The 126,537-nt window shown below is 53.7% G+C and overlaps 5 protein-coding genes and 1 pseudogene across 12 annotated transcripts; 2 read left to right on the forward strand and 4 right to left on the reverse strand.

The window, feature by feature from the left end:
• Positions 1–3,554: 3,554 nt before the first annotated feature.
• Positions 3,555–30,412, reverse strand: ZNF512B (zinc finger protein 512B). 6 transcript variants are annotated; one of them, XM_068207845.1, is made up of 17 exons: positions 30,263–30,412; positions 26,050–26,172; positions 24,971–25,050; positions 24,068–24,196; positions 23,540–23,712; positions 23,122–23,375; positions 22,275–22,346; positions 20,561–20,695; positions 19,126–19,250; positions 16,662–16,754; positions 15,766–15,864; positions 14,760–15,047; positions 14,013–14,204; positions 7,490–7,591; positions 6,432–6,494; positions 4,378–4,476; positions 3,555–4,023 (listed from the first exon to the last, which is right to left on the reverse strand). In XM_068207845.1, exons 2-17 carry the CDS (start codon positions 26,168–26,170, stop codon positions 3,730–3,732), a joined length of 2,319 nt encoding a protein of 772 aa, XP_068063946.1. In that variant the 5' UTR covers positions 26,171–26,172; positions 30,263–30,412; the 3' UTR covers positions 3,555–3,729. The 6 variants fall into 6 exon arrangements, with proteins under 6 accessions (XP_068063946.1, XP_068063948.1, XP_068063945.1 ...); XM_068207847.1 differs by lacking the exon at positions 30,263–30,412 and adding an exon at positions 30,021–30,179 and having other exon boundaries at positions 14,877–15,047; XM_068207844.1 differs by lacking the exon at positions 30,263–30,412 and adding an exon at positions 30,021–30,179.
• Positions 30,413–38,071: 7,659 nt separating this feature from the next.
• SAMD10 (sterile alpha motif domain containing 10) lies at positions 38,072–50,389 on the reverse strand. 3 transcript variants are annotated; one of them, XM_068207855.1, is made up of 5 exons: positions 50,254–50,389; positions 44,681–44,874; positions 41,110–41,278; positions 39,639–39,779; positions 38,072–39,359 (listed from the first exon to the last, which is right to left on the reverse strand). In XM_068207855.1, the coding sequence occupies exons 1-5, from the start codon at positions 50,282–50,284 to the stop codon at positions 39,295–39,297; spliced, it is 600 nt and encodes a 199-aa protein (XP_068063956.1). In that variant the 5' UTR covers positions 50,285–50,389; the 3' UTR covers positions 38,072–39,294. The 3 variants fall into 3 exon arrangements, with proteins under 3 accessions (XP_068063956.1, XP_068063955.1, XP_068063957.1); XM_068207854.1 differs by lacking the exon at positions 50,254–50,389 and adding an exon at positions 47,162–47,518; XM_068207856.1 differs by lacking the exon at positions 50,254–50,389 and adding an exon at positions 47,162–47,512 and having other exon boundaries at positions 38,072–39,402.
• An 8,634-nt stretch (positions 50,390–59,023) lies between these two features.
• Positions 59,024–82,748, forward strand: PRPF6 (pre-mRNA processing factor 6). Its single transcript, XM_068207857.1, has 21 exons — positions 59,024–59,212; positions 60,232–60,400; positions 61,227–61,345; positions 61,844–61,922; positions 62,567–62,743; positions 63,561–63,716; positions 64,334–64,428; positions 65,128–65,284; positions 65,494–65,656; positions 68,495–68,613; positions 69,281–69,499; positions 70,837–70,959; positions 71,785–71,906; positions 73,030–73,168; positions 74,279–74,398; positions 75,635–75,811; positions 76,596–76,729; positions 77,208–77,299; positions 79,286–79,400; positions 81,374–81,500; positions 82,242–82,748. Exons 1-21 carry the CDS (start codon positions 59,142–59,144, stop codon positions 82,392–82,394), a joined length of 2,826 nt encoding a protein of 941 aa, XP_068063958.1. The 5' UTR covers positions 59,024–59,141; the 3' UTR covers positions 82,395–82,748.
• Positions 82,749–83,804: 1,056 nt separating this feature from the next.
• Positions 83,805–91,218, forward strand: C17H20orf204 (chromosome 17 C20orf204 homolog). The gene is made up of 7 exons (XM_068208293.1): positions 83,805–83,833; positions 85,142–85,438; positions 87,346–87,355; positions 88,449–88,583; positions 88,806–88,868; positions 88,971–89,123; positions 90,011–91,218. Exons 1-7 carry the CDS (start codon positions 83,805–83,807, stop codon positions 90,167–90,169), a joined length of 846 nt encoding a protein of 281 aa, XP_068064394.1. The 3' UTR covers positions 90,170–91,218.
• Positions 91,219–95,751: 4,533 nt separating this feature from the next.
• Positions 95,752–98,610, reverse strand: LOC137484445 (ammonium transporter Rh type B pseudogene; annotated as a pseudogene).
• Positions 98,611–113,864: 15,254 nt separating this feature from the next.
• Positions 113,865–117,908, reverse strand: SOX18 (SRY-box transcription factor 18). The gene is made up of 2 exons (XM_068207858.1): positions 117,191–117,908; positions 113,865–115,632 (listed from the first exon to the last, which is right to left on the reverse strand). The coding sequence occupies exons 1-2, from the start codon at positions 117,591–117,593 to the stop codon at positions 114,782–114,784; spliced, it is 1,254 nt and encodes a 417-aa protein (XP_068063959.1). The 5' UTR covers positions 117,594–117,908; the 3' UTR covers positions 113,865–114,781.
• Between the last annotated feature and the right edge of the window lie 8,629 nt (positions 117,909–126,537).

Below are 126,537 nucleotides of genomic sequence, written 5' to 3' on the forward strand. Positions count from 1 at the left end.
ATCCCGGGTTTGGGGGCACCCCTGGGCTGGTGACCACATGCTCCATCCTCAGAGCAGCTGGGGGAGTCCTCTCAGCCACTGCCAGGAAGGACAAATCCAAACTGCCCGGATCCCGTGTCCAACCCTCCCACCGAACTGCCCAATAACGGTGCCGACAGTGCTAATAAAAAATCAATAACCATTTATTCGATACAGCTGTTTCATACATACAGTACAGGGAGCGCCTCGGCGCTGCTCGGAGCTGCTCGGACAGTACTCTCCAACTGAGGATTTGTCAATGATTAACAAAAGAACAGATCATCACAAATCGGGAGTTTATTATAAGATAGTTTACCGTTAAAACAATTTTATTTTTTGCAAATAAACACTTTTTAATATATATATTTATATATTTATATATATGGTTACAAGTGATAAATTGAAAATTTTTTTTCCTTTTTTTGTCTTTTTTTTTTCTGTTTTAATTTTTTCCCCAAAATACACTTATGCACTAATAACTGGCATCGACGAGAAACATTCGGATATGCCGTGGGATGGGTGTCACGAGGAGAGAAAGAAAAGAACAAAATGCTCCCAAGGTCCCTGGGGGTGGGAGGTGCTCCAGGCTTGGACAGCTCCATCCACCGTGGCCGGAGCTGGTGTGACACAGCCAACCTCACCAGGGCGGGTGTTGGTGCCGAGGGTTCCCCAGTTCCCCACGATCCAAGCTTTCCATGAGGTCTTCCCACAGGCTTGCAGTCCATGCCTGCTCCCATGGAGGTTTAACCCTTTCCTTGGGGACACGGGTGATGGGATGGGGGGTTTCCCCAACAGTGGAGGTGCAGGACCACAGTGTCACAGTGCCCAGGATGAAAAAATCCCCAAATCCCACGGGTGATGGGATGGAAGGGGACAGGACAACTCGTCCCCCATCTGGTCTCACAGCCTCTGCCTGTCCCTCTGGATCAAGGTGGTTCCCCCTCTGGCACTGCCTTGCTGGGAGCACCTGAAGGGGCACAACCTACTGGCCCCCAGCAGTGCCACTGTGGTGTCACTTGGCCCTGCCTGCTCACCTGTTGTGGCACTGGCAGGTCCTGGTGATCCCAGCACTGCTCTGGAACCTTCCCTGGACAAGCAGGAGAGAAAAGGATGTCTCATGGAGAAGGTGGAGGGGGAACATGCTCCTCTCCGAGTGATGGCTTAGTGGGGAAAACACCTTTTTGAGGGGGGGAAAAAAACCCTGAAGATTTCACTTTCTCATAGAAATTCCCTCCTGACCATGGTGTTGCCCTCACTGGGGCTCTGAGTGCTCTGAGGGTGACAGGGACAGCCCCAGCACCAGGACCGCTGTTCCCACTGCCTGCCCTGAGACCCCAGATGGTCCCTGGGGTCCCCTCCAGGCTGGTGTCACTCTGTGAGGCCACTGCAGCTGTCCCTGCTCCTGCCAGACACTCATTATGGAAGCAGAGGTGGATTTTGACGAGGGCCCCATGATGACCCCCTGAGCTGGCCCTTTCCCATGTCTGCCCTGCCCTGAGCAGCTCCCAGGGCTCCCTCCCTGTGGAGCACAGTGCTGCCAGTTAATTTAATCAATGAGAAGCCAATTAATTGCATGTTAATGAGAACAGAGTCCCAGGCCGTGCCCAAGGGGAGACAGTGAGGACCGTGTGGTGACCATCCAAGCCAGCAGCCCGGGCTACCCAGATCTCCCCTCCCTAGGCCAGGGCATGGAGCTCTTCTGGGGATTTCCCTCCATGGCAGGACATGTTTTTGGGATCCAGAGGCTCCCTCTGCACCCTCGCAGAGATTTCAGTGCCAGGCCCACAGCTCTGCCTGCGCTCCCCTTCCTGCTGCTGCCTGTGAGCTGTTCCAAGCTGTCCTTCATCTCCCAAAGCTCTCCCTGTTCCCCAGGGAGGCAGGATCTACCCCAGTGACACCATTCAAACACAATCCGATGATGCAAGCAGCGACCAGGCTGAGCTGCAGTGACTAATTAAGCCTTCTCACTAATTGCCTCGAGGCCCTGCGCAGCCAGCAATGCTCAGGCAGTTCCCTCAGCCGCAGGCACGTGCCCAGCTCTCTGGGCAATGCAGAGGGTGGATAGAGCAGGAGCCCTGGCTCTTTGAGAAACCACCCTGGCTTCAGCCACCACTGTCCCCCCTCCCTGGCTGGAATGACCTGCCAGTGGAGGATGTTAATTATGACTGAACTGCTGCTCGCAGCAGGGAACGACATGGAGCCTCTGGTGGGCGACAAGGAGCAGTGAGGGAAAGGGAGGACTGAGGTTTGAATTGATTAAAGCAAAAGCAGAAGCTCCCCCTCTGATGCCTCTTTCCTGGCTCTGCATAGGGGAAAAATCGATTTAAGGTTTTCTGTTGTGCTACTGAGAGGAAACGTGCCCATTTCCCAAGGACCGAGGTAGCCTGGATTTGTCTGGAGACGGGCACATCCCGGTCCAGGGATGGCTCCCCCCGGGCTGGAGCAAGGTGTGATGACGGTGCCAGCACAGGAGCAAAGAAGAGCTCCAGGGAAGAGCACAAGCAGGGATGGCACCACAGGGACCTGCCACCCTGAGGCGGGTGGTCAGGGGCTCAGATGCATCTTTGGAAGCAGAGACTCCTCCTATGGTGGGTCCCAGCCAGAAAGGACAAGGGGAATGTGAGGTGCCTGGGCAGCAACCGGGCTCACCCTACAGCAGGACCCACGATTGTCTCTCGACGCTGCCCCCATTCCTGTTACACACCTCCTGTGGCCACAGCTGGGACTCCATTCCTCCCTCCTGGGCGATCGGCACCTTCGGGATGGAGCACAGTGGGACCCCGAATCACCCTTGGATGCCCCAGGCCGGGGGACAGCTCGTTGGCTGCCATCTCCCCCTGACCCTGGCACTGCCATCACAGCACTCCAGGCCGGGCAAACACAACCCAAGCACCGAGGCACAGCTCCCTCACTGCACCCCCTCCACGGCTGCACTGTCACTCTCCATACTGCCCACAGCACTCCCACAGCTTTCCATTAAACCCTCCAGCCTGACCAGCCGCAGAGCACCCGCTCTCCTGCTCACAGCTCCCGCACCACCAGCGGGTGTCACGCTCCCTGCTCCCTCCTCTGCCCGTGCCTCGCACCACAAACCCAAGACAAACCCTGCCGAGCTGAGCCCCACGGAGCCGCTCCCTGCCCGACACCTTCTCCCTCGACCCGCGGCTGCGGGGAAAGCGCTGCCAACTCCCCCTCACCGCAGCATCCGCTGCCGGACCCTCCGCCCGAGCGGCTCAAACATCTTTGGAAACATCACCTTGGAGCCGGGAGGCCGCCGGACAGCCGGGCAGCTCCCCCGGCACGGAGCCGCTGGGGAGGGTCCCTGCCCACGGACCCCGCTGCTATTGCACTTCTCTTTCGCTCAAGCGTCACCAGGTTGGCGCAGGGGAGGGGAACCACGGGTCGGGGGAGGCAGCGGGGCCCCACCGAGGGGTATGTACATGGGCAGGGGGTGGAGAACGTTCCAGCTTCCTTGATCCTGTTTGTTTTCCAGTGTGAAACAAGGTCCGTGATTTGTTTAAAGTGGTTAAATGGTATTTTCTGTCTTTTTTTTTTTTTCCTTTTTTTTCCTTTCTTTTTGTAAAAAGAGGGTGAGAGGAGGGTGGGGCAAGAGGAGGTGGGATGGGGAGGAGGGGACATAAAACTGGGAGAGACCCCCACCCTGTTACCCTGGGCTGTAAACGAATCCTCGGAGACGAGTCTCTGAGCTGCTCATTTCTCGGGCATCTTGCTGGCTCCTCCCTTCCGCTGGCTCGGGGGCTTGAGGGTGAGCTCGTCCCCCTCGGGGCTGCCCCGGGAGTCTTCCCAGTGCTCGAGGGTTTTCTTGTGATTAGTCTTTGCTGCCACGCTCTCTCTGCCCTTCGGGGACATTTCCGGAGGCCTCTCCTTGGGTTTTCTCCCCCTTTTCTTCCCGTTTGTGCTTTTCTTTTTCTCCTCTTTGCTGGAAGAAAGCTGTTCCCTGTTTTTCTTTTTCCGGCTAGCCTCTGAGGAGGTTCGGAACCAGTTCTGTGTCCGTGGGGTGACACGGGGGTTAGTGACAGTCCTGGGGGCAGGCACTGGCACCGGTACCAGCACCAGAACACACAACCCGAGCCTGGCCCACCCCTCATCCCACTGGTATCACCTCTCTGAGGTCAAACTGCTCAGTGCTGAGCTGCTGCAATGAGCCTGGGGGTGTCAGGGACACCAAGGGGGATAGGGAAGAACCCCCCAGGCTGACTGGGAGCTGTTACTCAGCTCTGCTCTTAACGGACATGGATGGATGGATGGATGGGTGGATGGATGGGTGGATGGGGACAGCCCAAGGATGCGTGTGTTGGAGCAGGGACTAGCCCAGCCCAGCTCCAGCTGTTCCCTTACCTCCGAGTGAGCCTTGATGATGTGATACTTGACGCCACTCTCAGAGCTGAACTCCTTCTGGCACAGGAGGCAGCGGTACTTGCCCACTGAGTGGTCCCCCTACAAGACACAGCAGCTCCTGCAGAGCCTAAAGCACCCCAAGGGGTGGCCCTGACCCTCCCATGACCTCAAAGTGACACAAAATAAACACTCATGTCTGAACCACCAGACCTCTGCCAGCCTCGGTGCTGGGCCAGGAGCTCACAGCCACATCCTCTTTCTGGATTTCAGTCCATGCCACTTGTGCTGCTGCCTGTGCGTCCCCAACATCAGGTGATGGGGCCATTGCCCCGTGTCCTCGCTATCAGCAGATCTGTGATCCCCTGGGACTGAGCCACCATCAGATTTATGTCCAACACTCACCTAATTTTCCTGTTAAATTGCCAAAGAGCCAGGGTGAGTGCTGGATTCCTGTCACCAGCGCCCTGGAGGGATGACAGATCTCCTGGCTCTGCTGTAGGTCAGCACGTGGGAGATAATGTGCTCTCTATTGACGAGGGGGTTATGGATGGGCCCCTCTGGGCCATATATTTCCTCCCTGGGAATTTCTCCGTAGCTGTAAATCTTGAGTTAGACAGGTCTCTCATTTCCGGAGAGGACAGGCCTGGCTTCAGGAATCCTTGTGCAAAATCATCCTGGTGCATCAATCCCCACTGAGGATGGGGTGCTGCCTGGGAGCATTGCTAAGGCTCTATATATTGCAACCAGTTCTGCAGGATTTCACAGTGGGAATCACAGACCAGTTCTGGAGGGGCTGTGATTTATTTATGCTAAATTTGTTGGCACATGTATTCAAAGTAAATCCTTTCCCCTGAGGGGAAGAATCCTGCTGATGGCAGTGTGGGGGTCGCAGAGCAACTCCCCATTGCTGACTCCCAATACCTGGCCCCAGCTGTGCCAGATCCAGAGGGTGCAGCTCTGTTGTTCATGGAAATGTTCATGCAGATCCTGGCTGCTTCCTGTGCATGGAACCAACCAGAAACCAGCTCCATTTTCTGTCAGAGAAGGAGCTGTCCTAGTCTTCTGTGTTTGCTCTTTTATCCTGCATAAATCCAGCTTCTTCTGCCGGATCTCTGCAGCCCATTTTCTAAATGATCTCATTAAGGGCTGCTGTTCCAGCTAGCGCTGGAGGAGTGCAGGAGTTGGTGTTTTTAATAACCACAGGGTATGTATTGGAGCTGCCTCCTGGAAGCTCCATTCAATGGAAGCTGCAGCTGGAAACGTTTCAGGGTATAAAGCTTTAGCAGCTCTTACTTGGTTCCAGTTTGAGGGACCTACACGGAGCTCCTGATCCCTCCCCTGGGGCAGCTGCAGGGCACTGGAGCTTAGGGCTGCTCCATCCATCCAGTGGGAGGGCACTGGTCTCCGCACGGACCAACTGCCTCTTCCAGACTCAGCTTATCCCAGGAGGCACTACACCAGCATCCCTCCAGCTGGGCTTCCAGAGGGGCAGCAGGGCTGTCCATATAAGACTCCTGATTCCCACCTGCCTCAGGAAACATTCCGTTTCCAGCACCCAGCTCCTTGGCTCTGAGCTGCTGTGGCTGATGTGTGGCTGTGTGACATGCTGGCCATGCTGCTTAGCCAAGGGCTTGTGAATGGTCTGGGGGCTGCAGGGACCAGCTGGGCAGGGGCTGCTGTGGGGCAGGAGGACATGAGGCAGGAGGACTTAGACCCACTGCTGTGGGTCTAAGTGTGTCTGGAGCTTCCTGTGACACTTTGTGTGTCAGAGGTCTGGGCTTGGGTGAGAAGCCTGTGTTGTGGGACCTTCTCTCTATAACTGGAATAGCAGCTACATTCCCCTCCAACCCATCTACTCAGCTTGAGCCTCTCTGCCTCCATCTGCCTGGTGACAAAACACTTTGACCAGCACTGCCAGCAACACCTCCAGCAGCCACCATCCTTTAACCTGTGCCATTGTCCCTTGCCTTGTTCATTCCAAACCAGCTGAGGGGGAAGAGAAAACCCAACAGCAAAGCCACCTCTGAGAAAAGGGTGTAAAAGGCAGGACCTACCTTGTTGCAGTTGGCCAGGTGAGCTTTCAGCCCCGAGACACTGGAGTAAATGGCTTCACAGCACTGCAGGAAAAAACAAAGCAGGGTTAGGCATGATCCCCCTCATCCCCTGCCTTCCTTGGAGCTGTGGCCAGGAGCCTGCTGAGCCAGCACAGCCACCGGTCCAGGCTGAGCAGTGTGAGGTTAATGCTCTGCGAGGCGCAGAGGGCTCTGGTCACACGTTTCCCATTAGTGCTAATGGGAGTCATGTGGCCACATCCCTCTGCAACAGGCTGGAAAACGTCTCCCCTAAACGTCTCCGTGGAAAACCTACATTTGTGAGCTGTCGGGAGGTCCTGCTGGGCTACAGGAGCTCTTGGAGTCACAGCAGAGGCTTAATGGAGAGGAGAAATCACCCAGGCAGCAGCATGACCAGTTTCTGAGCAAAGTCTTTTCCAAGTGCCTGTGTATGACATTAATTAGCCAGCCCAGCTCCCCTGGCCTTGTGGGAACTGACTCTTTCAGAACTCCCATTAGCAAGGCTTTGTTTGGGACTATAAATCCAGGCTCAGCACCAGGGTGGGGTTCACCTCTCTGTCAGCTCGGGCCAAGGCTGTGTTTCACAGCGAGGTGAGGCGCACGCACCATGCCCTAAGGTCTGTGCTTGTCACAGGGCTTTAAAAAGCTTGGCTTAAATCTCTCTTCATTTAACTCTGGGAAAAGCAGGTTCTCTGCATCAAAAGACTGTGCAGGATGTGCAGCTTTCATCCTGCCATGATCTTGGGAGCTTCCCAAAGGCAGCTCCAGAGCTCAAATTGGGTAATGCTGCACCGTTAGCCCAAGGGTGGCCCTGTCCCCAAGCCCGGTGGCTTGTGCACACAAGGAGGATCACAAAGGTGGAACATGCTTTAACCAGACATAGTAGCAAGCTTGGGGAAAGGAGGTGAAATGAGTGTCTGAGCATCACTGTGATCAGGGGCCCAAAAATAACCATTTTTGGTGGGTTTCTGCCCCAAAAAGTCCCCCTTCCTCCTGCAGATGGAGCCCAGCCAGCCCACGGAAGAACAGACAATCCTTACGTTGTTAGGACAGTTGATGCGGCCCTTCTCCTTCACCTCGTTCTTCCAGTTTTCCAGCAGCCTGGGATTGAGCTTTGGAAGCCCTGGGCGGGTGTAATTGAGCTGTGAACAATAGCAGTTGATTAGCAGAGCTGCACACCCCAGCCCGGTCCACGGTCCTGCCTCTTCACATGGGTCTTGCCCTGCTCAGAAGTGAATAGGAGCTGAAAGCTACTTGGGAGGCTTCCCCCAGCGATGCCATTCCCCCCCTGGGCACCACAGAGCGGGGAGGTGGCTCTGGCCACTGCCCTGCCACCAGCGAGGAGTCCCTGGATGAGAGGAGAGGAGAGGAGAGGAGAGGAGAGGAGAGGAGAGGAGAGGAGAGGAGAGGAGAGGAGAGGAGAGGAGAGGAGAGGAGAGGAGAGGAGAGGAGAGGAGAGGAGGCTTCTGCTCCCAGGTCCATGCCCACAGGGCCAGGACTGGACTCGGCCTTTTCAGTGCATGATGTCAGCACAGCCCTTCTGCCGTGTTTTATAACCAGGGGAATAAACAACCCTGCACACTGGGCAGAGGGGCCAGGAGCCTCCATGGCTGCCTTCCATGGATGAATGGGCACAACCCGTTAAACAATGAAAGGCTCTTGTGTCTCTGCCTCTCCTTCTGGCAGGGTTGCTCCTTCCAAGTGCTTTTAATTAGCGCTTTATTAGCGACTTTGAGGGTTAGCATAGCAGGCTGGCCTTCCCAACTCCAGTTCTGCCTGTTCAGCACAAGCCAAGGCAGCTGTGACAGCTCCAGGCATCTCCGGGCCTCCCAGCCACTGTGCCTGGCCCTACCTGCAGGGATGGTCCTGGCCTGACATTGAGCCACTGTGCCAAGGTCTGCAGGGGACACCAGGCTGCACAACCACACCAGCACAGCTCCCAGCCCAGCCTGGTGAGCTCTGCTAGAGCCAGTGGACGTGGTTTCAGTTCCAAGCCCCAAACCTTCCGAGTGGGAGCAATGCTGGGTGAGCCCACAGATGGCACGGTGCAGGTGTGGGCACCTGAGCATGTGCCACTCTCCATGGGCACCTCTGAGCACGGGACGCAACAGCATCCCTGCATCCACACTGGATGGAGAGGATGAACAGCCATAAGGTGCTTGCAGAGGTGCAAACCCAGGCCAAACATTACCCGAGGTCCTGGAGCTGGTGGTTTGGAGGCAGAAGGAAGCTGGCTGGATTTCTTTTCCAGCTGTGACTTTTCCTGAACATGCTGATAAAGTTGCAAATCTGCATTTGGCCAGCTCGCCCCAGCTGTTCCCAAACCTCCCTGCAAAGGGAAGTTCGGGATGTTGAAGGCTCAGATGTCAGCCCCTCCTTTCTGCTCAAATTGAAGTGATCCATGTGCCCCTGCAGCCTTCCCCTTGGCACGTGGCAGGGCACGGCTGGGTCAGGGAGCACTGGGCTCCATGTGAGGGGCAGGGGCACAGGGCCTTGCGAAACAGCGCTGTGAACACTGGTAAGGACGGATGTGGATGTGGAAAACTCCCCTGAGCCCCAGTGCTGCAATTCTGTCATGCTTTGCGGCTGGGGGAGATGCCAGCAGAGCTCTTTGAAGCTCTGGGATGGTGCATCTACCAAGAGCTTGGTCCCCAGCCCAGGGAAGGCAATGCCACCTCCAGGGGAGAACACAGGAGTCCCTTTTTGCCATTGATACTGAGAGCCAGGATGCCAAACAGTCTCCATAATTAAAACCCAATCAATCCCATGAATGAGCAGACATTAACGGTAACCGCACACAGCCCCAGCAACAACCTCTCCCTCCTCGTGTCCCCGGGGAGGAGGCGAGGGGAGATGTTCAGAGATGTGGACTCTGCTGCTCTGCTTTCCCACTCCAGAGAAAAATCCCTCCCTGCCCTCCTCCAGCAGTCCTGCACAATAACATGCAAATCCCATGTCTTCCCAGGGCGCTGCGGTTCTGGGAATGTCAAAGTCATCTTTATGTCTCTATTAAGAGGGAGCCCCAGGCATGGAATATTTTATATTTTTCTTTTCCATTTATTTTCCTCAAACAGCCTGTAAGTGAAAATTTTCATGGCCAAATCATTAAACGACTACAACTGGTTTTGGCTACAGCCCATCTCTTCTGAACAGTCGAAGGATGCTGGGCTGGGAAGGTTTGTTTCCTTTGACTGACGGTTTTATTTAATTAACTTTCATATTTCAATGCTCTCTGCTCCCTAGACAGCTCTCCCCTTCCCCAAAATATATCACAGTAAATGAGAACCATGCAGGGTGTCTCAGCTGACGAGCGCCCCTGAAGCCTCACCAGGTCCCCAGCACAAGGTACAGTTCTCCCTTCATCCTGTGGAAGTTGTGGATGACGCCGTGAAGGTAAAATACACCCAGGGGTGCTGGGCAGCAGCCAGGTCCCACTGCAGAGTCTGCCGAGCAAGGGGAGGAAGGATGGACTCGGCCCCACAGCTGGAGCTGGGATCTGCTTTGGCCCACAGTGCCATGAGTCTGCAGGGCTCAGCCTGGCTCCTGCCTGCATCGCAGGGCCATTGTTTTGGGGGACAAACCCAAGCCAGCCTCTTCTGCTCTGGAATTTACTCTGGTTCCAGTATAAAACCTCAAGCCTGGAGAAGACTTTTCCCCTTTAGCTTTATGACTGGCCTACGGCTGCCCCTTGCTCCAGATCCCTGGTACCCCGCGGCACCAGACTCCGCAGGGATGTGCAGGGACGTGCAGACTCCATGGCTGCCCCTACTGACACAGAGACCCCTGAGCTGTGGGGAGGCAAATGGAGTGTCCATGTATCCCTCAGTGGAGCTCTGCATCCCTCCCTGTGTGGCACAGCTCCTGCCCAGGCTGCAGGAGCCGATCACAACCTCCAGCACCTTGGAGCAAGGAACCCCACCTCAAGCTCAACCAGGAAAGCATCACACTGAAATAGTGGAATATCCACAGCATGTTCTCCCCTTCTGCCTCTTAGATGCCTCTTCCCTATGCTCAAGGAGGTTGTTTCTCATCCCCCACTACATCCCAGAGCCCACTGCCATGAGCTGGGAACCTGCAGCCTCAAGGCTGCTCATGGGCAGGCGACAGCCCCAGCAAAGGCCAGAGGAGGGTCGGCATCATCTTCACAGAGCTTCTGCAAAGGGGATTTTTCCCAGAAAAGCAGCAGGGGAGTGCCCTTCCCCATCTGACATCCCCAGCAAGCGGCTGTTGTGAAACACCCCATCTGTTTCAGCTTATCTGGAGGCAAATAAAGATCGGAGCGAGAAAATAAGACTCCAGTGTATATTTAGAAATGCTGGATTTGGTTAGCAGAGACCGAAGGCAGCGCAGGGCCTGGGATCGAGCAGCAATCGTTTATTCTGATGCCATTGCTTTGGTGTGAAGGAATCCATTCTCCCGGGGAAAGGCGAACGCATCTCACCACAGGCCACCAACGGGATCCAAACCCAGCATCCCTCTCCCCGGCTGGGACCGGCTGCCACGTGGCCAACAGAGCAGGGGATGCAGTGGGGCTGTTCCTGCTGTGAGGCTGAGAACCCCTGTGTCCCATCAGCTTGTGCCTTCCCCTAGGAAAAGGTTTTGCTACCTGGAAAAGGGATGGAGAGGCGTGGCTTTCTTCATCAGCTTCCTTGAAATCAACACTGACTGCTGGGACCATGGTGGGGAACTGGAGAGTTCAGGAATGGAGCTTGTCCTGTGTTGCAGCAAGTCTGGGTGTGTCCATCCACCTTGGCTACAGACCTGAGCTGGGTAGCATATGTCCCTCTGGAATCCTGGAAAACCCTAGGGCTTGCTGAAAAAGTGAAGGAGCAGCTGCAATCTGCTGCTGATCCCTGACATCTCACTTCTCTCCACGTCCAGTACAGGGTCTGCAGGCCCAGCAGAGTACTCCCAATGGCTGGGCATGACTTGAGGAAGAAGAAGAGGTGGTGGTGTTGTGTCTTTTCTGTGAATTCCATCAGTTCCCACCAGTCCCAGTGCCCTGGCCAAGGTGAACTGGTGTTTATCTTCCTGCTGCTCCAGTGGCTCTGGGCTGTCAGTTCCCTCAGGAAGGGCCACCACACGTGCTCGGTGGGGTGGTGGCATGGGGACACGAGGACGCTGCTGGCTGCTCTGAGCCTCCCATGTGGCACAAGGCTGTCCCACAGGCAGTTCTGTTTTGGGGCCGTAATGAGGTCAAATTGGGCACTTGCTGAGAGGTTTCTTTCTACACCCTGAACTAAACCAACTTGTAAAGGCAAAGCAGTCCTTAGCAATGCAAATCATGGCTGAGCAGAGCAGCTCAGAGTGTGCTGAAGTCAGCAAGCTCCCACCAGCCTGCCTGGGCAGAACTTGCCTCCCACCTCCTCCCAGCATCGCTCATCAAGAAAAAATGTCATAGACTGAACAGATTATAAAGTGTTGTCAAGGGAACGTGACAGTCACTGCAAGACGTACCCACAGGCACACGCACGGCTATGTACGGATTCACCACTACACTGACTTCCTCCAAAATCCATGTGGGATTTCATGCAGGGCCTGAGGTCTCTTGATCCTCCAACTCAAGAGCCTTGTTTTGCCATCTGGGAGCTGATCCAATTCCCCCCTTTCCCATCTTTAATGCAAAACTGCTTCTGCCAGCCTCACAGCAATTCTTTGCTTTTTAGCACTGAGATGGGGCTCAGTTAAACTTAAACAATCAGACCCTGAACACAAGAAACGTCTCATTAAAAAAGCCCACCAGCACTTCATGGAGCAATTATGCCAGTGCTGAGACCTTTACGATGCCTTTGTCAGCCTGAGCATGTGCCCTTGGTTCAGGCCTGGGGTCCTGGCTGCTCCCTCAATTCAAAAAGAAAATACCCAAAGTTATGAATAAAGGGAACAATTCCAAGTGGAAAGAGAAGAATGCAAGAGCTGAGACAGGAGAGGGGAAAAGAGAGCACACCTCTTCTCCCACAGTATCTAAAATGAAACAGCTACTTTGGGCTTGGTTTTTTAAAGTTATTAATGCATTGCAGCTGAAGTCATCTGGAAACCAACAAAGGCAACACCAAGCACTGGGGAAATAAAATGTTAGCAAGCAGTTCTGGCCCTGAAATGCCCAGCTCTGCCCCAAGGTAGATAGCAGTGCTGCAGCTGGATCCCCTTCTGTGCCAGTGCCTCACTGGGATGCCAAGGGGAGTAAAGAAACTGCTGGCTTGTTTCTGTGCTAGTTTTCCAGCTGTCCACCACATGCAGACCAGAGGTGAGCCAGGCTTAGCTTCTCTGGGTCTCTGCAGGACCATGACTTCTGCTGAGCACACACAGGTGCCAGAACAGCATAGGACAGCCTGTGGGAGCAGGAAGGCATTTTGGTGCAAGCTCTGCTCTCCTGCCACCCCTTTTCCTGGGGTGACCACCATCACTTCGCCAAGCTGGCTCTGAGCCTTGGGCTGTTCTCATGGCTTGGGGTAGGTCCTCTGGGCTGGGACTGTTCACACTCTTCTGATGCCCTCTGATACTCACTTCCATCTTTGCAATGTACCCAATATCTTGCCAGGGTGAATTTCAGAGCACTGGACAAGAGATGCCCAACTCTCCAGAGCAGGGAATAGACCTGGCACCTAACTGCAGAATCACCTGCTCAGGAAAAAGGCTGCACCTCATGCAGAGACTCTGCACTGAGTCCTGGCAAACAAAAAGAACTCCTATTCCCTCTCTTATTTCCCCTTTACACTGAAAAGGTTTATGCTTTACTGCTGCTTCATTCCTTTTACAGTCCAGAAGGAGCATACCTGGAGGGAATTTTAGCTTTAGTACACCCCCAGGAATAATCACTTCCTCCCACAGGCAGAAGGAAGGTTTGGTTTAATGTGTACTCACTCCAATGCCTACAAAAAGCTCCAGCCTTTGGGGCCCTGTGCAAACCCCACAGCGTTGAGCCACGAGTGCACTGCTGCTGGAGCTTGGGGGGCTCAGTCCTGTCTCCACTCTCTGCCTTCCTCTGCTCCCAGCAGTGCTGCTCCAGGATGCTGCAGGCCTTTTACCTCCAGGAAAGCATCTTCCAGAGGTTAAGGAAGAGACGTGGATGGGAGGGATTTCTGCCTGGGGTGTCTTTGCTCTCTGACGACACAAGGGAGATGATTTCAGATCCGATCTGCTCTCTTCATGTGCTCCTCTCAGCTGCCAGCCTCTACTTCCCGGCTCAGCATGGACCAGAAATGACCTCCCATCCCAATACTCTCAGGGCCAGACCTTGATCTCTTCCCAGTGCACCACCTCTTCCTCCAAAGGGCACAGCTGCCTGCTGCTGGGAGCCTCCAGACCACAGCGGCTCAGCCTGTGCTGGGTGGGCTCTTCAGCAATAAATCTGCCATCATAGCTAATTAATTTAAGGCACAGCAAGTGAGACATGTGAGCCCTCAACCAGCTGGGGCCAGGCTGGAATCCTGGAATCTCCGTGTACAGCTGGAGCCAGGCTAGAATCCTGGGATCTCCGTGTACAGCTGGAGCCAGGCTAGAATCCTGGGATTTCCGTGTACAGCTAGTGCAAAACCAAAAGGAGAATTAAAGGCTGCTCACCCGCTTTGTTTCAGGCACCAGGTCATCCTTCATCCTCCGTTTGGTCCAATCCCTGGCCAGCTCGTCCTCTGCTATCTCCTGGAGGTGGAAGACAGCTACTTGGGCCGACGTCCGACGGATGCGGCCGCTCGGGGTCCTCTCAAAATCTTCTACGGGACCAGGCTCCGGCTTCACCTCTGGCTCCTCCGGAGGCTGCAAGAGAGACAGAGTCACAGAGGGCATGACAAGAGAACAAGCGAGCTCTCTGGAGATGCTGGGATTTGGGCTGTGTGTTTCCAGACTTGCTTTGTGCCTCTGCACCGGAGCATGGGAGCAAGGGGAGCACCGGCCTCCCTCAGCCCAGCAGCAGCCATAGACTGCGTCCCTCCGTGCTCCCACGTGTATAAATGTCTCCAGTTATTAGATTTAGGGAGTGATTAGTGTCGGATGCACTGTCAGTAGGGATCAACAGAACAGAAAGGGATGCTCCCCAGGGATAGATCCTGCTACCCCAGCACTGGCAAGCAGCCGGCGCTTGTGAGGGAGCGGCCCGAGGTCTGGATTTTTTTTCCCTGCATGGATGCAGGGTGGGCTGGAGCAAAGCCCTGCGGGCACTGGGGAAAGGGAATGCTGCTGACCACTCCCATAAACAGCATTTTTGGAGAGGTGAAGCAGGGCGTACCCTGTTCCCCCCAACACTGCATGGTACAACACACGTGCATGGTGATTCGAGGGAGAAAACAACACCGGCCCGACGTCTGCACCTGCCTTGCCCGGCCCGGCCCTGCCCGGCTCTGTCCTGCCCACGGGCTCCGCAGCTCTGCAGTCCCCCCCGGGGGGGGATGGCCCCGCTCCTCGGGCTGCCGAGGCGTCCGGGGGGCTCACCGAGGCCGTGTGTTCTGACCGCACGTGATAGTCGTGGCCAGCCTTGGACTTGTACTTCTTGCCACAGTGTGGGCAGCTGAACACAGGCTTGTCAGCCTCGGCAAGCTGCTTGCCACACCGCTTCTGGTGGTACTGGTAGCCCATCAGGCTGGAGAAGTTGGCCACGCAACCCTATGGAGATGGGGAGAAGGGGAGGATTAAGGAGGGCTGGGGTGCTGGGGTTTCATGTGGCCACGTTGAAAAGGTTGGGGTGCCGTTTCTCCAGGGAGGAACATTCCCAAGGAGCCCACTCTGAAGAGCAGCTCTGCCAACCCATCCTGTCCACGTGTTGGGGAATTTGACAGTTCCCAAAGAGCCAGGCACAGGCACGACAGACAATGCCCTGGAGGGATGGGAGGAGCTGTCCCTGCCCCTGCACTCCCTGCCCCAACACACAGACAGAGCTCTCTGGACAGACACACAGCAGGCAGCGGGAGGGGAAGGCACTGGGGAGGCGCTGCCTGCACGGAGAGCAAAGCACCTGCGGGACAAACCTCTGCCACACGCCTCCCTTACCTGTTCGTGACTTGTCTGCAACCCGCTCGGCTCTGGTTTTGGTGTGGTTTGGTTTGGTTTTACGCTGTGCCCAGGGCAGGCTGTGCTCCTTCCTGACCTCAGGAGGCAGAACCTGCCCTCCAGCGCTCCTCAGTCTGCCCTGTGCCCACCCTCCGGCAGGGCTGTCCTGTTGCTGGAGTGCACAGAGCCACTGGGACAGGGATTAGGATGGCTGTGCTAAGGTGGAAACGTTGAGCACATGCCAAGGGATGCCTGGAGAGTACATGTCCCCTTCTGCATGGGACTCACTCCTTCCACTTTTTCACAGAACGAGAAACAAGAATTGTTCTCGTACCTCATTGGGGCATTTCAGTTTTCCCATCTGCTTTAGCACTTTCCTCAGCCTTTCCCGCTCTTCCTGTTCACCAAGTCCAGCGGTTTCCACAGGAACAGGCTGGAAACAAGGAAGTAACAGAAGCGACAGAGTCAACCATTTACTCATGTCCTCTGTGCCAGGAGTGGATGGTAAAGCCCTGCCTTGCAGGGAGCTGCCCTGGGCTGGAGGGAACCTCTCATTAGGAGAGCTGGATCTCCCACTGCTTTGTTGGTATGTGCTGGATCTGCTCATGTCTTTCTTGTGATTACACCCAAAGGGCCAGGTGAGAAACTCAGGAGCAGTTCCTGTACAGAGGATTCACCAGCAAGACTGAAGAGCAGGAGATTAAGGCACAGGTAAAAGACAAGTCACAACTGGTAAGCATGGGACACGTAGAAATGTAGTTATGCCTTGCTCTAGTATCTCAGAGACATACAAAATTTATTCATGATAAATTTTGTGGCTGCTTCTCCCATGCACGCTGGAGAGCTAAAGACCAGATTTTGAGATTCGTGCAAGGCAGAACCCATCAGTCCCAGATTTGCAGGCACAGTTTTGGAGGCAGAGCTTTGCCACTCAAAATCCACCTCATACTCACCAGATCTTCCCCATGTTGGGATCTGAAACCCTGTTTTATTTTTTCAGTCCTCTGCTCTACTTATCAGTGTCAACATGAGCCTTACTCACTGCCTGAGGAGGAAATGTTTTCCTTGGCAGGAAGGGGGAAGGCCACCATCTAGGTTGAGCAATGTGTGAAACACCCCAAAGGTGGATCCCTCATTTACAAAGATCATGGAGAGAGGACTTTTGATGGATGGCTTCCTCACCTGCATGGAGAAAGGAGGCACAAGACGAGCACAGCCCAACTCCCTTACCTTGCTGACGTGCTCAGCCATGGTGTGGTAATTCAGCCCAGCTTTAGACTTGAACTGCTTTTTGCAGTGCTGACACTTCAAGGCATCCTGCAGCTGAAGGAATTAAAGTCAAGTCACCAGACAGGCCACATCCTTCCAAGGGCTGCTGCTGGTCAGTAACCCCATGGGTGGCTGTTGCTGCAGCAGTACCGAGGGGTGGGACCCAGCAGGCAACACAGCACCCCTGTTTCCCATCCCAGGCCCTGCCTGCAGCTCAGAGCTTTCTCTCTGTTGTCCTGGATACCGTTATCAAACCCACATGCCCCAATTTTGGAAAACATTCCATTTTTGATTTAGATTTAAGGCCTCACTGGCTGAAAACATCTGGATCTGGTGTCTTACTCTTCCTGTTAAAGGGTTAGAGAGAGAAGAAGCTTTGATCTACCAATGCCAATGGACTGTGCTCTGCAGTCCTGTTAAGTAAGACAGATGCTGGTGTACATTGCAATCTCTGGGTGCCTGGGCTGTGTGAAGTTAAGGACACAATCACGGGAGGATATTTTCTACCTCTCATTGCCCTGCTGAGTGTGTGGGGAGATGCATGAACTACACACCCCAAGGTACAAGGGGCACTTGCACAGTGGGTGAACAGATTTTGACTTTTGCTGGGGCAGGGACCAGAATTTACTGATTCAGGATGTTCATGCTCTGGGCACCAAGAGACAGAGTATCTCGACAGGGAGCCAGTGCCTGGCCAGCCGTGGTCATTCCTGCTTCTCCTGCCAGATGATTGAAGGGAGAGTGGTGAAGGTGAAGCAAGACTGAACTAAAAGCTGGAGAGGCAATGAAGATGGATCTGCAAATCTCTCCTCATTATGGAACTCCGGGAAAATGAAAAATAGAATCACTGCAGTCAGTTGGGAGTGACTCATGGTACCTGCACTCCGATCAGTTAATCTTGTCCCAGACCCAAGCACTTCATCCTAACAAGGTGGATGCTAACAGCTCTTTCACTCAATAGACGCCACTAGCAGCTAACTTGGGATTTACTCCTCTGGTCAACACTTAAAAACATACCATGCCCATATTCCAACAATCCCTCCCACCTGGGATACCAGGAGGATATAACTGCCCTTGCCTCCTTCAGGCCCAAGCATGTTACACCCTCTCCATCCCTTATTTCCTTTCTAAAACCAAAGGAAATAAGTCACTAAGCAGACTGCTTAGTGCAGACTGCTCCTTTTTTTTAATAAGAGTTTTGGGAGCCTGCACATCCTTTTCCCATTGTCCAGCTAAGGAAGATATCAGTCATCAAAAAGAGGGGGTGCCTCAACCCAGGCTGGCTCTGATAGGGATCCCACGTGGCTGTAGCAGCAGGGTCTCACTATGGTTGTGCCACAGGTTATTTCAGAGATGGAATGCTGAGAGCTGGACCTCTGGTAACACACCTGGAGCATAGGGACTGTCCTGCCTGGGTTTCCATGAAGCATCCCAGCTCCCAGAGCAGCACAGCCAGCTCTGGCAAGGACTCTCTCTCTCAGGAAGTGGAAATGTGACAGAACACCCACTCTAAGGGCTGGAGCCCGAAATCTTCAGCTGAATATAGGGCTGGCATATTTCCAGCAGGGAAGACACTGCTGACTGCTCCAGCAGAGCCCTGCTCAGAGCCAGCCTGGCTTGGGAGATGCTCCAAAGTAGAGGAAATATGACCAGTTATGGCCACGATCCCTACTCCACTGAGGCCAGGAGGGTATCGGAGGCAGCAGGATTCTGCCCAGCGCTGCTGTAGGATGGGGTTTGGGAGGGAGAGCAGCTTCCCACTGCTGTATAAACAGCAAGGCAATGGCTGGGGAAGCACTTACAGCAAATGAATGTGGAATCAAAGCCCAGCCACATATTTTCAAAGCAGGAGGCATCGATCCCACGTTGGCTTTCTGTGGCGATGGCTCCGCCAGGTGACGGATGAAGATGTAATCCTGTGCTCTGATGGATGGTGGTGTGGCGCAGAGACAATTTTTCTCTGCACCATTACTGAACTCCTGCATCCTGACAGCCTGCCTGAGCACATCCAGGCTCAGAGTTTTCCTGAGACACGCTCTCATGCAACCAGTTTATCTGGTCTGATACAAGGCACAGCACACAGTGAAACCCCACAGCCAGGGCTCCAGAGGAGGCCAAATTAGAGACAACCCCAACAATCTCTCCAGCCTTAAAACTATTTGTTTAGCTACTAGAAATACCTGACTCTGTTGAGACACTGGGACAAGGGGCCCAGATCAAAAGGGATTCAGAATTGCTGAGAATTAGTGTCCAAATCCCTCTGGGTCAATGCAAGCCAGCCAGCAAGCTGAAGATGACCAACAAGTGTTCTATCAAAGACAGTCCAGAAAGGTTTTAGGAGCACCACTGCACATTTATAAGAGGCACACATACATCCATTCCCCCCCAAAATCCATGTGTTTGACTGAATAAAGCAAGGTCTTACTTTCTGGCAGACATCCATGTGTTTTTTGAGTCCCACAATAGTTTTCCTGGTTATAACACTACAGGTTGGACAGGAAATTTCCCCCTTCTCGCTGATCTCCCTCTGCCACTGGTCCTCAGGGTTTGCTGGTGAGGGAGAGAAGAGAGGTGTTACATCCAACCTGCCTTGGCTGCTTGATTTGATAAGTTGAAAAGCAGTGAAGTGGGAAAGTTCCTGATATAAAAAAAGGAGATACACTCTCCCAGGCAAAGCCAAAACTGGCCATGAACCATGCAGCTCTCCCTGTCCCACTCTCCTGCGGCTGCCCAAGTAAACTGGGTCAATTTTATGTGGAGTTACCAGATCTGGTGACCTGGGGAAAAACCCAGGTTTTTCCAACCACTCTGATATCCTGCACACTGGGAGTTATAAAAAGATGATGATGCCCCCAGCCACCTGATCCTGCCCTGCTTGGAATAACTTCCCCCTGCCAAATGAAACAATTAGCGGGAGTGAAACAAAGGTGAGCGTCTCAGCTCCATCCGGACGTGTGCCTGGAAAGCTTCTCTGGCAATCCTCTTCCCGACAGACACGGAGGAAGCTGGGGGACTGCCGGCTTCCAGGCATCTGTTTATTTGAATGGCTGTGACTGGCCTTTAAAAAACCCAAAATAAGAGATATGTGGGGCCAAAAGCAGCTCCCAGGCCCAGAGTTCACGCCGTGTTCTCAGCAGAGCAGCGTTGGCCTTCCAGCAAGGGAAGCCCGGGCTGAATAAAATCCACCAAGTCTGTTTATTTGGATGCTCTCGCATGGCTGTGAGATCAGAGAGTCGTTTATTTGAATTTGAAAGCAGTGCAAGGCACTGCAGCTGTGTTTATCTTGCACATCCTGCGTTCCTCCTGCTGTCAGAGCTCTCAGGGAAAGCAAGCAACCTATGCTGGGTGTAGGCTGCACCTCGAGGCTCAGGGAAGGCGTAATTATGCCCAGAGTTATGCACTGGTGTCATTCATGGGAATGATGTTAGAAAAATGCCATCATCACATGGGTCACATGCTGACTCACAGTGAAGCCAGGTGGAACTTGGCTCTCAACTCTCAGCACTTTCATCACGTTGACCTGGCAGTGAACTGAAGGTAAGGTGCCCCTCAGGATGTCAGTTGTGGCAGCACCAACATTCTAGCAGCAGCGGCTGTTTCCACATCAATGTTATATCTCAAAAGGGCAGGAGCTGTGTGCTCCTACCTCTGACTTTGTGCTGCTTCTCCTGACAAACCTGCCAGAAAACTCACCCAGCAAACCACCTGCTGGGCCAAGAGGGTGTGGGGACCACGAGCCGCAGGTGAAGGTGGGGATGGAGGCATGAAGGTAGGGACCATTCAGGCTTGGGGTAGTGCACAGAAAAGGAGCTACACTGCACACAGAGCTGCTGCCTGTGCTTTGCCCCCACCAGCCTCACCTGCTGGTGGATGCACAGATGTTTCCTTCTTCACACCAACTCCTGGAGGTTTCTTTTTCAGCTCCTCCATGTTGGCATTTCCCTCCAGCTTCTTGGCTCGATGAGCTTTTGCTTTGTCCTCTGCTTTGACAAGACCTGTAAAGAAAGAGGATTTACATTCACTACTTGCTTTAATGCCTTCAGAGCAACTCACATTTAATAGGTAAAAAAATCTCTCCCTCTATGCCAGGGACATTGAGCTGGCTGCATGTCTGCCAAGGCTGTACATGTAGGCTCAGGTCCATAATTATGACAAGCAATATTCTAACAGCTTGTGGTGTTTTACAAACAGCATCATTTTCCCCAACACAAGTTTATGAACTATGGAAACTCCATGGCAAAGTGAGGTAGGATGCCTCCAGCCAGGCAGACAGGCTGCGGAGAAGGGAATAGGGTGTTTTGCAAGAAACTGAAAGAGGGAATTAGACCAGCAAGGTCAGTGTGTAAAATGGATGTTCCTGTTGACGTTCCTGCACTGGAAAGGCTGTTTAACTCCCCTGGAGCCCTAAATCCATGTGCAGCTCAGCCCTGTGCCTGCACTTCCACAGAAGATGCTGGAGGCAATGAGGTGACTACCAGGGTCAGATCCACATCCCCCTAAACCTGGGGGTTGTGATGCTTGCAAACCCAGGGTCTGAATGGAGACAGCACCCCATGACGTGCTGGGGCACCCTTGTCTTTGGGCAGTGACTGCCACATGGAACCTGGGGAGCGTAGGCAAACACCTGCCCCATCTTCACCTTCCATCTGAGGCAGTGGGTCATGGGAACACCTTGTTCTCCAGGAACCCACAGCAGACCATTCAGTCTCGAGCAGCGCCTCTGTGGGGAAGATAAGGGAAACAAGCCCAGACTTCCCAGGAGCCAGAGGAAAGGAAATCACAGAGACCAAATCCAGCCTGCTCGTCAGTGTTCAATTCCTTCAAAGCCATTAGTGCCTCTCCCCCGAGTGCCTCATACTGGAAGGTGCTGCCTCCTGCAGTGCCTGGAAATGTGCTTCCTATTTCTCTGGCTGAACGTATCTCCTAGTCAGCCTGAATCCAGTTGCTCTCATTCCAGGGATGCTCCAGGATTTCCCCCTCCTTCCCAGCCCATTTGGGTTTATTTATGGAGCATGACCAAAGTCCCACTTGTTCTTGCTTTGTCAGGCTGAAGCAGCCAATTCCTGGGCCTCCTTTCAGCAAACATCCCGGCAACACGTCTCCTCTCCCTTGGATTCATTCTCCTGAATGTGGGCGACCAGCCCTGGAGATGGAGTCTGAGGGATGGGTGCGTCACGAGCCTTTCTACGCAGCAGAGTTCCTTCCCAACGCCACTGGAAACGCTGCGACACCCCAGCACGGTGGGATGGTGATGAGATGATGTTTCTCATATCTCCCTGGTGTCAGCAGCTCATTACTCTTGTGTTACAGATGAACATACCCGGATCCTTTTCCTCTCTTCCCTCATTTCCCAGCACCAGGCTCCGGAACAGAGCAGACAGGGTTGTTATCAGCCCCAGCAGCTTTTCACTCCCTTTATGACTCTCTCAAGGTAAAAAGTGCCAGCTCCTCCAGTGTGAGATCCTTGGGCTTTGTCTGGCTCCACCACAGGGAGGGATCTTGAGGAAGGGATTTCCCTGCAATGCCCCAGGGAGAAGGTACAACCTACAGCTGGCCAGAGCTGTCCTGTATTACCTTTCAGTCCAAATGTCCCCGAGATGGACGGCTGCTCCCCCGTAAACTTCTTAGGAGTTTTCTGTTTCCTTCCTGACTCAAAAGAGAGAAACAGAGAGAGAGATTTGGTCAAATAACTGTTCTGCCAGGGGGATTCATCAGTCCTGGGGCATGGGGTGGGCACACACTCCATGTTAGGAGTGGGTCAAAGGCTGTCAAATGAAGCACCCACCCACTAAACACCAACAGCCTGCTGCTTCCTACTCCACAAAATCAGGATAAATCTGTTATTCAGGATTAATGCAATGAGTGAAAGTGGTGGCTCTATCTAGTGCAAAAGCTAAGCAGTTCCCACATGTGGCTGTGGTGGTTTGCTTTGGTGTTGCAAGCAGTGGAAACCATGATGGGGACAACCACTGCCCTACACCAGCTCAGCAGTGGCCATGGACAGGAAGAAACTCCTCACCCTGTCCCAATCCTTCAGGAAGATGGGTTTGCCAGAACCATCCTGGTTTAACCTGACACACTCAGAGAGGACAGACAGGCTGACAGAGCAGCTTGCTGTGCTGCCAGGAATTCAACCCATTTCCAATCCTACCATAGGATTGTTAAGGTTGGAAAGATCTCTAAGATCATCAAATCCAACCATCACACAGGTCCTTTAGAAATATTTCCACCACAGCTACAACGGGGTTTTAACTCCAAGTGAAGCTGCAAGAAACTGGAGAGCAGGGCAAGTTATCAAGGTCTGGAAACAAGGCTTGGCTGTCCCTTGGATTCAGAGACACTCGCAGCAGTGCTGGCTGCAGCAGATCCCCTTCCTGTGGGACACCTTCTGAACCAGCATAGCCCTGGGCTCTAATCTTACTGTGCTTCATCCTCTCAGGGTCTTCCTCCTGCAGTGAGGCCTGGCTGCCCCGCTGCTGCCCGACGTCCTTGCCACTCGAGGATTTGGCCGTGGGGGTGGCAGCTGCCATTGCCTCGGCTGCTGCAATCTGGAACTCCTTGCTCTCCCGGCTCTCTGCCAGGCACTCGCCATTCTCCGTGTGCTCCTGGGCCACGGCTTTTTCCGTCTTTGCCTGTTTGGGATGGATGGTGGGGCAAGCTGAACTCTCAGCAGGTCTAGGGCAAAGCACAGAGGGCTTGTTTAAAGAGGGCTTGTTAGACAAGTGTCCTGACACCTCTCCCCCCTCGCCAGCCCAGGTTGTAGGAATGGAGGCAGGCATGTTCCCCTTCTCCCAACCATCCCCGTGCCACCGCCATGCAGCCCAGCCACAGCCTGGTACCTTTTCTTTCCACTGCTCTTCCCAATGGCCTTGGGCACTTTGTTTTCTGCTTTGCTGGTTGGCACTGGCCGGTCCAAGTGATTCCAGAGCCGATGCTTTTCCAGCTGGGTTTTGGAGGTGAAGGCAGCTTCGCAGTATGAGCACGAGTATGTCAGCTTCTCCGAAATTGCACCCTGAGTGGAGCAGGGAGAGGCAGGTGAGCACAGATGTTAGATCACAAAAGAGAAGCTTTTTCTGACACAGGCATGAACATAAACCATGAACATAAACCCTTCTGCCCTTCCAAATGGTTATGCAAAGTCCATGATCCCCCTGGGCCAGACCTCACACTGAGCTGCAGAGATCTCAGTCCCTCTCACACACACACACACCTCACAAACTGCTTCTGGCCCATCTCTGCCCTCCCCATTTCCTCAGTTTAACCTCATGTTTTTCCTGGTGTTTAAGGTCTGAGAGCAGCTTTATCCTGCAGATGGTAATGGAAGAGCCAGCCACTGGAAAGGACAGACAGTTCTCCAGTTTCCTTACCCCTTGGCAGCGCTGATAGTGGTACTTCAAGCCATAAATGCTGGGGAACTCCAGCCAGCAGCCTGAATTGGGACATTTCACCCTAGAGTGGGCTTTGAATTCGTCCTTCCACTGGTTCATCAGGGGGAGCTGGGAACAGGAGAAACAAGAGATAGCTGAGTGAAGAGCACCCTGTGCCTGGGTGTGTGCTGATGCATCCCAAGGCAGCTGGGAGGGCACATGGGACCTCTGATCATTCCCGTCCATCTCCTCCCCTTCCACCACCAGTCATGAAGTGGACCCCAGGGGTGTGTTTCAGTATATCAGTGCTCACTCCAGTGAGAGCTGCTGGGATGCTGCAGGCTCCATAGGCTAATGATTTCTGCTGAGGCTTTACCTTGCCATGCTTCCCAGAGCACATGCACATTCCCTACCAGGCTGGGGAATAAATCAGGCCCGAAGTCATCCGGCTGATTTAATCACCCCACATTTTATCTAGTCCATAAATCACCCCATGCCCCTGCTCTCATGACAAACTGCTCCATGTGTTGTTCATGCTACCAGGCAGGAATTAAACTGCACAACTCTGCAGGGAATAAATCACCCCCTTGCCATTGCTGCTGGCTCATTAGCCAAGCCTGACATGGCTGTGACAGGATCCAGTCATCTGGACATGGCCCTGGGAAAGCAAGGCTGGAAAGGTGTACAGTTCCCTAACCAGGGTTTTGGAAGATAATGGATGCCTGCATGCAGGGGATGAGGGACCAAGATCTTGCTCAGCCCAAGACAAGGCTGCTCTGAAGATTAAACCACAGGGAAGGCAGGTTTAACCCTGGAAAGGGGCTGGCTGGAGTGCAGAGTGCAGGGCACATCAGACAGAGTAAAGCAGGAAGGACTCAGGGACTGGAGTGTGTGGGGTCTTACAGGGATGTCTTTCAGCGCCTGGTTCTCAGCCTTGGGTCTTCCTTTCTTCCTGCCTTCGGTTTTGTCACTGGTTGCATTTCCTGCAAACAGACACAGCGCACATCACCAGCCATGCTGGAGGAGTTGCTGTCCCAGTAATTCTGCTGCCCAGCACCAGCTTCCTGCTGCCTGCCTTGCACCCTCAGCTCAAGACTGGCCATTCTCTGTCCTAGCAAGGATGGAGATGCCCCTCTGGAAGGCAATGCCAGCTCCCCTGCAAATAAGGTGCTGATAAGACGTGACACAGGGAAAAACGGTCTCCTGAACACAGGCGTGTTCATACTGCGGACAGCTGGAGTTCATTCCCTTTAGCAATAAGTTATGCTCCTCTGTTTGCAATTATGGCTTTAATCCCCTCAAGGTAACAGTGGCATCTGGGAAACATTTAGGGCACACGCATTTCCCCACAAAGCCACTGATTTTGGAAGCCCTGTCTGAGCTACATCGCTGGGGTCCAACCCTCTCCAGGGGTGCAGGCACCCCTCGTCACCCAGAGCTGCCCTTGCCAAGGTGAAGGCAGTGGGACCCTCCCTCATAGAGGGGATCTGCCCAGCATAGACAGACAGGAGGAAAAATCTCCTTGGGCCTGGAGATTCCTGGATAGAGAAATCAGCCATCCATCAGCGTGACAGCCCTTAGTGTGACGGTCCCCTGGGGCTTGTACACTAGCAAGCCTCCACCCCGGGGGCCGCGACACGGGAGGCAGCAGATGGCCTGAACTCATTTAAGCCTTTCCATCCTTTGATGTAACACAGCTACCAACACGATAAATAGGCGGCGAGACACCCATCTTGTTAAGCCAGACACACGTTTCTCTGAAGGGAGAGTCCGTCTCCATCCCTCCCCTCCTGCTCCCAGCAACCAGCTCTCAGAGCTGGGGCTTTTTGGCCAGCACAGCCCTCACTGGTGAGTCGAAGTGAGGAGCAGAGACACATCGAGACCCAGGCCACTTGTTTTGGCAGCCACCCCCCAACTCCTGCCTCTGGGCTCATCCCCTCCACCCCATCCTCCTCCACTGAAAGGACAAATCAGCTCCTTACCCAGCTTGGGCAGCTCTGCCGGTGGGTTTATCCTCGTCTCCGTCCTGCTTTCTTTGCTGGCAGTGGGTTTGTTAGAGCCTGCAGTTTTCCTTCCACCTTTACAGGTATAGGAATCCGCCATCTCTGAAAGAAGCAGGGGAGGCGTTAAAATTCACTCCTCGGAGCTGGGAACAACACATGGTGGAAGCAAGGAGAGCTGCTGGGGAGGGAGGGAAATGAGAAAACCATCACACAGCTTCAAGATTCCCACAAAGAGAAGAAACGGGACGTGCTTCCGAGTATTTGTTCTACAGTTGAGGAACGCCACAGACATGGCTGGAAAGCTGCTTTCATTACAGCCTGGCTTCCCCTTCACATACAATGGCAAAGACTTTATTAAAAATTATGGGCTGACTTTGCCCAGAGAAGTAGTGAATAAATGGCTTTTCCTCTTCGTTTATTTCTCTGCTTTCATTTAAGACACCAAAAGCAAAAAAAAAAAAAAAGTGAGTTTTAATGAACAGATGTAATGATAAATTTCCAATTTTCCTTATTAATGGGAAACTGCTATACACTCAGAATTGTTAATGTTATCTGAATTTTCCGTATTAATAATTCAATTTGGCTTCTCTATAAATAATGAACGTCAGGAATTATCGCACAAGTCCCACTCTCACTCCTGATGGAAGTGGGCAGTAGGACACCCCTCCATTCAGCAGTGCCAAGAGGAAGCCTATGGCATGACTGGCTCTGCCTCCGGCTTCAAGTTCCTTCTTCCCCTCCTGACAGCACAAGCAAAGGCACGTCTGAGGATGGGGGCTGCTCTGGGAGATGCCATATATGGATTTGGGGAAAAGAAGTCCTTCATGCCTTCACAATGAGAGCATCAGGCCCTTGGGAAGAGATTCCTTGGACCACCATGACCTTGAGACCTTGGCTGGGATGGGATGCTGATGTTCACCCATGCGTTTTTGAAAGCACGGGTTTGACTCATCACCTGCAACTCCTCCCACATGTTTAGCATCATTTAACTTGAAGGAGCTGATTCCCAAAAGCATCCACACTCACCCTGTCTGTCCTCATGCCCAGAGGATGGAGGAACATCTCCTGCGTGGCCAGATTGCCAGCCACACCACCAACATGTGGGATACAAGGGTCCACCTCTTTCTGAGGTGTCCCCAGGGACTTTCCGTGTAGGATCAGGGACTTTCCATGTGGGATGCAGCCCACGCGCTCCAAGAACTGGCAAAAGCTTCCAGCGTGTGCTCGGCTGGTGACACATATGTGGTTGTTTGCATGGGCACAAAGGTTAATCGGATCAAGTGAGAAATTCCAGCTTGGCAACTGGTTCTGTGGCATTTGGTGCTGAACATGGGGATCGCTGATTCAACTAATTTGGGCTCTTTTGGTGGGAGAGCTGGGTGGGAGTTTGTAGCCTGCCTGACAGCAGCTCCCTTCTGGAGCAGGCACAGAGAGGGGTCCCTGTGGTTCCTTCCCAAATCGCTGCTCCACTCCCACCAGTGTGGGCACTGCTACTGTCCCCAGTCCTCCAGGGACAAATGTGCCAGTCCCCTTCTTTCCCATGTTGCCTCCTGGCACCTCTGAGCAATCCTCACTCAAGCTGCTCAAGGAAAAAAGGGGAAAAAAAGACTCACGAAAAACCAGTGAAGTGAAAGCTGAAGACAAGATTTCTGTACTTACAATGGGGTGAAAACCAAGGGGAAACCCACACAACTGACACCTCTATCCAGCCAGGGCTAGTGCCAAAACGCAATGGGCGATGGAGCACTGAACTTCCTTGTCTGCCTCGCTGGCCAGCTTGAGGTGACATGCAAAGAGTGACAGCCAGGACAGACCCTGTTGACATATCTGGTGCTCACCTCCTGCGCCTCATGACACTGCACACCACCGGGCATCCCCCCAACTCTTCCTTCCTAAAACATCCAAAGTGCCCAGCTCAGCCCTGCTCCAGCAGCTGGACACCTCTCATCCCCCTTACCATATCTATCCCCTCAAAGGAATCCTCTCTGCCCAGCTTAACAGGTTCTGAATCTTCTGTTTTTCCACACCAAATACTCCTTTGCATTTTCCCCATTATTTTTTAACAAAATGAAAAATAAAAATCTCATAAACCTGTCAGCAAGAGCCAAAATCTGCTCCCCAGACACTGAAACAACCCCAGGGATCACAGAGGAATTGTCCTAGAAATACAGAACAAAAATCAGCCCATTGTGGGGTTTTTTGGTAATGTTCAAACTCCTCACTCATTTTTGAGTAACACGCATTGAAAATAGGCAACAGCCTGTGCTCTTCCACACTTTCCTTAAGGTTTTGTTGAAAACTCTTTTGCAGCTGGTTATGGGAAGACAAGACATCCACAGGTTCTGGCCATGAGCCAGGGGTGGGATGTGGTGTGGAAAGGCTGGGCCAAGTAGCATCTTATGAGGTCTTCAGCTCTTTCTAGGTAACTTCTTAGAACTTTGTGGCAACATTTTTGAAACATGTCACTCCAGCTCCAGGGAAAAAAAAGCTCCTGTGAACACAGGCCAAGCTGGCACTGCTGGGAGCAAGGGTAAGGAGGAAACCCATGGCTGCAGGAAGGGGGAAGTGACATTTGGGAATGGAAGGCACTGTTCCCAAGCCACTGGCAGCCTGGTGCAGCTAGATATTGGGCATAGATTGGGAAAGGGGAAATAATTCCATGCAGAAATGCCTGTCCATTAATTTAGATCAGGCCTGAAGGAGCATGTACGTAGGCAGGGATGGCTGCGACTCTCTCACAACGTCCTTATGGTTATGAGGGTAAAGTCACTGCAGATCATGACCCCAAGTTCTCCTGCCAGGATTCCCACCCCAGTCCCATCCCTATGGATGGACTTTGCTGCACGACAACTGCCCGGTCACCTGTCAACCTGCTCCACCTATCATCAATAATTTACCAACAGCTCCAGAGATACGGAATGCCAAAAGCCAAGGGAGCTGTCCCAGGACAGCCGTGTGCCAGCAGAGATGCAATGAGACCAGCACAGATGATGGATGCCAAAGGGCACTGCCATCCCTGTCGCTGTCGGAGGAGCTGTGCTCCCTCCCATGAACTCCTGGCAGAACCGGAGATGCTGGGAAAAACTTGCAGGAAATAAATACAAGGAAGCGGAAGGAGAGGCTTCCTCTCGAAGAATCGCCCTCGCTGGAGGTTCCCCCAGGAGGGAAGCACGTGGCGAGTGAAGCCCTGCGAGCCGCTGCCACCCTGGGCACGGCTGGCGGCCGGGCAGCCCCGGAGGGACACGGCGCATCCTGCCGCTATCACCCAAACCGAGTGACACCCATCGAGGCTCTCCAGGAGGGAGAACCTCGCCCGAGGCACACACACACTGCTCCTGCCGCACATGGCTCTGACCAGGCGCAGACGAGGCTTTTGAGGGTGTAAAGTTTCTGCTCGAGGCGCGTTATCCCGTCCCTCCCCTCTCTGTCCCCGGGCACTGACATGAAGGGAAAAGCGCCCGCACATGCCTGGCAGACAATGAGTCCGCACGGAGCCGCGGGGACTGGGGTGCCCCCTGTCCCGGGGGTCAGTGGGTGCGGGGAGCTCTGCCCGGTGCCGCTGTCACCTCCTGGGCGCGGGGAGCTCTGCCCTGCCCGGTCCCGCTGTCACCTCCCGAGCAGAGTGAACCTCTGTCCTGTAACCTCCCGGCCCGGCCGTGCCACCCGCGTCCCCTCGCTGCCCCTCCCCGCTGTCACCCCGCGGGCAGCGCCGCCCGGGCCTGTCACCCCGCGGGCCCGCTCCCCATCCCCGGGAGGCGGCCGGGGCTTGCCCGCGGGCCGGGCCCGGCAGGGAGGGGACGGAGGGCCCGGCCCGGCCCGGCCGCGCTCCGGGAGGGGAAGAGCGAGCGGCAAAATGGCGACGCGGCGGCGGGCGGAGCGGAGCGGAGCGGAGCGGGGCGCGGGGGTCCCCGCCGCGGGGCCGGGCGGGCCGGGGGCCGCTCGGTGCTTACCTCGGCGGGCCGGGCCGCGGTGCGGGGCGCGCAGGGCCGGCACCCCCCGGCCGGCCAGGCGGTGCCGCCCGCCGCCCCCGGGCCGCCGTGCGGGGCTCCCGGCGCGCCCACACCCGCGGCGGCGCCGCGCTCCGCTGCCGCGCTCCCGCCCGCCCCTCGCCGCCGCCGCCGCCGCCGCCGCCGCGGCTCATGCGCGCTCCCCGCCCCGCCCGGCCCGGCCCGGCCCGCCCCGCGCCCCTCACCGCCGCCACCGGGCCGCTCCGGCCTCGCCTGGTTCCGGGACCGGCACCGGGATCGGCACCGGGAGGACGGGCGGGGGCGCCGCCCCGGGAGGGCGGGACGGGGCAGCGCCCCCCGGACCGGGCTGACCTGGGCAGGTGCGGCCGGACCCCGGGGCGGGCAGGGTGCGCTGCGTCTGCGGGATGCGGGCAGGGTGCCGGGCTGCCCTCCCCGCCTCCAGGGTGTCTGGCCTCCGTCACACCTCCGGGGTGCAGGCACCGTGTCCTGCCCGCCGTCCTGCCCTCCGGGCTGAGGACGCTGAGAGTCCTACCTGTCATCTTCCCCTCCAGGGTGCCCTCCCTGTTGTCCTGCCCTCCAGGTCGTAGGCAGGATGCCTTTCCCCTTACCCTATTCTCCAAGATACAAACTGGATGCCTTTCCCTTACCCTATTCTCCAAGATACAAACAGGATGACCTGCTTGTCGTTGTGCCCGACCCGTTATCCTTTCCTCCAGGGTGTCCTGCCCATCATCCTACCTTCCAAGGTGTTGGCAGTGTCCTGTATGTCACTGTTCTCTCCAGGGTGTCCTGTTCATCATCCTGCCCGCGAAGGTGCAGGTAGGATGCCCTCCCCATCCATCAATCCATCTAAACCCAGGGTGCTCCAGGTCCCCTTGTAAAGCCACCCCACCCCTGGGAATGATGCTGGGTGGGAGCCTGTTGCAATGTCCATGGGGCACTTTCCCAGCTGCCAGGCTTGGGATGTCACCCCTGCAGAGCCGGTGGCACCTGGGGAGGGGCCGCGGGGCATAGTCAGCCTTGGTTACCGGCTGTGGGAATGCATAGCCACACCAGGATCCAGCAGTAGCCCAGAAATTAGGGAAAATCACATTAATTTTGTCAGGTGAGTGCAGAACCCAGAGCAACCATTGGTGTAAGGGCCACCCTGCCTGCCACAGTGCGTGGCTCCTGCGGTGCTGCCGGGAACTGGGAGGCCCTGTGGCACAGTTGTGCAAAAAAAAGCCCAACCCAAGCCGGGAGTTTCCCCGCGGTTTTCCCCTCTTTGTCTCCATTGCGGGAAAAGAGCTTAATTAACGTCTGCAGAGAGCGGGGAAAGCTCGGTGTAATTGCTAGGTATGATTATCGGTGCAGCGGAGGGTGCTCAGCAGGGTGGGAGGGACAGGCACAACCCACCTTTTTTGTATAAAATGAGGCATATCCGAGGCGGCCTCGCTTTCCCAGGCAGCGAGCTGCCTCCCGTGGCTGTTGGGCAGCTCCACGTGCTCGCTGAGACCAGGCAGCGCCTTCAGCACCTTCGAGGTCCCCTCCTCACTGTAAACGGTGCCCATCCCTCATCCTGACAGCTGTTCCACGTGTGCAAAAGTGCCACCATGTCCATTTTCTGCATCCACAAAGAACAGTTTTGCATCTCCAGGAAGGGGATGAGGGTGAAGGGAGATAGGGGAGCTTGGCCACGCTGGGTTAGACAGGGGCAGGGAGAGCAGGCAGCTACAGGCTGGGTGAGGAACAATCCCCTGAAATTATGCAATATAAAGGCACCCACTGTTGTTATTTTCAAACTCTACTGAGTAGAGGAGGCCAAGGGATGGACTTGAAAAGACCAGGAAATGTTAAGCAGATGCTGAGTAGTGCTTTGTTTCCCAGCTATGCTGGGAAAGGCAGGAGGAGGAGGAAGAGCAACAGAGGCAGTGGTGCTGCCTTCCTCCTTGTGCTCACAGGAAACCATCGCATCTCTTGCTCCGTGGCTATTTTGCAGAGGTGGTTTGTGGATGAGAGCTCATCCTTCCAAACCATCATGATGCTGTGGAGGGGGCTATGTGGTGATTCCCCAGTGCCCTGGTCCCCTGGTCACTGTTCCCACTGTCTCTACTGTTCCCGCCACTCGAGGCAGGAGGAGGTCAAGGAGCCACAGCCAGGCACACACTGCAACTGTAGATGCTGGAGAAGGTGCTTGGCAGCAGGGATGAAGCAGTCCAAGCCATTGAGCATGTAAATTAAATTGATACAGACCCCAGGAAGAGGTGATGAGGAAAAAACAATTATGTAGCCTGTATCAGTGAGATGCTGCCACCCTCCATGCAGTCCTGACATTGCTTCTCCAGCCTCTCATGCTGGTGCTGAGCAGATCTCCCTGGAGCTGTCCTGTGCCTGCCAGGATGCAGCCAACTCAGTGACCTCCACCCCAACCCAGCAGCAATTTGGGTATCCCCGACAAGGGTCAGTTCTGGCTTGTAAAGACACCTGGACAAGAGTTTAAAATGCCACAAATGTAAAAACCACCCTTTAAGGAAAGACAGGAAATAATCTGGTTTTCTGGATGCAGATCCTCTTGGGATGCTGGGATCTGGAGGCAGGACAATGCCACTTACCCAGAATGGGCCTGCCTGATGAGGCATTTACACCTTAAAAAGTAACTTAAAAGCATATTTTAGAATCACAATTAGCCACCTTCCACTACACCAGGCTGCTCCAAGCCCTGTCCAGCCTGGCCTTGAACACTTCCAGGAATGGGGCAGCCACAGCTTCTCTGGGCAACCTGTGCCCGTGTCTGATCCATGGGCTGCAGCAGCACCCTTCAGATCCTTAAGTCAGTTAGAATAAAATGTGTGCTGGGTCTGCAGAGCCTCTTCCACATGTCGCTGCTCTGGAGACATCCCAAAAACTCCCACTAACTGCTGTGCATATGGGGCAGTACAGGGCCAGCATCTCCACTGGTGGGATGGTGAGATGCTTAATGCGTGGGACTGGGAACACTGGGAGCACTGGGAGCCCAGACTTCAGCTCAGTCTGCTGAGCCTTGTGCACCAGGCACAGAGACAGGTGAGGGAAAGGGCATGACTGATGCCCAGATCCAGGATGGGAGATTTGGCGTTCCCTGTCTCCCAAGGCTTTATCCTGGGATAAAGGGTCACAGCCGGCTGCTGCATCCCTTTTATCCTTGGAGTGGCAGGGGGACAAAGCCCCTTGGAGCAGCCACATGCTCGCACATCCACAGGACAGGCTGTGCAGAGGCTGGTCCGGCTGAAAGAGAGTGATTCCCGAACAAAGAGGGATTTGCAGCTGGTTTGTGCGGCAGCATCCGGGCCAGCCCCAGCCTCCTCCTGCACGCTGCTCCACAGCCCGGGCCGCTGATTGGAAACCCGAGCCTGCCATCACTCCGACAGCCAGGAATTATGCTGATGGATTTTTTATTATTTTCCCCCCTCCCTGTGCTTGAATGCACTCAGCAAATATAAGCAAAAGGGGAAAAAAAAAAAAAGAGTGAGAGAAAATCCAAACAGATTCAATTTTAGATATGGCGACAAAGCAAAATGGTTGCAGTGCAAAGAGGGAAGGCTAAGGGGGGAAAAGCTCCTGCCTCAAGGAGGAGCTGGAGCTGTTTATGATTTACAGGGTTGTAGTGACATGGGGGACACGTCCCATGGGGACCCATCCCAAGCTGGGGACACCAACAACCCCATAGAAGGCAGAGGGACCTGTGGGGATGCAGGGTAGGACTGGTGCTGAAGTTGTGTGGCTTTATCAAATCCTTCCTAGTTTTAGAAAATGCCTGCTCTGATGGGAAGTGAAGAGGCTAGTTTTCTGTGGGGGGTGTGAAGGATTTTCCTGGAGGTCCCAGTAACAGCCTGTGCAAATGTGCTGCCAGGGAATGTTGTGCCAAAATCAAACCCCAAACTTGCCTTTCCAAAAAAGGCCCAAGTGAAATGCTGTGGATGTTCAACTTGGCTTTACAGCAAACCTACAGCATCCAGGCTGGGGAACAGCTCTGGTCAGCCCAAATGATACTTGTTTTGTATCAATTCTGTATCTCAGTCCTGTTGCCTTCCCTGGGCTGCCCGACTCCCAGCAATTGCTGCCTTCCCTCTGGTGGCTTATAGCCTGTGGATGCTGCCTCCCCCTTACTCCAGCCTTGCCAGGTGGTCCCATGTGGCACCAACCCTGCACCTGGCACTGCTGCAAACCTGGGACCACCCTGGTGGAAGCAGCAGCACTGTAACTGCATCTGTACCCACCCCTCTCCATCCTTGTCCCAGTGAAAGCACCACAGCCATACCCACACTCACTTCTCTCCATCTTTCCTGTTTCTGTGCTATGCCCTCAGTCCCTGGGAGTGTTTCTGGCTCTGGGGAAGCAGAGCATTCAGAGGGCATCAGCAGCTGAGAATGAGGACCAAAAATGAAGGAAGTAATATAGGGGAACAGAATGAAATGAAGCAATTATCCCTGCTCTGATACTTTCTAATTAAGGAAAGTGTCACCCTTATTAAGAGGCCATTAATTCATTGTCATAAGTCACCACCAGTGCAAGTACCAAAAACGTGCCTGGGCCATGGGGAGTGGAGCAGCTTCCCCTCCTCCTCGCACCACAGGCTCCAGCCCCAGCGAGAGCTGCTGCTTGAGGCCACAGGGCTGCTCATGGATTCCTGCAGGAAATGCCCTGTGCCCACACCCTGGGCTGTGCTTTGATGTGCTCTGCCACGATGCTCAGCCTATCCCAAACAGAGATGAGCCCATCCACCTCCACCTGCATCCCTGTGACTGCATGCTCTGCCCTGTGGGCTCCAAATGGATTTGTGCAAAGCATGTGGTGAGTTCTCAGCAGAGACCGCCTCCCCAGAGGCTGCTCAGGGGAACCAAGCCACCAAAGAGCTGCCCAAATATCTCCAGCCCTGCAGTCAAGGCCAGCATTTCCTCCTGCATCACCTCCCATTAACAGCCAGCTCTGACTTGGCAGCCTCTCATTACGTATTCTGCATGGAGGGCCCCACATCAGCTTAATTAACAAGGTAAGAAAAACGGGACCTTTGAGGAAATCTTAATTATATTATCCATCTCACCCTGAGTGGCACCTGATCCATCCCAACACTGTTTTCAAGTTCATTAGCAATAAATCAAGATTGATTAGTCCTGGATGTGCAGCAAGAACATACAGGAGCAGAAGACTTCTGCTGCCATCGCTGAGAGACTCTGTGTGTATTCCCAAGCCCTGTCTTGTCCTCCAGCACCAGGCAGTGGCATGGGGACCAGGGCTATGGGATGAGGCAGAGGGTGGTGTGCCAGAGCTGGGATGTGGCTGTTGGAGCATCCCAGGAGTGGCTGTTTCACTGTGCCCCTGCCACACGCTGACACCTCACTCTTCCCTGGGATGCTCTGACTTGGGGCAGCACCCAGGCAGCCCTTCCAGGCTGCTGCACCCTTCCAGGAATGAGGCAGCCACAGTTACTCTGGGCAGCTTGTGCCAGTGCCTCACCACTCTCACAGGGAATAATTTCTTCCTAATATCCAACCTAACCCTGTCTTCTGCTGGTTTAAAGCCATTCCCTCTTGTCCTGTCATGTTCTTGTTCAAAGTCACTCAACTCCTTTAGGCACTGAAAGTGGCTCTAAGATCTCACCAGAACCTTCTCTTTTCCAGGTTTACCAACCCCAGATTTCTCAGCCTGTCTTCAGTGCAGCCGTGCTCCAGCCCTTGGGTTCATACTCTTTGGGTTCATGCTCTGGACTCACTCCAGCAGCTTCACAAGCTTTTGATGCCGTGATCCCCAGAACTCGAGGCAGCACTGCATGTGGGGTCCCTCCTGAGCAGAGAAGGGGGGGACAACCCCCCCTCCGTGCTGCCGTGGTGCTGGGGATGCAGCCCAGGACAGGGTTGGCTTACTGGGCTGCCAGCACACGTTGCTCATGTCAAACTGCCCCAAAGGCTTGGGGTGGTTTGTAATCCTGCCTGTGCACCTCATGGGATGACAGGGTCCTAATTAGATGGAGCATGCAAACCACTGGGGACAGGCATTCCAATTTAAACCAGCTCCACCTCAGCAGAGCCAGTGGCAGGCACTGCCACCCCTGTGCCCAGCACACCGTGTCCTCCCACCCCACTCAGCCAGGGACAGCACAGGCTGTGAATTTCAGCACCCGCTGTGAATTTCAGGGTCAGAAGGATGGGGAGCATTCCCTGCATCAGAGCCACAATCAGCAGTGCTTCAGAGCTGGAGGTGTTTACATCATCAAGCTCAGTAATTACTCAGACAAATTTGCATGCATTTTCTATGGGCATCTCTGCTGGCTTTTTTATTTTCTGCTTGAAAACCTTGCTGGAATCTGCAAACTGCCTCTGCCACTGGGAAGGGATTGCTGGATTGTTCCTTTCTAAGAAGGTGCTGAACATAACTCCTGATGCCAATGACACATTGGCCCTCTTATTCAAAAGATTTTCCACCAAATAAAATGGCAAAAAAATTTATTAGAGACAGGAGTTGTGTGGCCATTGCCTGCTCCTGTGCCCCAGTGCTGCTGCCTGTATCCTCCTGACAGCTGCAGGGGACTGACTGATGCTTGCTGGTGTTTTCTGTTTACTTTAATTGTTGTCTGGTTTTAATATTGCATGAATTGATTCATCTGTGTTTCATTGTCGGCCCTGTTTGTTTTGGGGCAGTGCCTGGAATATCACTGGCAGATAAATGCTGGACAAATAGAAGGTATTTTTCTTGCTCAGCAAAAGATGAGGCGCGACCAAGCTGTGCCTCAGTCTGAGAGGATCCCAAGCAGTATCTGCCTCCAGTTCTCAGGGTCCTGCTGCAATACTCACCACCCCAAATTCTTGCCCATGAGGAGGACTGTCCTTCCTTGGATCCACCATGCAGATGCATTTCACTGTATGCCCAGAGCTACCGAAGTCAAAACCATGTCAGGTCTGTCCTGGATGCATCTCTGCTGCCTTGGGCAGAGTCCTGGGTGCCCCTTGGACAAGCCATGGGCATTAGGTGGCACCAGACACTGCCAGAGCAGTAGTTCAGAGCCAGCCTACACAGATGCTCTGCTCTCACCATCATCATCCTCATCAGAACAAAGACACAGAGCAGAGGACTGGGGGCAGGACAGCATCCTCCTGCCAGCCCTGGGAAGATTTTATCACACTGCTCCTCCACCTCATCCTGTGCTGGTAGGTCTCAGAAAGATACCTGAACAGGGGCTGTGGTTGGAGCTCTAGCTGAGTGCAGTTGGTGGGGTTTCTGCTTTCTTCTGTGCCTCCTTTCCTCCATGCTGAGGAGCTGGAGAGAGCCAGAGCATCCTCAGGAGCACAGCAAGGGGGGCAGCCAGGCTTTGGGGCAGGATCTGGGGGAAACCCTACCTTTTCCAGAGGGTCCGGGGCAGCCCCAGCACTGTTCTGTGCACCCCAGCTGCATTCCAAGCCAAATCTCCACCAGCTTACTGCATGAGCCCAGCTGGAGCCTGGAGAAAGCATTTCTCCCTGTGCAGCTCCCAAGCTCTGGAGAGAAGCTCAGCATCTCCCTCTAACGATGTGCAGACACCTGCAGCCGTGATCTGCTCCTTGGGCTTCTGGCCCCCTCACCACCCCGCAGCTCCCCGTGCCTCCCCACTGCCCCCACTGCCCCCCAGCTCCCCACCAGGACAGAAACAATCCCCACCGTGGGGAAGATGGGCTGTTTCCCGGCTTCTTTTTCCTTTTCTTTAAACTCAAATTCTCCCAGCTCTGTTGCTCGTGAGTCTCCAGTGAGGTGAGAAGAGCAAATTTTGCTGCATATTTGAAAAGGTCAGTGTGGAAACAGGAGGAAATTCTAATTCCTGTGTCCTGGGGTACCAGCGGCTACAGACAGCAAAACCCTGAAGCTGCTTCCCTGCAGACAGAGCTGAGGGTCACAGACCCCTGACCCACAGGCAGAGAGGGAAGACGTTCAGCCTAGCATGGAGTGATTTAGGGTTGTAGACATCTCCTGTGCATCCCCAGGAAGGACTGGAGGGACCAAACTCACAGGGCAGGTTCAGGTGTGGGAAGAGTCAGAAGAGCAGTGAGTTAAAATAACAGTCTCTAATTTATTACCAGCAGAGAAGCAGGCAGGAGGATGCCTGGCCAGGGGGCACCGTGACCTGCCTCCACTTCCCAATGCCCCAGGGGTTTTGGGGTGCTGCTGTTTTTGGACCCCCATGACCCATAGCCCTACCCTCATCACTTGAGGTGGAATGTTGGGAAGTGACAGCATCCACCCTGGCCAAAAATCCTGATTTACATATGGATTTTCCTTATCTGCCCACAAGGGCAGTCTCTAGCTCTGTATGGGAGAATTTGGGAGATGGGGGCCTAACAGCAAACACTTTCACTGTAATGATGGTGGAGGTCATCAGGAAGGTGCCTGGCTTTGGTGGCACCATTGCCAGCTCTTGGGCAGGCGGTCAGGACAGGAACCTGCCAATGCCTGGATGGGCAGAGCTCTGCAGAGCTGGTGGGAGCATGGAGCAGAGCAGGACCAGGCATGGAGGCCAGGGAGGACCTGGAACCCAGTGTTCCCCCAGCCCCACCCTGGGCAGCACCCACACCCACCCGGCAGCAACCCCTGCCTGCTCCCCCCAGCCCCTGCACGGGCTCCCCCATCTGCCTGTGGATGAAGGATGAGCTCTTGGCACAGGTTCCTCCAGGCCATGGCACCCTCCTGGTGCATCCAACCTGCTTTTACTTGCAGATTTTCCAGCTCTGATGACTCAGCTCCCTTTTTAACTCACCAAGCGGAGCTGGGTGCGGGGGTCTTGGCCCCACTTTGAATTTTTTGGCTGGTTGTATCATCTTATTTGCTACTGATAACGTCACCTCCCCGGATGCTGGAAGGCAGCCCAGTCTGATGAGGAAACCAAAGCTCCTTAAATAAGCTCCGAGACATGGACACGAGTTGCTGGGTGCTGGGATGTTGCCCAAGTGCAAAATGCTTCAGTGTCCTGCACATGGCTCCGAGCTGTCCCTGGAATCACTGCGTTCCCTTTCTTCACAGTGCTGAGCCCTGCCCTTTGCCATCTCCTTTTTTCCATCTCTTTCCCTGTGAACTCTCAGGCTCAGGTGGATGGAAGTTCATCATCTGTCCCAGCAGCTGGTTTGCTGATTTTCCTCCAGCCAAGAGCCATGTCTGCTGGACGCAACCTTCCATCCCTGCACAGGAATGTATTCCTTTAAAAGAAAGAGAAGGAAGAAGCAGGAGAGGAGCCCTGGAGTGCCTGGGAAGCTGTCTCTTCTTATTCCAAGCGTGTGGCTCAGGTCTCGTATCGGCGATGCACAGCCCGTCCCAGCGGAGCTCGGTTCACAGTGTTGGTGCAATCTGCCAAACAGACGGATCAGCTAGGAGACATTTCCAAAAGAAGCTGGAACAAGGTGGGAGAGGAAGGAATAAACAGCCTGCAGGGTAGCACGTCGCAGCTCACCCACTACCAGCCCCAGAGAATCTCTTCCCTTCTGTGCAAAAGGCCACTGAGAGATTTTGGGCTGTGTGTGGCAGCCTGGCCCTGTGCATCACAATTCACCCCTGTGCTCCCTGAACGGCTCCACAACCCATCCCTATGTGCCTCAGCCCAGCCCTGGGCTGCCCCGTTGGCCCTACCTTGGCTGAGCAGCTGCAGGTTCCGGACCTCCTCGCGCACCTGGAGCTGCAGCACCTGCTGCAGGACCTCCTGGCGCTGCGTCTCCAGCACGATCCCCATGCGCTGCAGCTTCTCCCCGTTCAGCCGCAGCAGCGCCCGGCCTGCAAACACGGAATGGCTCGGTGCCCCACCAGCCCCGTGGAGTGGGGGCATGACTCCAGGAATAGGTAATACAAAGGGATACCCACCAGCATGGAGGAATGAGGAGGGAGTGCTCTCTCACTGCCTGGAGTAGTGCGTGGAGGGACAGGATGAGAGGGAATGACTGGCCGAGGATAGGGTTAAACTGGATGGTGGGAAGAAATTCATCCCTGTGAGGGTGCTGAGCCCCTGGCACAGGTTACCCAGAGAAGCTGTGGCTGCCCCATTCCTGGAAGTGTCCAAGACCAGGCTGGACAAGGCTTAGAGAAACCTGGTTTAGCAGAAGGTGTCCCTGCTGGTGGCAAGGAGGATGGGCTTTCAGGTCCCTTCCTACCCAAACCATTCTGGTTTGTGACCTCCCTTTCAGAGAGCGCCGGGTGGCAGCTCATGTCCCCAGCCTCTGCCAGGTATCAGCAGCACAGGCCTGTAACCCATCCCCGCAGGCAGCAACTTTCCATTCTCCGCTCCACCTCCCACGTGAGGAGATGTTTTCTGAGCACAGAGTCCCCACGCAGGCTGCTCCTCCCGGGGCAATGAATGGGGGTGCCCATCACAACGCATTAGTGCTCTGGTCCCCGCCGAGCCACTTCCCTCCAGTCTGGGGCTATTACAGGAGGGATTTTAAACCAGCTTTTGTCCTTGCTTCCCAGCAAACATTCACTAATGCTGCCTTCGTTGCCTGAGCAAGGGCTGGCTGAGCTTTTGCATTAGGATTTTGCATCCCCCCCCAGGCAGCTCCTGCCCTCACTTCCCTGCCACCGTCCCCTGGTCCTGGCAGAGCTCAGTCTGGCCTTGTTGGACTGGAATGATGCTCTTACACAGAGGTCAAAGCCACTGTCCAGGGAGCAAAGGGGAGGGGGCAGATCCTAAAGGTGAGTCTGCTTGAAGGACTTGACTGGGTGTTGGATTTGGACCTGGACAAAAACCTTTGAAACTTGGTCTCCAACTGGGCAGAGATTTTTCTCTTCTTCAAAAATTTTCAGTATTAAAAAAACTTTAATAATATTATTATTGTATTAAGCTAGGTGATGAGAAGATTCTTTCCTGCCTTATAAACCAATATAATAATTTTAAAGAACCTCCAGCCTGTCCTGGAGCTCACCCTGGTGGCAGATGCCTCCTGCCCAGCCTGGGTCAGTGTTGCTGTGTCCCCTGCTCTCACCCTGGCTGCATCTCATGGGGAGAGGGGATAGAAATGGGGGATATATCCATCTTCTGAACCACCAGTGTCCAAACAGCCTTTCCCAGGAGCACGTGCTAATGGGAAATAGTCCGGAGGACACTCTGTACCTGTGATGGCGTGGTGGGAGAACGCCTCGACGTAGATGAGATAGTTGTGTGGGCAGTGCTTCTTCAGCCATTTGCACACATCCTGCTGGGTCCACAGCACCACTGGCTTGACCAGGCTGCCCAGTGTGGGGCTGGTGTGGTAGATGCCATAGTGGTCACAGCCACGGACCTGAGGGGAGTGGAAGGGGAGAGCGTTAGTGGGATTCAACCCTGGGTGGAGGAGAACAGAAATCAGTCCATGGGGATGGGGGAGGTTCTGGTTGGCTGCATAAGATTGTGGTGACACTGGCAGACTTTGGCTCCACACACTCTGGAGTCTCTGGACTCACCCTGAAATCAGAGGAACTAGTAAGGGAGGCAGGGAGAGTGGGGATGGGAGGTCAAGTTGGTTGTCCTACCATATACAGACCCAACACTTTAAACTTCCCAGCCCTCCTGCTACAGACAAGAGACCCAGCTCCCCTCGCCTACGCATCTCCGAGCCCAGCAGAGCTTTGCACAGACTCAGGAGGTGTCCTGGGGTCCTCAGGGTCCCCACCTCACCAGGTAGAGATGGGCATTTGCTGGAAGCTCTCAGTGGGGATGCAGCCAGTGAGATCCTGGAGGAGAGTAGGAACTGGTGCAAAGCCATCCCCATCAGATGTTGGTACTGGTGCAACTCATCTCCACCAGAAGTCCCCAGGAAAGCAGCCAGCAGCCAGCTGGTGCCCTAGAGTAGGAAGGACTCTCCCTTTCTCTCCCTCTCAACCCTCTTCAACCCTGAGCTGACTGGTCACAACAAGGTCCTGCAGCTTTGCTGGTGTCCAAGGCCACCTCTGAATCCTACAGCTGTTCCTGGGGTGCTGCTATGCTCAGAGACACCCAGGATAAAGCAGGGTCACAGTCCCCAGCACCCCAGTGTGCCCTGGCCACCTCCACCACCTGCTGAGCTATGCCATGCTCAGTACTGAGCTATGGCCACGGGGAGAGGGGGTTTATCTGACAGCATCCCTCCACCTTCCCTCCCTCCAGCTGTCTGCTGCAGTGGCCAGTCTCACTCTGAGCCACCCAGTCTCACCCTGAGCCGCTTGGCAGCTCCATTTTCTCTCCCCCATCACAGCTACTCTGGCCTTGCAAGGCTGTTTCAGCTTGGACTGATCTCATACAGAGCAAATCACACATCTTGAGCTGCGACTGCACAGAAAGCAAGACTGCTTCTCCTAGGGCATCTTCCAGGTTGACTGTAAAAGGGGCTGGAGGATGCAGGAATCTCCCTTTCCCTGCTTTTGGCAGTCAGGAGAGATTGGTGAGCTCTCCACTGCTGGTGATGCTGAGACTTCATCCTTGAACAGCACCAGCAAACATTGCTGCACCAAAGCATCCACTTGTGCCCAACCTGCAGGGACTGTCCTGGGCTGGATCACAGCAAATTGGGGTGGAAAAGACATCCCTGCTTCCCACAACAGAGGGGGACTGGACTGCCAGGGCTCACCGATGCCCCGGACAGGGCGGGGACAGAGCAGGAATAGCAGCTGATGCACGACACACCGGCATGGGAAAGGTCGGCAGCGTGTGGCCCCGCGGTGTGCCAACATCGACCTCTGCGTGTGAACGCTGCCTAATTAAGCATATCTAATAGAGGAGCAGGGATAATTAGTGTAAGAGGGACTCCAGACATCCCGCAGTCACTGAAACTAATGACACATTCTGGAGGGATGCTGTGGAGGAGGCAGTGGAGGGCAGCTGGGCTGGGATGTGCTCCCTGCCCCACGCCAGGCATTGCCGTGGAGCCTGGCCAGCCTGGTGGGGCTGCTGCCTGTTCCCAGGGGAGCGTTGGAGCTTGCAAAGGAACTGTTCCTCAAGCAGAGCTCGTTGGGAACATTCAAGCAACAGGGAAGAAGGCGAAGTTGGGAGGCTGTACATCAATAAGCAAGGAGTCCGTCTCCAAAGCAGATGGAAAATTCAATAGATAATGCACAGGATGCAGTTTCTGAACCGAACCCTCACCTTTGGGAGAGACCCGGCTCCACCAGACGCATCCCGGGAGTCGCCTGCCTGCGGGAGCAGCCCCAGCCCACGCCGGCTGCGCGGCTCCTTCACACTCGGCTGAGCGCGCCGGAGAGTGTGCCGTGGGGAGGAGGAGGAGGAGGGGGAGGAGGCGGCGATTTGCTCTGGATTCACTAACGAGTGATGATGAGAAGCAGAGGGGCTGGGGGGGGAATAACAACCAGCTTCCCGGGAGCTTACCGCGTGCTTCCCACAGCTATTATCCAACTAACCCTCCGAGGCACGGGGGAAGAGGTGACAAACAACTGGCAATTTCCCTGGGCACGCACACGGCTGCACGCACATCACTCAGCAGACACAGCCCTGCACCGGGGACCATCCCAGCATCCCTAAATCCCGGCTGCCTGCTCGGCGTGCATTCCTCGCTCCCCATGGAGGGTCCCCAAGCGATCCCCTGCGCTCCCCGGAGGGGCAGGGGAGGTGTAAGGGATCATGGGTTTGTTTTCCAGCCGGCTGAGCCGCGCTGTCTCTCTGATAAACTCTCAGCCGTGAATATCGAGCGCCGGTGTGGAGGAGAGCAGGCAGGAAGCTGGGAGGCTGCTCTGGCAGGAAGGCAGGAGGTGGCTGGGGGAACCGAGGCGGGGGGAGCTGTCCCTGGACGCTGCAAGGAGCAACTTGCATCACCTCTCTTCGCTCCGGCATTTTTCTTTGCTTTTGGCAAATTAAGAACCTTTCACTAAATCCTTCTGGGCAGCACATAGGGGTGGAGGAGGGAGAACCATAATAAGCCACAGCTGGCACCTGGAGAGTGGCTGGTGTGTCCTCATGAAGGAGCCGCCTGGAGGTGATGGAACAATGTCACCAGCACACGGAACATTGTCTCCCCTGGAGCTGCTGCTCCTGAGAGCATCACGACCATACCCATCCCCGTGGGGTCCCTGTTCCTTTCTGAAGCCAAACCAGACAGGAGGCCCTGTGATACAAAAGCATCTCCATGCTGGCAGCTGGAAGCCATGCAGTTGGATTTTCCCTGTTTTCTTTCCAGCATTCACTGTCTGGATGTGCCACTCTGAACCCAACTCCCAGGGTGCTAAGGAGGGGCTGGGAAGCACCGGGAGCCACCTGCAGCGATAATATTCCTTCTTGTGTCTGTGCAGCAGTGAATGGATGGAAACCTTTGGCTCACAGCCTCCATAGTACAATAAAGTTTCAAATTTTAGGAAGACAGTGGTCCAAACCTGGCTAAGAGACACACACCAGCACTCGGTGATTTTAAGGCATTATAAGGAATTTGGTCCTGGTATGCTTAATGCAAAATGGTATTAAGTCCTAGCTGCAGGTGGGAGGGCAGGTGATGCACAGAGGGGAGGTGACACAGAGAGCTCACCCCAGCACAGCACGAGGCCTGATGAAAACACATGATGATGTTTATATATGTTACTATAACTAAACGCCCAGCAATCATGAGGACAAACAACATCTGAAGGCCTGATCCTGCAGGGAAAGAGGAGATGCTCCTGCGGGGGGTCTGCCAGACACAAGGAGCTGTGTTCCCCTTGGCATGCCCGGGTGGGGAGTGGGGTACCTGCGAGCCCTCGGTGCCCGGCTGCCGCAGGAGTTTGACGGTGCGGCCGCCGTCGGGGCGCTGGCTGCGGCCGTCGTGCCAGGTGAGGCTGCTGCCCGGGTTGCGCTGCAGGCGGTAGCTGAGGTTTTCGGCCGACACCGTGTGCTCCAGGAGGCTGCGGCAGAAGCTGAAGTGAGCAGAGGCGGCAGCGGTGGCTGCAGAAGGAAGGGGGGTGAGAGACGGCCATGGTGTCCATCCACCCCATGCCAGGGCACCCAAAAGTGCCTTTTCTAAGCCATGGGACCTGCTAAACTCAGGCTGTGGGTCCCTCTCTCTAAAAACTCCCCATTCCTGCCTTCCTTTCCCATTGCCAAGGAGAAAATCCACCAGCCCAGGAACTGCCAGCTGGCGCTGGGATCCAGCAGGCACCCGACAAGATGTTTGCCCACACAAACCCCTCAGGAGCGACGTTTGTTTTGACACCCGCCAGCCGAGCAGACGCGGGACCTGCAGCTGATCCCCGACACCTGGTGAGAACCTCCTGTTTGTCACTGCTGGGACAGGAACCGGGACGAGGCCCAGGGAAGCTGCTTCCCGTGGTCCAGGCTGACAGCAAACAGCCACCACCAAGGGAAGGGGAGTGGAGAAACCCTCGCTGGGCAGCCTGGTGGAGAAGGGAATGCAGGCTGGTTCCCCCAGCACAGACCATGGGTGCCTGGAGACAGCCACTGTGCACTCCAGTGATGGCCAAACACACACCAGCCTGTCAATAATGACCACAAAGAGACATTTACCCACAACGAGTGCTTTTTGTCCCTTATTCATAGAATCATAGGATATCCTGAGTTGGAAGGAACCCATAAAGGTCATTAAAGTCCAATTCCTTGTGTTTTAACAAGCTGGGGGTGTTGGGGTTGCAAGGAGGTTGAAAAGCTTTCCTTTGAGGAGGGCTGAAGGGACCCAGCTGCCACAGGAGGAGGGTGAGTGGGTATTAGGGGCTCACGCTCTGTCTGCTCTGGATAAAAGCCATTCAGCTTGACATAAACAGCTCTGATCCGCGGAAGCAAAGACTGGAGCATCCCCCAGCTCACCTGCTCCCACCATGGGGAGCCAGGCAAGTCATGAACCACCTCCAAGAGCAGACCAGCACCCAAAGGAGACCCACTTCCAGGACAAACCACCCTGAGAGAGCAGGAGGGCTGGAGAAATCCCGAGGCAGCTCGTTTTCCTAATTAGCGGGTTTTAAGAGGGAAGAGATTTTGAAGAGACTGCTCAAGTACACCTTTATGCAATAGGAGAACAACTGGCCAAAAAAAGTCAAAATAGAGCAAAAAAGGGTTGTTGCACTATACCCAGACCACATCACACAGTATTGTTTCTTAAGCACACCCAGCAGGAAGCATTGCCATGGGGAAACTGCAGCAGGGAACCTGTCTGATGGCTGGGGAAGTGATTTTAGAGAAAACAAGGTGGAGGGAGATCCATGGAGAGGCTCAGTGGGGAGCAGAGGCAGGACTGGTAGGAGTGGTCTCTGCACCTGTCCTGAGAGATGGGGATGTCTCTGATGACTTCCAGCAGTCTCAGACACCCTGAGCTTGTCAGGTGAGGACCAGAGCGGGCTGTGTTCCCTCCAGCCAAGGATGTCTGAGATGCCACTGTCCTGTCCCTGGCACCCTGAGCACTGTAGCTGTGCTGGGATATCTCTGAGCTGGAACCTGCCCATCCCACTGGGTGCTGCAGCAGATATAAACCTGGCAGGTCTGGAGGGGCTGCTGCCAGAGTTGTGTCCTTCAGCTGTGCCAGGGCTTCCCCAGGACTTGCTACAGGGACTAGAGGGAAGGAGGATCTGGCCATCAGCAGGACCCATATCCATAGGGAGCTATGGAGCATGTGCCTCCAGCAGCAGGACATGGGCATCTCTGCTCCTGCAGCAAACTCTGCTGGAGGCAACACAAGCAGTGGGAGCAGAGGGGAAAGAGGGGTGAAAGTCGAAAGGAAAAATGAGCTGGGAAGAAAGGCAGCTCTGGGAGCTTTGGGGGCATGGCTGTCCATTGGAGCAGGCAGTGGCTGCCCTGCAGCCCAGAGGCCCTGGCTCCAGCAGCTCCTCCACAGCCTCAGTTTCCCCAGCCCAGCCCTTGTGTCCCAACTTTCCAATCACCTGGCAGCACTCGACATGGGATGGTAGGGAGGGTGAGCAGGGCATGTGGGAGCATTTTGGAGCAAGGAAATGACGGGGACAGAGGAGCCCTGTGTCAGGAGAGCCCTGGGCTGGCTCCACGCAGGGACATGGGGGTGACACCCAACACAGGCTCTCCTCTCCTTTCCGTGCCCTGCACGGGGAGTAGCCTGAGAATCCCCAGGAGCAGCCAGCAACCCTCCATCCCCTCCGCTCCTCTATGGTAAGCCGGAGGCTGTGCCCTCCGGCCAGGAACGCACATGCAGCATCTCCCCCCAGGCCCGCTGGCCCTGCAGCCCCCCAGCCATACCCTGAAGACCCCTCACCTGGCTCGGGCGGTCCCTGCGAGCTGCGGATGGTGGAGACGCAGCAGAGGGATGGCCGGCCCTGCTGCATCTCGGCGGGAGGAGGGATGCGCGTGAGCGCTCGGCACCGCTGTCACGAGTGCGGCTCCATCCCTGCCTCCCCCCATACCTCGTCCACACCTGACTGATTCCCCCGAGCGCCTCCCTCCCACTGCCTCTGAGCACCGGCTGCACGCTCATCCCAGCTCCGGGCGGCCCCGAGCCGGTCTCACATGGACGGGGGGGGTGAATGACACCCCCTCCCCGCTGCCCCGTGGGCGTTTGATCCGGAGAGATGCTCGGCGCTTTCCTCTCGTGCTCCCGCCTAATCCCGCGGCAGGGCCAGCTGGCACTGGGATGGACAGGAAGCCTAGGGGGGCTGCTGCAGGCGACACTGCTGCCACCGGGCATCAAAGGGACCAAGCGGAGCCATGGCACGAGTGTGGCAGCACCGGGGTCACTGGTGGCTGAGGGCAGTCGGGTGCGGGAGGAAAAGCAAAGAAGGAGCATGGAGATGAACAGCCTTAACTGGAAGGGGCCGCAGGGCGGGGTGTGGGCTGCACCTGCTCCGCCAGAGCTCTCGTGGCTATGGTCGTGTTGGGGTCCCGGCAGAAGTGGGGTTCCCACAGAGCAGAGGCTGTGCTGGATCCTGAAACGGGAATGGGAATGCAGGAGCCTCCCGGCTGGCTGAGCCCGAGCTGGAGTGGGGAGGTGAGAGCTCAGCTCAGGTCCCCAAACAGCCACTGTGACCCCACCATTCCAAGTCCCTGCCAGCTGGTCTAGGGTCCCTATGCCCCATCTGCCTGCCCCCATGAGTGACACCCCACTGCCTGCTTGCCGCCGGGGAATCGCTGCCGGGTTGTTTCCATGGCTCTTTGATCCATTTTGGGCATCTCTCCAGCCACACAGGAGGGGGAGGCCAGGTCCGTGTCACCGCAGGGACACCAGCAGCAGTGGGACAGGGACAGTCACAGCTCCCTCCCCTCACCAGGCACAACGCTGCTCCCGATCCCATTCCCTCTCCAGACACTTTTATGGCTGGTGAAACGTGAGCACTGGAGCGGCTCAGAGCAGCAGCAGCTGCTGGTGGGGAGAGGAATGGGAAATCTCCTGGGGCTGGGCACCTCGGGGCCCGATGTGGCAGCATTCCCCGGCAAAAGCATTTCTAGGTGGGTGCCGAGTTGCCCCGGGCTGATCACTACCAGCAAACCGGCTGCCAGGGGACTTTCCGCGGATGCTTCCCGCTCACAGGTGACCAGGACCTGCCCAGGGGACACGGTGGCAGACAGCCAAGCTGCAGGAGGAGCAGGCAGGGGCACGGGGGAGCCAAATGCCTCGACAGGCAAAGACTGCCAGACTCCTGCTCTGTCCTCTGCCACCACTTCTCATCATGGCCTCAGGAACACCCCTGTGTCTTTGATGCCATCGTGCGTGTGGCTGTCCCACAGACCTGCCCTCCAGATGGGGACATGTCTGCAGGCAGCTGCAGTGGGGGCAGCCAGGCTTCCCGGGGTCAGACAGGCTTCCCGGGATTAATGGGAGAAGCTTGAAACAAGCTTCACAAGGAATGAAATCACTGTGTTGGTTTGCCTGGCTGCCCGTGTGTGATGACCCTTAAGGGTGGGTCATCACACCGCATTTGGGAGGGAAGGAGACATTTAGCACCAAATACAGCGAGGGATTTGCTTATAATTGGAGGTGGATTCGGGGAGCTGGTCATCTCTCTCGTGTTCCTGCAGGCAGGTGAAAGGTGGATGGGAGCAGAAGTCTCTGAGGACTCCTAGGACTCTCTCAGGACCTAGGGAATTTGCTCAATTCAGGGAGCAGCTCTGTGAAGAACTCATCCTGTTTTTAGTGGCATCTGCATGAGCCATGAGCTCAGCTGGCATTGCCATTGCCCTGGTTCCCTGTGTCCCTTCCATGTGCCTTCACCCTGGTGGAGGGCAGATCTGCTGCTTGAGCTGGTGGAGCCTCCAGGGATGGTCGTTCCAGTGATGCTCTCTGGGATCCCCCAACACATCCCATCTTTGAAGCTGTGTCTATAGGATGGACCAGGTCCTGCTCTGAGCTATTCCCTAAGATCTGAGGAAGATGAAACCAGACTCAGAGAGGACTGACACCCCCTCCAGCCTCTCCAGATTCCCCTGAAGTGTACTTGGCTCAGGCCCTGGGTGTGGCGAGTGTCACCCCAGCGCTTCCCTCTGAATTCTCCGCTTGCAGAGATGAGATGGGAGCCCCGGCCGGAGCTCAGGCTGGTGGCTGCCCACTGCTGGTGCCTCCCGAGGATGGAGGAGGAAGGGAACAAAAGGCAGATGTCCTTTCTGTCCTCCCTGTGCAGCACGATGGGTGCCCTGGGCACACGTTGAGGGAGTGTTTGGGGGGAACATGCATGCATCTGTGCTCCTGAGACTCCCATGGGTACTGCCAGGAGGTCCCTGAGCACCCTGTGACAGAGGACTTCTGTAGGGATGGACAGTATGAGAGTGTGGGGTGAGGGCAGCGGGCAGGACTCCAGGTGGCTCTGGGCAGGTTCTCCTGGCAGGAGGCAGGTGAGGGAGCCCACGGACACCCCTGCGTGTGGTGAGCCCCCTTACACCTTGACATGCTCTTCCCAGGGGTCCTGCTCTGCTCCAGCACCCCCAGGCCTGCCTGCCCTGTCCTCACACCTGCATCCCTTTGCTCTAGCCAAATTTTCCAGCCCATTTCATTGGTACACCACAATTCCAAGGGTAGGACATGGGGACAGACTCTCCCCAGAATGGGAGAGTAAAGGGGAATGTAGAGGGACTGACTCCCGGGATGGAGAGGACAGCACTGGGGATCGAGGGCAGGCAGACCCCCGGGATGGAGGGGGCAGCACCGGGGGAGGGACGAAGAAGAGACCCCCGGCATGGAGGGGGCAGCACCGGGGGATGGAGGACGGACAGACCCCCAGGACGGAGGGGACAGCATCGAGGAGAGATGGAGGGCGGCCCCTGGGATGGAGCGGATCCCCAGGTCCGTGCGCGCCGCGTTCGCGGCTGAGGGAAGCGCGTCCCGCCGCGCACCTGAGCCCCCCCGCCCGCGCCCGGTACCTTCCATGTCCTTGGGCCGGCCGCAGCTCATCCTCCGGCAGCGGCGCCGCGCTCGGGCGGGGACGGAGCCCCGCGCCCCCCGCGCCGCCGGCGGCACCGGGCGCTCCCGCCCGCCCCGCCCCGGTGTCCGCGCCGGGGGCGGTGCCGCGATCCGCCACCCCCGGGGCTCCGCCCGCCGCCGGCCCCGCGCTGCCGCCCGCCTCGAGGATCCCCGAGCATCACCCGATTCCTGCCGGGGCAGCGAGCATCACCCCCCGATCCCTGCCCGGGGCATCATCCCCGCTGTCTCTCTCCAGCTGAGGGAACAGGTTCTTGGGGACCTGTGGGCACCATGGGTAGGTTTTTGGTCATGTTTGCAGTGGGCACAGAGCGGAAAGCACCTGGTAGTTCCCTCCACCCCAAATGTCTCTGGTCTCCCCGACCTCCAGGTCCCTGGATGGGAGAGGCAGAGAAGGGTGCTCACACCCCCGTGGGTGCTGGATGAGCTCTGGTGGGTGGTCTCAGCATGAGTGGGTACCCACCAAAGCTCACTCGTGCTCGGCACACCAGCTAAACGGTGTCACCAGCATCTGTCACTACCCCAGGTGACAATCCCACAGACATGTTTTTAAGTGCCCGCATTCAGCTGTCACAGCTGACCCAGACAGGGACTGTCACTGCCAGCCCCTGCAGACACCAAGGGAGCGGGGTCTGGCACCTTGTGTTCATCCTTCCCCGGGCTGGGAGAGGGCTGGGGGCACCTCTGGCTGCCCAGGACAAGGACAAGCAGGTGCCTGTGCTGTGATACTCCACCTTTGCAAGGGTTCTCTGTCGCAGACCCACTGCAGCACAGAGCAGTATCCTCACCCCTGTTTTAAGAGGAAGAACACTCAGCTTAAGCACATTGTGTGACGACCACTGCCCTGTGGGCTGGGAAGGTGCAGCAGGTGGCAGTGACCTCGCACAGCCTCGGGCAGGGTTTGTGTGCCTGTTCATCAGCCTTGCATAGCTACGGCATAAAACCCTCTTGGATCCGAGCTGTGCAGCTGTGTGTGTAAGAATGAAGCACTTGCCAAAACTAAATTCAGCTCCCCAAATCAATAGGAACTTTCCAAAATTTTGGATGCTCAATCAGGAGCTGTTCTGGATGAGGCTCAAGTGCCTGACAAGGCTGGATGCTGGCTCAGCTCTGCGCTGGGAACTGGCCAGGGCTGACACATTCAGCGAGCCAACCATGCTGCCAGGCAGGGAGCAGGGACATCGAGTCACAAACCATGCATGTAGTGGGGATATCAGGCCCCAAACCCTGTCTGTAGCCTGCAAAGATCCTTTGAGAATCTCTGGGGGGAGTTGGCATTCCTGCTCTGGCTTCAAGAGAGCAGGAAGGGCAATGCCGCTTGTTGCAGGCAGATAAAGAAAGAACGCCTTCTCCATCCCTTTGAATTTCCCATTTCTCCCTCAGCCTTTGTCTGCACACAGAGCTTTTGAGCCATGGCAGAAATTTTCCAAGAGAAATATGGTTAAAGAGGGGCCTTGGCAGGAAAAGGCTGATGTCGCTTGAGAAATGTGTGCAGATTACACCAAGCTGTTATTAAAAATAAGTGCTGTGCTTTTCCCAGCCTTTGCTTTCTGTGATTTTGCTGGTAGCAATTGCACTTCTTGAGTAAAGGGTTCACATGTCCAGGGGATGGAATTTGTTTCCTCCTCATCTGCAAATGAGCCTGGTGCCAGCCCAGCATCCCGATGGCCTGGAGACACTGTGGTGGGGTTTGGGTGCCTGAGGACGTTCCGACTGCTCATCCATCTGAAATTTCAAAGGATTTTCAGAAAAACCTTGAGCCTGGGGCTGCATGGGGAGGGTTGGGGAGGTGGTGTGGCCCCCACACCTGCTCCATGCTCCAGCCATCCTTGGTTTTACAGCATCCAGCTTCACTCTTAGGCTGTGACTCAATCCCCCCCATGATGGATCATCTTTTAAACAGCCCCAGCAACTCTGTCTTGGGTTTTGGTCTGACTTTGGGTCTTTTAATATCTGGTTGAGAACTTTCCACAGTTAAACAGGAGTTAAACAGTTTTTTAGGGAAAGACACCAAGACAAAGCTTGGGACATTCAAAGCATGAGCCAGGGCTGCATTTCCCAAGGCAGTGATGGTGTGGGAAGGGGACAAGCTGGGGACAATGACTCCACTGAGCTCTAGACCAACAGCCTCCCCTCCACGTGCACATGGATTTGGGTAGGGAGAGCACCAGTGTTCCCGTGGGTCCCACCCCTCCCCAACAGCCGGCTCTGGAGAGGGTGTGAGGCTGAGATGATTCAGCATGTTCGTTTTTCAGAGAATAAAGGAAGTAATTAAACATCAGCTTTCCTCCCGCCGCGCCCCGCGAGGATGAGAGGGAGGAGATGAAAAGCCTTCAGACGGAAGTTATTTGTCCAAGGAGAAAAGTGGCTAATTTCTCTGGTGCTTTGCTTGTCTGCTCGTTAATGAAAACTGCTCATCAGCAGAAAAAGGGAGCACCCAGCAAGCGGGAGGAACCAGAATCACACATCCATCAGTGGCTGGGCACCTGGTCTTGGTGGCCTTGGGACATCCTGCCCTGTTGGGACCTCACCTCCACAAAGCCCCCCATGGTACCCAACCACAGGCCTGGGGGCTGTGAATGTGCTGGGTATTGGGGACCCCTCCTCACTGCAGCCCCATGGGTTGGGAACAGACACTGCCAAGCTAAACACCAAGGTTTTCCCAAATCCCAACACCCCATTCCTACCCACAACCCCCCTCCCAATTCTTTTGTGCAAAGACTTCAAAATGAATTTGTTGAGGCACTTGCAGGGAGATAGAATCAAAAACAGCTTCGTGCTGAAGCCTCCTGCCTGGTGCGGGCTGATGGATGGTGCTTATCTCAACCAGGCATAGAAATATTTAGTGTTATGAAAATCTCTCCCTGAAAAGAATTTATTTTCATGCTGATAATAAAAGAACCAAAGCTCAGTTCTGCAAGGCGGGGGTGTTGCAGGTCACATCGGAGCTCTGGCTTTCGGAGCCCAGAGGTACCTGTGCTGTCCTCTGGCCCCTGGCTGGGCAGGTGACCCTCTTGTCACTCAGCATGACATCTGCACCCTCCCTAGGTTCATGATCTACTGGCAGAGGACATCCAAGGCATTGCTCTCTCTTTGCTGCTCTCTGGCACACAGAGAGGGGTTGAAACAAGAAAAGCTCTTCCATTTGGAGGTTTATATAGATATATTTCTAATTGGATTTTGGCACATCACGGTTATTTTCAAGGCAGTCTGTAATTATTTGAGAGCCTGATCACCTCCTTTCCCTCAGAACAGAGGACTGGCTTTTTTCTTTTTAATATTGTTTCCCCAAGTGAAATTGTGAACTTGCAACTTAATCCAATCAGAAGACACACATGATGTACCTCTGCAAGGACACGGCAGGACGGCAGGATCCACTTCTGCCAGGTTCCCAATCAATGCCCAGCAAGGGCAAAACACATAAGAATAGTATTTTAATTCTTTTTTTATTTAAAAAAAAGGAAATAATTTTAAGAAGATCACGGGTATTTGATGGGGTGGAGAGGTTTTGCTGCTCCTGCAGTAGCTCAGCCCACCCTGTGCTGAGACTGCCTCATGTCCAGCTGCAACTCTGCAGCAGCTGAATGCTGCTCTCTGGCTTTTTCTGTCCCAACTGAAACCTGATGAAATTCCCACTAATTACAGGGGTTTATTTTTACACGTGTTGCAATTTTTTGGGGCCAAAATAGTTTCATCCATCTCCATCTGCTCTCTGTTAGGGAACTGAAGCTTGAGCAGGACGGATCATCCCATCCTCACCAGGGCCCTCCCCAGGCTGGGCATTACCACCACCCCAGTGCTGCATTTGTTATTCCACTGCCCAGAACGAGCACAAATGAAAACCATTATCCAAGCAGAGTTTTCCAGCATCTCACAGCTAATGACCATACACCACTCTGCTGCATCTTAACAGCCTCAAGTTCTTATTTTCTCTAAGCCCAAATTTCAGGGCTCTGGGCTTCATTCAGTTGCTACTGAATCCGATTTATTATTTACATTGCAAGGTACAGCCTGACATGAATTGATTTGCTGTGCTCTGATTGCCACTGCACGCTGCTCTAGGATCTGAGAGCTGGTTGCTCACACAGCCAGGCTGCAAAATCAGAAGTTAGGGAATGCCAGAGTTCAAACTGCTCGGACATCCCAGTGCTCTGTGGTCTGCTCTCGCCTTTGGTTGAACCTCTCAGGATGCAGGGAGTGCTGGTCCCAGCGGGGGTGGTGGGATGGATTAACTGGTGTCCCCCAAAGCTTCCAGAGATCAGATGATTTTAATGGCACCCCTTATTGAAGAAGAGAGGTTTGGAGAGGGCAAGGGACACTGTTTTTTAGGAAGGAGCCATGGATGGGAGTGCAGGACAGATGGACAGAGTGGAAAGGATAGGGAAAAACAGAATTGGGAAGCAAATGGGAGACCTGGTGTTTTGGGGGATTTAGCTGGCCTTTACCTTCATCACCACTTCAACTTTACTTTCATCATCATCTTCACCTTCATTTTTGCCTTCACCTTCACCTTCACTCCTTACCCTGCCCATGGTTGGAGCTTGCAGTACCTTGGGTGGAAGGAATGAGTGAAAATCCCCCAAACCCAAGCCTGTTACTCTGGGTCAACGGTGACCAGAGGCAGCAGCTTTGCTCTTGGCTCAGCTGTGGGAGATGAACCTGGAACAGTGGAGGGCAGGACCATGGACATGCTGCCCTTGGCACAGGGACGTTCCTCCCCCAGCTCATCCAGCGGCCCAAATCACCAGGCACCTTGGGGAAACATTCATCCATCTGCCAGAGCTCTTGACTTTGGACATTCCCAGATGAAAAGACAATTTTAAGGAATCCCATTTGGGCAGCATCATTAACATTCTGCTGGCAAGACACTGTGCCCTTGAGCTCTCTCCTACATGGGGATTCTTCCCAGCAAACCTGCGGCTGATGCCAGCTCCACTCTCTGGATTGCTGAGAGTGTGAGCCTCATGTTGAAGACCCTTTAGGAATCTCTGCTAATTGTCACTGAGACGTCCAATGGCTTGGAGGTGACACTCAAAGGCACCTCACTCCCTCCCAGCTGCTGTGGGATCTTGGCACCTGCTGCTGCTGACTCTGGCAAAATTCCCACCGCACACCAGAGCTTGGTTTGGGGTGCAAAGGGGGGCAGATGCTGCAGATGAGTCCTTAGGGCACCTCTGTATCGTAGCATGGGACTAATTAAAACTTCAGAATGTATATTTACCTAATACGGAGTTGATTTGTTAAGTAGGACATCCTGTCTTCAGAGGATTTTACGGCATCGGGTGATAATCAAGTGAGAACAGGCTCCAAAAGTGTTAATTTAGGAACTGAGACAACAGGGATTAAAAATAAGCCCTGTTTTGTTCTTCTCTTGCACTTCCACATCTGAAATCCAAGTAATCATCCCATTTGGGAGTGCAAAGCAATGGCACCACCACCCAGCAAGCACCACACTGGCTGAGGGTGCAAATGTGGGGCTTCAGTGGCCAAATTTGGGCTCTTTGCCTTCTCAGGGCTCAGCTGAGGAGCTCGCACTGCTCCAGGTATTCCTGGCGTCTCTGGGATGTCCTGTCCCTGTGCCTGGCACTGACACACAGGAAGGGGCTAGATTTCTGTTCAGGACTTGCAGGCAGGTGCCTTGCAACAGGGATTTTCATATAATCATGGAACAATTTGAGTTGGAATGAACCTTTAAAGTCCATGCCATCTCATTCCAACCTTCTGGCTTTTGCAGGGGCATCTTCCACTAGACCATGTTGATCTAAACCCTGTCCAGCCTAACCTTGAAGACTTGCAGGGATGGGGGATCTACAGCTTCCTGAACCAGTGTTTTACCACCCCTGCTGTAATAAAGTTTTCCGTATATTTAACCTAAATCTCCCCTCTTTTAGTTTAAAGACATTTCCCCGCCTTCCATTGCCAGAGGCAGGCAGCAGGAAACAGAGCTTGGGAAGAGTCCCAGTGCTGATCCTGCCCTGCAGATGCATTCTTGCAGTGCTGTGTGATATTTAAAAACACGAATTCCCAGCCTCGGGAGAGCCCCGGGGTTTGTTTTCCCGTTGTCCCGGGAGAAGCCGCCGCCGCCTCTGCTCTCCCCGGGGACACAGAGGCGGCTTTGTGTGACCCAGGGGCCGCAGTGCCCCGGCCGTGGGCTGGGCTGCTCCTTGCTGGGCTTTGGGCCGGACCCCGATCCCAGTCCCTGGCAGGATCTGCCTTGGTGAGCTCGTCCTTGCGCTCATCCAAGGGATTCTTTTCACTTTCAAGCTTTGTGAGCGATTCTGAACATCGATGTGCCCAGCATCCCCTCCCACCTCGCTTTCCTCAGCCACACACACACCAACTGAGCCTGGGAAGTCCCAAAGCAGAAATGGGATGACTCTGAGCGCCCAGGAGAGAGGAGTGACCTGCTGTGGGTGGTCTCATCCCTCTGGGGTTTTATTCCCTCCCCAAAAACGCCACCGAGGGTGGTAAGAAGCACTCTGCCAACATGCACACCCGACAGCAGCTCCCTGCAGGTTAAAGTGCAGCATATTTGCAACTTTAACAGGGGCTGTTGCCCCTTCACCCCTTCAGATTTTGTTGCACCAGGGAGAAAACATCTTTTCTTTCTGCTTCACACCCTGCTTTAAGGTGTTTTGGGAGGACAGAGCAATGCACAGTCCATTCCTTCCCACCATGGGGACGGGCCACCTCCTGATCCTGATGATCCCAGGAAAAGCTCAGGGATTTTTCCCCACCTCACTTCCCACCCCACCACACCCCAGTTGCACTAATCAGAATAATTGCTGATTAATTGCCCCGTTGTGCTTTTGGCCACGTTCCTGCAGCAGACCAGTGCCAGGCTTGGGTAGCAAAATGAAACCCAAGGAGAAACCCATGGAGTGCCCAAAAAGTAGAGCTGGGCTGGAGAGGATGCCTGAGGGCTGGATCCTGACCAGCTCATCCCTGCTGTGCTCCAGCACTGTGAGAAGATCAGCCCAGAGCTGCCAGTGCCTCTGCTGCCCAGGCTGGGTGGGACACACAGCCAGTGCCCTCCCCTGCACTCACCAGGACATGCCTACCAACCCCAGAGATGATTAAAACTCATTTATGGTTGATTTTACTTAACTAATAAATTATTCTGAGTTTTCTTGTTGTGTAAGAGTTGCTGTGTAAAGAGAGAAGATTTAGAGCCCTAGCACCAGCCCCATTCTGGGGTCACCCTGCTGCCGTCCTTCACCTCAGCTCAGTTTTTCCAGGAGATTGTCCCAAAAGTGAAATTCCTGCAGCTTTCAGGGCCTCAGCAGAGACTGGGCACTTCCCTGCTGTCCCCATCCATCCATAGGTCAGGGAGGCTCCTGATGGGCTCCCCTTAGTCCTTCATCCTCTGGCAGGATGGGGGAACCCACTTTACCTTCAAAACCCCCCAAATTTACCACACCCAGCCCGCAGGGAAGACCCACTGGTGCTCCATGACGTTGGATGTGCTAGAACACGGATGCAGCTCTGGGTATTTAGAAGGGTCCAGGCTCACTGGACAGGCTGGGGAGTCAGGGGGTCCCACACACCTCCCTGGTGCTGAGGATGCTCCCATGGGCTCGGCCCTCACCCCAGGGTGGACAGGAGAGCTGGGACACTGCAGCCTCCCTCCTTCTCTGCCACCCCAACTGTTTGGCAAAAGGCATTTTTTTTTTTTTTTTTTTTTTTCTCCAGCGAAAACCAAAAATAGATTGATGGGAAGCGGCTGGGGGTTGGGATGCCATTAGCATGCAAAATGGGGCTATTTATCTTCCCCGCAGCTGGGTTCTGCTCCCAGACCTGGCAGGACCGGCAGTGGCAGGCGGGGCTGGTGCTGGGAGGGGGCTGCGGGACAGGGACAGTCCCCAGGACAGCCCCGGCCCCTCCTCAGCCCTGCCGCTGCCCCTGTCCCTGTGCCCCTGAGCCCGGGCCTGTCAGCTCTCTGGCACAGCTGGACACGGTGGCAGGGTCACCCGGACACTTCACAGCTGGCAGCTGATTAATCCTGAGCCCGGGTGTGGTGGGCGAGAGGCGCCTGCCCAGGGCTCCGGCTGGGGAAACTGAGGCAGGAGCTGCTGGGACAGGCTGGGGAAGGAGGGGTGAGCACAGGGGATCTCTCCATGCGCTCTGAGGGGCTGCACCCGTACCCCTCAGCCCTGGGGTCCCTTGGCATGGCCATCCCTGCTGTCACCACCCAGCAGAGTTGGAAGTGAGAGGCCCCTCAGAAGGAATGAGCAGAAAACCAGCCTCTGCTCCCAGAGATAATCTGGCTCGGAAATTTTTAGCAGGAGGAAAGGGGGGAAGCAAAGCTCACAGCCCTGCAAGCAGGGGCTGGGGGAAACAAGGGTGAGCAGCACGGGGGCTTTGTCCTGCTCCAGGCCTCCTGGGATGATCCTGGCCCTTTTTCCCCCTTTTCCGCCCCATTCTGCCCGGGGGTTGTTAAACACAGCATGTCAGCTTTGCTCCCTGCAGGGCCGCTCGCCGCCTGGGATGCTCCTTAGCAGTTCCTCGTTTTCCTAATAACAATAAAAATAACAAATTGCTATAAATGTTAAACTCCACGGCGGCGCAGCTCAACATCCCCATGCCCTTCATCCCCACCATCCTCATCCCCACGTCCCTCACCCTCCTCACCGCGCCTCAGGACCTCCGCCTCGCCCGGGGGCGCGCTGCTCGCCGGCGGGAGCGGAAGCGCCGCTCTGCCCTCGCGGGCAGCGCCGCCTGCTCCCGCCGCCGCTTCCGCCGCCGCCGCCGCTTTCCCGGCCGCCTCTCCCGGCTCTGCTCCGGTCCCACTTCGGTCTCGCCTCGGCGTCGCTTCGCCGCCACCGCCATCATGAACAAGAAGAAGAAGCCGTTCCTGGGCATGCCCGCGCCCCTGGGCTACGTGCCGGGGCTGGGCCGCGGGTGAGACGCTGCCAGGCCTGGCCTGCCCCCCCCCCCGCCGCCGGTGCCTTCGCAGCCGGGTCGCTCCGCCAGGCCCCGGGGCTCTCCCGAGCCCTTTCGCTGCCCGGCTGGGTCACACCTCCCTGCGCCACTCATCCCCGTCCCCTCGGGGTGGCCCGTGCGGCTTTTCAGTGTTGTGCCTCTTCCTGATGGTTCGCGTTCTCTCTCTAGCTGGGCGGGTGTGCGTTTTAAAAGCCAGCCTGGCTCTGAGGATGAGTTCCCAGGTGCTTCAGACCGGCAAAGGATTGTGCCCCTCCTGATCCTGTGACTGTGTGTGGGTGGGACCGTCTGAAAAATGCTCAATCTTGGGGGCTTTTATTGAGGGAAAAATGAGGGAGTTTGGTGGCGGCTGAGACCATTTTTAAGGTGTCCTTTGCTGGGTGTGAGTTGTGTTCATCCCCCACTGATTTGCTGTTGCCTTCCCTGGGGAGATCCTGGTGACTGTGCCCCTCGAGGTGCTGCCAGGTGAGTGTGGGGGTTCGGCTCCAGCTGCCCCATCCCTTTGCCCAGATCCCCAGCCCCTGGTGCCCCACAGCCTGCAGGGTCAGCTGAGAGACCCGGAGACAGAGTTCAGAAAGGAGGCCATGCACGGGATGGGTGGCAGTGCCGTGGGCTGGGTGGTTGCAGTGTATTTGTGGAAAAAGTTCTCCCTGGCACAGGGTGCCCAGAGAAGCTGTGGCTGCCCCATCCCTGGAAGTGTCCAAGCCCAGGTTGGATGGGGCTTGGAGCAACCTGGGATAGTGGAAGGTGTCCCTGCCCATGGCAGGAGGTTGGAATGGGGTGAGCTCCGAGATCCCTTCCAACCCAAACCATTCCAGGATTCTAAGGCCGTTTTCCCCCCTGGCTTTACGAAAGCTGGGCATGGGGAGTGCCTGATGCCGTTCTCCCAAAAGAGTGATATTTTCCCTGCCTGTCCTGAGCAGTGGCTGTGTCAGGCTGGGGTTGCAGTGAGCTGAGCAGCCCCTGGTTTATCCCTGCAGAGCCACGGGCTTCACCACGCGCTCTGATATCGGCCCTGCCCGCGATGCCAACGACCCCGTGGACGACCGGCACGCCCCGCCGGGCAAGAGGACTGTGGGGGACCAGATGAAGAAGAACCAGACAGCAGATGATGACGATGAGGATTTGAATGACACCAATTACGATGAGGTGAGGAGGTTTCCATCATCCTGCGGATGTTTTTCCCCAGATGGAAGAAGAGTCCCTGAGCTCCTCGCTCTTGCTATGAGCCCTGCTCTTAGCTGAGGCTTCAGACCCCGAGTTTCCTGTAGTTTGCAGGCAGCATTTCCTTTTTTATTTATTGATTGAGACCTCAGTATGCACAATGGCATGGTGCTTACAGATTTTTGTTGTGGCCTTGCTCCACGGATTGTGGTTTAATTACTGATACAGAGCCCTGAGAGTCTTGGGAAAATATCTATGAACAAAAATTAGTTTAAGCATTTCAGGGGTTGTATTTTTTTTTTTTATTCTTCACAAATGAAAGCTTGTGTGCTTTGACAAGATTGGACTTGATGATCTTGGAGGTCTTTTCCAATCTAAATGACTTTGTGATTCTGTGCCTTATATTGTCCTTTAGTGGCCTGTGTAGTCTCTTAAGTCCCACTTTGGTTGGTTGAATGTTGTGATATTCTTTCTGCTTGCTTTCACTGGTGTAAGAAGTGGAAGACAATGGCTCTTCTATCCTGGGATCTCATTTATTGCTGAAAAGAAGTGGCTTAGAGACAGAAGCAATTTTGAAAGAAGCAATTTTGTAGCAGTTTTGCTTCAAATGGTGTGGGAGAATAAACACCACCATGGGGTGGCAGAAGGAGGATGCTTTTATTTAGGGATGTGTTAGTCTGATGCAGTGTTGTCAGAAGCAGCCTGTGAATGCATTTTCAAGTGATTGTTGGCTGTTGCAGGAAAATAACAGGAACTTAAAAAAACTGCCTTTTCTTCCTCTTTTTTTTTTCCCCTCTCTCCAATTTTCCAGTTCAATGGCTATGCTGGGAGCCTGTTCTCAAGTGGCCCCTATGAAAAAGATGATGAAGAAGCAGATGCTATTTATGCAGCTTTGGACAAGAGGATGGATGAACGCAGAAAAGAAAGGAGGTAGGATAAGCTACAGCACTGCCAGGGGGTGTTTTCTGGTTCATTGAGGATGGCAGGTATTTTGCATCACTTGCTTTGATAGTGGATGTGGTTAAATTACTTCACTGTAGTTAATTAAGAGTCACTGTAGTTCATTAAGATGGTGTGGGGAGATGCTGAGCAACTGATATTGATGCATCACAGACTGCACAGTAGACTGGAAATTGTTAGAGCAGTCACCTCATGCTTGTGAACAGTATGTGTTACTTGTTAAATTCATTTCTCATTAAGAGGAGGTCAGAGACTGAAGTTCACTTGGAGATGTCTGTTTTTACACTATCATACTGTCTTATTTGAGAAAGGATCTCTTGCTGTAATGTTCATAATCTAAGATTGGAAAACATGCCTTTATTTTATGCCCCAACTCTTATCAAACACATTTTTCTGTTATGTCAACACTTTAATCAAAGACTTGCCAAGTGCTACTTTGAGCATAACCTCAGTATTCCTTTTCCTAAGGGAACAACGAGAAAAAGAGGAAATAGAAAAGTACCGTATGGAACGACCCAAAATTCAACAGCAGTTCTCAGACTTGAAAGTAAGGGAAAAAATGTCTGAAATGTGACTTTTTATGAGACACAAGAGGTGGCTGTATGTTCTTTTGTGTGTGTTGGTTTCTTTGCTCAGATTTTGTGTATTGGCAAACGAGTACTTTGATATTTTCCAGATTAGAATTACTTTCTCTTGGAAGAATAAACACTGGTCATGTGCATACACAAGGCAGTGAAATCTCTGCAGATTTTGATATTGGTCGTTTTTGTTTTGTGCTTTGTGGAAGGTGCTACACTTCTGTCTTGGTGGGAAACTGATAACTTGTTGGCATTGTAGGAGTAGCTGAGCAGAATCTCCTGACTCTAAATCTTCTTTTAAGTAAAATGTATTGTTTAAGCTGTTGTCTAATGATTAGTAGTAAACCACTCAATGCTCCAGGCACTAGGATTAATCTGAATGTTTGTAGCACTGAATCTAATAACAAAATTGATTTGGAATCTCAGTCTGGACTAAAACCAAATTCTAATTAAATGCATCTAATTCTTTTGTACATTGGATTAGGAAAAAAGTCTGACCCTTAAGTGTTTAATTGATCTTGAATTATTTCAAGAAAATAAATCTGTTAAGGAGTTAGAGCACTTTAAAAGCCATTTCTGCAGCAAATACTGATGACAACTCCTGTCTGAACAGCGGAAATTAGCGGAGGTCACTGAGGAGGAGTGGCTGAGTATTCCTGAGGTTGGGGATGCCAGGAACAAGCGGCAGAGGAATCCTCGTTATGAGAAGCTGACTCCTGTCCCCGACAGCTTCTTTGCAAAGCATTTGCAGTCAGGGGAGAATCACACTTCCGTGGATCCACGCCAGACAGTGAGTACACAGCAAACCTGGGCAAGCTGCAGCCAAACTGAGTTAGAGATGAGTGTTAAACTGGGATTTGGGGAAAAGATACTTGACCAAAAAACTTGGTGTGGTTTGTGAGTTTTCCAAAGGAATTCTGGATGTTAAACTTGTGTGCTTGCTGGAGACTTTCAGTGCACAGCCATTACCAGAGAAAACATGAGGATAAGCAGAGAAAACCTGGCTCTTGTTTTAAAGATGGAAGAAAGTGTTTCTTTTCCTATTTGCTGAATGCAGGGTGGTGATAGTTTTGGTAAACATAACCATTTCTGTTACAATAACATCTTCCAAAGAGGAAACAGAAAATGAAGTTTGCTTTCACCTAATGGTTTGCCTAGTTCTGGGGCAATTGTGTTAAAAATGGTTTGCCTTTCAGTCAACTAAAAATGAGGTAATTTAGCTTGTTGCTCTGTGGCCAGAGTCTACTGTAGTCATAGAATTATAGGAGCAGCTGACTGGCCCTAGACTGGCTCCAGGTGTCCATGGGACTTCTTTGCAGATATTCTTATTTAAATGTGCCAAGTTCAGATGCCTGTGTTTGAATTTTTCACTTTCTCGTTGCTTATTTCACTGACTTGACTAAACTTCTGTAATTACCTATAGATTTGCAAATCCTGTATGAGAAATGTTTTAGGGTCCAGGGAAGCTATATCACAAGTACCTGTGGGGGTTGGGCATCCTTGTCCTGCAGCTTCTGGGGAAGTGCAAATCGGCCAATAGTCTGAATTATTTTTGAAATCTCAGATGAGGTTTTAGGAATGACTTTCTCACTCTTATTTTTTTTTAGCAATTTGGTGGACTGAATACTCCATATCCAGGGGGTTTGAATACTCCATACCCAGGAGGAATGACACCAGGCTTGATGACACCTGGGACAGGTGAATTGGATATGAGGAAGATTGGCCAAGCCAGGAACACCTTGATGGATATGAGGCTAAGCCAGGTAAGGATGTGGGAAGGCAGGATCTGTCACTGGTTTTAGAAAAGTGTTAAATTCTCTTGGGTGTTAGAAGATCCAAGAACTGCTGAGCTGTGAAATAATTTTATTATCTCTTCCCATATTTCATTCCCTCAAAATGAATAGAATTTCCTGAGAAATACTGATTTGTCCCTGGAATTCTTGGTCATTATGGGAGAACAGACTGCCTGGTTATAGCAGAGGTGCCCTTGAGGCAAACAGCAGAGGATGCTACCAATGGAAGCATCTCTTCTGTCCTATGTGAGGATGCAGGACAAACTGCTGAAAAATACTGATTTTTTGCCTTCTTTATCATTGATTTTCTCATCTAAATCTGGTTATTCTAAAAAGAATGCCTTTAGCTGGCAGGGCTGCAAGACTTTTGGGTGACTGCTTATCACCAAGCTGCTTGTCTGGATTGTAATGTTAAAATTTTGTATTTCAGAAATAGAAAAAAACTAATATGCAAGGCTTTGTGTCTTCCTCCTTTCTTGCTTTTGGGAACAGATGAATATCTTGGATTTTTGTAGAGCCACAGTGTCTTTTTAGGCATTCAGGGGCTGTGAGTGGTCATTTCAGTAGCTCTGACTTGACTTTCCCAGGTGTCGGACTCTGTGAGTGGCCAGACTGTAGTGGACCCAAAAGGATATTTGACAGACTTGAATTCCATGATTCCCACACACGGAGGAGATATCAAGTAAGTTTAAGAAGGATTAACAGATTTATCCTCTTAGCAGTGGCACTGATCCTACATGTAAATGGAAATCTGTCTGAGTGGGTGCTTTCAGCTGGCATTTAGTTTGTAAGAAATGCCAGGTGAGTTTTTGAGGATGAATTCTTTTAACATGAGATCTGGTCTAGTCTTTCAGCTGAGGTATTAGCATCTGACCTGGATGCATCAATTGTGGAGATTGTTTCCATTCCATCCCTATTTCCATGCCAGAGTGATGGCAGTGTGTGGCTGCCTGCCAGCCAGGAAATAACCAGGTTAATTGTACCTGTGTGCTGCTAATTTAGGCTTGATTGATGACCTGAGAACCTCTTTAGCCTGGAGCTTGACATGTGTTTCATAAAGACTTCCTCTTTAAGTCAGAGCAATATGTGCAAATATTGATGCTAATTCTTGACTTACATCAGTGCTTGGGCTTATCAGCTTCTGGCTGCAAGTGCCCAGCTGTAATTCCCAGAAATCTTGCTTAAATACTTAACTGTTTTTCACTGTGTTCTGGTTGTGTTGGTGTGTATTTGTAAGCTTGTTTTGGTAGAATGTAATTTGTGTCTCCAGTGTGGAAAAATTTGAGGTCACAGTTATTGTGGATCTGAGCAAATCCTGGTTCAGGAGAATTGTTTCCCAGTGTGCTGAAAATTTTCCTTCCTGTTTTTCCTCCTCCTTTAGTGATATCAAAAAAGCCCGTTTGCTCCTGAAATCAGTCCGAGAGACCAATCCTCATCATCCACCAGCCTGGATAGCATCAGCCCGACTGGAGGAGGTCACTGGCAAACTCCAGGTGGCTCGGAACCTCATCATGAAAGGAACAGAGATGTGCCCTAAGGTCAGAATTGCTTGCTTCCCTGCTGATCCTTGTGGGACAGTAGAAAAAAGTTGTAGTTCATGAGAAGCAGAAACTTTGTTAAGCTTGACTGAGGCTCTGCCTGATACAGCGTCACTGTCTACTGTATTACGAAACACCTGCTTGGCCAGAAGCTGTGACTTTATATTCTTGTTCTGATGTAAAGGAAGATGGGTTGTTTCTCCTGACAGAGTGAAGATGTTTGGTTGGAAGCTGCTCGTCTTCAGCCTGGAGATACAGCCAAGGCTGTTGTGGCCCAGGCTGTGCGGCACCTGCCACAGTCTGTGCGGATCTATATCAGAGCAGCAGAGCTGGAGACAGACATCCGTGCCAAGAAACGTGTCCTTAGGAAAGGTGAGAGCTCCTGTGGGCTCAGGGAATGAAGGCATTGCACTCTTGGTATTGTGATGTAAGTTGTTCAAGACGTGACTATAAGATCAGGTGCTTTTTTTGCTTCCTTGTTGAAATTACAGTTGACAGTTTGTGTACTAATGGTGGAACTTGCTGCTGTTGAACCGAAGATCAAAGGTGTTGAAGTGTTTGTAAAACATCCTTCAGCAGAAAGCTGCTGGTACTGAACAATTCCAAAATGGTATTTCACTTACCTAAGCCAGTTCCAGCTTGATCACAATTAGATAAGTAGATGAAAGCAATTAAAAAATTATGTTCTAAGGATAAAAAGGTGCTCTAGATGTCACCGTGTCATACTTTTTGGAAAAATACATGAATTGATTGTTCCTCCTTGCTTGTAGCCTGTTAGACGCCACAGTGGCTGCTGCTGGAGGAGCTTTAAAGGTCTTGAGGTTCTCAAGTCACTGAGCCTGTTGAGCTGCAGGATTTACTGTAGTGTAGCAAGTTTTGTCCTTGACAAGGAGCCTTTCTCTTTGGTGCTTACCTGAAACCTTGCATTTTCTTGGATTCCATTGCATTTGGAGGTTTTCCTCTTTCATGGAATTGCTATCTTTTCCAAACAATGAGCTCTTCAACAGCAGTTTGTTGTGTTGTCCTGAGCCCAGGTCTTCCTCAGAGGTTCAAAATACGAATTCTTTGATTACTTTAAGTAGCTGGGCCTGTGTCAGTAGAGATTAGTTCCTTCATGACTACTGAATTGTATTAGTTACATCTTCTGCCTTTAATCTAGACAGGGAAAAGGGTCTGGATTTAATACATTTACTGAATCATTGTGAAGCAGTCTGCAGTATTCAGTGATTTAGGATCAAAGGAATTCGTTACCTCCCACCTCTTACCTCTTGCATGTAAAATTGCTGATCTCTAATGAAGTGACCTCTTACTACATCTTGATGAAAGATGTCTCAAAGGTGTTGGATTTGAAGTTCTAAAGAGTTCAGATATTAACTATTCAGTAGCTTTTTGAATTTCCATTGGCTCTGCAGTGCAACATGGTGTGAAGTGCTGCTCCTGTGACACCGTGTGTCCTTCTCAGGAACAGTCACAGACGTTGAACAGAAAAACACTTTTAAAGGAGCAGAAATAGATCTGTAAGCCCAGCTCAGGTAGGGGAGGATCTTGTGTGAGAGCAGTGATTTACTCGCTAAGTCCTGAGCTTTGCTTCAGACACTGTATTTATGAAGAGAAAAACATTCAGTTTTTGGAAACACCTACCTAATTTCTTGATACAAAGCTGTTAGTGGAATGGATCTGGATTTATCATTCTCTTCCCAGTTTCTGCCTGTTAACAGCTTCACAGTGCTGCTCTGCTGCCTAGGGAGCATCAGTAATATGGAATTTGGAGCCTTAAGTGGCAGCATAACCCATTATTTCTCCCAAAATAAAAAAACCTGAGTGCCAGGTAATGTCACTGTGACCTTTCATAGTGCATTTCTCCTCTCTGTTTGCTGTGTGCATTCCTACCATCCAGCAGAACCTCTGGAGTTTTTAAAGCCTCACTCTGACTGGAGGCCCAGCAAGCTGAGTGGCTGAAATACAGCTTGAGGTCTAAAAATCAAATTCTTTATTTATGGAAATATGTTCTGTCCTGCAGAGTGATGCTTTTAGCTCTTGGAGGCTGACATTACTCACTTAAATTCTTCAGGAAAATCTCCTGCAGCTGCAGACTTGGAGACAAATGGTTAATGCTTGTTGTAAATCTCTGTATGTTGGGGTGGGATGTGCTCTGAGTTGAGGCTCAGCACTGTGCCTCTGTGTCTGCAGCAATGCCTCAAAGAACAGCCTTGCCTGGAAGCCCAGCTAGTTCCAAAGTGGTTTTAGATGCCTTTTCCCACTCTTTTTTGTGTCCCTGTGATTGTGCTTGCTTTATTGAAGAGGGTTGTGCTCAGTCCTCTGTAACTATGGCACATTTGTGTATAGTCACCATGGAAGCAGTGGAAGTAATGCTGCAATGCAGCTGATTTCAGCAGTCTGGGGTGCAAATTGGAGTGACAAACGACTCAAAAACCCCTTTGGTTTCTCAATCTCTTAATGAGATGGGCTGAGGAAAGTTGTTGTTTAGCATTTAATGTTTCAGACAGCACATGTAGGACAGGCTGCAGAGAATGCAGTTCTACCAGCAGCAGCTAACTCTCAGACAAGATTAAGGAAGCCTTGAAGAATCCTAATTAGATGGAGTCCATATTGAATTGCTGGAAGCACTCTTGGTACTCATGGCTTAGTGTCAGCGAGACCTTTAAGCTTTCATGCATCCTTGTTTTATATTTGCATGCCAGGACAACAGCTTTTTGGGAAGTTAAGCTGGGGTCCATTGAGCTGTCAGGAGAGGCTTACAGGAAGATTGCATTGTGAAGGGGCAGTTTCAACATATAAGGAACAAGGCTGTATTATTAGTTAGTGTTGAAGATGCTCCTTTTCTATAAAGGCAGACGTGGCGTGATTTAAGCTGCCCAGTGATGAAGATCCTCATCTGCTCATTTGCTGAGACTGGAGGCTTTGTTCAGCCAGGTGTTTTACTGAGGAGGATGCAATTACAGCATGTACAACAAAAAAGCCCTTGGCTCTCCAAAACCTGTTTCCAATTAAAATGATTAAGTGTTTTATTTTCTGATTTTAAATTCTCATTGTTGAAGCAAGAGTCCAAATAAGTAAATTCCCTCCTTTCCCTCCTTCAGGACATTTGCTTGTAATAGCACAAATCCATTATTATATCATGTTTAGAAAATACAGATCTCATTGGTAAACTATTTTATCATTATTGACATAATTGTTTTGCCTCTCTAGCCCTTGAGCATGTTCCAAACTCTGTGCGTTTGTGGAAAGCAGCCGTGGAGCTGGAGGAACCTGAGGATGCCAGGATCATGCTGAGCCGGGCTGTGGAGTGCTGTCCAACCAGTGTTGAAGTGAGTTTAAAAAAAAAGTCAAATAAAAAAACTCCTACACCCCACTTCAGGCTGGCAGTAGAGCTTTGCAGGCAAAAGGCAGGGTGAGCAGTGTTTCTCTACACAAAGTTTTCTCCCATGTGCTTCATGCCACAGTGGGAAGGATATGATGAGTAGTGGAATGTGCTTTTTTTCCTTTGGAGTTAATTGTCTGGTGGTCATTACATGCCTCATTTTGGTGTGTAATTGTTAGGTTAGTCATGGCAGTGCACAGCTGTGCCTGCTGTAGGCACTGAGCCATGTTTGTGTCCATGTGTGATGCCTTGAGTGTTGGGAAGACAAGTGAACATTTAACCTGGTGAATCTAAAAGTTACTTATTTCTGAAACACCAAACTAGAGTGTTCAATTCAGCTGTTTGAGAGGTGATGTGAACAGAAAATAGGAGTAATAACAGCCCAGCAGATGGGGATGATATCCAGAGATGATCAGGACTGAGCTTCAAGGGCAGTAGCAGCCTGTTCTCCTCTCCTCTGTTGGTATTCCACAGCCTCCTTGCAGTGCTTGAGGACTGTTGCCAACCAGTAGCAAGCAGCGTGAAGCTGCTTATCTCTGTGGGCTCACACTGCCATACAGCAGCCTTGTCATCTCCTTGTTCTCATCTCAAATCCATCTTCTGTTGCTCTGCAGCTGTGGCTGGCGCTGGCAAGGCTGGAGACATATGAGAACGCTCGTAAAGTCCTTAACAAAGCCCGGGAGAATATCCCGACGGATCGTCACATCTGGATCACTGCTGCCAAACTGGAGGAAGCCAATGGAAACACCCAGATGGTGGAGAAAATCATTGACAGAGCCATCACATCTCTTAGGGCTAACGGGGTGGAAATCAACAGGGAGCAGTGGATACAGGTATGTGCTCGGTCTTGACGGCCCAGGGGGACTCTTCAGGTTCTGTTCTGAAGGCTGCTGATGGTTATGGGACAGAGTAATTTTGCACCTGGCTTGTCAGTGGAGGTCCCTGTGAAGAGACAAGAGATGAGACTAAAAAGTTCAGTAGGGTCAAGGCCTTAAGTGATACCCTAGGGTAACATCACATGTGTTTTGCTGAGAAATGTCTGGTTTGCTTCTGTCATGGAAGATAAGTAGTTTCAAGTTGAAGCAGCTGCTGCCTTAAGTAGGATGGAGGCTTAAAGCCTTCAGTGAAGGATTTATGTATTTTTTTTGCATATATCTCTTTTGGCTTGACAGGTATTTGTTTGCCCCACAAGTCTTTGTCAAGTGGCATTATGCGAAATCAATACAAATGCTGCATTTGCAGCATGTAGGAAACATTCTGTTAGTCCTGTACTGAAGCTCTTTCCTCCTGAATGTGTTCTGTGCTTTGTTTGATTGTAAGTCTTTAAAGCAGTTTCCTACTAAAATAATTTACAGTGGGTCAAGGCAGCAAAATCTTAGATTGCTTAAGAGCATTGATAATGAATGAAGTATTTAATATTAAATGGATATCCTTGTTAACATCTAAAAGAATTCTGACTTTCTTTACAGCAGTAAAAGCAATTAAAGGTTAAATTCAACTTCTCTTTAAAAAAATCCAGGAGCAGAGCCTCTGCATCATTATGTTCTCGAGTTTCTTCTCAGTACTAGAACTGCTCCATTTCTGTTATCTGATCAGAGGGCTTTTCAACAAGTTTAAGCAAGACATGCTTGGCTTTCTGAAAGTTTTGGGTGTCAGGAAACTCTACTTTTCCATACATGGTCTGGTGAGAGAGTCCTTGCACCTTTGACTTTACACTGCTTGATGGTATACTCCTGAATTTAGTTGTTGCTAAGCCGTTATTGAGACTTAATCATCTCAAAGCTGAAAGAAGGTCAGTAGTTTTGATGTTACAGTTCTTCCTTGTGAATTTTTTTTTATTGGCCAGGTCCCTGCTTGGGTCAGCCCAGGGTTGTGGAGCTGTAGGAAAAGACTTCTGGGTCTGGAAAGATCACACATTGTTACCTTTTCAGTGGATGGAATTGATGTGATCTGTTTCTTAACCAGCTTGTGAATGATTGTGTCTACAGCTGCAGCACCTTCCTGGTGGGTGCAGGCTCCTGCTCAGTGTCAGGGTGTGTTTGAGCAATGAGATATTTGTGCTGTGGCAGTGACCACAATGTCTCTGTTTGTGCCGAGGAGTTGCCATTGCAGACTTTAACCTCTTGTGCTGAGCCCTCAAAATGAGCAGGGCTTTCCTTGTTATTTCTAGGATGCCGAGGAATGTGATAAAGCTGGAAGTGTGGCCACATGCCAGGCAATCATGAGAGCTGTGATTGGGATTGGGATAGAGGAAGAAGATCGGAAACACACCTGGATGGAAGATGCAGACAGTGTATGTCCAGCTGCAATGCTGCTTTTTGTTGTTTTTTTTTTTTATTGTGGGTTTGTGTAATTTTCATTAGAGGAAATTGAACTGGTGCCTGGGAATAGGCTTTGTCAGTGAAAGTGGATGTGATTCCCACACCACCGGCCTGCCTTTGGCCAGTCTCTGCCTCAGGAGGTTGAGAGCTTTATTCAGATTTCAGTTTTTCATAATGGTATAGCTTGTCTGCTAACTTGGTGTGGATTTTTTTTTTTTTGTGAGTGTAAGACATCAACAGAGATTGAGTTATGAGTAAAAGAGCTGGGAGTTGAGTTTCAAGGCATTGTAGCTCAGGAGTTAATGTAAGACTGGACAAGGGAGTGGGTAAAAGTTTTACCAGGCTTTTTTTTTTGCTTTAGGGGAATAGTTTGAACATGTGCTAAGAACTAAATCATTTTTCAGCATGAGAAATGTCCAACTTCACTGGCCTTAAATTGGGCTCGGAGCAGTGGGGGGCACATGCTGTGGTGCTTAGGGTTTTGCCTGTGAAATAACAAAATGAAGTGCTAACATGAGATCCCTTCCAATGCCTTGCTGATGTTTCAAGCTGTCCTGTGAGTGTCAGTCCCATTGAAAGGCCAGGGATTCTTGTGCTCTGTAGAGGGATACTTGGAAATTCCTTCCCTGCTTCCTTTTAAAAAGCTGATTGTAAGGGTTCTGTTCTCTATTAATGCCTCAATTCATGGATTACACCAAGTTACTGAGTTCTGGGTTGAATTGTGCATGTGTAATTCCTGCTTGCTCTCGATTCCAGTGCTCCCTTAAGCTGACTTATCCTGATCTGTTTTCCCTCAGTGTGTTGCTCATAATGCCCTGGAGTGTGCCCGAGCCATTTATGCCTATGCCTTGCAAGTCTTCCCGAGCAAGAAGAGTGTGTGGCTGCGAGCAGCCTACTTTGAGAAGAACCATGGAACCAGGTACGTGTGCTGCACGACCCCTGCGTGGAGGGCTTCATCCCTGTGACAGGGGGACAGGTTGGGGATGAAGGAAAACTACAGCCTGGTCCCTGGTGTGGTGCAAGTGCAGAGTTAATGCAGCTGGGTGAAACTCACTGGTGTTTTTTGCAGGTCTGACCTTCTTTTTTATTGTTGTGCTCAGAACATCCTTAAGTTTTATGAAGTCATAAAATGGTTTTTGGCAATAGGGGTTACGTGGTAAAAATAGCTGTGAAGAGACAAGGTAGGAACAATTGTATTTGAGGAGGCATCTCTGGAAAAATGTAGGGATACAAATCACCTAAAATGTGTTTTATTTAGTTTTCATAGATAAACTACTTCATGGCTGAAAGTGTCCAAGCACCTCTGGTATTTTCTGATTAAACACTGTGAATGTGTATCACATTCTGAATTAAGATTGTTGTTATACTGTTACAGCTCAGGCTCTTTTTACAGTTTATTCACAAAGCTTTACATATCAGAAACTTTCTGCCCACAGCTTAAACTAAAGCAAACGATCTCTGCAGTAGGCCACTTATACACGTGGAATCATCCTTATTAAAGCCAACAAGGCTATGTTGTGAAAGTGACTGCAGATGCTGAGTTCTTCCTCATTCAAGCCTTTTTTTTCTGTTGGGAACAAATATACCTTCTCTTTTGATGTTGTTTTCCCATGTTTTCCAGTAGTGGCTGGCTTTTAAACCCCATGTTCTACCTGAAAAGTGTATTTGCCAGAGGAGAAAAAATAAATTGCATAAGATCAAGCCAACCTCATCTAATAATTCTGAAAACCTTCCTGTCTCAGCTTCTAGTAAGGTTTGTTAAGCAGAATGACTCTTTCCAAGAGAAAAGAGCTGTTTGTGTGAGGGCTCTTTCCAGAGGCTATCAAAGGTGTCTGAACAATGAACCGTTTGTGGAATGCTGATTTCAGAACCCTTGTGGAAAAAGACCCCACCCTTTCCTTGTTATGAAACAACTTATCAAGGTTTACAACACTGGACTTTGCAACAATATTTATAACACTGAGTGATAGTGGAAGTGGTGTGAGGGAGCTCGCCTTTGGCAGTACCTTGAGGGATTGTAACTTGCTGTTTCTTGTCTTCAGAGAATCCTTGGAGGCTCTTCTGCAGAGAGCTGTTGCTCACTGTCCCAAAGCAGAGGTTCTGTGGCTCATGGGAGCCAAATCCAAGTGGCTGGCAGGAGATGTGCCAGCAGCCAGAAGCATCTTGGCCCTGGCTTTCCAGGTGGGTCTGTTACACTTGTCAGAGGGTGTTAAATGTGAGAGGTAAAGAATACAGAGCAGGCTTTTTCTGTCAACACCTGATTCCTGCTGCCTTTCAGAGTGATGGAGACTTCCGCTGTTCTTTGATCGCTTTGTGTGGCAAAACGTTCTCCTGTAAAATAGCAAGCTAGAAGCAAGGCTGTGGTGCTGCTCTTTTAGTAGTTCTACACTAAGTTCTGAGCTGGAACAAGTTGTCCAGAGAGGTTGTGGCTGCCCCATCCCTGGAGGTGTTGAAAGACAGGTTGGATGGGGCTCTGAGCAACCTGGTCTGGTGCATGGCATCTCTACCCATGGGATTGGGATGAGATGATCTTTAATGTCCCTTCCAACCCAAACCAGCCTGTGATACTGTGAGTTTGCAAACCATCCATTTTACTAGCATGACTCCCACCAACCCCAGTCATGGATCAAAATCCTGTTGTCTTGGGTCACCTCAAGGGAAGGATTGTGGTCTGCCCTAATGAGATCTCTGCATTACTTGGATCAAACCCACTAATGAAGGGAATGGCCTGCTGGATGCTGTAGCAAAGATAGGCAAAGTCATTCTAACACTGGGAATTAGGCTTAAAAGCTAAGTGAGAAAAAAAAAAGACAGGTCTTGAAATAGAAGGTAAAAGATACTTCCTTAATCTGTTCTCGGTGCTCTTTGTTACTAGGCTGAAAAGTTCTTGACTGAAATGACTTTTATTGGAAGAGTTTTCACAGACCTCAGTGGGGAATTAAAGCTGCAGCTTTTTTGCTTGAGGGTAATAAAATGAGGGTCTCATTGTGGCAGACCCTGTGATGTTTTCAGTATTTACACTGGAAGTTCAGAAGATCAAGCATTACTGGTTTTCAACAATTGAGAAGCATCCAACTTCTAAACTGGCATATATCTTTGTGTTGCCCATCTGTTTTGGAGGATTTCTATAAACTTCAAAGGTCAAAGAAGACTGGGAGGAGCTTACACTGAAAAAAAATCCTACTGTGGATTGACAAAGCTCTGATTTCAATTTTAATCTGGATCAAACAGAGGATTAAATCTGCTGTTGATTCACTGTGTGCATTTGTCTGTCACTTTGTGTTCTTGCAGGCCAACCCCAACAGCGAGGAGATCTGGCTGGCTGCCGTGAAGCTCGAGTCGGAGAACAATGAGTATGAAAGAGCGAGGAGGCTGCTGGCAAAGGCTCGCAGCAGTGCCCCCACAGCAAGGGTAAGGACGTGTGGAGGGTGGAGAGGCTCAGGCCTCTTGGCCACGGGGGATTTGGGACGGAAGGAGGAGTTCCTTCAGTTCTGTGGCCATAGGGATTGACCTTATGGCTCCCTGCCATTGCCTTCCGGGGCATGTGGCCGCTTTGCCGAGCGCTTCGAATTGCGACACAAAGTCGTGGCATGATGGGAAAAAAGTCTAGGATCAAGTGAAGGGTTTCAATTGGTTTTATACACAAATGGCAAAAGTCAGGAAATTCCCAGTTTACAGCTGTTTGTGTAATGTTTGTTTTGCATAAAAGCACGTCTTGGAAAAAAGAGAAAATGCTTTCACAGAAGATTCACTTATGCTTCTACTAAAGACAGCTCTGGGGTGGTTTGGTGCTTAAAGTTACACTCCTGTGTTTATCTCCAGTTACCTCTGGTATGATAAACTGTCCATTTTCAGCTCTTCATACAAAAGCATTTTAACTTGTCCAAGTAAATAAAAAGTCAGTTTGATCTCTGTCCTCTGTTCCTCCTCCCTTGTTGTTACATCCTACATCTTTTTAACTGTCCTCTTCCTCCCTGAGTCAGGGAGCTTCTGCAGCTGGGGCTGAAGCTCTGCTCTCAGACTTGATGCCTCTCTTGTGAGGTCACAGTGAGGGAGTTTGGGAATGGGGAGGATGAGGATCAAAGAGCTGAGAGAGAGCCTTTGGTTTGTACTATATTTCTCATAGCTATGGCTTCCCTGCATAGCCAGAAGGAAGGATTTGAGGGACAGAAAAGTACATGTACAGTTTGTAATGAGCAGGACAACAGAGCCTGAAGCCATAAGTAAGAAAAGGTTGTCTTGGTAGCTTGGATCTGAGGAGATCAGATTGTGCCGGTGAAGGAGGCTCAGGTTTGTTAATTGGTTGTACTGTTAAAGCTATGCTCTTTTTGCAAATACACTTTTCCAATGCAAGCCATTCTATGATTCTGTGATAATGCAAATGCCAGATCTATGTTAATAATTATGTAAATAGGTGAGATACAGGTGGACCACACTGTTCTAATTCTGTTAGTATTTGCATTTACCTTTCTTATTGTTACTTCTTCCTGCTATTATTTAATGCTGATGTTTTAATTTTTATTTTACTTCAAACTGTAGCTAATCAATAACATTCTAATGGATGCATTAAAGTGGGAATCTGCTGCTTTGGCAGATCCATGGTTTTCCAATGACTGCTGGTGGTAAACAGCTCTGCTTTGTTCCCAGGTCTTCATGAAGTCTGTGAAGTTGGAGTGGGTGCTTGGGAACATTGCTGCAGCCCAGGAGCTCTGTGAGGAAGCCCTGAAGCACTATGAGGACTTCCCCAAATTGTGGATGATGAAAGGACAAATTGAGGAACAAAAAGAGCTGGTAGAGAAAGCACGGGAAGCTTATAATCAAGGGGTAAGATGGATGTTACTGCAGGTTTGCTTTGTGCTGCTGGCATGGAGAGGTGTCTGTCTTTGAATCAAAATGGATAGCCTAAGACATGATCTCTGTCATTGGTTAAAACAGTAAAAAATAAAAGAAATAAGGGAGAATTTCTTCTACCCATTACCCATGTGCAAGATTGACTTTCTTGCTGGAGACAGTTCTCTGTATGCCTGACTCCTCACAGGCAGGAAAAAAGGCTTTGCACAGTAATTCTCTAAGACATTTAAAGACTAAAACCAGAACTCTTAAAAGAAAATCTTTCTCAGCAGCTCTTAGGTACACACTGTGAAAGGAGGTGGCCTACAGAGCACTACTCTCTCTTTTAAATGGTAATTGGTGTCCTTGAGTATGAATGCTCAGAGTCGACAGCCATCAAAGTCATTTGGACACAGGTTTCTGCCAGGGTTCATATCCTAATGACTCCCTGCACACTCTCCTGTGCTTTGGGGATGTATGAGAGCCCTCCATCCACAGAAGGAGCACAAATTGTAGCTGTGTTAAAGGCAGGTGTGTTCTTTCTCTTACTGCTGGGATAGCTCAGTCATACCTGATGTACCTGACTATTTTGGGTACAGGAGAAACTTCACTTCTTGCTGTAAAACTAACTGGAGAAATTTGAGAGACATAATCAACTCAGTGTCTCTTCTGCTAAACTCTCCAAGAGGATATAGGGAGGGAAGTTCTTTTCTATAGGAATTACAAGATTTTTTTTTCCAATTTACCTATGAGGATACTTTTTTTTTTCAAAAAACAGTTGAAGAAGTGCCCCCATTCCATACCCCTGTGGCTTTTGCTGTCCAGGCTGGAGGAGAAAGTTGGGCAGCTGACTAGAGCAAGAGCCATCTTGGAAAAGTCTCGCCTGAAGAATCCAAAGAATCCAGATCTCTGGTGAGTTGTGTGGAGCTGAACTGAATTTGGGCTACAAATTCAATCTGTTCTTCAGGACAGCTATTTCATATCATCTCAACCATTTGAGCCTGAGACTTTAAGACCATGCCCATCCTGGAGTTTCTTTTGGACTAATAACTTCCCTGAATAGCAGAAATGCTTTGGTGGTCCTGGCTAGCTGCTGTAAGGATCTGGGAAGTAGATATTTCTTTACTGATAGTTGTAGTGCACAGAGCATGCAGCATGCACAGGGCTCTTTCCTCTCTGTTACAGTCCCAGTTTCAGATTCTTTTTTATCTGGGCCATTATGGAATGAAAGTCACATTTATTTTTAGATGGAGAAGAATGGGAAGATGTCAGTCACCTACACATATTCAGAATATGGGCAGATGTTTGCAGTTTCCAGTGACCCTCATCAGTGTTTGTTTCAGCCTAGTGAATGTTGTCATAAATATCAGCAGAGTCTCTTCCCTACCAGGTTGGAGTCTGTGCGCTTGGAGTACCGAGCTGGGCTGAAGAACATTGCAAACACACTGATGGCCAAGGCACTGCAAGAGTGCCCCAATTCAGGTGAGCTGGGTCTCAGTTCTACTTTAAACACAATTGTTTTGCCCAGTTGATAGAAGCACATTGGTTCCTAAGATGTCCTTTTTGGCCAGGTCTCAGAATATGGTGTTTTGGAGAGGTGGCAGTCATCCTTCTGCAAAGGAAATGTTGAGGCTCTTTGAGAACAATCCAAGTTACTTGGTGCTCTCTCACACCTGAGGGGTCATGGGTTGGTGTTGTTCCATTTTTCTGCAGTACCCAGTATATTATTGGATCCACAGTTTGTCCCCAGGCTTCCTGCAGAAACATCTTGGATATGGGTGGGCTTTTCTTGGAAGTTGGTTGAAGTCTGCCAAGGTTTAAAATGAACAAAAGACACTTCAGCGTTTGTAGTTAGGAAGTTCAGTGGAAAAAGAATGGTGCTTTCCCTGTCCCTCTAGAGTACAGCTGGCCTTAGGAGGTTCCCAGTTGTTGGTTTGCCTGCACTGGTTGCACCACTGTGAGTTTAATAACTTGTGCTGGCAGCAAATTTCCACCACAGCCATGATTATAGGATCATGAACCACGAATGTTCAGTCCTGGTTTTTGATTATTTTAGCTCATGTAAGAAAAGCCTGAGAGGTCATATGATGTAAGTCAGTTAGTTCTAACCAGCAGTGGAAACATTTGCCTCTTGGGATGAGAGGATAAAGTGTCTATCACATCCCTATTTTGGGGCAGAATTGCACGAAGACTTAATTATTTAAACCTGTTGACATCTTTAGGGAGAAGCTGTCACAGAACTACAAATGGTAGTAACTTACTTCAGGGCAAGGCTTGGCTTGCCTTCAGGCTAGGTTTTGGAGGGTGTTTAATTGGTGGCTGCTTAAGTCTCAGTAAAATAATTGGGAATTAAGTGACTTTTATGACACGATAAACCCATTGCAAGGTACTCTCCATGTGAGTGGGTCACCAAAGCAGCACCACCCAAAATCCTGCTTTGTTTTTGTGAATGACCTAATGAGTGTTTGTCATCACAGGCTGTTTTACAGATCAGCCTGTTGCTATGGAAATGGGCAGCAGGATCTCAGTTTTTGTTTAAACAATTGCTTCCAACTTTATCTTAGACCTTAACAAACCATAATCAAAGCCTGCAGGACTTGGCTGGTTGGCCACCTGCAGCCATGTAAAGCAGAGGTTTGGGTCCATCGATTGCTGAATTGATTCCTGATGGGTGGCAGGCTGCACAAAGAATAAAATAGAAATATTATGGTGTTTGTGATCCTATATGTAAAGAGCAAGAAGAAGAGAGTCTCTCTCCTGTCCATCACTGCAGTTATCAAAGCTCGTGTGTGTTCCCATGGTGCCGTTTATGGGAAGCGAGAGTGCTTTGATGGAGTCCTGGCAGACACCAGCTCTCAGGCTTTGCTTTGAAGTGATCAGGTGTGCCTGGCTGACATGAGAAACTGCAGATTTCATGCTCCCCTGAGCATATTTCCTTCCTTGCTTTTGGCAGTGAGAGGAGCTAGGGATTAAACCCAGCTTTCCTGGATCTACTCTGTCCTTCATCAGTGTGTGTGGAGCCAGCATCAATAAGACTGTGGTGCTCTCCAGCACCCTTGAAACTGCTCCCAGACTGTACTTTGCACTTCTTGAGACTTCTGCCACTGCAGTTGCCTGTTCAAACAGACAGATACCTTTCCCTTTGGAAATGCTGATTTGCCCTCTCTGTCCCAGAGTTTGCAGTGTCTCATCTGAAAAGCCTGAGCTCTGGTGCAGGAGCTGCAGGAATTGTGGTACAAAAAACCCCAGAACTGAAGCTCCAGCATGGTGCACACAGTAGCTAAAAATTTAGAGTACTGGATGAAGTATCGATGTGGAAAGAGTGGTCTGGGATTAGGTTGGGGGTGAATAACCGCCAGGGTGGGGGCAGTGCTGCTGCTTGTGTTGCACAGCACTAGCCTGATGCCAGGGTGGGGAGGGTTAACCTCAAAATAACACTAAACAATCTTCCTACTTGATTCGATTAAGGAATCCTGTGGTCAGAAGCAATTTTCCTTGAAGCGCGACCGCAACGAAAGACCAAGAGTGTGGATGCTCTCAAGAAGTGTGAACATGACCCACATGTCCTGCTGGCTGTGGCCAAGTGAGTTTCTGTGCTTGATGCAGTAAAAATATCCATGTCTGTGTGTGGCTGCTTCCAGGATGGACCACTGCACTCCAGCACAGCCATGTGATTCTGGCTGCAGCAGCTCTAATAAGTCCCAAAGCAAGGAACAGCTCTCCAGCTGTCTCCTGGTAACTGTGCAAATCTCTCCCTTGATTCCAAGTGGGGAATGTCAGCCTGCCTTCGAGCTGTTCTGGTGGGTCTGGGACTGGCACAGGCAGCAATACACTCGCACAAAGCCAGTGCTGGGTATTGGCATCCTGCAAGCTGCTTTTTTCTGTCCCTTGAAGAGGATTTCACTGTGCTTTATTAAGTGGTTCAGGGTATGTTTTAAGTATCTGTGAACGTAGGGACTTTTTTTTTTTAGTTATTTTTCAGGTTTTATGTGGCTGACTGTGTAGTTTCATCTTCTCTCTATCCTAGATTCTGTCAGGTGTCTTTAAATTCTGAGCTAGATATTCTGCTCCCAAATGTCCCCTATGGCAGTGTTCTTCAGCTGTGCCCTTTCCCAGAATGCAAACCACCAGCCGTTCTGTAGTTTGCTTCTCTGAAATGGGAATATAATCTACTAGGAATTGTTTTCTTGTCCAGGTTGAGTTGTGAGGATTCCAGTGATTAAAACCCACTGTTAGAATTGATGTGTGCCACGTCCTGCTCTGATGTGTGAACAGCCTTACAGCAGCTGTGATGGAAACAAACATACTTTTCTCCCTTTGTGAATAGCAGAAGAGGTTAATGCAGGAGACATTTTGCTCGAAGTTGCCCAATTCTTTCACAACTCTGCTCTATAAGCCAAAGAAAACTGTAGGATACACTCCAGTGACTGCAACACCGGGTTCTGCCAGATCCTGACAGCTGACTTGTTCAGCTCTAGCAGCAAGTGAGAAAAATGTTAACTTTTGCTTTATGGCAACTGCTCCCAGGCCCCTTCTGGTACAACCTCAGGCTGTTTAACAGCTAATCCCAACATAAACAGCTTCCACCACCCATCAGGACTTGCCTGTGTTGGTACAGAGTGTCACACATCTGTGACAAACTTTTGTTAAATATGTTCCTGAAAATGGCCACTACTTGCAGGTGTTAAACCTCTGCTATCATTGTTCGTGCTCTTGTAATTCACAGTTTATTTAACACAGAACAATCAAGAGTATTATAGGGCTTAAAAACAATCACATAAGCTGTATAATTTTATGACAGGCTAAGCTTTTTATGAGGGGTGGCTGATTTGATAAAGACCTTATAGCTCAAATGAACTCTTTAATGCAAAGGAGTGAAACCAAGAGACTCTTGACTTGGCTGGTTCATTACTGGGGAGAAATTTCAGCATTGGCCAGTGCCTGGATGAAATGGCAGCAGTGGGGCTGTGCCAGGCTGGGGTTTGAGTGCAGAAGCTTCCATACTTGTTTTTCCTTGGAAAATGGGGCTGACAAGGTAGGTCTGCTCCACTCCACTCCAGCAGGCTGTGTAGCTGTGTGCATGTGACTACACAGCAGTCACTTTCCAGCTTTTAGAAGTTATTTTATTATTAGATGCTAAAATTGACTTGAAATGTAAAGAAATTGAAGGAGTGCAAATAGATGTAGGCATGTAATCCTGTCTCCGACACCAAATCTAGAACAGCCAAATTAAAGTAATTGAGGGAGCAAAGGTTGAGCTCAGTAATGCTTCCCCTCTCAGCAGAGCCTGTCCATGCCTGGGGCTGAGTTATCCTCTAAGTTATCCTGCCTCACTGTGGGCAGTGAATAGGAAGTGCTGGATGTTCTTTTCGTCCTCTCACTCCCTTCCCTTTCCAGGGGCAGGATGGTCTGCAAGTTGCCTAAAAATCTGCTGTTACTTCCTGGGAGAGCAGAGAACTGGAATGCCTGCAGAGCCTTTAAGTTGGAGCTCTTGTGGGTTGCCATCTCCCTCTAAAGTGAGGCTGTTTGTCAGCTCCCCTCTGCTTTTCTCTCCAGGCTGTTCTGGAGCGAGCGGAAAATAACCAAGGCCAGAGAGTGGTTCCACCGCACAGTGAAGATAGACTCTGACCTGGGGGATGCCTGGGCCTTCTTTTACAAATTTGAGCTCCAACATGGCACAGAGGTGAGTGTGTGCCTGGGAACAGGGGAGGTAGCAGCAATCCCTGGCTGGCAGGGGTTGCCCAGTCCTGGGATTGCTGCAGTACTGGGCTGAGCATGCTGCCACTGCTCCTGCCTGTGTGGTCACAGGGGAGGCTGGGTGTCACGCCTGGTCATGAATGAGCATGAACAGGCCTGTGTGGTGGCTTTTCAAAGGTGCTGTCATTAGCTGAGCTGTGTTTCAGGCTGCTTTGCTGTCCACAGTCCTGCTGGTTCATGCAAAAATCTCTGAAATGAATCTTCCTCTTGTAAAACTTAAGCTTGCTCAGAGGGGATTGTGCTGGAATTGTGGTGCTGGGTTTGTGTAACTGGGGCTGTTTCTTCCCAAGTGTTGAGTACAGGTTGCACGTGAACACAGCCAGAGGAACAGCCAACTCTAATCTCTTACAGCAGTTTTTACTGCTGAAATGATGGGGGTGTTTATTTTCTGACTTCAGAGAGACCTTTCACTTGACACAGCTCCTGCAGGTGGTAATGCACAGGAAGTTTCTGCTGTAATAGCCAAAACTTGCTTACCTGCAGCGCAGCCAGTTTGTTCAGCCAGGCAGGACACTTACTGCTTCTGAATTTTGACTTGGACTTCCTTTGAAAATAACACCCCAAACCTCACCATAATCTTCGGAAGAGTGTTTGAATCAGGGAGTGTTCAATTTTTGGCTGTCTTCTGGAACAAACCAGGACAAACTGTCATTTCTCTTCCCTGTAGGAACAACAAGAAGAGGTGAGGAAGCGCTGTGAGAATGCTGAACCTCGCCACGGAGAGCTCTGGTGTGATGTCTCCAAGGACATAGAGAATTGGCAGAAAAAGATTGGAGAGATTCTTGTGCTTGTGGCAGCCAAGCTGAAAAACACCTTCTAGAGTGTGCCGGCCTCAGCTGCCTCAGAGGTCCCTGTAGGACTTAACCTGCTCATGGTGCCCTTTCAGTGGCATAGATTTCAAAGGACAGGACATGGATGATAGGAAGGGGCTTTCTCCCCAAAGGAAAAGCTGCTTCTTTCTTTCCCCAGCATGGCCATCAGCTTCTGCAGCACACGGGAGCATTGTAGCTGGTGTCACATAGCAGACAGGAGCAGTCTTGTGAGGCTCTGTTGGCATTTCCATGTTGATTCCTGACTTCCCCCTGCAAACGCTAGCTTTAATTAGCACTTGTATGGATTCTGACATGTGGCAGTCCCCCGTTCTTGGCCCTGGCATGTGTTCCCTGTCCCCCTTTAGTGTTTGGCCCATCTGATGTTGGTTCCTTGTCAGCAGATCTGGCTTGTTGCTGTTGGAATACACTGAGTGTCCTTGAAGGAGATGGGTGTAGTTTTGGGAGCAGCCCAGCAGCACAGGGAAAGGTCTGGGCTGGCTCCCCTTCTTTAGGTGCTTTAGTTAGGTCTCTGCTAACAAGCTGCTGCACAGCTTGGAGGTGTTCCTCCAACCTGAGCAGCTGGAGCATTTTGTCAAATTCAAAAGCATATTTTTAGAGAACTTTTCCTCAATTTTTAAATGTATATAGTAAAGCTTATTCTTTTAGGTATCTGAATTCATTAAGCACAGTGGTGGTTTGAAGTAACAAGGCAAAACTCAGCAATCCCTGAAAGCTCTTTTGAAGGAAGAACATTTATTTAGAGTTGCTGGGAGACTGTGCTGTTACACAGCTGTGACTGCCAGTGGCTGGGAGGTTTGGGATGGCTCCCTCCAAGTGCAGATAGAAAAAAGCAAACTCAAGAGAGGGAAAGCTTTGTGTTTGGGACCCTTTGTACAGTGTCTTCAATTTTCTACACTTGTGATGTGTACTATTTTTACCCCAACCTCCTGACTTGTGATCATAGAATGAGAAGCTGTACTTACTGTCTTACACCTGAGGCTATAGCAGCTGTGTCCAGGTCTGTGGATGTGCATTATCCCATCTATTTAGTTGGAGAAGAAACTCCTTTATTATTTGTTGGAGAATATGTATAAAATACAGCTTCTTTTTTTGTTAGTTTCCTTCTGTTGTCTCCGAGTGTGATTCTGACTGGGAAGAGTGGGTCTGATAGCAGAAACCTTTGGACTTAACAGGCTCCCACCACTCTGGGAAGGTGCCTGCCAGTGGTGGCTGCACCAAGCTGGGTTACAGCCTCTTGCCAAAACGGATGAGAAGCCAAAAACGGATCTTCTAACGCTGGAGCGGAAAGGCTTTTGCTTCCAGGTTGGTCTGTAAGCAAAAACCTTTGTTTCTTTGGGTTCATAATGGAAACTCTTGTGCATTCTCTGGAATAGCTGATGAAAGGGTGTAGATCACGGATGTCCCGTGGAATTGTAGTTTCCCAAAGGTGAGTGAGAGGCACTGGGAGTTGAGAGGCTCTTGCTTAGGGATTTTGTGCCATTGCTGGAAGAGAGTGGAAGGGTTTGGGAAGGGGAATGGAGATGATGTTCGAAGGAGGGAGTAGACATGGCAAGGGAACCTGGCTGGACAAGGATTCAAGGCTGAGGCAGAAACTGCAGGATAAAAACAACTTTAAAAGTAATTTTCAGTGTGTGCTGTCCTTCAACCTCTTGTGCTCCCATGGGGGCTATATCCTGCTCTTTTGGACAAGGAATGTGGCATTCTGATTCCTGGTGTAGTGATGTGCTGGGAAAGCTGACTGCTTGTGGTGCATAAATCCCTCTGCCCAGTTGTGCTGGGGTGTTGGTGGCTGCAGAATTGGGATGGGAAAGGGAAGTGGGAATTGCAGTGGTGTGACTTTTCCTGCTGGAGAGATTCCTGACTTGCGCTGGGAGCATTTCCCTTGAGCCAGATAACACAATACTGATGGGATCCTCATGCTACCCCTGCCCCATGCTTAGGTTGCACCACCACATCTTGCAAGGAATTTTTGGGATATGGAAGCCACAAGGAAGGGGCCCTTTGCTGGACACGGTGCCATCTTCTCACAACATCCGGCTCCCTTGGCCATCTGCCCCTGGTACCTGCAGGTTCCCTTTCTTTTGGGCTACATTCCTTAGCTTGGAGATTATTTTTTCTTACTTAAAAGGGACCATCAATCTTAGAGCCTTTTAATGTTTGTAGATGTCTTGGTGGTTTTTAAATGGATTATGGCACCCGTGAATTTTAGCTATATATAGAGCTCAATAAAGAAGTTATATGGGTCCTGTCCCAGTGGAATGCTGCAGTGTGCTGTTGGTCCCACTTCCTGGGGAGGGACGTTCTCACCAAGCTGAGCAGAGCTGGATTATTCACCATTTGTTCTATTTCTTACTCAATCACCCACATTCAGCTCCTCAGCGGAGCCTTGTTGCAGTCAGTTCAGTTTTTCCCAAAATTGATAGGAATTGAGTCAGGGCAATCTCTGTGCCTGGGCTCGGGGTGAGGTACAAAATGCAGAGGGGAAGGAGGAGAGGGCTTTGGTTGGAAGCACGAGGACACTCTTGGTGTTGATATTTTGGGGGTCTCACCCTGGACAGTCACTTTTGCCATGGGTTGGTGCCGCTGTCAGTGTTCACCCACTGCGGTCTGTGAATGCAGAGTGAAAGAATCGCCCCACGCCAACAGAAATCGAAACTGCGGGGGTTTGCAGCACAGCGTGCCGCTCCGGGCTAGGGACACGCGTGGCTTGTAATCCCCGGGTGGGTGCGAGCAGGGGCTCCTGCCCTGCCGGACCCTCTCCCGCCCTGCCCCGCTGCCCCCGGGAGCGGGACCCGGCCCCGCATCCCGGGCACGACGCGCTCCTCTCTGCGGCCGGGGGGGCCGGGGCGGCCTCCCCCGCGGGGCCGGGGCTGGGCCGGCGGCGGTGCCGTGTCCCGTCCCCCCCGCGGCGGCCGAGCCCGTCCCCTCCCACCGTGGAGCCAAGTTCAAACCGCGGGCCCCGGCGCAGCGGGACGGGGCCGGGCCGGGCTCCCCGGGACCGCCGCAGGGGCCGCGCCCGCGGGGCTCCATGGTGAGTGCGCCGGGACACCCCCTTCTCCCCGGGACCCCCTTCCTCTTCTCCGGGACACCCCTCCCTGGAGCCCACTGACCGACCGCAGCCCGCCGCGCTGCGGGATGGGGTCGGCTCGGCCGGGGTGGGACTTGCAGCACCCGCGGTGGGGCTTGGGACCTGTCGGGAGGTGACTGGTTCTCCTGAAATGAGGCTTGCACCGACCGGGAGAGGGGCCGGTCTGTCCGGGAAGGGGCTCGCACTGCTCGGGATGGGGCCAGACCACTTGGGAAAGGGCTTGGAGCAGTCGGAATGGGGCTGGGCTGGGTCCAGATGGGACTCGGATCTTTAGAAGGGTCGGGATGGGTCAGAGCCGGGAGTCCGTGAGGAAGGGGCTCAGGTCTGGCCGGGGAAGCTGGTCCAGCTGGGATCAGGCTGCTGTGTCTGGGATGAGGCTTAGACCTCGCTGGGATGGGGCTTGGATCTGGCTGGCCCTGAGGTAGAGAACGGAGGGTCTGTCCCTGCCTTGGGACTCTGGGTGGTGACAGAGTCTCTTTGGGTAGGAGCGAGTCAGAGACAGAGTCTGTCTGGCCGGAAGGACCTGGTGACCCCGGTGGAGTTCCCAGGCTGGCGGCAGGAATTGCCCCTTGCTGCCCTGCTGGCTGGGACTGGCAGGAGTGCCAGCAGGAGCTGCTCTATCAACAATGGTGATTCCCCTTATCTCCTGGTATTTGCTGGAGGATTAGAGTGAGGATGAGATTAGCTGTGCCTGTCCTGCACCCGCGCTTCCCAAGGCTGCTCCTTCATTGCCAGCTCTCCCCTAGGAAGGGATGTGCCACCTGCCTGTTGCTTGTTGCTGTGGGATGGGGGCAAAGGCAGAAGGAATAACCCTAAATCAGCTGCTGAACTTGTTCTCCTCCATCCTGAAAGGGGAGAAGTCAGGAAAAGGATTTGCCACCTCAGTCTCCCTGCATCCCTCTCTTGTCACTGCTGCTTTCCTGCTTTCCATGGTGGGGGGAAGCACCTACAGCATCTACTGACCTCCTGCCCTGGCTGTTCCCTGGACTACTCTGCACTTCCTTTGGGGCTGAGCACTGAGCCCAGGCTTGGCCGTCTTGGAATGCTGGAAATGATGTGCTTTCTCCTGAAACTGGGTCCCAGTTGTTTAATAAACCACTTCGGGGAAGTCATTCCCATTTTCATGGTAAAATTGCACAGCCTTGCCTTCCTGGCAGAGGAGACTTCTGGAGAGCAACCCTTAGACTTTGGTCGGGGTGTCCTCATGGAAGCAGTGCTCTCCTTTGATTATACCCTTGACTCTCTGCTTAATCACCTCTGGAGCAAGATCTCTCAGTCGTTTGCGGAGAGCAAAGCCAGCAGCACAAGGAGGCTTTTCCCTGCCTTTCCCAGCTCCCAGGTAGAGCTCAGCACAGCTCTGCTGGGAGGTGTGTGGTGATTAGGGATGCTGAAGAGCGTGGTGGGATTTCTACTGGTTATACCTGGGTTTGCTCCTCTCTTTGCATGTGCCCATGCTCCGAGGTGACGGTTGTGTCCGTGTGTTCCCAGAACTGTGCTGTGTTGAATTTTGCCTCATGTTATGCCTCCATCACTCCCACTAAGCTGCAAGAGGATGGGAAAAGGTTTCCTTACCCTTTTGGAGCCAGGTCCAGCTCAGGGTTGAGTAGGGAGCACAGAGCAGATGTGGATTTTACCAACAAACCCCCCAGGCTCTCACCAAAGACGACAGATGGCGTGTGCCTGGGCTTGGAATTCAGTGAAGGAAATTCTTCCTTCTGGCTTCTTGGAGCAGAAGAGCAAGTGCAGAGGTGCTGGGGAAGGCAGTGGCCCCTGAGCTGAGGTGGGGAGCAGCAGGCACGGGCTGCAGGCAGAGCTGTGGCCCCTTCCCCCTCGCTTTGGCTGCAGCACAGGGGTTGCATAGTTGGAAGGAGATGAGCTGCTTTCTGCCTGCCCAGACCTGACACCTGCAGCATGAGGGTTGTTTGGGAGAGGGTTGTGTTTGGGGGGGACTTTTCCTGAAAATGTGAAATGATAGAAATGCCAGGATGGGGCCCCAGGGCTGTGCCATTGCTCAGAATGCGGAGACGTGTTGAGCTGTTGGGTTCCTTTCCTGGAACAAATTTTGAGCTCCCCATCCTCACTCTGCTGCTGCTGGGCTGCTCAAATATCCCCAGTCCTGGTCACTTGAGCTTGTGCTGGCTTTTCTTCAAAGCTGTGGGATTCATCCCTGCTTCGGAGGGTCCATCCACCCCCTCCCTGTGCCCCTCTGCCAGCTCAGGTGTCAGCACTTGGGGTTCCCCGCTCTGCAGGGGCCAGCACGGGGCTGTTGAAGGTTTGGAGCCAGGAGGCTCAGCAGCAGCTGGGATGTGCTGGTGAGAGCAGATGCTTGTGCTGCTTGTGGTGAGGCCCCCATGCCTGGGATGAGCCTGAGCTGCAGGAAGGTGGAAAAATGCTGTATTAATTCCATCCATGCAGCAGAGGTGTGGGAGCATCCTTTTGAGGGTGTTTGGATCCGTTTGAGCTGAGTTGTGGATGTTGCTGGTGGGGACCAGGCAGCTCCTGCCTCCAGCTCCTCTCCAAGGAGCACAGCACCTCCCTCTAGGCTCCCCTTGGGTTTTGGCGCTTGAGGTTCTCTGACCTTGAAATGGCCCAAAGTGGGGATTTAGTGGAACCATGTTGGGGCAGAGAGCTCAGGGATGAACCCCACAGACTGACACAGGCCCCTGGCATAGCTCTGTGCCAAGAACCACCTGCTGGCATGAGAGAGAGCTCTGTCTGTGCCATGGGCAGCGCTGCTGGGCTGGGCTGAAGCCGGAGCAGTTTCCCAAGGGCTTTGCCCCAAGGGGAGATGGCTCATCTGGGAGGATGTTCTCTGGGAGAGAAGACAGTTGAGGCTCCTCCATCACATGTTGCATCTTCAGGTACAGGTCCAACGGAGCTTCTGGCTAGGGGTTGAAGGCAGAGCCCAGAACATTCCTTAATCCCCAGCTGACTCTGAGCCTTTCCCTGGCAGATTTTCCCCCGGGCGCTCTCCTGTGCTGTTCTGCTGCTCCTGCTGGTGGCCGTGCTGAGCAGAGGCAGGAGGTGCAGCATCGCCAAAATCCTCCGGCAGTACCGCGCCGTCATCTTCCATGAGATCCAGAACCTGGTGAGCCGAGGCAGGGCTCTGCCTGGGGCCCAGCCCTGGCCCTGGGAATGCTGCTGGGCTGGATGCAGCCCTGATGAGGGATGTGGGAAGGGCAGCTTAATATGGAGCTGGCTGCTTTGCCAGCAGTGTTGGGGAAGGGTTGTGTTTAAATGGGGGATCCTTGCTCCAAGTGGGAAGCACCGATCCTGCGAGGTGCTGGATCTTCTTGCTTTATTTCTCCAGAGAAACCTGACTGGGTCGGTGTACAGGAGCGGGAGGGCTGGGCCCGCTTGTCGTTCGGACAAGGTGAGCACGGAGGGACCCGGGGCTGGGCATCGTGTGGGCTGAGTCCCCAGGGAGCCACAGAGCCTCCCTCCCTGCCCGGGACCCTGTGCTTCTCCTCTGCAGGACCAGAAGATCCTGCTGTCCATCTACAACATCAGCATGTCCCTGCGGGAGGTGGGGACCGGCACCCTGCAGGGCCCTGAGGAGCTGGCAGTCTGGAGGGTGGCCAGGAGCACCAACTTTGTGCTCCGGGAGAACTGCAGGAAAATCAGCAAGGTAGGAAGCCCTCTACTTCCCAGCCACACCAGTAATTCCCCGTTCCCAGGGCTGTGGGCAGAGTTTGCCTTGTTTTGTGCTCTCCTGGCTGCCCATGAGGAGTCTCCAGGCTCTGTCTGCTTCACTCCAGGAGCTGGGGAATGCTGATAGCACATCCATCCCTGGGAGTTTCAGAATGCTACTTGTGGTAGCGTGGGCCTGGCTGGTGGGTTTTTACCACTGGCTCCCAAGTGGGTTTTTCCACATATGCCATGATGCCTTGGCTGAGGGGAACACAGGGCTTTGTCCTGGTGGGATGCTCACCCTGTGGGTGCTTTCACCCTGTCCTGCTCTTGTTCCTGATTGCTCATAGGCAAGAATTGGGATTTCTCTCCTAAGGGCTTGTCTGGGTTCCCCTGGCATCTCCAAAGCTCTGCTGGGGAAATCTCATCCGGGAGGATCCCTGTGGCAGCAGCAGCAATTCATCAACCAGCAGGGAAAACCAAGGGCAGCGAAGCACCAGCTCCCAGCTCTGCCTGACCGTGGCACAGGGCTGGGAGGGTCCTCCCTGGCACAGGGCTGGGATTGTCCTCCCTGCCACTGCCACTGGGGACACTGGCTGGGGACAGCCCTGCCTGGGGTCTGCTGGTGTGGGATGGAGCTGCTGCTGCTCTGGAGATCTGATCTGGTGTCCGTGGGTGTGCTGTGGGATGCACACCGCCAGCTCAGACAGGGACAGCCACCTCTGGGGACTCTTGGGGACCTGAGACCATGTCCTTGCCATGGCCACAGGCAGTTCGGCCACCTCAGCCGTGCAGAGCCTGTGGTGTGGTGCCTTTTGTCCCCTGACTAATGTCTCTGTGATGTGGGGGGGATTTCTGCTGCCTCCCTCGGCGCACGGACCGCAGAGCCCAGCGCGCACCGGCCCGGCACCGCCGCGGCGCGGGGCAGCCGGCCGCAGGAGGAAGCAGCTGCGGGAGATCGGCAGGAAGGCGGAGAGGCTGGCGACCTGCTGGGAGAAGCTCAATGCCCTGCACGCACCCCGCCAAGCGCCCTGGGACTCGTAGGGACGCCCTCGCCGCACGCCGGGGGGATGTGCTGCTCCAGCCCCGGGGCTGCCAGTGGCTCGTTTGGGAACCTGGGACAAACTCAGCCTTGAGGGCGGAGGGGTTGCTGCCAGCAGATGCCCAAGCTGAATTCATCCTCCTGCTCCAAGCGGTGCCCAGGCACCGGATCCACCACCCCTGGCTGGGGCTGGCAGGTTGGTGTGCTGTGGGATGGCTGTGGCAGACTCCTGGAACACCAGAAACACTGGGAAGAAGAAGGGAAAGAACCAAAAAGAGAAGGTGAGGTGTGGATTCTTGGTTGCTCCTGCTGCTCTCTTGAGGACAATGGGTGTGTTTTGGGGCAGAAAGAGGACATGTGGGGCCATGGCTCTGGGGGCTCTGCTGGAAGTGAGGCCACAGTGCATCTGCAGGGCTCTGAGGTTATTAGGGCTGTGCATGGGGACAGGTGTCCCTGAGGCACTGCTGGGATGTGCAGAGCAGCCGGGCACCCACAGTGGACAGGGAAGTAAAGGTGCATCACTGGGCACCTGGGGAAGCCTGGGGGGTTCTGATATCCAGAAATGCCAGGCTGTGTGAGGGCTTGAGGCCAAGGCTCAGCCTCGGTGACAGGCAGCACTGTGGAGGGACCCGGCTCCTTGGCACTGTGGGTGCCCCAGCAGGGAGGGAATGGTGGGGTGTGGGGTGAGGTGAAGTGAAGGGCATCCTCTCTTGTCAGGGCATCCTCCCTTGTCACTGTGCTCTGCCAGCACCCTGCCTATGGCTCCACTGCTTTGTTGGGTGGCAAGCAGCCTCTGGGAAGCCAGAAATAAAACCTCTCCTTCCCTGGAAGTACTTTGGGTGCTTTATCTGGTGATCCAGGGGCTCTTGTGCTGTGGATGGAGCTGGCACAGTGCTGGGTCTGGCTATGGGGCTGGGCTCATGGAAGCTCAAGCAGAAGCCCACGGCAGTGGAGGGCACAGTGGCATCCTGCCTCTGCTCACTCTATCTGCATCCCTGGTGTGGGCGATGGAAACCAGGCGCTGCTTTTTTGGAAGGACATTTCCCCTGGAGCAACAGCTAGGAGGGCCTGCAGTGTGCCCCTGCCTCAGTTTCCCCAGCCCATCTCCACCCGTGTGGCTGCTGTCCCAGCCCTGAGGGGCTGGGGAGGACACGAGATGGCAGCAGCGGGCTGTGTGTGCTGAGCGGAGCCGGGCACTGCCCACGCCGTGTTCCCATGGCCACACCAGCATCGCCGGCCCTCGTCCCCGCTGAGCCTCGGCCACCGAGCCCAGTCGGGGCAGGGCTGTGGCCAGGGGGGCAGTGAGCGCTGCAGTGAGTGGGGTACGCCCCCATGCCCTGGAGGAGGTGGGGGGCGGCTTTCCCTGGGGGTTTTTGGGGGTTCAAACTAGGAAGGGAGGATTCGGGGAGGAAAAGGCAAGGGATGCTCAGGGGTCCTTGCCCACCCCCTGCCTCTGGGAATTGGGCTGGGAGGAGCTGGAAGGGCTTCATGACCAGGCGTGGGTGGGCAAGAGTCCTCCCTGGCCTGGGCACATCAGAGTCCCTGGGGTGTAGCAGGGTGCAGGCAGGACCGGTTGATTTGATGGGGCAGGACAGGGACCCTGGTTCGGGGGTCAGAGCAGGGGGTGCAGCCTGGGAATGCTGATCTTGTGGGGTCCCTGGAAGATGCTCTCTGCCTGGCACGGGGTGGACTGGCACCAGGGGCCATCCAGGGAGCCACAGCTCAGCACATCCCAATACCAGAGGCCTCCTGGAGCCATGCTCCTCCCCGGCGGGCCCCATAATGCCTGGGCTCCTTCCTCTTAGCTCTAGCCTCCTCTGCTGGAGCCAGCACTGCCCTTTTTGCTGCTCCCACAGGAGGTTTTGCACTAGTTCAGTTCCCAGGTTCTTTTCTTATTCCTTTTCCCAACCACCGTCCCTCCACAAACCACTAGTATCCCAAAATAGCCCTATTGACACGTGATATCCCATGGATGAGGCTGGGGGCCATGGCAGGACCTGACAGCTCAAGCACCAACAGGATGGTGGCTTGGGACAGGGTTACTCACAGCCTTTCTCTTTATCAAGGCTGGAGCAAAGTCCCCCCACCAGTGATCTGTCAGCACCTTCCCAGATAAACCAGAGCAAAAACCACCTCCCTTTACTACCCTTCCCTCACAGGCAGCTGCTGCTGGGAACCTGGTGCGGCAGGGGGAATGAGTGCATGGAAAGGAAGGAAAGAGTGAAGGAAGAAGCAACAGGGAGGGAGGGGGAAAAACGAGGTCGTTGTGATGGTGGAATCACAGCAAAAACAGCCGGAAAAAGGAAACAGGCCCTGAAAAGTCAAATAAAAATAGCAGCGAGGCGAACCCAAGTGTGCAGCACATGGGAGTGAGCGCATTTCCTTCGAGGGCAGCACCGTGCGCTCCCGGCTGCTCCAGGGGGGCCGCTCTGATGTGGCTCCAGCCGCTGCCAGGGCCCCCCAGTCCCCCCATGCTGTGCCAGGCACTTGGCAGAAGCTCAGGGCCCAGCCAGCCCCTGCCTCGCCCGGGGTCCCCGTGTGCCCTTGTGCAAGCCCCTCCACACTGCGGCCGCGGGGATGTGGCAAAGGCTGCACACGGGCGTTGGAGCTGAGGGGACGCAGGGGCTGGGGGCTCCTGGCCGTGCCCACAGCCCCGCCTCGTGCCCTGTGCCGCCGGCTCGCTTTGCCAGATGCATCCGAGCACTGTGCGAGCAGCACAATCTCGGCTTCCTCCCCTCCCCGCTTGTTTTGCAATCACAGCAGGGTCCCGCTGGCAGATGAGGGTTGGTGGAGTGGCTGCGGGGACAGGGATATGGGCGAGGATGGGGGCTGGTGCTCCTTGCCGGGACCAGTGGGCTGCATCCCAACCCGGCTCGGGGCTAAGCTCAGAGGCAGCAGCAGAGCCCAGCGGGGGGGGCACTGTTCTGGGGGACAGTGAGGGGGGATCAGAGTGGGGTATCATGCCCGGGGCCCATACAGGGGTGCAATGCCCAGGTGCTGTGCTGTGGGTCCACACCGGGGTGCCGTGCCCAAGAACTGTGCGTGGGGAGCTTTGCCAGGGGTCCATACTGGGGGACAGGGGCTGCTGTGGTTCCACAGAAGCACGTTTCAGCCCTCCTAACCACCACTATCCCACTGAAATGCAGCTGTCCCCGAGTCATCACATCTTGGGGTGCCAGCAGCCCCTCTTCGCTCTGCGGGACCCTTGCCCACATAAGCCCTCTGCTTTAATCTTCACTCCCTCTGCAGCAGGGCTGGGGACCCAACCCCTGGCAGCCCTGGCACACGCAGGCTGTGTCTGATGGAGCAGAGCAGCATTTTGTTCTCTCCCATCTCCCTGCAGCTTCGTGAAGCTGCTGAAAGCCCAGATTTACAGTGTGATAAACGCTGGAGGCTCTGCAAAATATCTGACTGCTCCATCCTTTGGAGAGAGACTGGTTTGGAGGAGCGGGGAGCTCTGGGCAGCACACCCAGAGGCAGAACACCCAGAGGCAGAGCGAGTCTCAGGGAGGAGGGATGGCCGGGACTGGGGCTGATGGAGCCGTGCCATGACCCAGGTGCATGCCAGCGCCCTGGCCGTGGGTCACCAGGCACCTAAGCCCCAGTGGGCAGTGGGAAAGCGCTGACCTCCCCCCCCCCCCCCCCCAATCATTTCTTGGGTCTCTTGCTGGTTTTTGGAGCATCTGCTGACCAGATTGTGCCGCGGCGTGCCGGGGTGCCCGTGCCAGGACATGCCAGCCGGGAGGCGGGGTGTGCCCAGGCCCAGCTCCGGGTGTGCTTCCCTCCCTGCGCCCTCATTGCTCGCTCCCCTACTGGGTGCCGCGGGCAGCTCAGCGGGAGCCTGCGTCCTCATCCTCGCCGGGAAGGGCTGGGAGATGCTGGAAAGCGGCTCCTCCGCTGTCTCCGACAGCAAGAGGTTCGCAGCCTCGGGACTGTGCCTGCGTGTGGATGTGAGTGAGTGCTGGGATGTGTGTGCACAGATGTGTGTATGTGCATGTGTGTCCGTGCATCACATGCAAGTGTGCACATGTGTGAGTGTGCACATGTGTGTGTGTGTATACGTGTGTGTGTCTGGGCACACGCCCGAGGTGTTGTGAGTGTGTGCAGGGCTGTGCACACACGTGTGCGTGATTTCAGGTGTGTAAACGCCTGTGCCTGTGGCTCCCCTCCACGGCTGCTTCCCGGCAGGGTGTCTCAGCTCCCGGTGCCGCTGACCCCGTGCCCCTCCTCCCCGTGCCGGGGCTGCCATCAGAACCCAAAGGCCTCGACGCGGGGGCAGCCACGGGCCTGGGCTGCCGGGCCGGTTCGGCCCCGATGGGATCGCGGCTCCCCGGGCGGGGGCTGGTCCCGGCGGCTCTCGGCACCCAGCGGGAGCCGGGCACTGCTGAGGGGCCAGGGCGGTCCCCGCTCCGATGGCTCCACACTGCCGTGGGGCACATCCACACTGTGCTGCCAAGAAGATGAGGGGCTTCTGGGGCTCGTTTGGAGAAGGGGGAACCGAGCTGCCTCCCGCCCCCAAGGTCCCTGGCCCCACTGCTCAGCTCGCAGCATCCTGCGCCGGGGCCCATTGTTCGGCCGCGCCGGGCTGCGGGGCAGGATTTCTTTGTCAGAGCTCGGCAATATTTTATTCTAACAATTAACCAAACACGCCCGGCCCCCCAAGCCTGTTTGTGATTATTGGAGGGCGAATTCCCCAGCCTCTCTCCCTCTTGGTGTTGGCTCCGCCTGGGGCTGCACCGGGTGGAAGGGATCCAGCCCCTCTCCCACCCGCTCAGGGTTGGGGACCCCCAACCTCGCCGACAGCTCCCCACTCCTGCAGCCAGCGCTGGGGGGATCGGTGGCCTCGACCCCCGCGGGAGCCCGCGAGCATGGCCCGCATTGTCTCGGCAGCAGCGGGATCCGTGGGGGCGCAGGGGCAGCGGTGATTCACGGCGGGGGGGATGTGAATCACAGCCCTCGCTCTCCGGGCAGGATGCGGCCCCACGCTCCCAGCCTGCCACATGCCAGCCATGGACCGCAGGCTTTGTCCTCCGCAGGGTGGAAGCGGCTCGCTGCCCGTGGTGGGATGGGATGGGGCCACTGCTCTTCCTGGGATGCTGGCGCAGATTTCCCAGCTCCAGCTTAGGGGTGGGATGAGGGTGCTGTGGGCTGCGGGTGCCTCCTGCATCCTGGCTGTCTCTGAGGCTCATCGTTGTGCTTGGGCTGCATCCTCATTGCTGCACCAGTGGTAAAAAACGTTGGCGCTTCCCTTTGCAAACTCTCCTGGAGGGTGAATTGCCCAGCTCAGATTATCAAATCCCTGTAAAGTCCTTTGCTTCTGGCCATCTCCCTGCTGCTGCAGTTCCACGTTCCCGGCAGTGGATACTGAGTTCCTTTCCTGTAGCTGTGGCCTGAGCTGGCAGCCTCCTCCAGGTGCTGTCCGTTGTGGGCAGGGGAATCTGGAGCTGAGGGTCGGGGTGAGCACTGAGGGTGATGCCGCTTGCTGGGAGCAAAGCAGCTGAAGCCAGTGCCCTGCAGAGCGGCCGTCTGGGCTCATCGGGGGCCATTAACCATCCTGGGGGAGACAGCCTGAGCAGGTCGTTTCTCTGGCTGCTGCCGGGAATGAACGGATGCTGGGAACCACTGGGACACAGGAGGGGGGTTGCAGCTGCAGGGTGGGAGGACGGAGAGGTGACCAGTGCTAAGGTGCTGACCCAGCTATGCCGGCATCCTCGACAGCTGGCTCCAGGAATGGGGCCGGAGCGAGTGCAGGCAGCATCTCCTGCCTGCTGATCCTGCTGGTAGCATTCCCTGGCCCTCCCTGCCGCTGCACGAACGCCACTCCCTAAACCTGCTCCTTCAGAGCCAGGGCTCCTTCCTCAGCGCGGCTGTCTGGCCCCGGGCTCTCAGCCTGATCCTGGATCTTAAAATACAGCGAGTCATCGAAGCAGAGCCGCTCGGGCGGCCGGGCCAGGCAGGGCAGCCGGAGGGCGGCACCGGTGAGCAGCCCGGCGAGCAGCGAGGCACCGATGGCCACCGCCAGCCCCGCTGCCTGGCACAGCGCCTGCCCGCCCACCCCGCGGCCCCCCCACTGTCCCTCCACCACCTTGCTGGCATTGCCCCCAACGGGAGACAGCTGAGAGGGTTGGGACCCGGACGTGTCCTCGGATGCCACCAGGACGGCCACGACGCTGGCTGCGGCGCCGAGGATGCCGGGCAAGCCGTGGAGGTTGTGGATGCCGCATTGGTCATGGAGCGTGAGTTTCCTCCCCAGGAGCGGGGTGAGGAACCTGAAGCCGAGGACACACACCACGGCCGAGAGGCTGCCCAGGGCAAGAGCGGCCACTGGTGGCATGGCCATGTCGGCCACCACGCCAATGGCCACCCCGCCGGCCAGGCTGCCATTCTGCAGGTGGCCGGGGCTGAGCTTGCCATCCTTCTTCAGCAGGCTGGAGGCCACCACGGTGGTTATGGCACTGGCATTCATGGCCAGGAGGGTGTTTAGGATGGCGCGGTGCTGGGCATCGCCCGGTTGGCAGAGGACAGCCACAAAACTGGGCCAGAAAACCCAGAGGATGAGTGTCCCCACCAGGGACATGAAGTCAGAGCTGGTTGTTGGGGTCTCCTTGGGGTGCAGTGGCTGCTGCATTGCCCTGAACAGAGCCTTGGACACGCCAAGGCCGAAATAGCAGGAGAAGATGTGGATCGTGATGGTGCCGCCCACATCCAGAACGCCCAGACAGGTGACAATGACCCACTCGCTGGCGAGGTAGATGGGGATCTCACAGGTGGCCATGATGAACAGCTGGCAGGGGCTGGCCCTCCCCAGGATGGCCCCCACAGAGATGAGCACTGTCACAGCAGCAAACTCAGAGATGAGGAGTTTGTGGAGGTCCAGGTGCATCTGGCCGTGGTGGAAATGGTGGAGCAGGCCCTGCAGCACCAGCGCCCACTGCACGGAGAAGATGAGCAGGAGGAAGTTGTGGGTGAGGGCGCTGAACCCGTAGCGGGGTAGGAAGGTCAGTAGGAGTCCCAGTCCCACCACCAGCATCACCTGGATGTCCTGGAAGAAAGGAAAGGTGCTGTAGATCTGGTTGGCCACCAAGTTGGTATCCTCTGCCTGCGCCGACGGCTCATCATAGATGACGAAGAGGGCAAAGAAGAGGAGCAGGGTGCCCTGGAAAAGCCCCAGGAAGAGGGGCAGGAGGCGACGGGGATAGGTGGAGGGTGGCACAGCCATCCCGGAGCAGACAGGAGGGGATGGTGGTCAGTGGTCAGCAGGGCACTGGTGTGAGGTGACAGCCCAGCAGCGCTTCTGGGGTGAGCTCTGCTTGCTCCTACATTGGGGGTTTTATGGCCACGGTTAATTGTTAACCAAAGATCTAAGTTTATGTTCCAGAAGAGGAGGGCTTTGCCCCTCCCTTCTTTAAACACAACACCCATAAAATAACCACATGTTCTTGTTTGGCCGCCATAAAAGTGGACATGAGAGGCATTATGATTTTGAAGGGAAACAAGAAAAACCTGTGGTGGGGCAGATGAGGGAGAAGGAGTTTGGTGAGGAGCTGGCCAGGGATGGGGGTACCACGGCACTCAGTCCCGTTGAACTTATCCCCATCCAGGAATGGGGACCTCCCTGCTGCAGCCCTGGAGTGATGCTGGCAGCTGAGACAATGCCAGCTCCCACTCCGGCTCTGCCACGTTCCACTCCAGGTTGGCTCCGGCACTGCCGCCACCCTATTCTGCGGGATGGTGCACGTTTTCCTTATCCACCACTTGGATTTTGCAAAGCTCCAAAGCCAGGGCTGAAAAGATCGTTTTCTCACAGGTTTGCATTGGCTTAAATGGCTGGATATTCATTAACAATTAGTGCGCGAGAAAAACAAAGCCCAGAGCAGCCAAGCAGCTACCCCGAAGTTTCTGGGTTGCTGCTTAGTGTGACATTTTGCCAGTGAATGTCTGGAAAAAAAGAAATTTAAAAAAATATATGAGAACCACAAGAACAAAAGGCAGAAGGGTTGGTAAATATTTGTTCCAGAGAGGAGATATTTTTGTGCTGTCCCTGATCTCAACACCCCTGCCGCGGGCGCTGGCTCTGCGCCGCTCTTCGTCATTGTTACTGGAGGATGAGGCAGGCGAGGGCGCAAAATGGGAAACAATTGTTGAATAATCTGCACGAGGCTCCTCTGCCAAACCCTCCCCAGCCATTTTTCAACCCAAAGATGCTGGAAATGGGGGCAACAGAGAGGAGGAGGTGGTGCTTTGAAGGCAGTGCCTTTGACGGGTGAGGAGGGGCTGTGTTGCACCCAAGCCATGGCCAACAGCAACAGAGGGTGGTGGGAGCAGTGGGGGTTTTGGGATGGGAGTTGGGATGCTTTGTCTGCCCCTAGCATGCCCCTGCTGCATGGCTGGTGGTGCTAACGGCAGAGGATGCTCCCATGGGGATCCCTCATCCAAGGAAATGTGGGGCTCAGGGCTTCATGGTGCCATTCAGTTCTTTGCTGTCTCTGAGGTGGCTGGGGATGGGATGGGATGGGATGGGATGGGATGGGATGGGATGGGATGGGATGGGATGGGATGGGGTGAGTAGGCAGGATGCTCCCATTGCTTCTGCCTCTGTCTGCACAGGGGCACAGCCCAACCCACCTCCTGTGGCCGTTGCCAGCTCCCATCTCCACCAGGCAGTGGCGTGAAGGACAAAGGGATGCAGGCAAAGCCTCCCTGACCTGTTGCTGGTATAAAAAAATGCAAAGAAAGGGGATTTCAGCCCCCAGCTCCTCACCTGCGTCCCTTTGCGCACCACACCAGCCTATCAAGGAGATTCTCAAGGAGCCAGCCTGGTACAGTGAAATCTCTTTGTTTGATTGTGGGTGAGATACAAACCCAGGGAGAAGCTTGGATCAGGTTATGCTGCAGTGATGGAGGAGCTGGGCTACTCTTACAGAGCTGAGGAAGCATTTTGGCTCTGGCTCAGCAAGGGTTGGGCTCCTCTCAGTGTGGCTAGAGGTGGGTGCTGCCCGCTTGCCCCTCTCCTGCTCCACACAGCATCTCAGCCTGCCTCTTCCTGCTTTGGTTTGAGGCTTTTTAAAGGTGTGGTTACCTCAAATGCTGAAAGGAAAAGCTATGGATCAGGTATTTTAAGAAACACAGTGCTTGGAAGACTTCAAGGTTATGGCTCAGTGCCTCCTGCAAGGAGGATGAGGAAGATGCTGGAGGGATGCATCCTTCTGGAGCATCTGAGCACTGTCAGATCTGCTGGAGAGGACAAAGAGCACATTGGGAAGTTTGGGATATAAATGCTCTCCTGTATCTGGCCCTCATCACTGGTAAGGGGAAGAGGCGTGGGGCTCCAGGAGGTCGGGGTCTCTCACTGGACTTTGACGGGTCAGGAGATGCTGGGGACACAGGGGGAAGCTCCTGTGCAGGGCTGGACTCAGTGCTTGGGGACGGGGTGCTTGAGGGGGTGGCACGGCTCGGTCAGTGGGCAATAGGGAACTGCAGGGTCAGCAGGATGTCCTTGGACACACAGCCTTTTTCCACTTGGAAATCTTGCTCTGGCAGCACTTGGGGATTTGGGATGTTTCTCTGGGCTTCTGGAATTCTCTGTGATACACAGCACCTCACATCCCCAACAGCAGAACCCTCAGTGCTGCCAACCAACACCACATTCCTTTGATGAGCTGTTGGGTACCACAATCCCCTTCCCTTGGGAAAAGGCCATCCTGTGAGCCTTTCCACTTCCCAAACCAGATGAGGCACAAAAAGCAGTGATGCCCAAGTACTCCCCAGACCAAAGACCCCACAGCTGAGAGGGGGGAAACCCTGACAGGTTGCAGATTAAAAAATAACCTTTATGGCACCCATAAAAGAAGGTCGAAATTCCAAGAGGTCACTGGGAAGGTGAAAGTCCCCCCCAGCCCTGGAGCACCCCTGAAGGCAGCGAATGATTAACCCCACAGTGCAGGGTGCACCACTGGGATGCCACGGTCCTTGTGGGGAGAAGGTCCAATCCCTCCAGTAACATTTTCAGGCACACCGAGTTTTCTCTTGGCACCAAAGGAGAAGGGATGGAGGAAGCATCTGGCGAAGGCCTGGGCAGCAGGGAGGGAGGGGAGCATTGAATTCCACCCCCCACATCCCCCTTTCACTGGAGGAGGGCAGTTGTTTTATGGCAGGAGGACTGGAGAACCATTTTAGCAGGATCCACGCTGGGACTGCTGGAGGAGTTCCCTGCTGAGGGCTGGATACAAAGAAAAGCTGAATTAACCGAGGGTCATATAAGGCAACAGGATCTGACAGATCCGAGCCAATATATGCTGGCAGCAGCCAGTCCATGGCACTGTGAGAAACACTCCTGCAAATTTAACAAATCCCCATGGTCTAGAAAGTCATGTACAAGAAATTACTAATGAAGGGATCTAGTCATATCTGGATTTCCAGACGTTGGTCATGCTCCCACCACGTTCTGCAGGCCATATAAGTACATGGATCTGAATCCCGGGTGCTGGAGGCCGGGAAGATTGTTACGATCATCTTGCCTGACCTCCTGCGTCAGACGAGGGCTCCCGGCGAGGAGGGGATACCGGGCGGTGGCGGCTGGATCCTGCGGCTGTGCCGGGCTGGGGATGGATGGAGAGAGAAACCTGAAGGGGAGCAAGGTTTGGGAATGCTGCTGTGTCACTGGATGGGCTGGGTGCTCCCATCACCCACTGGTGATGCACTGGCACCCAGATGGGTGCTGGGGACCTGCTGCTGGGCAGGAGGGAGCAGGAGCTCCAAATCCAACCCTGCAGAGCAGCACCGTGTGATGGGAAGAAACTGCTGAACACCTCCGACCTGGGCATCACTCTTTAGCCCCAGCTCCCTCCAGCCTGGAGCACCCCAAAATTCCCCATTCCCTAAAGACCCTACCAGAAAGCCAGGCTACCTGTGCAGCTCCAACTCTGTTCCATCCCCTCCGTAGGTCCTACAACAACCATCCTCCTGCTGCCTTAACGAGCCGGGAGTGATCACCGGGAATGTTTTCGGAGCTTCGGACCAGCTGTGACCCCGCGAGCCCCGGTGCCGGCTGTCAGGCGGTGGGCAGGGGGCCAGCCCCCTCCTCCCCAGCCCCTCGCAGCCGGGTCCTGCCGGGTGGGGGGGACACAAAGCCCGACAGACGTCACCCCGGCATCACGCGGTCCGAGTGGCCTTCTCCATCTTGTTAGCACATTGTGTAACACAACATGTGGAGGCGCTGGGACCGCACACGCATGCACTCCCCGACAGCCCAACCGGGGGGAAAAGAGGGAGGGGGGAAAAAAAAAAAAAAAAAAAAAGAAAAACCCAAGGAAAAAAAAAAAGGAAGCAATTTAAGCTTTGAATCTTTCTCTTTAAAATGTTCTCATGGCTTCATTAGAATTTGCAGCCACAGAGGCTTTGAAGAACATGGTATAAGGAGTGAAACATCTGGAAAAATTAGGATTAATGAAAACATAATTCCCAAGACTAAAGGAAAGATTAATCCTGCGTTACCACTTGTGTGTTCCACAGCTTTTCCCCAGCTCGTAACACTGAACTTATTAAATCGCCCTGAGCTGAGTTTTCCTTTTCTCTCTCCCTCCCCTATGGAGCCCAATGGAAGCAGCTGATGCCAAATGTAAGGATAACCAACTGTGCTGGCCAGCGCTGGTGTGAGCGCACCCGGCCCTGTGCCCAGGTGGGCACCCCCTGCCCAGCACACCTGCTGGGGTCCGTGGGTGGGGGTCCAGCGGGTTTGAGGGTGCTCTGTACTGGGCTGGTGGGTGCTGTACCCCACTGGGGCTGCACCTGCTCCTGCCTGGGGTCCTGAGCAGGGTGGGGGCTCACCAGCTCATGGGATGGGGGATGCTGGGGAATTAAAGAGAAATTAAAGAGCCCCCTTCTCTGCTGCCGGATGCTTGGCCAGGGTGAGACTGAAGGGGCTCTGAGGTGTCTCTAGGTGGCCTTTCTGTGAGAGCAAGGGTAGCCCTGGGGATGCACCACACCGTGCCACGCTGTGCCACGCTGTGCCATGCTTTCCATGCCACACCACTCCATACTGCGCTGTGTCATGCCACACCAAGCTGTGCCACACCGTTCCATGTTGTGCTGTGCCATGCTGTGCCATTCCATGCTGTGCCATGCCATGCTCTAGCACTGCCCCTGCTCCAGGATCTGGGCTGGGACCAGGGGGTTGGGACATGCCAGCCCCGTGCCAGCTGGCGGTGTTCAGCTTTGCCACTGCAGTGCTGGAGGGTACTGGGGAGTCACACTGGCTGTGCCAGCCCCTGTTCAAGCCCCCTGGACAGAGCTGTCCTGAGGTCTTGGGCTACTCCACATGGAGCTCAGCCATGCTGAGGGACCCTCTGGGGAAGGTGCTCTGGGGTGACAGACCTTGTCCCTGTAAAATCCTGCAGCAATTCCTTTGCCACCAGCAAGTACCACCGGTGGGTGCCAGTGCTGGTTTGGGGTCACATCAGATGTTTGTCCCTGCAGCTTTATCACCACAGACTCTGATCTGCTCAAACGGGTGGGGCCGGGGCCGGAGCGTGTCCCTCCCCAGACCGAGAGGCTGTGGAATCGTGGTGCTTCGTGGGAAGAAGGAAAACAAGGAGAACTCACTCCATTACGTCTTCATCCATCCCGCCTTGGGCACAGGGAGGCCGGGCACTGCCAGCTCCACACCTGGGCTGGCTCTGCTGGTCAGCCCCCATAGCGATCGCAGCAGGATCGGGATGATCCAAACGATGAGGACAGAGAGCAGCACCCGTTCTGCGAGTCTCTGCTGGGGTTTGGGTGGGCTCTTGCCTGCTGGGTGCTCCCCACGATGTCAGGGTGAGGGAACCAGATGTTTTCTGAATCCCCTCCTTGCCTTCTGCCCCAGATTATGCCAGGACTGCGTCTGGATGGGGCCCAAGGTGTGTTTGACCCATGCACTGCAGAACAGGGCTCATTTGCCCCAGGCCTGGTCAGAAAACGCTGCTTTGCCCCACACACGGAGTGAAGGAGGAGGCAGCGTGCCCAGGCCACTCCCCAAGAAGGGGAGGCTCCCAAGGGACTCAAGGGGACCCCTCTCTCCCTCCTTCCCACGCTGCTGTCCCGCTCAGCTCCAGCTTGTTTTCCAGAGAGGAAACCGGCAACCTTGCTATTATTTTTTTCTATTTTTTTTTCCTATTTTCCTTTTTCTCCCCGTGTGAGCGGCGGGGCCCAGCTGGGGGGCAGCGGTGCCGGGTGCCGGCGGGCGCCAGGTGCCGGCGGGGCGGCGCGGGAGGTGCCCGCCGGCCGCGGGGGGACAAAGCCGGCGACGGCCCGCGGTGCTCGCGGCCGTATTGTGTGAGCAAGGAGGAGATGGATGAAGGTCACATCCTGCCACTTTTCCGATGCCCGGCACCAGGAAAAAGCTGCGCTTTGTAAATATAAAAATAAACAACAAACTCTTCCCCCCATTTACCACCTTCCCCCCGCCCCAAAGAAAACAACAGCAGCCCCCGCGGCATCGCAGCCACCTGCTCGGGGAAGTGATTTTTCATATAGGCAGGAAACGGGGGTCTAATTAAACCTGGGGTCAAGAACATAAAGGGAGAACGAAGTTTATTTAGGAGTCCTCGAGGAGGGTGGGAGGGAGATGCTCAGCAGGGCTGTGGGGGAACCATACGACGGTGTTTTGGTGGGGCTGCGGGGGAACCTAGGGGTGTTTTGGCCCCAGGCTGAGTGGCAGGGCTTCACCTTCCTCCTGTCAGCGGGTCCAGCGTGCCACAGGGGACAGTGGTGGCAGTACGCTCCTCACCAGGGCAGGGATGCTCTGGGGGACTCCCCACTCTCCCTATCCCCCTGCGGGTACAGAAAGGAGCCCGGGGAGCGTCACGCTCAGACCTACAAGAGTGTCCCCAAGCCTTCAGCGAGATCATATGAGGTTCCTGTTTCACAAGACGGAGGATGGCATTTCCATTGTGCTCGCCGGGGATGTGTTGCAACGGGGCAGCCGCTTCCATCCTTTGTCCTCCTCCCCGCAGAGGAGGAGTCTCAGCCTCTGCCAGGGTGACCCGTCACACCCTGCGCCCCCCACCCCCCTCCCCCGCCCAGCCAGCAAATTTGGCTCCTCTGGCCGCGGCAGCCCTCCTCGGCGGGTCCCGTCCGCAGGCATCGCCCCACCGCCAGCGCCCTCCGGCTCCACAGGCGCCTCCCTGCAGCCGCCGCGCTGAGTGTCCTCGGCCGGGGTCCCCACCAGGTTAGGGACACTGCAGGAAGGTGATACCCACCTCGAGCCGCTCCCAGCGCTGACCCTGGGGTGCTCCAGCTGCCTTCCCCTTCCCGCTGCGGGGCTCCTGCCTAATTTTCACCACCAACTAATAAACGAAGGACTGACCCCATCAAAGCTCAACTGGGGAGCCCTGGGTGCTGGAAGCAGCCCCAGCTCCCCGGGATGATGCCACCACCCCAGCCCCTCTCCCATGCCTGCAGCGGACAGCTTCCAGCTTTTAGGAAGCACTGCAGAGACCTTTGCCTTTGGGTCGGGTGCTCCCAGCCCGGACCTGCTTTCTATTCCCCAGCTGGGGTGTGCCGAATATAAAGTATCACAGCATTGTTATGAAAAATAATTCAAACCCACCAAAAAGGCCAGCAGCAGATGGAAGGGTGAAATCGGAGCAATCCGGGCTGGCTGTAACCCTTCGTGGGCAGGGAAGGCAGGGCAGGCAGGGGACCAGCATCCACACCCCAGCCCTGCCGCTGGTGCCTGCGGGTATGGAAGGGAAGGTGATGGGCTAAAAGTGTCCCAGTTCACACTGTGGGCATGACAGGGAATGGTTTCCCATGGGAAAGGGGGAGTTCGTGGCTGGGGGCTCATAAACCAGCCGGATTTTTAGACAGGCTTTAGGGATGCTGGGGAGTGCCCTCACCCCCAAAATCCTGCGTCAGGATGGCACATCCAACCTGGGCACCCGGGGGCTGCCCATGCCCACACTGCAGCGGGGCGTCAGGTCCCTTCTGTGATCACTGATGGGACGCAGGTGCCACCCACCACACTGGATGCGTGTCCCCTCCCTGCCACCAGCATCCCGCAGCCGAGCCGGGCACCAGGGGTGGCGCTGGGGACGAGGACGCGTCCCCAGCCGCGGGCCTCGCTCCAGCTGGGCGCTGTTTTGTAAGGACTCCTGAGCCTCTGCGGCGCAGAGATAAGCCCAAGAATTCGCCGTCAGTTCCAAATATCCCGTCCGCTTCCTCCCGCCGTCCTCGCCGCCGCTCCAGCCCGCTTGTCTCATTTCCGCAGCAGCGTGCTGGGGAGCGCTTCCTGTTTTCCCCCCGGCCCCGGGCGGCGGCGGGGGGCGAGGGGCGCGGGGAGGAAGGGCAGGACAATGGGCGCAGGTCGGGACGGGCAGCTGCCCATCGCCCGGGATGGGGGTTCCTCGGTGGCCCGGGATGGGGCTGGGAGGGAGGGGGAAGGGGGATGGCAGGTGGCAGCAGCGGGGACGTGGGTCCTGGGCTGCGCTGAGATTGCGGATGGGGTTTCTTTCCTTTCCTTTCCTTTCCTGACTTCTGTTTTTCTTTTTTTCAAGGGCTTTGCTGTAAATCAACCCAAGCTCCCTAGAGAGCATCGTCTCTGTACCGCAGTGGGAGCCTCTGCTTCAGCTGGGCATAAGGACAGGAATGAAGCCGGGTGGGGCACAGCCCTGGGTGGGGGGACCCTGCCCTCTATGGGGCAATGAATCGCCCCCCCCCCAAAATCACATTTTAGCGTCCCTTCAGTCAAACCACCCACCACAACCCTCTTGTCCCCAGCCACAGCATGCGAGAGCAGCATCCCCATGGGACTGCCACCTCCCAGGAGCAGTGTCACAGGGCAGGAGGTTAGGATGTGGCTACCCCATCCCAAACTGCAGCTTTGAGACAAGAGAGATCCATTTCAGAACTCTGCTCACTTGGAGCTCAGCAGCCTCCTGCCGCAGGTAGGACCAGCCAGTGGGCAGACCAGTGTCCCCCTGTTTTCGGGGCTCCTGCCCCGTGCTCCTGGGCTGAGTGTGAGTGTTTACTCGGTGCCTTTCTCACCGCTCACAGCGTGGCAGGAGTTATTCAAAGGCAGGCGGAAGCGAGCGCAGCAACTGAAACAACAATGAAAAGGAAACAGAGCTCGAAAAATTCTCCGTTCATAAATCAACTGAACTGCAGGTGATCCCTGGGCAGCAGTGAGCTGAGGAAGAGACACGGCTCGGCTCGGCATGGCCAGCAGCCAGGCAGGCTCCGGCCCCCCAGGCAGGGATGGGGGAGGCCGGGATTTCCCAGGGTGGTCCTGAGTGATGCTGGGGTTGGTGTCCATGTCCCCGGGGCTGCGCATCAGGGACTTTGAGGCAGGTGAGGTGCAAGTATTTTGGATTTATTTTTATTACAGATTTTTATTATACATCTGGGTGAGAAAGGTGAAGCTGTGCTGGGTGGAGCGGGTTTGTGGGGTCAGCGCTGCATGCACACGCACAGGCACACACCTCCTTTCCAGGCCAGAGGAATGCAAAAAGCCCAGGGATGTGATGGAGTGCAGGGACCGTGCCACAGCCCCTGGTGGCCAGCAGAGTGGGGAGATATGGCAATTTTGGTGCTTGAGGGGTTGCAGAGCAGCCCCATGCTCTTTATTCATCTCCACGCCTGCCTTTTTGGGTTGAAATTCATCACTTGGAAAGAAGAGAAGCCAAAAAGGTGTGGGTGAGCTTCAGTCTGTGGCTGTGCCGTGGGAGATAACCCCGTTGGGGTTAACGGGAGATGATCCAGGACTCTCGGCAGCATCAGGCCATGGCTCCTTGCTGGGGTCTCATAAAGGCTTTTTCGTCCTTAGGAAATAGAGCTGCTGGATTGGAACAAGCTCCTCAGTGCTGGCAACATCTCTGCATGGGCAGGGGATGGCATAGTTGGAAAAAATCTTCCCCTCCTGCCTCCAGTTGTGTCCTGCAGCATCTTGCTGCAGGCAGGATAGGGGCCAGTTTGGACAAACCTAGCTGCCCCCTCTGCCAGCTCCTGTAAGCTAAGACCCAGTCCTGGGGACACCAAAAGGAACTTGTGCTTTTGGAACCAGTGGATGGCCCCAAGGACCAGGCTGGTGGCAGTGGGCTGACCTTACAGCAGAGGAAATGACCCAGTGGTGTTCCCCACAGTGGGAAAGTCAGGAGAGATTGCATGTCCCCCTCTGCTGCTATCTGTCCTCCCTCCTATGAATTCACTGTCATCTTGTCTTTTGGCAGAGCTGGAAAACTGGGAGACCACCATAAATAAATCCTGTGTCTTTAAGCCATTTTGTACAGTACAAGAAAATGCACTCGTTGAATTACAGCTTTTTAATCAAATACATGTAACCATGTCACTTAAAGTGCTCGCGAAAAGCAAGGAAAAAAAACCCCAACACAATTGGAAGAGCACGATATTAAAACCAGCTGCCTGCTTACCCCCACCACAGTTAATAGTTTTTGAATGTTCTGAATGAGAGAGAAACCAGAGCCAAGCTCCACTTTCATGTCCATCTTTCTGATCAAGCCCTGCCAGACGGGGGGAGCCGGGCAGCCTGGCACAGAGGCGCGGGATGCGGGAGAGCTGCACTCCCTTGTCCTGCCGCTTTGCCCACCCCTTTGGGCTTTCTCACTGTGGTGATGGGATGTGGGAGCCCACGGTTTTCCTGCAGGCAAAGCAGCTCTGCCTGGTTGGGACCCAGCCTGGAGATGGGAGCACAGGTTGCCCAAACCATGCAGAGGTGAAGGATGCTGCTCTGGGACATCTCCACCATGTTGCGTGTCCCCTCCTGACCAAATTTAACCCAATTCTACCCCTTGATGCTTCTTCCTGCAAGTTGGCATCGCCACTTGTCCCCCTGAGGCACTGCTCTACCCACAGCATCCCTTCCTCCGGGCATGCCAGTGCAGTCCGTGGTGTCACAGCCCTGTGCCCCGTTCCTTTGGGACACACATGCCAGGACCTCCTCAACGCCTGCCTCTGGCCTCGCTGGCCACCGACCCCCCGCCCGGCACAGCCTGCCAAGCACCCGAGCTGTGCAGTTCCCCCGCAACGTGGACCAATGCTCATTAAGCATGAGGCAGAGACCACCAAATATGTCAAAACACACTTAAAATTTATTGTTTCATACCATACGTTTGAGTCTCTTGAACGCCGGCCAGTGTTTCTCCCTTTCCGCGATGGGGCCTATCTGCTGTCACCAACGCTTTGCGTATATGTATGGCCCGCTTGCTTGCTGGCTTTTCTTTCCCTCCCCCTTCTTTCTTTAAATGCAAAATACAAACAATTGATGGAAAATGTACATTTGTTCCATATGGGACGGTCGGAGTGTGGAGAGGAGCCAGCAGAGGCATTTTTAGGCAGACTCCTCTCTCCAGCGGATGGCTGGATGGCTTCCCAGAACGGCCCCGCGCGGCCTGGTCTGACTCTCCTGACGAGCTTCAGACGCTCTGTGACGCTCCCACGATGGTGGGGGGGATGTGATTCAGTTCCCTGAAGGGATCAGCCTCCCTGGGCTGCCGAGCACAAGAGGAGGCAGAGGCTCCCACTAAAACCGCTGCTACATCCTGGAAGGGTTGAGCTTAGCTGTGCGGGAGGCGATGGGGAGACTTGCTTTAGAATTTGCGTAGGAAGTTGAGTTAGGCTGGTTGGGTTGTGTTGGGTTAGGTAGGCTCAGTTGGGTTGGTGGGGTTGTGTTGGGTTACATTGGGATAGGTTGATTGGGTCCTTGGGATAGGTTACATTGGATTGAGATTGGTTAGAACGGGTCAGTTTGGTTGGGTTGGTTTGGCTTGGCTTCTTTGGGGTTGGATTGGCTTGTCTGGGTTGTGTTGGGTTGTGCTGGCCTGGGCTGGGTTTGGCTGTATTGCAGTAGGTGGATTAGGTTGTGCTGTGTGGTTCATGTTGGGTTGTGTTGTGTTGGAATGGATTGGACTAGATGACCTCTGGAGAACACTCCCAACCCTTCCATGATTCTTTGGCCTCCCGGAACCTCACAGCATTGCTGAATCACCTCAGAGGAGAAGCACAAAGTGGTTCTGACAGATGTTGTGGGGCTCAGTTGGCTCAGAGCCAGTGAGGAGAAGAAGCCCCCAAAGTCCCTCATGGTTCACACAATGAGGCCCAAACCTACCTCCTTCACAGGGACCTGTCCTCCTCACAGAGACCCCAGCATGGTGCTGGGTGAGCAGATGTTGGTGTGGGGCTGGGGACTGAGGGTTCAGGGACTTGTGGTAGTCCTAAGGCAGGGGAAGGAATGTGAGGGCTGGTGGGGGCAACGCTGGGAGCTGGCAGGGGAAAACCGAAGCTCCATGAGGGATGTAGAGGCTGAACTTCACAGCAATAAAAGTGCTGAAGCATTTCAGGCTGCACAGATTTCCCAGAGCACATTAAGGATTCCTTGCTGGCTTCTTTTATTTTCTTTTGCAAAACCTGTAATATTTATGACACCCCAACTCCTGCTCCATTGCTCCAGCTCCATTGGAGCAGTCATTTGTTAAATATCCAGGCAGCTGCCCTCCCCTGCCTACAGAGAATTCCTGCTGCCAGGAGCAGAGCTGGGGCGGGCACCCAGCCTCACCCGAGTGTTCCTGCTGCCCGGCAGCTCTGGGCATGGCGCAGAGGAAACGGGGCCTTTCCTGTCTGCAAGGAGCACTGAGATTTCCAAACATTTCCTTTCCCAAACTGAGCTGCAAAGAAGAAAGTTGGGGAAGGCTTGGGAACTTTGCTTCTGCTTGACCAGGAAAGGCTGTTCTGGGAACATTTGAAACCTTTCTTTGCATTTCAACCTTTTCCCTTTGGTTAACCTCCCACCACAGAATGCTGTTACCTCTCTAAAGGTTTTGCCTCCTGTCTAAAAAAAACTGGAAACTTTTTTTTTTTTTTTTTTCCCAATGCACTTTTTCTTGAGTCAGGAAATGTTTTGGCGCTGTTTCCCACAAACAGGTTTGGTTTTGATAAATCTTTCTTTTTTTCTGAAAGAAGGGGAAAAATATAAATCCCATCACTTGGTCTAAAGCAGCTGCCTGGTGCCACAGTGAGGAACCAGCATCGGCAGCATGCTCCTTTTCCCAGAGACGCCCCCACGCTGAACACCCAAAATACAGGGATCAAGAGGCTCTAATTCCCTGTTCACCCCAGCCAGGATGAATTCATCAAGGCTGTTGTATCAGTGCTCCCACCCCAACGGTGAGTTCTGGGTTGGGATGCCCGGGGCTGCCCTGGAGCTGCCACTTGCCACCCTGCGCATCCCGTTTGTCCCCGGCTGTGCCACAGCCTCAGCCTTGGGAACAGCAAGCCCGGAGCCAAACACTGCCGGGCTGGGCTGGCTGGCACATGAGGTTTTAATATTTGGGTGGGTGATGTCATCGAGCGCTCCGTAACGCTGTAAAAAATCCAGAACGTCTATAAAGCTGATCCATGAACCTCCAGCAGAACACACACACACACACACACACACGGGTATGGACACATGGACACATGGACACACAGACATGGACAAACACACGGGCACGTGGAGGGATGCATACATGGAGATGCACACGCACACATGGACGCACCTACAGGTATGCACAGACATATCCACGGAGAGATGCACGCATGGATGCACACGGAGGAACACGCGGATGCATGTGCAGGCTCAGACACACAAAGGGACAACAAAAAAGATGCACAAAAAGGAGCGGCACACATGTGCAGAGGTGCTCACACACAAACCGCCCAGATGCAGGATAGCCAGGGATGTGCACACACACACACACACACACACACAGATGCCTGCACATGTGGATAATGCAAATAGGGGTGGACGTGAGCATGGATGCATGCAGTGGTGCAGGTACACACGGGTGCTTGCACACCCATTCACGCTGATGCACACCGATGCTTGCACACGTGCAGGTTTGCACACAGATGTGTTGGGACGCACGCACAGTTGCACGCGGGTAGAATCCACCACCCTGCACCCCCATGGGACACAGAGCAGATGCCACCTGCCCATAAAGCCCAGGTAGGACCTGGCATTGCCTCCCCCACTCCCTGCATCCTGGGAAAGCCGGCAGGATGGGCTGTCAGGTTTTCCATTTACCTGTCAAGTACCTTCTCCATATTTCTGCCGTAACGACCTGCTAAAAGCCCCTCACTCCTCCTCCCCAGCCCAAAACCATCCGGCCTTGAGCTTTGGAGAGATTAAGTCATAAAAATCGGAAGGGGCTGTGCAGTAACAGCCCCAGCCTGAGCCATAACGGCAGTGAAATCATCCTCAAACTATGTCAGCTCCAGCTATTTCCAGTCCCACGTCACACCTGAGCCATTGGCATGCAGTGAAAGAAAACACTGGGGGATGGTTTCCTGGCCCCAGAGCAGCTGTACGGGGACAGGGGCAGGGGAAAGATAAAAATAATATATGTATGTTAAAAATATATATTAAAGTATATATAAATATATATATATATATAAAAGTAACGTATTAAAATATTGAAACAAATTAAAATATTAATTATACAAAAATATAAAATAAATCCCAGTGTATAAAAATAATACGGATAAACATAGAACTAATATATTAAGATATGAAACAAGACATTGAATTATAAAAGGAATATGTAAAATAAGTGGTGTGGTTAAAGCCCATCAAGGAGCCCACACCTTCGCAAGGACACAGCGCCTCTCCCAAGTTCAGCTGAGCCCTCTGCCCTCCTGATGGAGCCGGATCAGCCCCTGTGCCACCAGTCTCACAAATCCTGGATTTGGATGGGGACAAATCCTGTCCTGGCCATGGCTAAACCATGAGGCTGCAGCAGTAACTGTGGAGACGTAGAGGTTTTTTTCCTCTCTCCTTTCCCTTCCCTTTTGTTTCCCTGTGACCTGGGGCAGGCCTGGCCAGCGAGGTGGGGCTTTCACAGTGGCTGTGGCTTCAACATGGTGTGTCCTTGGTGCAGTTATGGATGGGAATGACCATCCATTGCAGCTTTCAGTACCTGCTGTAGCCCCACAGCAGCATCCAGGGCCATGAATCACAGCATGGTTTGGCTTGGAAAGATCCTTAAGGGTCATCAAGTTCTAACCCTCTGCCATGGGCAGGGACACCTTCCACTAGACCAGGTTGCTCCAAGCCCAGTCCAACCTGGCCCTGGGCACTTCCAGGAATGGGGCATCCACGGCTTCTCCAGGAACCTGTGCCAGCGCATCACCACCCTCATTCTAACGACTTCTCATATCTAATCTAAATTGACCCTCCTACAATTGAAAAACCACGGCGAGCTGGCACAGCCTGAGCCATGGGGAAAGAAGGGAATTTCTGCTGCAGAAAAGTGACTTCACATTTGCTCCACAATGTGATGGACAGCGGCTCTCCCCGGCATGGCAGGGCAGCTGGGCGAGGACTGGCCTGCTCGCCACTGCTTTGAACCACAGGAAGTGACTGCATCCATGCCTGGAAGGTACCTGGAAGCTGGGGGCTGGAAAATAACTCAGGGCTTTCTTCTTCTCCCCCTTCCCTCATCTCCTTCCTCCCAGGCTGCTTCAGGGAGCGGAGCGGGATGGAGCCCATAGCCGGCTGCTTCCTTTCATAGTCATCAGCGGCGGCACAGGATGCTTCTCATTTGGTGTTGTGTTTGTTTGCTGCAGCACGGGTTCTGGCACCCGCCGGGCGCCCGCCAGCCCTCCCGTGTAGGTAGTGAGGTCATTTTTCCATGTATTCCCCCTTTTTACATACTGTATATGGAAAGACAATGAAGCGCCTTTGTGGCGTTCCATGGGAACGCGTCGCCAGCCCCTGGAGTGGTCCCGTTTATTAGCGCTTCACATTCAACAACAACAAAAAAAAGTGAGTCAGGATTGAGTCCTGTTAACACTAATGTGAATTTAATTTAGGAGAAGCTTGAAAATTAATGTCATTTGTTAAATATCCATTTCCCCTAAAAGGCAATTCTTTGCCAACAACAACAACAAAAAACCTCTTCTTCTATTCAGTTTTTAAAAATTTTTTTAAACAGCCTTTTTTGGTGATATCAGCCTGGTTTAAATCACTCGGCGCTCAAGGAACGGATGCCACCGGGTTTTAAGCAACAGATTGTTGTTTCTCCTTTTCAAATTGAACAAAAAAGCTCCCTGTAAATCATACAGTGATTCACAGGAGGGGGATGAAGCTCCAGCAAAGCACCAGCAGCTCCGAGCAGGATCCGGCTGGGCATGGTGATGGCTTGGCAAGATCCGCCGCTGCTGGAGCCAGGAAGCAGCCAATGAAGGCCAGGAGGAGGAAAGGCTCCGGTACACGGAGTTTTCTTCCAGCTCTGAGGATTGGAGAGAAAGCATTGGAGCAGCCTGGCTCTATTTTTGGGGAGTTTCATGGGAAAACAGGGTGAGCCATGGGGACCATGCATCGGTGCACTGCCAGCCTGCCAAAACAATGACCACACCAAGGCTCGTTTCGGAGGAGGATATCACATGTTTTATTATATTTTAATCTGAGAACAGCTGCTTTTCCTGCTGGGAGCATCTCTGGGCGGCACGGCGCGGTGCTATGGGGCTGCCGCCAGAATCCCATCCCATCCCATCCCATCCCATCCCATCCCATCCCATCCCATCCCAAGCCACCGTCCCGTGCCGAGCTGAGCAGAGCCGCGCTCGCGGAGCCTGAGGCGGCTGACGGGGTGGGCGGGCGGCAGCTTGGAAATTAATACATTTGCCAGGTTGTCAAAACATTAATCAACGGATACAAAAATCTGGAAATGGTTGGGACAACATGTATTTGCGGAAAATATGTGTTCACACAACAAGCACACAAGATGGGAACAATTATATGAAGATGTTTTAATAATTAACCAGAATAAAACAGTTTGCTCTCCATACAGTTCTAGACAATAAAAGTGTTTGCAGTCATATTTTTCTTTTGTACAAAATTCCAGTCAGTTGTTCCTCAATATTTACATTAGCATTCCCTTTTCACAAAATATCTCCTTTTTCCCCCCTTCCTTTTTTTTTTTTTTTCTTTAAATCCAACTTTGCTACATAAATGCTTTAGATCTCATGGATATCCCTTGATTTCTTTTTAAAAAGTCTAATAAAAAAACCCCAAAAGACATTAAATACCATTTTATATATAAAAATGCTTAGTAAAAATATAGTTTTGTTGCCCAATTAAAATATATTGCTGAGAATACAGTAAAAACTGTCCTAAAGCCCGCCCCTAATGGGCGCCGACTCTTTAACAGCCCCGGCAAAGTCTTTCTAAAAGCTTTTTCCCCCTAAAAGTTCACCTGTCCTTGGGTTAAATACTGGGGACAGGGCACACTTTGGCTCATCCTGGTGTGATTGTTTCAGGCAGGATTTACTGGAATTGGCTTGAAAATGCCCCTTGGAACTGGCGGGAGCTGGAGATGTGCCCTGCCGAGGGCTGGAGCGGGGAGCACGGCGGGGAAAGGCGTCTATCTGTGTTATATAGTTATACGGTATATCAGTGAGTTCAGCATGGTCTGTCTCTAAAAAATTTTTTTAAAAAATCAAAATAAAAAAGAACAAAAAAGAAAGCGATGCATTTAATGAGATACTCTAAATATGATGGAGCTCGTGGTTAAAGGAGGATGGCTTTTTGTTTTTAGAGGAGAGTCAGGGCTCTCCTGGTGCACGCATTGGATGGTGGGGTCAACCTAACCGGTGATGCAGGGGCTATAGTAAACAGCACTGCTGGCATCGGACAGGGCGGATATCAAACTGCTCTCCTCGCAGGAGATGCTTCTAGGAGTCACTTTGGACAGGGAGACATGGTAAGGGAGGCCCGAGGCTTCGGGACGAGTCCTGCTCATGTTCAAATACTGGTCAAACTCATTGCGGTCAACGTCTGTCCAGAGCTCGGTTTGGTTCAAGTGATCCACGCTCTCCATGTGGTGGGCTTCAGGCGGGGGTGACAGCTGGCCCAGGTGGGCGGAAAGCCCGTTCTGAGTTCCCGAGCACATCTGGTTGTAGTAAAGGCTGGAGGGATGGGGAGTCCTCATGGCGTCGGCCAAGTGTGAGGGGGTCTGCGTGTAGGGCACGGCCACGTCCCGCCCCATGCACTTCTCCTGGGGAAACTCCATCTGGTGATGGTGGTGGTAGCCGCGAAAGGGCATCATGTTGCAGTCATCCTGCATGTGCGGAGGGAAAAACGCCGGCTCGGTCTGTTCCAAGACATCCAAGGGAGACATCTCAGGAGTTGGCAAGCCATAGTTTTCAATATCCGACCCCATGGAGTGGAGTTCTCTGAAGTGGTTAAGTGGGGGAGGCTGGGGGTGGCCCGGCTGGCTGCCGCCATGGTGACTCATGCTGAAGTTGTCACTGCAAGGCTGGGAAAGGTTATGCAGGAGGATATTGGGTTCCATCCTCTTGATTTTCTTGGCTTGCTTCTTTCTCCTTGGGCGGTATTTGTAGTTGGGGTGATCCTGGAGATGCTGGATGCGCAGTCGCTCTGCCTCTTCCACGAAGGGACGCTTGTCACTGGCGCTCAGCGCTTTCCACGATTGGCCTGGAAGAAGAAAGAGAAGCTCTGTGAGAGTGGCTTAGCCACCTGGCACTGGCCAGGGCACAGGGGCACCCAGGGAGAGGCAGCCCAGGGGTGAAGGGCTCCTGCAGATGGCTTGGCACCTGAGCAAGGTCTGGCAGTGCTGGCAGCAGGAAGTGCTGGGGAATAGGTTCCCAAGCCAGGCTATTCTCTTGTCCCAGAAGAAGGCTCCAGCAGTGCCCAGCACTTCAGTGCTGTGGGAGAATGGGGCTACGTGGAATGGGACCCCCTCTGCCAGGGCTGGGGATTCTGCCTCCCACTGCCCACTGTACAGACCACAGTCCCTGCTTCCCTGCATCTCGCATCCATAGCCTGCACCTCTGCAGACCAAATCACCCGTCCCAAAAAATCACAGCACCATATCCTGAATCCCACATCCCCACACCCTGCAGCCCCGTGTCTCTGCATCCTGCTGCTCTGTCTGGCCATATCCTGCTTCCCGTAGTCCCGCATCCTGCAGCTCCATTTACCCATATCCTGCTTCCCGTGTTCCCACATCCCGCATCCTATAGTCGTGCATCCCGCATCCTGCAGCCTGTATTCCCATATCCTGCATCCCTGCAGCTGTGTACCTCTCAGCCCTGTATCGCTGCATCCCACAGCCCTGTTTCCCTGCATCTTGTGTACATGCAGCTCTCTATTTCACATCCTCACATCCCACATCCCCATATTCCCACATCCTGTAACACCACATCCCACAGCCCTTGATCCAAGAGTCCTGCATCCTTACAGTTCGCATCCCTGCAGCCCTGCATCCTTGCAACCTGCAACTGGTAGCCCTTCATTCCACATCCCTAAAGCTTGTGTCCCACAGCTCTCTAACCTTGCAGCCCATAGCCCTACATCCTCCAGCTCTGTACCCAGCACCCCATCCTTGTACCCCAGCTCCTGCATCCACATATTCTTGCAGTCTGCATCACGCAGAGCTGTACCCTTGGAGCCTGGCTAGCAGAGCCCCATATCCTTGCATCCTACAGCCCTCTGCCTTGTATCTGTGCAGTCTGCATCCCATAGCCCTGGACTCTCAGCACACACCCCAAATCCCTGTACCGCTTCATCCCACACTCCCAGCCCTGAATCCCTGTACCTCAGCAGTTCGCATCTCCAGCTCTGTAGCCCTGCATCGCACTGCCTCGGACTATCAGAACCAAACCCGCCTATCCCAACACCCCCAGCCCTGTACCCCAACATTATGAGCTCTGTACCCTCAAATCCTGCAGCCCTGCACTCTCGCAGCCCACATCCCCAGACCTGTACCTCTGTATTGCTGTATTCCACATCCCTGTCTCCTCAGCTCGATATCCTCCCCATCCCACAGCCCTGTGCTCTTGCAGTCTGGATCCCCATATCCCCACGTCCCTAGCTCTGTAAGCCTGCATCCCACAGCCCTGTACTCTTGCAGCCCGCATCCCCATCCTGCACCTCCTCATCCCCAGCCCCGTAACTCAGCATCCCCGCATCCCCAGCCCCGCACCCCGCATCCCCGCGCCCCCAGCCCTCCTCCCGCTCCGCTCCCGCTCACCCAGCATCTTGCTGAGCACGGCGTTGTGCAGGTCCGGGTTCTGCTGCGCCAGCCGCTTGCGCTCATCCTTCGCCCAGACCATGAAGGCGTTCATGGGCCGGCGGATGCGGGAGTCCTCGGCGGCCTTGCCCTCGGGGCGGCCGGCCGGGGGGCTGTATCCATAGCCCGGCTCGGGGCTGGGCGTGCGGCTGGGGGCCGCTCCGGGGGCCGCGCCGCCGGGGCCGGGGCCGAAGGCGAAGCCGGGCTCGGGGCTGGGCGTGCGGCTGGCGGGGGAGGCGGCTCCCGGGGGGCGCGGGAAGGCGAGCCCGGGCTCAGCGGCCGGCACGGCGGCGGTGACCCATGAACAGTCGCCCCGGGGTTGCGATATCTCCTCTCGGCAGTAGTTAGACTCAGATATATTCATTCCAGCTGGACAGCACTTTGTGTCCGACCCGACCGGGTGCCGGAGAGAGAATCGGGATTCCTGCCGCGTCCCACCGGGTCCAGCACCGCCGAGCAGCCGCCCGCAGCTCGCTTCCCTCGCCTGCCTTCGGGGGACTCGGGCTCGCCTGCGTTTGTTTTGGTTTCTTTTCTTTTTTTTTTTTTTTCCTATCTTTTTTTTTTTTGTTTTTTCCCCCCTTTCCCCCCAAAAAAAACTTTTGGGATGATGCAGGGCTGGAAGGGGCAAAATATAGCCGGGCTGGACCAATCAGCGGAGCGAGGGGAGGAGGAGGAGGAGGAGAGGGAGAGGAGGAGGAGATGAGGGGGAGGAGGAGAAGGAGGAGATGAGGGGGAGGAGGAGGAGGAGGAGGGAAGGGGGGCGTCCCCAGGCACCAGCAGGAAGAGCCACCCTGGGAGGGCCGAGCTGGGACCGGTGTAGAAGCTGCTGCCCCGTTCCCTTCTGTCCAAGGAGAAGGGTTGTTCAATTTTTTCTCTCACTCTTTCTTTCTTGCTTTTCTTTCTCTTTCCTTTCTTTTCTTTATCTTTCCTTTCTTTTTTCTTTCTCTTTCTTTTCTTTCTTTCCTTTCTCTTTCTTTCTTTATGTCTTCTTTATGTATTTTTTTTTCTCTTTGCAAGCCTCTTTTCTGCTCCCTGTGCCCTGCCCTCGCCCCCCACCACCCGCGGTGCTGAGGCAGGGAAGCATTCAGCTTTGCCTGCCAGGCTGTGTGCAGGAGCACAGAGATGTTCAGGGCTCGGCGTTTATTTTTCTTACGACTGACTCCGTGTGTGTGTTTTGGCCAGCATTCCCCATCCGGGGCTGGGAGCAGCCCTGGGGTGAAGGCAGGGGTGAGCCCTCTCTCCTCGTCAATTTTCTGTGGGAATTTCAGTGTCAGGCAAAGAAACGGCTCCTTAAATGCCGTTTACATGGAAAGCAGTGTGTTTTCTAGGGACTGTTGAGGAATGGGGGGTTCAGTATCAGCCAGGTGATCGTGGCCAAACCCAGCCTGCAGGGCTACTGGGGCTGGCCCGGCTGTGCCATCGCTGCATGCCTTGGGCATGGCTGAGTACCCACAGCACACTGCCATCAGCAGCCGCAGCAAAGCAGCACATCCCCTGCCACCAGGTCACTGCTCCTCTGGCTTGGCTGCCATCCAGCTGGGGTTTGCAGTGCCAAGGGTCAGGCTAGGTGGTCTGAAGGTCCTTCCTGCCCTTAGCACTGGGAGTTACGAGTTCTGCGGGACCCATTTGCAATCCAGGAGATTGGCTGGCGCTCTGTGCCTGCCCCCTGAAATCCCCGGGGCAATGGGGATGATTTGGGAGAGATGTTCCAGCTCCGGGTACCTGTCCCTGGGCCCTCTCTGGCTGTGGACATGCCCTAGACCCCAGCCTGAGATGTGAACCTCAGCATTAGGAAGACTTGGGGCACTGGGTTGCGCAAGAGCCCAGCTCCAGCCTCTCACAGCCGTGGGGTATTGCATGCCATGGTTTCTGTGTGTCTGGAAGTGATTTGGACAAGCCGATCTGCTGTTAACCCTAAACAAAACAAAGGCCTCTAAAAAAAAAAAAAAAACCCCAAAAAAAACCCTTAAAAAATTGTGTCTTACTCATTCTTCAGTCATCAACCAGGAGTGACAGAGGTTTTGGGTGAGATTTCCTTCACGTTTCTGGAGCTTCTTATTAAAACTCTGAAAGTGCAAATCAGCACCAGTCCACAGGAGAGCCCACACAGCTGCATGGAGTCTCTTCTCCTCTCTCCCCCATCCAGAGGGAGCTGGAGCACTGCTTTGCTGGAGAGGCAGTCCCTGCTGCCATCCAGAGCAGAGCCCTGGAGGCTTTGACTCTTTGTCCCTGCGCTGGGAGAAACAAGGTGGGTGCTGGGGGATGAGGGGACTCTCAAGCTGGGATCTGTGGCTGCCTGTGGAGTGAAGTGAGCAGCCTTTGGGGCAGTCAGTCTGGGCAGATGGTGGGGACATCCCCCTTCTTCCAGGCTTCAGCCAAGCATGTGGTGCTTTCCCTGATCACATCCTCTCTGTGGCCTCCTCCACGGCCCTGGCAGAATTCTTGGCCTCCAGGTGTGCTCAGAGCTGCCCTGGAGCCAGAGTTGGACTTGGTGGCACCAGTTGGCATTTGGGATGTGGTGGGGATGAGCTGCAGCAGGGTGGGAGTGGGGGCAGCTCTGATTTTCTTAGCCCTGGAATGATGTTGAGAGCTGGGGCAAACCCTCCCCAGGGGAGGTAGAGCCTCATGTCCTGCACACTTGCTCTGTGCAGCCACTCCAGGTCTGGGCTTCTTCCACATGGTATGGCCAGGGGCTCAGGATGCTCTCCCTGTTGCAGGGGGCAGAGATCAGGGTGGTGCTGCTGTCCCTGCTACAATGGGATCATTTGAGAACTCCTGACCATGGAACAAAGCCGGGCACTTCGACCCTCAAGCTTGCATGAAACCCAGCCTCGCACTGGGTCTGCACACCTGGTCTTACAGTGCATTTTCTGTTGGTTCTGCATCATTAGGAAATCATTAAGATAAAAAAGGGTAAAAAATTAAAATTGCAAAACATTAAGCAAATGGAGAGAAAAAAAGGAATGGGATGAAGAGCCATGGAGTATGGAATGGTTTTGGAGGAGGCAAAGCACAGAGAGAAGGGAAGGAGAGCTGCGAGGGGGATGGAGCAGTATACAAAGCACACAAAAATGCCTGGATGCAGAAATGCCTGCGTGCAAAGCACCCAAAATGTCCCCAGGCCAGCCCGGGAGGAGCCTGCCTTCATGGACAATGCCACCCCGTTTTGCTCTCCTCCCTCTCCCCACAGCCAGCACCACAGAGCTGCACTCCAGGGAGTGAAAGCCCCCTCACCCAGGTGTGGGGTGAAGTTGCAGGGTCGTTGCCTGGCTCAGCTTTCCTGGGAGGGTGATAAAGCCCTCCTTTCACCCTGCTGCCACAGGGCTGGAACGTGGGGTGCTGGTGACCCACTGGCTCCTCACCAGCCACACCTGCAGCCGCACGCAGGGAGGAAGCTCTGGGCATCCCTGGGCGGAGCGAGGACCGGAGCGTGCCAGCCGAGTGACCTCTCCCCATGCCCTCCTCGCTGGCCTTGGAATCAGGTAAGCTGGACCCCAGTCCAGCACACAGCCTCTGGAGTTGTGTAATTTTTTAAATTTTCATTCCCTCCGCAGTTTTATTGAGCTGGCAGCTGGCTGACCCCACCCCGGCCCCTGGCTCCCCTTCTGAGCATCCTGCGCAGCCCAGCACCACACCTAGCAGAGGAAGCGTGGCGGGAGGGCCGCCTCTGCTCCCCAGCACAAAGGCATTTTCCCTCCCCGCCCCCAGCCCGCCCCGCTCCCGATTATTTCTCCCAGCCAGGTCCAATGCCTAGCTCCCACCCGGCTAAAAATACATGTGGCACCACCTGGATCATCCCAAGGGGTGTCAGGGATTTGAGAGCTCAAAGAGGGGCTGGTGGGGATGGTAAGAAGGGAAGAGCCTGCTGCCAACTAAGCCTGATGGTTATTTCTGCTGCTGCTGCCTGTGGGTTGGTGCAGGAGCCCCAGGCTGAGGCTGTGCAACCAAATCCAAGAGACTTGTCCCCAAAATTTGCATCCAGGTAACAGAGGTGGCAGGTGGATGCTGGCAGGATCCTGTGGCACAGCAGTAGCCAGGCTCCCAGCCGTGGTGGGAAAATTGCTTTTTATCCTCATTCTGCAGAGGGCGCGGGGCAGGGGCAGGGGCAGGATGGGTCCTTGGGCCTGGGTGCAAGTGCTGCACCCTTCTCTGGTGCCCAGCAGTGCCTTCCCTTGCTCACACAGACCAGCCTTGTCTTTAGATGTGTTCACACCACTAATTGATTAATCACCATGGAATTACCAGCAGTGTGTGGCCGGTGCTGTTGTGTGTCCAATTGGATGAATGAAATATTTCACAGGAAGAGATTTGTTATTTATTATAGTGAATAATTATCATTAGGCCACTAGGAGCCTTGCAGCCAGGTGGGATGGACGTGACACCTGCCAAAGGATCCTCAGGATGGCCACGGGCTGTTCCTCACACAGTTTGGAGGGACCTGTGCAGCATGGCCCAGGCTGGCGTCTCCCTCAGTGCCCTGAGAGGTGCCCCCGTGCCACAGGTCCCGTGGGCTCCCCTGGGGCTGGGGCTGCTCCAGCCTTGCTGGAACAAAGGCTTCCCAAAGAAAGGCGCTTCCTGGAGAGCGAAGGACTCAGGGCTGGGGTTGTCAGTGAGCCCTGTGGGAGGCTGAAGTCATCCGCTGGGAAATGCTGTGTTCACTGGAGCCTCCCTTGCTCTAGAGCCCAGCACCGCGCCCGGTTTCCTCGGGCACAAATAGTTCAGTGGGTCAGGTGGAGCTGGAAAGTGCCAAGTGAGGCAGCTGGGGTTCAGCATCCGTGTCAGGAGCATCCTGGCTGCAGCCATGTGCCTGTACAAGGGTGACAAATCCCCCATGTCCCCAGCCAGGGATCAAACTCCCACCCAAGTGGGGGAAAGTGGGCGGTTGTGCCACTCCCAGTCCAGGGAATGCCCACCTCAGCTATTTTCTGCTCATGTGCTCTTTTTTTTTTGGCTGCCAGCTCCCTCTGACAAGTGACGGGCATCGGGGACAGTGGGAAGGTGTCCTGGGCCACAGTGGCTCTCTGCCTGGGTGCTCACTGCCACTCTGCCCTGGTGCTAACCACGCCGCAGGTCCCCAACAGCTGCAGGGGCTGAGCTGGGAGCACAGTGTGGGCTCTGTCAGCCAAGCCTGGCAATCAGACTCCGCATCTGAGGAAGCAGAGAAAGTTGTCTTTATTTTCAGCTCTTTTCAATAACCAGAGGTCAGCCTTGTTTATACAGGATTATAACTGGAACGACAACAGCGATATCCATTGTGCGAGCAGCAAAACCCACAGCTAACCTGAAAAAGCTGTTTGCTCCACATGGGTGCAGCCACTGCACCTCCTGAGTGATGGCCAGAGACCTTGGGCCTCCCCAAGGCTGTCCTGCCTCCCCTTCTCCTGCTTTTGCTCTGCTACAGCCCCTTCTGGCACAGCCAACTCTCTGGTCCCACCATCAGCTCGGAGCGCTGCACTTCCAGCCACATCACCCTATTTGCTCTCTAAGCTGCTCTCTGTGAAACCTGGGGTGAGGTCCCCACACCCCAGGCATGAGCAGAACTGTTGCAAATCCCACCCATGGCGCTTATGGACACTAAATCCTGGGAAAGGCTTCAGCACAAGGAGATCAGAGCATGCCGGAATGTGCAGGGCACACGCCGCCTGCAGTCGCTTCCCTGGCAGCTGATTGCAGCAGCACTCCTTGCTTTAATACCCAGTTCCCATCACAGAGAGAGCCCAGGCTTTTAGGAAGGAAAGTCTTACACTTCTACCAACTATTTCAAGACTTCCATAAACACATTTTTGGTTGAGCATTAATGAATTACCTCAATGCAGAGCTACTCATGCCAAATACATGAATACAGAGTGAAGAAAAGCCGCCGAGAAGCAGATTTGGCTGCCATTCAGCTGCTCCGATCCGCACAATTTCTTTTCTTGATTATAGCAAGAAAATGCTCCCTGCCTGTGGCACTGCATCCTCCCAGGAACAGGCAGCTGGCCGACAGTTGGGCTGTGCAGAGCCTGGGCATGCCGGGGTTATTCTCTGCTTCCATCGCTTCAGTTGGCAGAAAACGCTGCTTGCTGGTGTCTGTGCAGGAGATGCAGCCAAGAACTGGGATCCTGCTCCCTCTGCATGCCCAGGCTGGCTGCCTCAGGATGCCTGACCTCCTTTTGGGTGCTGAGGAAAGGAAAACTGCAATTAGAAAGATTTCTGAGCCTGGATTTTTTGGGAGGTAGGCTGGAGCTGCCCATCTGTGGCCCTGCAGCCACACGTGCCCACGAGAACCACAGCCTTTTGCAGCTCCAGCATGGCCCCTCTCCATGGCCTTAGCCTTGGGGACTCCCAGGGGAGGATGTGATCCCCAGGAGAAGTGAAGTCACCCCTTTGAATACACCCTTCTCACAGGGCTCTGCTCTGTGTGTTCCCACCCTCTGCACCCATGTGAGACAGTGGGTGGTGGCAGCACTGTGGGCATCGAGCCCCCTGGCTGGCAGCAGAAGGGTCACCCATCCTCTCTCTCACTGGGATGGCTGATCCAGCAGCACAGGACACCTCCAACTAGGGAAGGTTTGCTGTTCTCAGGAGCTGCTGTGGCTCCTGACATGGTTTAACTTAGCATGAGTCATGACCTCCATAGGCAGCAGCAGACGGCAGATGGCTGCTGGCTGTGCCATGCGCCCCCCTTCCCTTCCCTTCCCTTCCCCCTCTTTCCTCTCCCCTCCCCTCTCTCTCTACTTCCCCTACAGCCCCCAACCCAGTGCTTTCTGCTCGGGGTTTCCATGCACTGGCTGGTTTTTGCTCACAGGAAGGTGGCTGCCTGGTTTCTGAGCATCACCACAACCAGACCTGGAGGAGTAGGAGCCCTTTGCAGCATCCCTGGAAATTACAACCTTTGCCAATGCTTGCAGCCCACCCCACTGCACACAGGATCTTGTGGCCACCTCTGTGCTTCACCAAGGCTTTTGCTGCCCAGCAGAAAGAATGAGGATGTTGCTGAGAGAACCTCACACAGACAGGGAAACGCATGTGGAAGAGAGGAATTTTGGCTCAGGGTGAGGTAGATGCTGCTGTGGCTCCATGCCTCAGTTTCTCCACATCTTGTACAGGGCATGGGGTGACCCAGCCTCTCCTCAGCCCCTTTAGAGACAACAATCTCCCCAGCAAAGGTCAGGATGTATCTCTGACAGAGTGCTTCTATGCTCAGAGAGAATTATAATAATAATTACAACAACAACAACAACGATAATAATAATTATTATTACAATAAGAACACTAAGAATAAAGAGAAGGACCTGACAGCATTCCCTCCTTGCCAGCAGAGGAACAACTTTTGCTTTTAGGTGCTGCACTGGGGACATTAAGGGAAGGGAAAGGGGATGTACTGCATTTGCAGCTCAAAACTCCAAGAACTGTGACATCCCTCCCATAAACTGGCCTAAGAATGAGATTTTAAAGCTTGCCACAGGCAGCATCATTTTCTTTGCTTTCTGATTTCAGAGCATCCTTTGTGCTGCAGCTGGGAAAATCCCCCAGCAGCAGAGCTGGTGCTCGGGGATGTGGGGAGCAGTCATGGAGGGGTTTGGCACAGGGATGCAGGGTGGGATGAGGAGGATGCTGCGGACCCCCAGGGCTGTGCCGATGCCGGGGATCCCCGTGGCTGGCGGAGCGCAGGGGGCCGGGGCAGGAGGGAGGCGGCAGGGAAGGGCTCCAAGGGAAAGGCTTTGTTCGCGGGCCAGCCGGGAGCGTGCGAGGGCCTCCGGGCTCCAGCGTTTCTCCTCCACTTCGCTCCTGCTGTGTGCGGGAGCCGAGCCAAGGTGGAGCACGGCGGGGTGGAGCGGGTCCCTGAGGAAGGCAGGGGACAAGGGACGGCCGTGCATTTGGCCCTTAAATTGCCTGGGAAAGCAGCTCTGTCTTTCCCTCTCCCCCCAGGGCTCTTCTCTCACCCAAGCTGAGGCTGTTTCCCAGGCTGCTTGCCCTGGACACCTCCACCTCTGCCCTTTGCCAGCGACCCCTCTTCTTGGCCCATGGAGCCCGTGGATCTGCAAGCTCAGGGGAAGGATAAGGAAAGGCTCATGACAGAATGGCCCTTCGTGGAGCGCTCAAGCTGGAGAAATAAGGTTAAAGGCTCTTATCTGATGGAGCTGCAGCCTTGCCAAAGCCTGTTGCTATCAGCTCGGGACACATGTGCTATTGGCAAAGCTTCGGGGACACAATAATACAAACAGTTTTCATTGTCGAGTCAACAATGATGGGAGAAGGAGCCTGGTGCTATTACCGGTATAAAAGGCACTGTAGGAAAGCTCAGGACAGGAGGATGCAGTCGGGATCAACAGCAGGGTTTTGCAGATTACAGTTATATTTGTATTCGGGAAGGAGAAACCTTCCATCCCCAGTGGGCTGGAGCCAGAAAGATGGAGCCAGTGGTGGGGGTTTAGGCTGCAAGAAAAAAACTTAGAGTAGCACTGGAAGCAGCTGCAGCAAAGTGCTGATGGCAGCGAGTTTGGACAAGGGCAGGTTTGCAGCACGTCAGCCCAAGGTTGTGCTCTGCTTGTGAGGAGTCAGAGAAAAACTCACAGCTGCAAGGCAAGAGAGGCTGTGCAGCAACAGGGCTTGCACAATCCTCCATATTTTCACTAAAAAGTCTGTTTATTTGGAAAAGCCAGTGTTTGCAGGGTGGATGGGTGATGTGGCACACACTGTATCCAGACCCTGCTGTCACTTGGGCAGATTTGAGGATGATGGGGAGAAGGTGGGTGCCTCCACAGGGCTGGTGCACAGAAGCCAGGCAGTACCTGTGTGTTTCACAGGCATCCTGCCAACACCTGTGTTGCTTGACCCCACATTCCTTCTCCTCAGCCTTCCTGGCCCCTGCCAATCTGAACGGGGCATTTTTGGAGAAGACACACTCCCATGCCATCCCATACCCTCGGATGTGGATGATGAGGTGATGGGCAGCATCATCTCTATTGTGCCCATGGTAGTGAGGAAGAGGATGCAGGTTTGCCAGCTGTTGTGCCATGGTGGCAGTAGGCAAGCATCTATCTATCTATCTATCTATCTATCTATCTATCTATCATTTTTCTATTATCTTAGGCACAAAAACCTCCCCACCATGGGGGGCCATGGGAGGCTGAAAAGCCGGACAGGAGGTCAGGAAATTGTTGGCTAATGTCAGGGACCGAGTGGGGCCAGGGTGGCCATTCCCACCGGGAGCGATGATGTCAGGCGGCAGCCGGGGCCAGGAGGCAGGAAGCCCAACGCAGCCAGCGAGTCTGTCCTCCTTGGACTTCCCCATGTGTTTTCATGAACAATGCACCTCCTGTCAG

Source organism: Anomalospiza imberbis, chromosome 17 (assembly GCF_031753505.1).
Source record: "Anomalospiza imberbis isolate Cuckoo-Finch-1a 21T00152 chromosome 17, ASM3175350v1, whole genome shotgun sequence".
Classification (NCBI taxonomy): Eukaryota; Metazoa; Chordata; class Aves; order Passeriformes; family Viduidae; genus Anomalospiza; species Anomalospiza imberbis.

Bases quoted from the DNA above. Each gene is read 5' to 3' on its own strand.
- SAMD10 (XM_068207854.1), bottom strand. From the start codon at position 47,231: ATGCAGCAGGGCCGGCCATCCCTCTGCTGCGTCTCCACCATCCGCAGC. The intron at 41,279-44,680 runs GTACCCCACTCC...CACTCCCCTCAG, and splicing joins CGGGCACCGAGGGCTCGCAG to GTCCGTGGCTGTGACCACTA. The intron at 39,360-39,638 runs GTAGGGCCAACG...TCTGTTTGGCAG, and splicing joins CCTGCAGCTGCTCAGCCAAG to ATTGCACCAACACTGTGAAC.
- ZNF512B (XM_068207845.1), bottom strand. From the start codon at position 26,170: ATGGCGGATTCCTATACCTGTAAAGGTGGAAGGAAAACTGCAGGCTCT. The intron at 23,713-24,067 runs GTAAGGAAACTG...TGCTCCACTCAG, and splicing joins ACTATCAGCGCTGCCAAGGG to GGTGCAATTTCGGAGAAGCT. The intron at 14,205-14,759 runs GCAGGTGCAGAC...TCTCTCTTGCAG, and splicing joins GCAGGGCCGGGCCGGGCAAG to CCTCCGGAGGAGCCAGAGGT.
- SOX18 (XM_068207858.1), bottom strand. From the start codon at position 117,593: ATGAATATATCTGAGTCTAACTACTGCCGAGAGGAGATATCGCAACCC. The intron at 115,633-117,190 runs GTGAGCGGGAGC...TTCTTCTTCCAG, and splicing joins CGTGCTCAGCAAGATGCTGG to GCCAATCGTGGAAAGCGCTG.
- C17H20orf204 (XM_068208293.1), top strand. From the start codon at position 83,805: ATGTCCCGTGGAATTGTAGTTTCCCAAAG. The intron at 83,834-85,141 runs GTGAGTGAGAGG...GGGTGCGAGCAG, and splicing joins GGAATTGTAGTTTCCCAAAG to GGGCTCCTGCCCTGCCGGAC. The intron at 88,869-88,970 runs GTGAGCACGGAG...TCTCCTCTGCAG, and splicing joins CCGCTTGTCGTTCGGACAAG to GACCAGAAGATCCTGCTGTC.
- PRPF6 (XM_068207857.1), top strand. From the start codon at position 59,142: ATGAACAAGAAGAAGAAGCCGTTCCTGGGCATGCCCGCGCCCCTGGGC. The intron at 75,812-76,595 runs GTAAGATGGATG...TTCAAAAAACAG, and splicing joins GGGAAGCTTATAATCAAGGG to TTGAAGAAGTGCCCCCATTC. The intron at 81,501-82,241 runs GTGAGTGTGTGC...TCTTCCCTGTAG, and splicing joins AGCTCCAACATGGCACAGAG to GAACAACAAGAAGAGGTGAG.